This window comes from Osmerus eperlanus, chromosome 14 (genome assembly GCF_963692335.1).
Source record: "Osmerus eperlanus chromosome 14, fOsmEpe2.1, whole genome shotgun sequence".
In the NCBI taxonomy this organism is placed as follows: domain Eukaryota; kingdom Metazoa; phylum Chordata; class Actinopteri; order Osmeriformes; family Osmeridae; genus Osmerus; species Osmerus eperlanus.
This window is the reverse complement of record NC_085031.1, coordinates 7,981,128-8,101,706: the sequence shown is the minus strand read 5'-3', so window position 1 is coordinate 8,101,706 and position 120,579 is coordinate 7,981,128. Positions and strand designations below refer to the sequence as shown.

The window sequence follows — 120,579 nt, the reverse complement described above, 5'->3', positions numbered from 1 at the left end:
CCTTGCTTCTGCGTTTGAGCGGCTGAACTTGTGGAGAGGTACCGACACCTGTCATCCACAGGGACCGTTGTGAATCCCCCTCCAAAACAAAAATGATTGTGTATTATTATCTCTCCCTCCCTGTATCCGTCATTCTCTCCGTCTTCTGCGGGACATCTTTCGGTTTATCTCAATCCCTCCTTGGCTCGAGGACCATGTTGTCTCGCCCCGCACCCCACCCTTCCTTTGTCTTCTTCTGCCCCATCTCTCCCCTGCTCCTCTTTGTGTTCTTCCCTGGGCGCTGGGTCCCACTGTGCTGTAATCAGGACCCCGGTGCCAACGCTGATATGCCTCATCATCATTTATATTAGTTCTGAAGCATTACACAGAATTGCCCTGCAGTTTCAGTCTGTAAATGAACCTATTCATCATTACTAGTCCTTATTGTTTAGTGATGGGAGGGGGGGGGGGGGGGTTGCATTACCACAGGCCTTATTTCCCTATGCTGTCACTTCCTGTGTGATTTCTGCAATGGAAAGCTTTATTGACCATCCCCCAAGCATACACACACAGCAATTAGTTCAAAATTATGTTTCAGGAAACTTGCTGCTTCACTAGATTTCCTGTATTTGTCAGACTATTGATTTAAACTGGAAATGTTCTTTGATTGGTGTGTATTGAATGTGTACTGTTGTACAGTACACTATTGTGTACTGTGGTGTACTGTGGTACTCTTCTGTGTTTACCCTTGGCAGGGACACATACAGACTACAGTACATTGCTTTTGGGTGCTTTGGTTTCCTGTGCGTCCTTTTAGATTGCTCCAGCTGGGATGCGTGCCCATAAAGGCTGGCCTTTAGCCAGTCCTGTTTGTGACCAGCAAGGAAGCGGGCAGGGCTAGCATTTTTTATCTTTCTGTGGGACTGTGGTTTCAAATAGGGCTTGTATACACACCTACACTGCATCAGTGGGGCTGCATATGCGCTGTGACCTCCTGTGTATCCCATCCATTCATCTATCCATTCATCCGTCCATTCATCCTTCCATTCATCCATTCATCCATCCATTCATCCATCCATACATCTATCCATTCATCCTTCCATTCATCCTTCCATCCATTCTTCCATTCATCCATTCATCCGTCCCTTCATCCTTCCATTCATCCTTCCATTCATCCATTCATCCTTCCATCCATCCATCCATTCATCCATCCATCCATTCATCCTTCCATTCATCCATTCATCCTTCCATTCATCCTTCCATCTATCCATTCATCCTTCCATCCATTCTGTTTGGCTGTGATATTATGAGGTAGGTGTTCCTCTGAGCATCTGTCTTAGACGCTGGGTTGAAGGAGCCTACGGTGGACTGGTCTTCGGATCATCTTCTCATATTTTTGGGGTGGGAATCAGTCCACAATCTAAACAAAAGTTTTTTTCTGTGGTGAAATCATTTTATTTAAATGAAAATAGTGTTTGTGCTTCAAAACATAGTGACTACCGTATTTTAAGTCATCAATGGGGACATTATATAATTGGGCGCCGCGCTACAATCTAACAGTCAGCAGTTAACAGAGGCTGTGGCTGGGTAATATCTTCAAGGTCACACGGTGTGCTGTTTGATCGGTGTGACACCAGCTGCAGGTTTGTAACAGCCAATCCTTCATCTGGGTCTGTCCTGACCCTGACTATCTGTCTTTACAGTGTGATGTAACCGTTGTACTGCCTTTGAAGAGAAAAAAACATTAGCTAATCACATCATATGAATTTCGCTTTTCTCTCTATGCAGCAATGGGGGCCAACATTGGAAACTCTCAGAGAAGCTGCCAGCTAATTCTAATGTTTTATTCCAAAATAATCTCATAATCTTTTTTCTAAATGCTTATTGGTGGCAAGTATAAACCTTTAGCTTTTAAACCTTTAGCTTTTAAATCCTACGTCAAAAAAACACACAATTACTAAATTAGAGTCATCTTTTTAACCTAACTGACTGACTGAAGGCCAGTACTGAGAGATTTTTCCCTTCACATACAAGCTGTCACATAACCATTGTACATAGGCTCATGACATACAGTCAACTACAGAATTATTGGCACCCATTGGCAAAAATGAGTATAAAGTGTTATGAAAACAGTAACCTTAGTCATTCATCTTAATGTCACATGAAACGTGAGAACAATCCAATCTTCAATTTAACAAAATTTATTTTGAGAAAAAGAATTTTGTCACCAAGAATTTCTTGATACATAGTGAACACCATAGAGTCTCCCCTTCCTACCCTGAGGAGCCTCCAATGATGCACATGCCCCAAACAAAGATTAAAAACCACTGCTTTTGGATCTGGAGAAACTCACAGGGTCCCTACAGGCTAACCTTAATCCCAGATTATAACTGACATCTGCCGACACATTGATGGGGCAATATTGATCTCGGAATCTGTCCGCAATTGACTGGGGAAATCAAAATCCATGTTTTTTTTTATTTATTGGGAGATGCAGTCATTTGTTCTATTCCAGAACAACAGCTGTGTGGTCTCTAACTTCGAGTTCCGGGACTGACGCATGTGGTGGGATGAGAGATGTGATTTGCTGTGCAGCGTGGGGGTAAATGATATGATCCCGATTATTGTTATGGAAACTCTAAAAGGGAGCTGAGTCAATATGGGATTTGTTTAATCTGGGTTTTAAACGTGGTTGGATTGTTTACCGTTATGCAGCAGGATTTAAGTGTCACGTGCTGGCCGGAATAGGACTTTAGATTTGGTCAAGCCCCCATCATTAATTTCTCATCTGAGCAGCATACAGTTTGTTACCATGATGACAGTTATGAGTCAAGAGTCCATATGGTATGCAGCACACATGCACATATATGAATAAAAACACAAAATGTAGTTACTGTCCTCAACTTCATGTCATAATTTTTGTTACAGTAAACATAAGGTATCATACAAGAAGTCTCTCCATATCAATATAATATGTTTACCAGATTTTTCAAAATTATTATTATAGTCAGCATTATTATGGACTTGATGTTCATTAAACCCTAATGCTGGGAAATCACAATATATATGAATTCAAATCCCTTATGTCTTCCCATGGATGAAAATGTGCATGGTACACTTTTGGTCTGTCACATACAGAGAAAACTCATCCCTGTTTGTGCTAACAACATGTCTGACATATGGAACGCCATAGATGGCTGTAGTAACATTAGAATGAATCTGTTTTTCTGGGAAAAGAGGCATGAATGAAGATTATCATGTTTATGAAACAAGATGTATTCAAATGTTACACGTGAGGGACTGTTCTGTTTGTTTTAATCCACAGTCCACCAGTGTTCCAAATTATGTAACCAAAATGTGTTGAATGTCATTCAGATACAATCATATAACTCACTGTTTCTGTTAATTGTGTGTGTTGCACAGTGCAATTACAAATGTCACTGGGACAGTTCACAAAACAATTTTGTTGCCTCATTTAGTCTCTCAAAAACATAAATAGTTTTTTTTGTCAAAGAGCGTGTTAAGGATGCACATCAATGTTCACTGTTGTTTCCAACAGTATTTTTAGCCTCAATAACAGTGGTAGCGGCTTGCTTCAGGGGCAACGGATTACTTCCTTTATTTCAGCGCTGAACTCCAGCTGTAGGCTACTAACCCTAACCCCCAGCAATGCAGCTCAAGAGACCGGAATGCAATGAGACCGATGAAGCTAGCTCAGAATCTGAGTACTTTTTGTACGTCACTCAAAGCACCACACACAGAGTCAATTAAACCAGGATGAAACACACTGGGACACACACACACACACAATAAAACATATTTTTGTATTATTTGTTATTATACCCACCATAATTCATCCCACAGTTTTTGCACTATGTAGACATGAAAGGTGTCTGGCACTCAGTAGGAATGCTATTATTCTATAGGGCTAAACTATCGTGAGTTATTTGTGTTACCTACACAGCTGCAATTGTAATACAGAATTAGGCCTACTCACTTTCACTTATTTGATTCAGAGTCCGGTTGATAACTGAGCTACAAAAACTAAAACATACACAGAGACAGACAGACAGCTTTAGGAAAACAATGAAATCAATTGATTACTACACTGGCATTTTAATCAGGATAGCTATTCATCTTTCTTAATGATTGACTTTCTGGTAACCCTCCATGTGCTTGGCCCTTTATCATTTTAATGGAGAAAATATATTCCAAAAAGATTACACGTTTTCATTTCTTGAATTAATTGGAAAGTCATTAATGCTACAATTAATGGATTTAGAGGCTGTTAACTAGGGTGGGCTGGGAGGGGGTGATTGCATATCAAAGTCACGTGACAAATGTCTAAACTGTCCCCAGGCATTCTCCAGTTAGAGAGCAGCACTTGATCCAATGCATCTGCCGACGTTTGTGGCTATATGTCCCTGTTCCGCTTCCGACTCTCTGCATCTTCTGTTTCAGTGCTTACGGGAACAGAGTACATCTGCTCTGATTCCAACTGACCTTTCTGGAAGTGTTGGCCTGCATTTCCACAGCACCGTCTGTTCACTGCATGAGCAGAAAGCTTCTGTGACAACATTAGCGTCGAAGAGTTCAAATGGATTTAAGTAGGACTGGGACCTGGATAAGGAAAGTACCTTATTCAGTTAAGGGATAATCTGACCAGCGAGACCTCTTAAGAAGACCAAAACCATGTAGAACCACAGAACTAAGCAGATCCACAATCATCCCTTGTGTTGTCGACTAAGCTATCATTCAAAGTATAATTCAGGATGTTTTTGACGTTACAGTGATATTTTTACATACAGGGAACCATCTTTTTAATAGTTGTAATGGTCACAGTCACCAGAAGGCTTGTGTTTCCTAGATCTTCTTAAAGCCTTTACAATCCTTCATAGGAGGCGGGGGAAGGCCGGGCTGGTATTTTTTATCTGAATGTTGTCCAGTGATGGCTGTTGTTCTGATCTCCTTTCTCTCCATATTGATGTCTATTAGAAAGGTAAAAGTCAAGGCTAAAAGACAGCCATGGTGCTCTAGACCAACCTAGGGGCAAAGGTGTAATTGATGTATTAAATCTGAGCCAGAGAACACAATGTGCTGAACAAAGAAGCTGGCAGACACTGATTGTCAGCTGAAGGCTGTCACCATGTGAACCATAGCTCAGTGTTTTGTAGGCTGAGAGTAAGGTAGACTCAGCAATACTAGGAAGGGCATTTGATTTATAAAGATTGTACTGTAAGAGCTGGGGAGGACTGTAATGCAGAAATATTCAAAATCCTTTGGACCTCATCCATACTTCTCCCTCTTTTTCTCTGCATTGTACTCCATCACGTCCTTCTCCGTCCCCCTTGCTCCCCCACCTTTCTCTAATACGTCACTTTAGCACCTGATATGTTCACATGAATGGGGACGCTGAGGTCCTTGGAGAGATTGTGTGTTTGTAAGTATGTGTGCTTGTGAGAATGTGTGTTTTGGTGTCTATGCACGTTTGTGTGAGTGCTCGGATTTTGCGAGTACAGCAGGCTAACAAGGAGTCTCGGACCTCTCTCGAGCAGTCAGTGAAGGACGCCTGTAGTCACAATGGAGGTTAAGTGTTCTGGTGAGGCAAGGTGGGAAGGCCAGAGTGACTCACTAATAATCTCAACCTGCTGCAAAAACCGATACATCCATGTAGTAGGGACTTTATTGATCCCCAAGGGGAAATTGTGGACTTGCCAAAATGGTGCTTTCATACAGGGAAAGACTTGGCGTGTCAACTAAGCGCTGCACGTCATGAGCTCAACACTATGTGGCCACATTTGGACCCTCCCAAGTGTCACTAAAAAGCTGAATGTTCTCTACTCTTTTGGAGGCTCCACCATGCTCAGTGAAAATGTTACATTGGACAGCCTGCTTGTTCCTCATGGTTCCTTTTGGAAATAAGAAATACTTTTTGTTCTCTGTGATCCTGTCTCTCTCTGCGTTTGGGTCCACCTTCGACACTTACCCTGACACACGACTCCTTACTCTTTCATGTGCCCCTTGGCCCCACTACCCACATCACTTGTCATTAACGAGGAATTGGAACTTGACTAGATGATGTGCCGCATTGCAGCTTGTGTGAATGCACCATAAGACTCTCAGGAATGAAAGCTGGGACTGTAGAGATTGCACTACATCATCCTGCATATCTGAACACACAAGTTTGGCTGATATTACCATTTTAACAACCCTAGGAGACCAACAAAGGAAGAAAAAAAAACGTGTTAGCTTCCTAATTTTTGCTTGCAGAGATGTCACTCCGCTAGTCTTGATTGACTTGTGTGTTGTTACAGACTTCATTATCAGGCTCAGATCAGAGTCCCTCATTCCCTGCTGTTCCCTTTGAAGATGCTGTTCAAGCCTCCACCATCACTGCTGGCTGCTTTACCTCCACTGCCGGAGACCATCATAGAGAGAGCCTACTGCTCCATAAAGCTTAGCGCAAGTTCAGTCAGGAAGACCGAACTCTGCAAGCTCTGGCCATACAACCATTCTGTCTCGATATACACTCCCCTCCCCCCGCTACGCACGCTCTCTCCTTTTCCTCTACCTCATTGCCTGGTGTGTCATCGGGGTTTCAGTGTTCTTATTAGCTGCTAACTTCTATCCAATTAGCACAGTGATATGCCTTCTCAGCTAGCCTATCGTACTGCTGCCGTGCCTTTAAATATGTTTCTCTCCCTGCTTAGTTTTGTCCATGCTACCACTGTGCGCGACCCCTACACTTCCCTGTCGCCACCCTTCACCTCCCCGTCTCCAAGGAGAGTAAAGCTTGGATATGTTATTTTTCATTCTCTTATAATGTACACCTACAGCACAGTATGCTACATTTCCTGTATTATATCCATGCAGCCTTGCACCATAAACTAGAGAGGGTACAATTTCTGGGGAAATTGTAGGGTGTGCTTGCTTGCGTCGGTTGCACAGGGGTCCGTTTTTTAATTACATTTTTACAACTGATATTTCTGTATATTTTATATAAAAATGCATACTTATTATTTATAAAGATTACATAGATTTAAAAGCATTTTTTGTGCTGCTCGTTTACAACTGAAAATACGAGTGAAGTGTAGAAATCTGATCAATGTCTTCTCATTTCCCCTGCAAGAGGCAGCCTCATAGCTGAATCAACGAATAAATTTGGCAGACCGGTGTAAAAATGGACCTAATCTCTATGACTTAAACGTCCTTTTAAGTTTTCCCATCTTGTGATATTTTCAGGCATTTAGCCCACTCATATTGCATTCATTCATTAATAAATAACCCCCTTTGAAGATTATTCTACGACGTTACCGGCAGTAGAAGATGGAATCGTGATTCAAACAGTACCATCTGCTAACTGAAAATATGCCCCCAAAAACGTAAATAAACTTGACATTTATTCAGTGGAAAATCGCTCATTCATAAAAAGCTCACTGGTAGCGATCAGTCAGTAACAACGCAAAATGCGATATAGCCCTGTGTGGAGAAGCTGCCCCGGTAAATTCTACTACTACAGTACAGTACTAGACTAGGGAGGACAAACCCGTTGTGTTCGTCTTGGTAGCGATTGCGTTGATTGAATTCGATTCAACGTTCCGTTGTACGGTTTAGGCTGAAATTAATTATTTTTATGAACAGATTGACAACGTGTGGCAATGAAGTTAAGGTTAGTAGTTAGATAGATTTTTGATTTAAGTAAGGAGAGTGCCGAACATGTTCTGTCGCCGTTTGACTTCCTAAACAGCTGTGTCTCGCGTAGGCTACAGCGTTTCAGTGAGCAACACTGGTTTTAAACCACAGGTAATGATAATTTCACCCACAAATCGTTTACTTGTAATGTAATGTCATAATAAATCCTACAACGAAAATGTATTTGTAAGGAATGTTTATTTTAACGATTGAAAACAGATGCATCATAGACCACTAGTATGTGTTGCCCGGGCAACAGAGGCTAATGTCATGGTGCTAATACTTCAGTGACATAGTAGACTACTGTTTCCGAAAGTAGATGTACTTCCTTAATAAAATCAGCTTATATTGTACATTACACGTCACAATTGTGTGTCATATCACAAAGTAAAATTAGTAAATAGTTATCACCCAGGCCTCTTTGCTTGTGGCGTTTCTACAGCTGCCTTGCAGTAAAGCAGTTAGCTTAGCTATCTCCCAGAAGTTAACAAGCTACTAAACTAATGTTTTGCTAGAGGTAGTCACCCGAGTTTTCGTGACGTTAGTGACGTAAGTAGCGTCATTGACTGTGGCTAGCAAGTTAGCCACCGTTAACTTCACTTTTCGCCACAAAAACTTAATTTCCACTTAAACCATGCAACGGAACGTAAATCCCAATAGAAGCAACTCAATCGCTACCAAGACGAAACTTTTGACACCTAGGTTGTCTATGCAGGCCAAATATTGACTGAGTTTTAGGGGGGCAAAAAGAATAATAAAAAGAATAAAAAGAATATATATGTGAGAGAACAAAGGTTGTGCCCTTGCCGAAGGCAAAGCACACCCAATTATTGGAGAATAAGTGAATCCACTTCTTAGATGCAGCTCTCTGTATGTGTCACGGCCACAGCTGTGCCCCCCCTGTTTTTGCTTTTGCCCTGCCATTGTCTTCACCTGTGTCTCATTGAGTGGTTTCAGTTCTCGTTAGTCTCATTGTGTCCACCTGTGTCTTGTTTGGTTCTGTGGATTTAGGTTCCTGTTTTGTGTCCAGTCTTTGTCTTGTCCTTACCCTATGTTGCTGTGAGTACCTTGTCTGTTTTCCCAGATTGAATAAACCTTTTTTTTAATGCAATGCCTGGCTACTCTCCTGTGTTTGGGTCCTACCCCACCACTCGACGTAACAGAATGTGCATGTCCGTGTGCTCAACGCAAATGTAATGGAAATGCAGCAGCGGCAGCTGGATACAAGCTCTGCATTCTAATGCAAGTCCTCTGCTTTCGCTCTGCCCTTCCTCCCTACCTCCCTCCACCTTCCCTCTCCCACCCTCCCTCTCTCCACCCTCCCTCTCCCCGTTCATTCACGGCACCCTGACAGCAGAGAGAATGATTCATCAGGGCTCAGCAGACACCGGGCAAACACAATGACTGTCTGACTGAGGAGAGGCTAGGATGGAAAGAAACACTGCATGTGTGAGAAAGTCGATGAAACAGAGGTGAGACAGCGCCGAGGAGGGAGAGGTGAGACAGCACAGAGGAGGGAGAGGTGAGCCAGCGCCGAGGAGGGAGAGGTGAGACAGCGCCGAGGAGGGAGAGGTGAGACAGCGCCGAGGAGGGAGAGGTGAGAGTGAGACAGCGCCGAGGAGGGAGAGGTGAGACAGCGCCGAGGAGGGAGAGGTGAGACAGCGCCGAGGAGGGAGAGGTGAGACAGCGCCGAGGAGGGAGAGGTGAGACAGCGCCGAGGAGGGAGAGGTGAGACAGAGCCGAGGAGGGAGAGGTGAGACAGCCCCGAGGAGGGAGAGGTGAGACAGCGCCGAGGAGGGAGAGGTGAGACAGCGCCGAGGAGGGAGAGGTGAGACAGAGCCGAGGAGGGAGAGGTGAGACAGAGCCGAGGAGGGAGAGGTGAGACAGCGCCGAGGAGGGAGATGTGAGACAGAGCCGAGGAGGGAGAGGTGAGAGAGCGCTGTCGTGGAAGTTTTTGAGAGAATCAATCGTTTAAGCTGAAGTCGGGTGAAGTACAGAGTTAATGTTTATGTGACGTAGATTTGAACATAATAACGTTATCAACATAACATCATCGACACACAAACATAAGACAATAACACAAAGACAATTCTATACAGCTCCATCTAGCATTCTAAAATGGAACCGGGAGAATCCAGCCCACCAGCACTACCCAGCTGATGGCCCTGAACCCCCCAGAACATTCTTCAACAGACCATTTTATAGATACAACAGTTCTCAAAAGTCATTGGTCCATCCTACAGACATGCAGCTATACCAAATCTCTTCTGTCATTGTTTAAATCCTTAGAACAATACAGTTGAATCCACATTGTCTTCAGACCAACTGTCTCTTCCCCCCAGGTGACAAGAACTCTCTCAGGTCACCCAGACTTCCCGTCTCTTAGACTTCACGTCTCCTAGTTAGGTGTCATAAAACTGCAAATGGCATCTCTACCAAATGGAGTTGAATCAACATTCATTGTATCAAGCTACTTAACCAACTGTAAACTTCTCCTAAAACACATTCATTGTACATAGGCCCAAAATTTCTTTCACAGCGCCGACGAGGGAGAGGTGAGACAGCGCCGAGGAGGGAGAGGTGAGACAGTGCTGAACAGGGAGAGCCAACAACGGGGCTCACACAGCTGAAGATCAATCTGTAGAATGGAACACCATGGCAAATAAAAAGGTTGAAGGGATGCAAGCTTCTGGCTGGTCCAAATGACTCTGAAACAATTGATCATGTTGCTGTAGAGTAATTATGACTGGCTCATTGTGGTGTGACCTTGTATCCATTACTAAGAATTGTAGCACTCAGTCATTCAGTCAAGAAATCCCACCTGAGCAAATCGAGTCAAGCTCAAATAGGTTTGACACCTTTTGGTTATTCCTGTGTTTCGATCTCTGGAGATACATGCACAAAGTGAAGAGTCAACTATTTAAAGGAATTAGAGAAATATGTGTGTATTGTAATAGAATAATGATACGAGTGTATTGAATAGTTGTCCAGGGTTTGACCTTTAGGACTTAAGAGACGTTCTCCTTCAAGATTAAATGTGATATCATGCAAACCGTCGCCATCTCTGAATTTCACCCATTGGACTTGTGATACAAAACTCTGCAGTGTATCGCTTACAGTATTGCTTACAGTATCGTTTACTGCCAGGGTTATTTTCTGTAATCGTATTGCAACAGGAAATTCATTCTCTTTATTTTGACATAATTCTTTGAGGGAAGGGATATTTTTTATGTACAGTATGATCTCCAAGAAACCTTATGCATTGTAAAACATTGTGGTGTAAATTACTTTGTAATAAATGTAATAAAATACAGGAGCAAACTTAGACACACTAAAGATTTTATCACAGGCAAGCTGTTTCAAGCCAATTAGGAAATTCAGTGAGGGAAGCGAGTGGAATAACTAATTAAACACCACACAGTGAAGCAACCCATGAATTCCATCTGCATGTGGTTTGGTATAAAGTCACTCCAATAAAAAATACATCTTCCATAAAAAGAATTGGGTTTGATAGCCACCGTTTCATGGCAAGAGCAATTTCTTTTAATCCATTACATATGACAAATTCCATCCCATAACCATCAATTAGGAAAACTACGAATTCATAGAAGGCTTTTTTACCCAGTGCCCTCTATAACAACACTGTCCTCTTAATGACATCAGAATCATGCAAAAAACACAATGTAGAAGTCAACCTGGGGAGCTTGCAGAATATCACATCTGTTTGTGAAGGTGATACCATGGTGAAGGTAGAGGCCAACCGACTTTACTGTATCACCAACGTTATCACCAACACACATCAGAGCGCCACTGAATGTAAAGTGTATCCTCTGTAACGTAGCGCCCTGATGAATCAGCAAACCATCCACACTGCAGGGGCTTTGGTGTACTGTCTTTCACCATACTCTTTCTTCATCTCATCTCCTGGAGGGTCTTCACGGACACAATGCAACTCTGGTTTAGACAGGGATCCCCAGGGGTCAAACCTGAGCCTGTAACTCTATTAAAGTCTCATTTCAAAGAGCTAATGGTAATACCCTCTAATTCCATAGCAGTCATGTGTGGAGAGCAGTGAAAATTCCTTAGGTAGGCTAATTTCTCAGTAAGTTATTTCATCCCCACAAACTGCTTCACCTATTGACAGAATCAAAATTGCACAATTGGAAGACATACAGTCAAGAGCCCCAAGTAGTATGTAGCATGGTTTCGGTCCTGGACAGACACATCGGGGTTGATATGGTTCTGCAACGCGACAGCTCTCTGCCCAAGAAACTCAACCGAGATTCTGTCTCGACATCAGTGGCAGAGAGATTAGATATCATTCTCCTGACGGATTTGCAAAAACAGAACCAAAGGTTCAAAGGTTAGTGGAAGGTTAGAGGTCAAAAACTAAAGAGAGTAACATTTTTGAGGAAATTGTAAGGTGTGCTTGTGGCTGTCCCCCAAAAAGTATACTTCAAGTTTTATTTGTAAGTGTACTTGAGTTTACAAAGGACAATATAAATGTATTTGTAAACTCGAAATGTACTTATTTATATACAATTGTTGTACTAATCAAACTAAATTGGCCCACTTTATAGTTTATTTAGAACACTTTAAAGTACATTTAAAGTTTATTTTGAGTTGACTTTTGAATTCTTCTGTGTCTGTGTAGTGCACTTTGAATTTATGAAGTTGACTTCTCAAAGTACTTAAAAGTATACTTTTGATTTATTTTAAGGATCTGTGTAGTGCACTTTCAATTTTAAACATGCATGGAAAGAGAACAGTGGAGAACGAAAACTATTTACAAGGTTAAATATTGAGACTTTGGACTTCCTTTAATTACCTTTAATTAATTGCCTCTAATTACCATGAAGTTACCAAGTCAATCAAGTCAATTACCAAATACAAAGTTCAAGAAGTAGTTCAAGAGTATTTATTATAATCTGCGGGGTTCAAAAATCTGACACACCAATGTTGAGTGTCTCATAGGATTCAAAAAATGAGTCCAGAATGATGAGCAGGTTATATAGTCCACTACAGCAGGTTATATAGTATCATATTTGATGAGCAAGTTATATAGTCCACTACAGTAGGTTATATAGTATCATATTTGATGAGCAAGTTATATAGTCCACTACAGCAGGTTATATAGTATCATATTTGATGAGCAAGTTATATAGTCCACTACAGCAGGTTATATAGTATCATATTTTATGAGCAAGTTATATAGTCCACTACAGCAGGTTATATAGTATCATATTTTGGGAGGGGAATACTCTTTCCCTAGAACCCAGGTCAGGTGTGGCAACACTGAACCCAACTTGGGTTCAGCAAGCATAGCGGAAATCATTTATTCAACAGATGGCCTGTCTAAGAAACTGGCTCTAGGGTCTTTTTCTGCTTGTGTATTCATTCAGCCCATTAAACTATCCTATCAACATACTGGCAATGTTGCCATTATACCAACTCAGTTAAAGGTTAATTAAGTCTTTATCCCAGTTTAAAAATGTCTGACTGTAACTTACTCTGGGATGGTAAGCCCCCTGGCACAGTGGGTTAGCTCTCAACCTTCACTTTATCTTTTACATTTTATCTTTACCCCCCTTGTCTCTCTCTCCCTCTCTGTCTTTCTCCCTATATGTCTCTCTCCCTCTCGGGAGCCAGAAATGGAGGCCACGCTGCCCTTTAGAATGAGTGGTACAGTAGTAAACAGCTCCAGAAGCAAACAGAACAACACAGACGGAATAAGCAAGCCCTGATTTATCATCAAAGTCCTTGAGGTTCAGTTTGTACTGTTAGAGTGGGTGACATTGGTTATGTGGTTGGAGGTCTACTGAGACTGTTGTCATTGCATGGTCCCAGTCATTCCTCATGGAGTTGGAGTGGAGGAGGGCTGAGGAGGTTCTGGCTGTAGATTGCAGCCATCACAAGATTGATGAAGTAACAGGCCCAGGTTGACCTCAGCCAGGGCATGCTGTGGGAGATGGATGTGGATTCTCTTATGGGTATGTTTGTGTGTGTACAGTTGTGTGTGGACCTACAGTAACCTACATTTGGTCATCAAAAAACACAAGATATTTAATCAATATACATATAGTTTACACTTTTGAGATTGACGTCAGAATCCTACCCCTAGACAGGGAAGGTAACAGGGGAGGTGTAAGTCATTAAGCTCTTAAAGTACGGCAAAAATGTAGTGGAAGTGCACTTCCTATAAACAACACCGGCATTGGATATTAACCGTAATCCCTAGTCAATAAACCAAATGTTAACTAATATTGTAGAAAGGCCATTAAAACAAGCTGTCTTTAACATTGCTCTTGAGTGCTGCTGCCTTTAATGCAGCCCACAGATAATGGTGCACACATGAATCCATTAGAACTATCTTGTCCGACCAGGCAGAGCTGCCAGATGTATTCTGTGGGTTAAGTGTCATTACGGCATACACTGACATTTCACACAATTAAACAAAAACACTATAAGCTTACAGCAGAGGCTTGAATATGCAGAACAGTATGAATTGTTTTGTGCTTGATTGTTGGATCTCACACATCCAGCGTCACCTACACACCTACAGAAACGCACACCACTGGCTAATTTTGACAGTACTGCTGTTGCATTTCATGAACTTCCAGCTCTCACATTCATTAGGATGACCTTATGCCTTTTGGTTGGAATTTCTCTAAAAAATCGACATACTGGAGATTATAAAAACTATGAATATTTGAGTCCAAAAACCCACTCATGGTATCTAAGACATTGATGGGCTACAGCACCAATACAAGTATTTATCTGATGAACCTATCTCACCAATACATAATAGATCATATATATGTTCTGTGTATTATTATACACATTTAATGTAAAATAAAGGTCCAATTGGGGTTCAATGTTCCGTTGATAATGAATTCATAGATCAACTGGCACCTGCCGGTAACAGGAAACCCCTTTCTGCAACCTGAGCTGTGCCCAACTTCATTTTTGAAAGAACAGAGAGGAAACAGGCTAGTATTGGTGTTATGTACCCAATGATACTCATCAGCCAGAGCCAGTATAGGTATGGTGTCTTTGTAAAAGGCTTAAGATGTGTCTCACTCTCTATCACAAAATGACACAAACTCAGAGCTTAAATGACATGTCTTTTATTATTTTCTATATTTTAAAGGTTTATTATTTACAAACAAAATGAAACATAAAATCAAAAAGGATCTTTTTGACAAACACCGTTTGTCTGCATATAGTTGTAAGAAAGTCTACATTTACCTTTCCTTAGTCTGTATCAAGTAACCAACTAATAGTTAATTTAGTACCAAACCTTGGTTAACATGAATGAGCACAACAATGGTCATTTCATGTGGGGTCTTCAAGAGGAGGGGAGGAGGCTCGCTCCAGCCTCCCTCTCTGTCTCTCTCTCTCTCCCTCTGTCTCCCTCTCTCTCTCTGTCTCTCTATCCCCCTCTCTCTCTCCCCTTCTGTCTCCCTCTGTCTCCGTCGCTCTCTGTCTCTCTATCCCCCTCTCTCTCCCTCTCTCTCTCTCTCTCTCTCTCTCTCTGTCTCTCTCTGTCTCTTTCTCTCTCCACCATGAACAAAACAAGGTTTGGTTTCTTTCTCTGGGCACTGTTTGTTGTTCTTTTTGCATCTATTAATTAAAAATAAAACATAAACAAACACAACAAAATACACAAATATTTGTGCTGGTATGTTAAAGGTCTCCACACTGCTAAACTGTAAGCTTGTTCGTTCGTGTTGCAGGTTCATCAGTGTAATGCCCTTTCCAGAAAGCTAGCGGGGGTTGGAATTGTGAAAAAAGCACATATTTGGGAAGCTTTCCCTCAGAAGGCAAGTATCAAAAACAGCACAAACCAACAGCGCTGTTATCCATCTTGACTGTGTTCTATTGCTATACACTATGGCAGATTTAGGGTTAAGCACTCATTGTTAAAGAACACCTTCCCTTGTTTAGTACCCTAGAAAGGGCAAGGGAGTTAAAATCTAGATGCTTTCCTTATTAAACCTTTACATTTAAACTAGATCAAGAATCTGGATCTTGTTTAATCTTGTTTAAACAACAACAACAAAATAATAAATGATAAAAAATGATTTAGAAGGTTTTTGCTTTGGCCAGTTTCATTGCACACAACATTATATTCAACCAAACATGAGTTTCTAGCTACAAAGAAAGTTAGAAAGGTGCTCCAAATTTCTACAATGTCTCATAACATATGATAGTATCTCAGGCCTACAGAGGCCATGCTTCTTCACTGTACAGTCGGCACCCATTGCTCTAACAGCTAAACTGAGGATATTTTCGCATTGTGTTCAAAGATTTCAATTGTTGAACTCAGACGTTTGGCCATCTTTCATTGCTTACATCATTCCTCTCAAAAAATATTGGACATAGAACACATATAGTATACTAACGAATGTATACATGTGTGCATATATGATCACACTCGTAACCCATAGGATGAAACATGGCTATAGTTTAGGCACAAATACTGAAGAATGTCCTTGTGAAAATCCAATGTTACACACAAATAACGGCTAAGAAAACAGACAATGAACAAAACATAATCTCACGATACACTTAACGTCAACATTTTAGATAGTATCTTTTTAAGTATTTGCGACAGTGCATGCTTTTCATGACGTCGGTGGGTGGACTCTGTATTGGTACAATATTGACACAAGTATTTATTGAAGTACTGTCATCTTTTAAAACGGTATTTCTAAGGCTTAGACACTCTGAGCTGAAGGTGCATTAGCATCCGGCTTGAATGAACACTTGGACTCTAGAGCTGCCGTGAGGGTGATCCAATACACACCGCCGACACACTATACATGAACCCCTGGAAAACTCCTTTATACGAAACATGTAGTATACACTGAGTATGAACACTGTACTGACAAACTTCAGTTTGATTTACTCATGACCTTTCTCTCTACACAACAATACAAAAAGTGAAGTGTGTGAGCGATTCAGTTGATGGTGTTTGCTGTACACTCGTGTGATGATGTCAAATAACTAGGATGAATGTTGCATTTTGAAAACTTGATTGATTTGATTGACATTTTCAACACAACAAAGTGCTCTTTCTCAGGTTAAGAGTCACAAAATCCTGACTAGCCATGTGCCCCAGTGTTTCAACAGCTTAGAGTGTCTAGACCCAAATGTAATGGTTTACACGCACGAAAGACAGAGAAACCTTAATGCAAACCAGCTATGTTCTGCTCTTGCTCCAGTGTGTACACCGAAACATGGCCATGAACACCTGAATTACTTTTTGTAGTTACTCTCAGTCTCCTGAACACAATTCATCTGTGATTGGACCATACACAGTACAGTAATACCCAATGTACAGTTAACATAAACCCAAACCCAAACAGCATAAATTAACTCCAAAACAGGCATACTGGAGGAAAATAGATAAGGTTCTCATAAACAGGCTTGCATTAGGAAGACTTTAACATTAGGTTGAATGCAGGAAACAATATCAACAATACTGTAACTAAGATCATACTGGACACACATAACAACATGAAAGGCAAAGCAATAAGAAAATGCAAAGTAAAATAAATCTTACAAATAAGCAATTTAACATCAAAACCTCTTTAGTAAGAGGCCTTTTACAGAACTAAGTAGATGAGGTACCAGGCCTGTAGATGATGACTAACAAAAAATAAGATTGTGTAGAAACTTAGCTCTGAAATATCTATTGGTACTCCAATAGATTGGTACTCCAGGCAGGCTTTGTACATACTTTTTGCTTGCCACACACCTACTGTACCATTAGACCAAAAGTCATTAGAAACCACCTCTACTACACTACTAAGTACATAAATGATCTCAAAATGATGCCATTTTGTGTATGGGGATGCAAAATGTTGTTAGTTAATGTGGAAAAGGTGATCTCTTCCTAAAACAATGAATGGTAGACTATAATATGCACTGTCAAAGGGTATTACTGCATTGTGTATCTTAATTATGTTGATGGTAAATCGATTAAATCACATTTATACAGTACAATACTTGAGATAGACCAACAAACAGTAAAAAAAAAAAAAGAAAAGAAAAAAGAGAGCTTATTTTCAGGTCCATAATTACTTAATTATTACTGAAGTCATTTGATGGAAAATTAACACACACAAGAACAAACGCAATGCAGACCAAGAAGGATTCTCACTATGTTACTGTATCTCATCAGACCAGGCATTTCCCAGTATTGACTAGCGCTAGCCTTTGCATTAAGGTTTGCTTATCTCTAATGAACATGTTTTTGTCACGTATGTACTTTTTTTTTTTTACGCCTATAGATGATATCCAGGTTCCTGATAGAAGTAAGACATTGTTATGATTGAGAATGCACCACACAGGATACTAGCTATACAAAAACTATTTACAACACACATATAGATAATCTTTATATCACAGTCTATTGCATAATGGTGATAATCTTTAGTTTATAAATATTATAAATGTACACATTTCGTTTTTTTAAGCAACAATACATAACGTCTATCACTGTCATCTGAAATCAGGAATAGAAAAAAACTAGATTTTCATCCATCCCTCTCCAACCACGCATCATCCTTTTCTACAGGAAACAAAGACAGCGTTTCTATTGTTCTATTCCCTTTGGACCCATAACACTGTCATGGACTTTAAACAAGCCACTGTGAGAGGACTTTGTGGCTCAAGTAGATATATTGCTGAGAGCAACTTAACACCTAGCAACTGTAACCTGTGTTGATTGATGAGAGTAGGGTCCTAAACATTTAGTAGTCAGATTTATTTTTCGAGTGTGCTTTTTGACAGTTTCAAGGTTCCTTGCGTTGGTCAATCCACAGTGGTGCCAAAGCTGCTTGCCTTGAAAAGAGCTTTTATTTCTCTTCTCGCAAGTAAAAAAATTAAAGAAAAGGGAAGTCCTCCTCAGTATTCATGATGCATTCCAGTTACAAAAACAAAAACAACCCCCACCCCCCAAAAAAAAGAAGAAAAAAAAAACTTCGCAGTTTGTTTCTTTATATTTCTCAGGAAGGAAGACTCATGTTTATACTAGAGCTTTTAAATAGTCAATGCCAAATATTCTAGTTGGATTTACACATATATATTTATATTTGTTTAATATACATTCTTATGTTTAGGGAGAACACGTGTCTAAAATATAATACAAGGGCAGTCTGTACAGGATTTCTATGAGGTTATCTTTTCAGAAGAAAAATTGGAGCAAACAAAAATACTGAAGTTCAACTTTTCCTTTTTTTGTATCTCCATTAGAAATTAATCAAAACGTAGATGTTAAAAAAAGTAGAATGGGATCATAAATTGGATGCAAATCTCATCTTGTCTTGCTCAGTCTCTGTACTGCTCAAGACTGCCGAATCTCTTCTAGAGCCGGAGGATTCCCTGTGCTGGGCTGTAGATGACGTTGACGCCGCCGCTACCACCACCGCTGCTCGCACTGGGGGCAACGCTCCTGACGACATCTGGCGGAACAGGTTGACCCGTTGGGGCACTGTAGTGCGGAGGCCACTCTGCAGGCCTGCCCCCTGGACGGCGGCCACCACCGGCGGGACGATGGAGGCCAGGGAGTCCCCGGACACCGGGTGCGTTCTGGGCCCTAGGGACGAGTCGTGAGGCAGGGAGGGCTGGGAGGCAGAGAGGTGGCGCAAGTCTCGACTCAAACTCCCCGACTGGAGAACCTGCGTGCTCTTGTGGACATCGCCCCTCTGGGGGGAGGGGACCTGCTGCTGCTGTGATGGCTGCTGCTGTTGTTGTGTTGCCGGGGTGGCCACTGCTGACCCTGCCGACTGCTGCGAAGGTAGGGGCTGCGGTGGTGGCAAGGGCTGTTGGATGAGGGACAGCTGGGAGGCGGTAGGTGAGCCGTACTGGAAGATGCGGCCCGCCAGCGGGGTCTGAACAGGTGGGCTGCATACTGCCGCCGTGAAGGAGCACGGGGACATGATCGCCCCCTGCTGCAGGGGGGTCTGGGGGATGGGTGAGGAGGAATTCAGGTTGCTGTGAGAGACACTGGGGTTGGGGTAGATCCCCTGCGCTGAGGCCTGCAGGATGCGAGCAGAAGGGTTGATGGTGGCCGAAGCACTGTAGGTCAGAGGGGCGGACTGCTGGAACTGGTTGTTGCCCATGGCGGTGGCGAAAGGCGGCTGTGCCGGTGAGTTAATGATGGAGTTTCCAGAGATCGGGGTGGAGTTCATCCCGGTGACCGACTGCTTGCGGTCCACCATCATCACCATCTCCCTGTCCTGACGAATGATCTGCTTCAATATCTCGTTCTCCTGTGTGTTGAATACGCCGGCATTCAGATCCTTCTGGAACTTCTGCAGGAGGAGGGAGTTCTTCTTCCCTGTGGGTGGGGGGGTGGGGGGGGGGGTGGGGCATAATCAGAGAGAGGTGTAACTTCATGACAAATCTGGCAACCTAGCACAGCAGATCACACTGCAGCGATGGTGGGTGAGACTGGTTATGAAGTGTGAGTAACAGTGAATGGTTGTGACTATGGTAATTAGAGGAAAGACTGAGTAAGAGGGCTGTAAACACATACATGTATAACTGACCATTTAGAACTACTATGAAGAGTGAAAAAGAATGTATTCTGTAATAACGTATTAAACATGGGATTTGTAGTTACAGAACAACAGGACAACAACATTTATAACAATCTATCTGTCAACCACACTTCTACAACATGTTTACCACAACACTTGCCTATAAACTACCAAATACACAGTTGGAAGATTCAGTCGCTGCTAACTCAAATCTATCTACACACTTCAATGAACTAGTGTACTGGTTTGCCTTGAAAATACATACATCTTCCTAATCTTTGGCAGGCTCAGTTAACATTGTGTGTGCAGTTTATCTTACTCTGATGCTATACAAAATTAGGTTTATGCTTTTGTACAGTATAGTTTCAAAATGCCTCAAAACTTTGCTAGTCATGGATCCTGTTACTATGCTGATTACATCCTTGCTTCTGGGGACAGCTGAATTATAGCGATTCATAAGCTTATACTCAACAACTTTCTGTAGTGTTATAAATGTTAATTATAGTTGAAAAGGGGCACTTGGGCTCCCAGGCTGCAAAGCTCTCCCCTCCTGTCACAATTAATAAGATCTATAGCAAAGAATGACAGATGGTTACTTATAGATCATTAGCTTGTGTTTTGAGGCCAAAGCACTGGTACAGTCAGAGGGAAATCTCAGTAAATAATAAGCCCTGTTTATGCCTCAGTGGTGCTTGGGGCCATGAAAGCACCTAAATATTGATATGTAAACCAGAAATCAGTTGGACAAAATGTATTCTTCTCAAATGTGCCAGTTTAAAAATAACAATCTAGCTTCATCCTCCTTTGTGATTTCTATAAATGAGAGACTTCAAGATGTGTTTAGAATTTGCTTTTCGTTTTGGATCCCTCCTCCTTTGATTGATCCTATTCACCATAGCCATGAGTAAAACATTATTTGTTTGTAAGAATGACAAAGTAGGCTAAAGCCGATCATGCTGAAGCCTTTAGCCACAGCCCAATAATCTTAAAAGACCGGCCTTGAAAACAGAAAAGTTCTCCATCTTGCTATGTGCTCTTGCCTTCCAAAATGACACTGTTAGGAATGGTTTTACAAATCTAAATCTTTACACTTTTAATTGACATACTGTATTCATAGTTATCTTGTGTTTGTACTTGTGCACTTGTGTAGGAGTACAAAGAATAAGCATCTAATATTTATATATGTAATACATATATAATACAATATACAAATATCACAAGTTGTTATTAGGTAACTAAATAGCTTTAAAGTATGTCAAATTGTGGTAGTGTTTACATTTTCTATTTTCTACTTTTTTCGACATCTGTGACTGTGTCATCTAGATGCCATGTAAACATTTCCATTCACATTTAATTGACGTCATAGTGAAACTCCATTTAGGTAGTAAACATATTACTAAATTTGGTTTTGGTGAATGATACAAACAGTTGATGCAAAGATAATCCTCAATTAGATTAAACGTTTTGGAACACAGAAGACAGACAATAAACACAACCATCAAGGTTCTGCTGGATCAATGACATGAGCTACATGGGCATAAGATCAAGTTTAACACCTGAGCTGTTTAAGTGTGAGGAGGAGAAGCCCTGTCATTGTGCAATCACATGTTTACTCGTTTGACCCGAGCAATCTGAATTGGTTCTAATTGAACCCTACAAGGGTAGCTAAATACTAATACTAAATCACAAACACTGACTGTTGGGCTGTTGTAGACTTACATGGCACCTGTATATGAATTCCTAAATAATTGTGGGTTAAACACTGGGGAATACAACACAATCATGTTATATTGGAAACATGTTATGGGGGAGTTGAGGGGGAAGGGGGTGAGCTTGGAAGTCAGTCCACAGAATATCAGTCCATTCAACATTTGGTAATGGTCAAGTTTTGAGAAGAAGAATCTACTCAATGTGAACACCAATTAAATCCGGGCACACAGCTCTATCAAGAGATTTGTAACACAACAAAGAGAATACAAAGAATACAAAAGTATCAGAGATAATATTAGGGTGTAGATTAGAGATTTGTATTTTTACCAAGATTTTTACCAAACCGAATGAACATGTTTTTGTTGTTTCCTCCTAGGTCAATTAGAATACATCTTTCTTAATTTTACTTTGTTATAAAAGATAAACAATAAAATCTAGCTTTAACACATTTAGTTAGCAGCAACCTGATTTCCACAGAAAAGGGTGTACACCTTGACATGCAACTTTACTTTACTTAAAATCCATGGGAAGGAGAAGATGCATGACTGTGGACCCTAAAAATATCAACCCCATTTTACGAGACCTTTATCAAACAACAGGATTATCTTCCATTGTACAATAATGGTAAATTCCGAATTTCAGGGGGAAAAGACAAGAATATCGATAAACAAACAAGGGTTAGAATACAATTTACAAAAATGCAACTTAACAAATCATACACTTAAATCTTTCAATAAAGCCCACACAAACAAAGAGTAACAGAAGTAAAATAATAAGATGTTGGTGATGTAATCATACAAAATACACACCAAAAATCTTTACAGCCATTTATTCTTTCCTAACCCAAAAAGCTTGGCAAGGGAGGCAATAGTCAAAACCTCTTTGACTTTATTTAAATTGTGACTCTAATAAATGTAAATAAATTGCCCCTCCGAAAAGCTAATTAAAGCTAAATGAATGAATGTGTTCTCTGCTGGAGTATGGGTGTGTGTGCAGGTGAATCCTGGCAGAGGTAGTTAATGAGTGAAGCACACTGAGGCATGTCCTTAGGGCACATGGAACACGAGCACCTTGCCAGGTGGCATGCGTGACGTCAGTGCACCCACTAAAAATAGGTGTGACATATAGCCGCTTATGGCAGTCAGCCATTCCTTCTTCACGTTGTTTTAACAAAGCCTACATCATCTAAACAAAGTATTTCAAATGCACAATCCATGTCACACAGTCAGAAAAGATTTACTCTAGAGATGACAAACATGAAAAAGTTATGAATATGGCTTCACTTAAACTGCATGAGACAAACACTGTAATCACTCATCTAAGACGTCTTCATTTTTGGAATGGAGTTGGACTAGATGGCAAGGGAATCATCAGACATCAACAATTCAGGAGTCTATACTGTACTAAATCAGATTACATGGGCATAATGGCCACATAATTCATTATGGCAGCTACAGTTACATTGAATTCTCTAATTTCTTTTTTAAGTGCATGCATTAGTACATGTTCTTCCCAAGTTCAAATGAGTGTATATGTATTAAACCATATATCATTGTAACGTGGCAGTAAAGTACTATGACACATGTCTTTACTATCAAAAGTGGAATAAGGTAGAAATTCAGCACTGAAATATTATAACATTTGTGAGTTCATGCTCTTGGAGAAGAAATGCATTTGTGAGCGAATCCATTTTGTGTGCCTTGGGAGAAATTCTCCCACCTGTCTGTGCGAATATTATAATTGGAATAAAGTGTTTACCTGCTGCCTATTCGACGGCCAGGACACTCTTGAAAACGAGATGTTCTCATCTCAAGAGGAACTCCTGGTCAAATAATTTTTAGATAGAGATACATCAATTGTGCAACATGTTATCGGTTTCAATACATGTTATGTTCCTTTTTTCTTTTTCTTTTTTTTTACGAACCAGACAAGCACTTAACCAAATGCAGTCCATATAAACCAAAACATCCAGCACGGATCATGACATTGTTTTTCCCTTGTATGAGACAAAACCCCCTTATTTTTAAGTCCAAATGAACAGACTTAGTTCATAACACTTCTGTTTAGGAGAAGTGCTACTGAAGAGTGGGCAGCTCAGATTAGGAGTTGATATGTGACACACGGTTCTCAGCTGTTCAAAAAGCTGACCTAGCTTTTTAACAGAAAAGGGCAAATGTAGATCATAACTGCAAAGGTCTAAAGGGCATACACTTCAGAGGGTAGACAACCTCATAGTCTACATGTATAGCCGGCCAGTGAGTATGCATGAGAAGAACCTCCCTGTCTAACAGATGGTCTCCACGGAGGCATACCACATCTGAATATTGAGCATTATGGATTTATTGGATTTGATTGGTTTATGGCTACGCCAATAAATGCTATTTTTTGATGCTGATTTGCCTGTTACAATAGTATTGCAATGTTGAGTCAATACTAGGGGTGCAAAGCAATTCAATATCAACATGCCTGAGTCAGGCAAATAAAACATACAAAATCAAAACCAATAAACAAACACAAACTACAGGAAGTAAATACAGACCACAGGCTTAATCATGGTTTGAGACAACATTGGCACACTATCGTTGCACAAACTCAACTTCTTGCAGCATCTATTATTTACTAGTGACTTTACATTGTCCACAAATGCATTACCCTCATCTTACCTCATCAATTGCTTTAGCTCATACAAAAAATGGCATGGCCAACTTTAAGAAAGGAAAGTTGCACACAAGATAAGAAGGCTACTTCATTCAAGAATTCGTCCAGCACAATTTGAACATGGGTTCCTTTCGATGTTGTTTCTTTATTATAAGAACTTAATTATATGAGGATTATTCATTCTTTGAAACAGCTATCGCTTCCTTAAGTTTGGAGATTCATTTATTTTCATGTTGAAAGATTAGGAGGACCACAGTCTGAGACACATTCTTTTGCAAAGATGAAAATGTTTGAAGAGTGTACTGACACACAGTGGAACTAAATATAATATAAATGTGCAACGTATGACTGGACTGTTGAGATACAGATTTAGTAAACAAGGTATCTCAGTTCATACATTTAAAGAGATGCATTGGTGATTCTGAATCAAGTACAAAATTATGTAAGAAGAAAATGTTTAGACGATAAATGGCTCATCTCTTCAGTGTGCATTCAATAATAGATTACCTCTTATTTCTGATATGAATATGCAAACTGGAAAAGGCACTTAAGAATGTAAGAAAGTATAGCTTACCAAGCTATCGGCTGTATTTGTTCCTTTAAAGATAAAAGATACTTTACATGGAAACATAATGGTTTTGTAGAACAAAGAGTATGTATACAATATGAAAGGGGTGATCTTAATAAAAGGATGCAAAATGTACTGTAGTGCAATATTCTACAAGCATAGATATATGCATTCTACTTTTATGCGTGTGGGTTGATGTGAATATTGCAGGCAACCTTTCCAAAAATCCTCAATCTTCCTTATCAAGTAGTCAAATTAATAGTAACAATTCTATGAAGTGGCCCAGGTTATTTTACATAACTTTAACAACTTTGTTTTGTATTATGTATTTATCTGCAATATTTATAAAAAAAAAGAACATGAAGAAATTTACCAAGTAGAATATCAAAAGATGCCCTGCTACAATACATACATGTGCCCCTTTTTTCAAATGTATTTTTGTGTTTCAGTTTGTTTGATGTTTTTTCTTAAATTAATGAGCATGTTCCTCTATATGTTGTTCTAACAAACAACAGAATTAAAGAAACATGATATTTGGAAACCAAAGTGATAGGTAAGGGGCTGGCCATGTCCTGCCTGTCTGTCTACAAGCCCAAGCCGTGCCAGGTAAAGCTGGGCTCCTTATGGCCTCCCTGGTGTCACGATGCCCAGCTCAAGGCCCCTCAGTAGTGGGGGAGGGGCAGGTTAGTTTCTGGCTGGGGGGGGGGGGAAGAGGTGGAGGGGGGGGGGGCGGTGCTGCTCATACCGAGGTGTGCAGATGGAGTGGAGGAGGGGCGGAGACACATGCAGGTGAGGTTCGCCTCCGTCCACTCTCCGAGATCCAGTGTGGGAGGAAGGGGGGGTCAACACCAAACCGACAAGGAGGCGGACTGACTCCCTCCCAGACAGCGACATGCACTGCCTTCCATTTATTTATCAAAACATCCCTTTTTAAGCTATCAAATTTACTGATATCAATATTTCCCCAAAAAGTCTTAGAGATAAAGATGGAAAGGGAGGACAAAAAGACAAACAACACAAAGCATACATTTCATGCATACAAGTGCTGTGAATACGGGGGGGGGGGGGGGCAATCAAACACGATGGAAACAAGGCGACCAACGAGGCACGGTGACATAGCAAGAGCACCAATCAGACAAACAGTAGCAGAGAGTAGCGGGGGAACGGGGGAGGCTTACCGATGCGGTCCAATCGGTCGATGGCCACGGTCTCGAAGGCGCGGCGCATCATGGGGTACTCCTCCAGCACCTCGTTGAAGTGGTCCACGGACAGAGAGAAGAGGCGGCAGTAGGTGTCGGCGCGCACGCTGGCCGTGCGTCTCCCCTTCGTCAGCAGGCAGATCTCTGAGGAAGTGACGTGGTGGAGGGAGGAGGAGGGGAGAGAGGGGGAGGAGAGGAGGAGGGGAGAGGGAGAGGAGGAGGGGGAGAGGGAGAGGAGGAAGGGGAGAGGAGGAGGGGGAGAGGAGGAAGGGGAGAGGAGGAGGGGGAGAGGGGGAGAGGAGGAGGGGGAGAGGGAGAGGAGGAAGGGGAGAGGGAGAGGAGGAAGGGGAGAGGAGGAGGGGGAGAGGGAGAGGAGGAAGGGGAGAGGAGGAGGGGGAGAGGGAGAGGGGGAGAGGAGGAAGGGGAGAGGGGGAGGGGGAGAGGAGAGGAGGAGGGGGAGAGGGGGAGAGGAGGAGGGGGAGAGGAGGAGGGGGAGAGGAGAGGAGGAGGGGGAGAGGAGGAGGGGGAGAGGAGAGGAGGGGGAGAGGAGAGGAGGAGGGGGAGAGGAGGAGGGGGAGAGGGGGGGAGAGGAGAGGAGGAGGGGGAGAGGAGGGAGAGGAGAGGAGGAGGGGGAGAGGAGGAGGAACGCACAAAGACATGAGCTCACTTGAATAATTACACTCCTGAACAAAGATCAGCTCTGTGCTATTTGTATAATGAAGCTCTCTAACACAGATTACCATGTAAACTAAGCTGGAGAGCCAAGGTACGACTGAGATGGCCGGGAGAACTTGGAAATGCGTAGTAAATAAACCGACAGACGCATCAGTGGGGCTGTCTATAGGACCCACAGCAAAGTCTCTTCATCATGTTTCCCATGGACTGATGCTGACACTGTGTTCAGGTTGATTTTGCTGCCCCAGCTTTGTACACAGTAGAGCAGGTAGTGTAGCCGATGTGGACTGGTAAACTTACTCCTCAGGTATGTGTACAGGCCGACAGCAAATAGCTAGCTTTTCGTTTGGCGTAGCTGGTAAGGAGTTGCGCTTGCAAGTCAGAGAGGTCCCAGGATTGAGTACCATTGAGGGGAAAAATAGGGAGGACTGATGAGCAGAGGAACTACGACTTGTCACAGTGGCAAAGCACTTTTAATCTTTAAATTAAAACCCGCAACATGAGGGAATTCTGCCAAGTCTTATTCTAAACCTCCCTATCTCCCTATCTCCCACGATCTCTCAATCACCCTGGGATCTGCGACGGTGACCCTTTCATCCTCTGCCAGGAACCTTGGGGTTACCATGGACGACGAGCTCTCCCTCACGGCCCACATTGCTGCGGTCTCCCGGTCGTGTAGATTCACCCTCTACAACATCCGGAAGATCAGGAGATACCTGTCTGAGCACTCCACCCAGCTGCTAGTCCAAGCACTTGTCCTCTCCAAGTTGGACTATTGCAACTCGCTGCTCGCTGGTCTCCCAGCATGTGCAACCCGCCCTCTTCAGAGGATTCAGAACGCAGCGGCCCGCCCGGTCTACAATCTACCCAGACGCTCCCATGTTACCCCGCTCCTCATCTCTCTCCACTGGCTACCTATCATGGCCCGTATCAGATTCAAGACCCTGGTATTGACCTTCCGAGCAGTGAACGGGACTGCACCCGTCTACATCAAGTCTCTCCTGCAGCCTTACACCCCCACCCGTCACCTACGGTCTTCTTCAGACAACCGCCTGGTGGTCCCACCGCTCAAGACCGCCCGGTCCCAACACAAGCTCTTCTCCTGTCTGGCCCCCCAGTGGTGGAATCAACTTCCCACCTCCATCAGAGACACTGACTGTCTCTCCACCTTCAAGAAAAGGCTCAAGACGCACTTGTTCCGGGAGTACAACGGTACTTAGGAATGGTTCGCTTGACCCAATGTTAGTTTCCTCAAGGATCACAATGACTCTTGCTTAGAGACTTGTTGCTCTTGTGGTTAGTGGTAACTGACTTAAATTTGTGTACTCGCTGTGATATATTGTTTTTATTATTGTTGCTTGCTTTTTCCACAGGTACACTTGCACTTATAGCAGTTCATGTTGTTTAATTGTAACTTGTTTAACTACATGCTCTTATGGTTCTTCCCTTTGGCACTTATTTTGGTTGTTCACAATGTGTGCTTCATGTTTTGGCTACTCGCAATGTTTTGTGGCTATCTCGTTGTTATGATCAGTGACCTATGCACTTTGTAAAGCTCTCTCTTGGAAGTCGCTTTGGATAAAAGCGTCTGCTAAATGAATAAATGTAAATGTAAATGTAAACCTGCATTCATGATTCCTGAAGTTCAATGCAATTAAATATACACTAAAAGCTATGAAGTGTGTGTTTTTGTGTGTGTATTTGTGTGTGTGTGTGTGTGTGTATGTGTGTGTGGGGGGGTGTTATGTGTGTGAGTGAGTGTGTGCGTGTAAAGTGGGGGGGTAAGAGGGGTGGCAAACTACGGGCAGTGTAGTTTGCCCCTGCAGGTGCTTCATATGGCAATGAAAAAGAGAAGTACTAGTGTCTTGGCTCAACCCTTTGTTGCCATATGGCATGTTAGCCATTAGGACAGCAAGTACAGAATCTGCTCTTCTAATAACCTGATATGTACAACACAGGGACACATGCATAATAATACACAGTGAGCTACCTTTTCGAAATCTAACAGAAACCATAACCTTTGACTGCAGAGGATACGGTGTACTGAGTGTTCCTACTGGAAGCGTGTTGCTCCGAACACAAAGTCGTGTACGAGCAGGCATGTTGTATCAAGACAGCATCAGTAAGCCGTTTGAGGACAATGCCCTTGACATTCTCCGGCCACATTTCCTCTGTGACGTGTGAGGAGGGAGAGGGAGAGAGATGCAGCCTTCAGGATGTGAGAATAGCACTCTCAAGCTGTGGGTGTGAACAAGGTGTTAGTGCTGTTATAATGGAAAAAGCTGCATAAGTGCCATCTCTGTTGGCACAGGGTGAAAGAGAGAAAGAGAGGAGAAGAGAACAAATACAGAAAGAGAACGATGAAAGAGAGATGGAGAGAGAAAGAGAACCGTGTGGTGCAATATGACATGAGGAGGACGACACAGCCTCACGACCCACTCTCAGAACCAAATGCCTCTCTCTAATTACTTCATTACCATCTAGTTCCAACAGGAAATAGCACACTTTCATGTAGTCGGAGAGACAGAGAGAGAGATAATGAGCTGAAAAACACAAATTGCAGTTACATCTGGAGTTAATTGTATTTCACAGTTTGTGGCCAACTGCCCAACGTAGGTTAGACGATTGAGTGGATGAACAAGAGAAAGGGTTTCTGTCACCATCACAAATGAGTGCACAATGAGATCCTCCTGGAGAGAAAATACAGCCCTGACCCAACTCCCATCGTCATCCGGAAGAGCGAGGGCATCTGTGTCCAGGCTACCATGCAAGAAGCCCTGTTAGCACTTCATGTGATGCAGTGTGACATATGTCAGTCGCCTTGTCACGTAATGTCACTGCCAACCCACAGGGTATTGTGGGTAATCTGCTGTCACTTCATGTGCCATGTTTATCAGTTTCCCAAAGTAACCCCATGCCCTTTGGCAAGAAGTGGAAGTCCCAATGACTTGCATGTAAAGTCCCTTGGGGGTGGAAACGTAATGACTGCCTGTTACAGTGTTGTGTCATCTAACGGTAGGGGGAATAGGCTGACTATTGTAGGGGGGATAATCACTAACTGCTTACATCCATAACGTAAGCAGTTAGTGATTATCATATCCTACCAATAGGATCTGTTTGTTATTTATTTATTTCTTGTTAAGTTTATCTTGTATCAACAGGAAATCTCAGAATTTACAGTTGGGTTTTCAGAATTTATCTTTAGAGCATGGTTCTGTCACGGAAAATATGAATATTATAGCATATAAATAATATTGTTGGTAATTGGTGTAGGTAATTAGTCACCATACTGCAACCCAGTATGTTCCTAGCGCGCTATAGATAACCTGTGCCCCTCACCCCATTACCAGACCATGGTTCCAAACCCTGTCCTTAACACAAGAACAAGTTAGTATAGTGGACCAGTTGATGGACTCTCTCTTCTTCTCTTCTGGCCAGAGTTAGGCCAAAGTAGCCGATAATAATACAATTCATTGAAGGGGAAGAGAAGATGGGGGTTCCTTACATGCCCAGCTGCTGCCAAGCCGGCCCTGATATGCTAATGTCATCCTCATGCGATGGGTAAGAATACCACCCACCAGCTGGGCAGCAGGATAGAGCAGGTGGCTGGCATCATCGCAACGTGGCAGAATGACTAGTACATCCTTTGTGCCTCCAGGAAAAAAAAAGAAAAGAAAAAAAAATAGAAAAGAAAAAGGAGCCTTGTTTTATTTCAATGTATTTTCCTATGTATTTTTATATAAGTCCTGTGGCTTGCAAAAAAACACTTGATCATACTTTATACTGTTGCCCAAGAAGAGCTACAAAAGATTATTGATCCCTAGTAGAGATTGTCCGTGAATAAACTCTTAATTTTACCTTCCTAATGACCCAGGAATTAGTTCATCAAGCTGCTTTGAGTCTGCCTGAAGACAGCAGTAATCCAGTTTCCTCTAAGATCACCTGTACCTGTTTGTCAGCAGATAACGAATATAATCATAAAGCATTAAGCTTCGATTCAAAAGCCTATTGATTGTATGTGCCCAAGCATGATTGAATTATAACCAAAAGAAGATTATTCTGAATGTTGGAGTTGAGTAAAACCGAGGGACCTGAAAGAGTCTTCAACCTGCCCCTCTGTAGCTAGCCCTGACAGGGATACAATGGATTGTTAATCACTCCCGCCAACCACAGTTAAATCTAGTTACAGTACAGGCCAGTGATTACCCCCCAAATGAGAAACAACAGGTAGATAAAGTTTGTGTTGCCTTCTCTGTCTTGAGCAGTCGTTTTTCACTTACAAAGGCTAATAGTGTTAAGTCTAAATTCAATAAGAGAATGCTCATTCTTTAACTAAATGTCCAAGGACTTACAAAAACATCTGCTGCAGTTCATGTGCTATATTTGCAATCATACATATGGATTTAGCCTCTAGAAGTCAGATCATAAAGTTACTGCTTTCCAGCCTTTGCATGTAGCAAACGGAAAGTATTCTTACAATCCTGAGGTACCTTTGTCCGTTGGGGGACGACGACGACGACATAAACAATCATGGAAAAAAGTACGATCCTCCAAAATACAAGAAACTTGCTTGATGACTACACATCTGGGTTTTTACATAATTTGTTGTACCAAAATGTTAACTACATTTAAATGAATTGGACAGCTACATATTGAGGTATTACGGGGAATTATTCCATAAATTAGGAAACAGGAATAACCAGAGTTGCCATAGTGCAGGTTGTAGACAGGTAACCTGTGTGTCCTTGGGGCAAGCCTGATCACCAGGAAGGCTCTCTCCACCCGCCAGATGAACCTTATGTAAGTCAGCTTGCGCAGTGGCTAATGAGAATCAACATCTACACTGACGCAACTGTAATGGCATCAAACAAATGGCTGCGGGCAAGAGAGATCACACATGCATGTACTGTACAGTATGTAGCTACTGCAAGTGCATATGAGTTTGTGTTTCTGTAGTTATGGAATAAAGGGAGATTTGTGGTAATTGTGCTGATTATTCAATACATTTAAAGTGCATATATTCAACTATTTGGGTGGATAGGAAAATGTTACTGGTAGATTAAACTGGGCTTTGTACCTCCAAAGTAGGATCCGTCTGTGAGCTTCATCTCCTTGTTGAGCTTTGTGATAACACTGGCCACACCGTGCTGGATGAAGTACATCTTCTTGCCGACCGTCCCCTCACGGATGATGTAATCATTGGGCTGGAAGACCTCAAACTTCAACTTGCTCAGCATACCTGTCACAAAGTTAGGGTCTGCATTGGCAAACAAGGGCATTGTAGCCACCAGTTTACGGCAGTTGAAGTTGACGATTTCCTGAAAGAAAAGGGGGGAATGCGTCAAAAGCGGAACAATATAACACCAAAAAAGCCTCTGCAGATTGACAATTCCAGCAATGAACATTTCAACGTTCCATTATGATGCTAACTGTTAAGATGACTTGATTAGAGAGAGGATAATCATTTATCCCAAGAAAACCATGTAAAGCAAGATAATCTAATGTAATCCCATGTTTCAGTGTCAAATTGTCATATTGGATGCATTTTGCTGCTTGTTCCTTGGTATCTATAAATTGCTTCTCATCATGTGAGACTTTCTCGAGCTATTGTGCTGAGATGAGCTTGTTGCCCCTGGCACCAACCAGTACTGTCCCTCCCTGGTTTTCCTTAGAAGGCAAGAGATTGTTTCCTGTTTCCTGTTTTCTGTACTTCTCAGCACCTCTGCCCTTGTTGTTGTGCTGATTCCACCCTGTGTTTGCAGATTAAGGTAATGTCTTGCTATGTTCCTGTGGGGGACGATTGCTCTTCTGTGTGGAGCTGGGAAGGAGGACAACTAATATCCGGGCTGGGTTGGACCACGTTGGGCTGTTCTGCCTAGACTTGGCTTGGCCGGCCGGGCCGGGCTGAGCTGGCTGAGCTGTTTGTTAGCTCAGGGTTCTGACCCCAATCATGTACAACGAATAATAAATTAGATAGCTGCCAGTGCTCAGCAAAGAACTCCAGTGGGAAAACAATCTTTAGACTTTGTCTATTTAAAGTAAAGTCTTCACATGGCAGGGCTGTAAAAATAGCTACACAACCTGCCAGAGAACCAGGAAGAAAAAATGAAATGAGACATGAACTGTAGTTTTTTTTTACCTAGACGTGTCATTACCTATGTACACTCTCTTCTCCACTGATACCTGCTTCGTCATGTCAGAGCTTGTTAAGTGTGCTAGGCTCCGGTGGGCTGCGCTAAGCAGGGGTTAAGGTGGACTAGCTTTGAGCTGACGTTGAATGTGTTCTGCTTATAGTCCAATCAACTCCTAACACAATTCACAGTACAACACCTGTTGTATAGTACTGTAGTAGTATGTTCAGACGTGCTATTTGCGTCTGTGCAGCTGGGTAGACCGCGGGGTTCGGCACCATACCTCACCGCTCTGTGACTTAATGGGGCTGCAGAAAGGCAGAGGCAATTAAAATTCCCGCTCCCCCTCTCAATCCTCTTCCTTTGCATCATTAGACACATAATCTGCTGATTCAGAGGGGCCAGCCAGCCACAGACAGCAGCAGGTAGACAAAGACGACATGAAAGCAGGCGCTACCGACCTCCGAAAACTTCAACCAGTTTTTTTCCCCTCCGAGTGTTCTCCCCGGAACTCCAGACTTCCCAGGTAACGTAAGGTAACGTCTCGCTACGGTCATTACCAGAGAACACGTCTTATTTCTGGGGTCTCACTCGGGTTCTACCCTTAATGAGGGGGAGCTGCCTGAGTGATCTTATTTAGGCCAATGATATCTTGCTTTATCCGGGCAAATTGTCCATGCATGTGTTCCCTGAATCTGTGGAAAATTGATTTGTGCAGTGTGTTCTCTTCATTTGTTACAAGGTAGTTGAGATACTATGTAAACAGATGAGGTGACGCTCAATGCCCATTTAAGGTCCCAGAAATAATAACAAGCCTCTTCCTCAAAGAAATATGTTTCTTTTTTGTCATATGTCATGTCTTTGGAACCAATGCATAGTAAGAGAAGCAAAAATCATCTCTCCTTGCTAAAAGGTATTATGATGATACTAAAGAGGTATTTCATGCTATAATTAGCATATTTAGAGTGGTGTTGCCCATTGCAGTAATTCAACCAACCTTGAGTGGGTAATAACATAACCTTGTGCAGACTCTGTGTAGAACAGTATATAACAGGGATAAAATAGTCTGACCAGGAATATAACAACCCCTCCTCACCTCTTTGAGTGGGTCATTGAGCTCACTGAGGATGTTGTCCTCGTCAAAGATCTTGCCCTGGTAGCGATGCTCGTAGTAGTCATGGATCTTCTGACGCATGTCCGCAGGCAGCTTGTGAAAGGACATGTACTGCTCCACTTGTTTGTACTGGAAGGTTGGACAAAACAGATAAATGTCAATAAACAGTGGAGTTAAACAACAGGCAGGTACAATGAAGTAGAATATAATTTGTTAATGTTTGTAATTTTAGTTTTAAACATGAGAAAACAATATTGTAGAAACGTTAATAAAAAGAAGTGGAAATAAAAGGTTTTGACAATCTGTGACTGAAAGATGCTTTTGAGTTCACAATCACTTAATACAAAACCCTTTTTCAAATGACACAGGGGAAATGTTTGCGTCCTTGGCTCAATGGTTACTTTCAACCTTGGTATTGAGGGGAGGCACAGCTAGGCTAATTTGCTGGGTCAGTGTGGAGGGAGGTGGCAGGTGGTAGTACAAGCCTGGGGGCGTATCAGACCAAGGTAAGAGCTCAGAGGATCTCCAAGGTGTCAGCGGGTTCTTTCTAGACAGACACGTGATCTAATGTGAGCCACAGAAACAGAACGTTTTCAAACACCCTTTTGGGAAATTAACAGGACTGAAGAGGTTAAAAAATGTAAATAATATATGGGTTTCTCTAGGTGACTGGCCAAATACTGACAGCGTTTTGACCCTGCCATACAGCACACATGATATACTACTGATTCAACTCAACATAAGAACTACTTCAATCCACTCTTCCCAGGTTCGCACATTTGAATCCATGCATACTACGTAACTTGAGGACTTCCTCATTGAACCCATAGTTAAGAGAAGTACAGTATCTCTAAAGTTTCTTTGTTGAATCCTGAGTCAATATCATTGCATTGATCCAAGAGCTTTGACAAGGCAACGCTATGGTACTAGAACATGAATCTGGTGCAGAGACAGCAGAATGGTCCAACCGTAGACATCGGAACCAAGAAATGAGGTGGAAAACCCCCCACCTGAAACACATTCCCACAGATCCCTCCATCTTCTGTCACTGGTGAAACGTAAATCGGAGAACACTAAGAATCTTGTCTCTCAGATAAACGGTAATGCTAAGCTTTTTAACCGTCATTATAAATGTATGAACTGACGGGAGTATTCAGATTCTCCAATTCAGTGATACAGTCGAGAGGGATGGACTGATCCACTGAACCAAGCCATCGGCCCGGTCAGACACCTAAAGGCAAATATTGACTCCCTGCCAAATGCACATCACAGACACTCCGCTCCTCTATTAGGTCAATGATGTATGTAAATAGAGGATGCTGCATTGTCTGCTGGGAGGGAGATGCTGCAGCAAGAGAGACAGAGAGACAGAGAGAGAGAGAGAGAGAGAGACAGAGAGAGAGAGACAGAGAGAGAGAGAGACAGAGAGAGAGAGACAGAGAGAGAGAGAGAGAGAGAGAGAGAGAGAGAGAGAGAGAGAGAGAGAGAGAGAGAGAGAGAGAGAGAGAGAGAGAGAGAGAGAGAGAGAGAGAGAGAGAGAGAGAGAGAGAGAGAGAGAGAGAGAGAAAGGCTACTTCAACAGCTCATCCATTTTAATCAGCTGGAGCTCTGCTTACTCACACAGGTACATGACTGGGGTATGAATTTAAACGTCCACTCAAAGGCCACGCCACAAAAAATGATCCCTGGTAACTAGAGGGATGAGTAACCAGAGGCTCAAGTAACCAGAGGCATGAGTTATCCTCAGACGCAGGTCAAAGGCAACGTACAATTGCAGCAGGGCCGCTATTGAGCCAAGGTTAGGCCGACATGGTCTCTTAAATGAAATTTGTCCATGTGACAAAAGCCTGTCTGCTCCCCATGTCTGCATTGTTTCTGTACAGCTGCGGTGAGGAGATAAGGGGCCAGGCTTTGTTTGAGGGAAATAGATTCTGTTGGAATATGGTACAAAGTTGGGGGACATTTTAAGTCTAATACGATACTGAGGTATGACATCAGTGACAGCTGTTCATGTGTTCAGAATCAATAACATATTATTCCTTATGTTATGACACACTGGATGGAGGGGCTGTGCTCTCTAATGTCGAGCCTTTCTCACTTTGTTAGGTCTGCTGAAATGACTGCAGCTGCACCCAAGTTCAGCTATTGACCGGGGCCTGAGTATGACAGTGAAGGGGCCTCTATTAGACATGGCCACTATCCATACCATCCCACTCTCTCCTTCCCTCCCTGTATGCCTCCATTCCTCACCATCACTTGGTTGGATTATTCCCTTTCCCCTTTCTCTCTCTTCCATCCTTCCCTCCCCTCCGTATATTTCTCCCTACAACCCTCTCCTCCATTACTCCCTCCGTCCCTCTACTCTATCTGAACCACCATCCCTCTCCTCCATCCTCTCCATCCATCCCGACGGCACATTTCTCCTCCATCCCTTTTCTCCATCCCTTCCTCCCTCTGTCTCCATCCCACCTTCCATGCGTCTCTCCCTTTATCCATCTGCCCATCCCTCCCTAACTCCCTATATCCCGCCTCCTTCCATCCCTACCCCCCCCCCCGCAGCTGGGACATGGTGGGTGAGAGGAGCATGGAGCGAGGCCCTCAGCTCTGCCTGTCAGTCCTCCGTGGCCACTCTCCTGAGCCGCACGGCCATGCAGCAAATCCTCCCAGAGGTGGCATGGCAGCCACTGTGCTTCACTGTGTTTGAGTCGTTACAAACATGGATTGGATCCACGGATGACTATGTCGTGTAGAGCGCACGCATTGTAGTATATGGCATAGTTAACGCATTGACAAACCACTAGCATCCTAAGAATCCCGAGTTTAACATGAATTGTCCAAAATGTATCAGCAAACACATGAATGTATTGTATTGCAAGTCTGTCATGGAATATTATGGTCCTCAATAACGTTCCGGTCCTCTGCCCGCAACAAAGGTTAATCACCCGTTCTGAACTTTGATCAAAGCAGCGGGAGGGAACCGAGCCGAGATAATGCTGCCGACACAATGCCAAAGATATCTGAGACAATTCATTACTGCTAGAGAATGAGTTCTTTCATCGTTAAAGGAGTATCAAGAGGATCTTAGGGATGAAACTGATGTTGGGATATTGAATAACCATACTGCTACAGTGTCGCTGGTGCTCCTCCCATGAAGATGTTCCTATTGTCTATTGGTCCTAACAGACTAACATTGATATATATTTTAGCTATCTCATAAAATACAACTACAGCTATGGTATGTGGTACCATTATACATATGCAAATGTATTCATTGATAAAAATGTAAATGACATCATAAAAACCCAACAATATAAGGCAAAAGAATGTATTAACTGTTTGATCTATTTGTATTGACCACGCGTTGAACGGCTGGACCGGCAAGGTCAGGACATCATATCTAAATGAAACAATTTCAGCTAATGCTTTTAAACAGGGAAGACGCAAGTTAATAAACTGCTTTGTCTATTTGGGGCCGGCCTTGTCATTGTCACCCACAAGGTGACTCTACTGATGTGTCCTCCCCTGATAAGACTGCTGCCTACCTTGGAGAGGATAATTGATGTGCGTTATGTGTTCAATTCAGTTGAATGTGCGTCTAAGACAGAGTGTGTGTGTGTGTCTCTGTGTGAGAGAAAGAGAGAAAGAGAGAGAGAGAGAGAGAGAGAGTGTATATATGCGTGTGTATGAACATGGACGTTTTTGTATGTGTGTGTATATTTGCAATACTGTAGATACTGGATAAACAGTAGTTATTAACACTCCATGTAGAGGACAGAGCTGCACCTGTTTAACATAAGTGATGTCACTTTGTTCCCATGTGTGAGATCGTCTCCGTTGAAGCTGACACAGAATCATCAGTGTAACAATGTAATGAGTGGTTCTAAAGTGTTTATCATTCAACTGTTTTTCTGAGATCCTGGAATTCGTCAGCAGATCACGCAGATGGTGGTTGCTAGGTTTTGCACATTGAATAATCACCTACCCTTGCAACTATGATGTAACAGGGATGTAACAAAAAAAATTATATTCCCGAAACGTACTCCTGATAGCACCCAAACAAACATGGCTGCCGAAGCGTCTGTCAACCTTTGCACCCTTGAAGGGTGAGCTGGTTATCCGCACGGGAAAATCCTCTTTGGTGATCTGTGAGTTTACAACCCCTCAAACTCATCCCCAATCTAGCAGCGATTAAATAAGCACTTTGTTCCATATGCGCAAATTAAAATACTTTGACAAAAAAAGATCTTGCTTATTTATCCATCACAAAGGTACAATATAGAAATATCTTAAGTTATGAACATCTTACCTTCTCCTGGTACTGCCTGCGAGAGGAATCTAACGATTGGATGAGAGCGGTAGCGTGTCCGACGAACATGGCGTAGCAGGTGGCACCAACGATCATGCTCAGCATGGTGATCCACAGGTCGGACATGCTGACGGGTGCGCGGGCACCATACCCTATGCACAGCATGTGGCTCATGGCTTTGAAGAGGGCGTACGAGTACTGCTTACCCCAGGAGTCGTTCTGCAGGGGGAGATATAGGAGGGGGTGGGGGAAGTTACGGGACAAACAGACACTCCAGTAGCAATCGATGAAAAAAGACAGACAGACTGACAGACAGGAAAGCATGCCACATCCCTCTCTTTGATGGATCACTGAATCTCCACAGGAAGCTCTGCTAACACAGTCTGCATGCTTGAGAGCCTTGTGCTCAAACTGAGCGGCTAAACTTTCTCCCTTCTCGACATCTCTCTCACTTCATCTCCCTCCCTCTCTCACTCCTTGTGTCCCTCTCTTTCTCATGTGCCGCTGGGTGTATAAACAATCAATGGCTGGAGTGTGATACTAATCAACATACATAACTCATGGCTGACGTATTCAGACTCTGGCCCAAGTATCCTTCACTGTGAGTATGAGTGGAAGAGAAACTGGCCTGGATTCTGGCTTCCCTGGCCGACTGTTACAAGTGTTTTAATAGGATTTAGTGTCAGAAGCAACAAAGCATAAACTACGGACTAGCAGGGCGTTCTGTTTCAGTCCAGACACACTCATCAAGTCCTCTCATGGTCCACACTTCACTACACATTCTATATAGAAGAGAACCTTCTTTGTTTTTGCACAATACCATTTGTACCACTTTGAATGTGATACAGTATATATAGCATACTGTATACTTAGCAGTGAGCCAATGCAAATCATGCTGTTCCTCCAGATGTCTCTGTACCTCTGGGTCACAGTTGGGTTTTGGGGCACACAGTCTCCCCACAGGTATAAATCCTGATGCCTGCTGCAAGCCACGCAGCACTGGTGCCTGCTGCACCTGTAAAGCCCGGTAAGGCCCATTCTGGAGACAAATGTGAGCGTTTTCTGGTGCATCCTTGTAGTGGTTGCCAGGTACTGACTATACTGATTGTTTTACCCCGTCTGTGAACTAAAAGTGCTGAGGAAGCGAGCTGAAGTTCCACACCTACACAGCAACACTTTACAAATAACACGCAAACTGTATTGTTCATCACTATGAACTATCGGCGTCACACTATCTCATGAAGTATGTGATGTTGCCATTGTCGTCTTGCACCTTCCCTGCCCCGTCTCTCAGTACAGTGTTGTCTACCACTTTGTACGGTCCAGAACAAAGGGGGAGGTCTAACCATTGATTTTGATCAATTTAGATTTAGATTTTTGAGTGCAGGGTTAGACAAGAGTGGCAGAAAAATTTCACCCACAATAAAAAGTGTGCATAGTTTATTTGACCTTATCCTTCATCTGAATCAAAACATACCTTTCTGATTCTCTGATGGATTATCAGAATACAGTATATCATCACTTCAAAACATAAATCAAAGTACTAAATACAGGCTAATGTGTGCTAAACTGTTCAATCTGAATTGATATGGTTATAAACATCAAGTCATCTCCGGCATAAATAATTTTGCCTGCTATTTTTAAATGAGAAATTGCGCAATTAAACAACAATATTTTTCGCGAATCCAAGAACCAATAGGTTATTGGATTTAACCAACTTAACATCAACAAAATAAGGCAGGTTCGCAGCAGGATATCCGGACTGAGGAGAAAAAGAGTGGGGCAAATTATGACAAAAGATGCCTTGTTGAACTTGATGCAGATTTATGAATGTCTCTGAATATGTAATTGATAATAGATTGAGGCTTAATTATATTGTACAGTTAATACCAATACATTCATACTGATAGTTCACAATCATAATTCTGATTAGATTTAATTAACAAAGTTACATAAACCCTCTTGGGTGTAAGTCTATGATGCCAATCTGTGCCCACCCTCCTCCGTGGCACCGCCAGGAGAGAGGCCCTGGCAGTGCATCATAACAATGGTTATTTTCAATCCCACTGAGAAAAAAAAGCTCAAATTGTTTACAAAACAAACCATATTTTCCGATCACAGTAATCCTGTCAGCAGCATTACATCAGAAACAATGTGATAACAAAAAATTCCCTATCTGCCACGGCTAAGCAGTGCCCAATCTGTTTCTAAAATTTGAGGCAGGAAAGAAGGCTTTCAATGACAATTCAAAACTGAGAACAGTGGATATATTTTAGGCAAGGGGTCAAAAAGACTCAAGGAGACAAATTTAGTTTCTCATTCAAAACAAGACGTAAGATTCTAATGGGGTGAAAACGACATAGAATAGCAAAAGTAGCTAAGCTCTAGAAAAGGGAAAAAAAGGCAAAGGGATTTCAACCACCCACGTCCTCCCTCGTCTGTTTATAAATTCTGCCGCCTAAACTGTTTACCAACAAGACTTTAACATTCATCCCCAAGGTTTCAACACTCCAGAAAACAATTCTGTGGCATCGATCCAGTGAAAAGCCATGAAATGACATTTCACACAGCAATGAATCTGCATTAGCATCGCGAGGAGGGCCCCGAGCTTGCCTCCTGGGTATCCACTGTGAGGACAGTGGGTGCGGCCTGTCAGGAGGGCCCCGAGCTTGCCTCCTGGGTATCCACTGTGAGGACAGTGGGCGCGGCCTGTCAGGAGGGGGCAGTGGATTTGCTAGGGAAAGTGAGGAAAGGGCAGAGGTGTGCGAAAACAGCTGCTCACCAGGCCTAGACGGTTGGTGTTCAGAACCCTAGTTTTGATTTGGGCTGATTCACTGGAAGTGTCGGAAAATTATCCACCCCCCCCCACACACACACACACACCCACACTTAACCTCCCCTCCTGCCACACACACACACACACACACACACCCACACTTAACCTCCCCTCCTGCCACACACACACACACACACTTAACCTCCCCTCCTCCCCCAACAGGCTCCCCTCCCTCAGCTCATGGAGACAGCTTCATTATCTTGTCCAGTGATTAAGTAAATGCAGTTCCAAAGAGGAAGGAGCTGCTCTCATGCCATTAGTCATGTAGATAACCAGCCTATACCCCAAATCTATGCCACTCAGCAGTATCTACAACCCCCTCCCCGCCTGGTAGGGAAGAAAGGAGTGTGTGTGTGTGTGTGGGGGGGGGGGGGTGGTGATGCAACGCAGTCCATATCTGAGAGAGATTAAAATACTCCAGAGGAAAGCACATTGAGCCTGGGAGAACTTTTGATCTGATGCTGCAGCGACAGTCACATCTGTGACAGGGTGAGCATGCAATTAAGTATTTATACCTACTGTGGCAAGGACTACGTTTGTTCTCCTACTGTATATCCTTCAAGTAGGAAACAAAAAGAATCACAGCACCAAGCAGGGCATTTAAGTGTGCTTGAGGTGTGAAGGGGGCCTTGACAATAAAATAAACTTAAACTTTATTATTAACATCTTCCCAAGGAAACATGAATGTTGTGTGATAAGTCAGGAGGAGCTGGTCAGGGATTTGCACTTAGAATCTGGGAGGGTCCTGTCAGCACATTTCTGCCTCGGGTCTTTTAGTAACACAATGTCCCTTACACTGGCAGTGAGACACGGAGACAAATGTAGAGACACTGGCAAGCAGCTTGAAGTATTTTTAGACCAACTTTAGACCTCATATCATTATGGCAACCCAAGGAATGTCATGCTTAACAGTAAAAAAATGATTTTACAAGTGAAGCATCTGGTCCTGTTAGAAAATATCACAACCTGTGTTTGATGTACTGGCCCTTTGCCCCTCATACCGACCCTCTCCAGGAACCTCAGCTTAAAGGGAACACGCTGGGCTGCAGACTAGCCCTTTAGTTAATTTTCGTCTGTATCGATCTCTCAGAAAAAGATCAGGAACATGGGTTTTCTTCACGCTGGGGGAACTATTGATCACATGTTGTGTGGGCAGGAGAGACAATGCTCCAGGCCAAACGAACTGGCAACGTGAGGTGAATCAATGCCTTTAATGGTTCACCAATGATAATGATTAATCACTTGATGTAATTACATTTGTGTAAGCTTTTAACGAAAGTTTTTGTCCCATAATGCTTCACAGGAATCTGTGCCCGCACTGCCCATTCCACGGGTCATTAAAACTCATTGGGGAACGGTCAAAGGTGCTGTTTTCATTCTTGTATAAACAGCAAATGATCTATGGAACACACTGGATGAACGCTTTACTGTAAACAAGTGGTTCTGAGCAGACTGACCCTCTAGCATGCACACTGATGAGGGGCAATGATATAATTGCAAGATCATTTGGTCAGATCTTTAGTTCAAATGTCAGATTGTCTCTCAGGCTTGAGCTGGTTCTTTCACTGCCTTACACAAAAAACAATAGAGTGGAATTGGGAAGGGGTATACTGAAAATAGGTGGCATTTTCACTGCTAGTGTCGTGGCTTAGAGCAGTTTGTGTGCTTGTGAATCCTAGGGATACAAGTCTGGAAGGGTGAGATCCTCGGGTGAGCATTTACAATCAGCAGCCAGGAGGCTAGCATGCCTACTGTAGCTCAGCCCAAGCTCCCTAGGGCTTCTTGAGTGAGAGAGAGAGTGAGAAATAGAGAAGCAGAGAGCGTGTGAGGGAGTGAGTGGGTGAGAGAAAGGGAGTGAGAGAGGGATAGGAAGTGAGTAGGAGAGAGACAGAGAGAGAGAGAGAGAGAGAGAGAGAGAGAGAGAGAGAGAGAGAGAGAGAGAGAGAGAGAGAGAGAGAGAGAGGGAATGAGAGAAAGGGAGTGACAAAAACACAACATATGACATCTTTATACTTTAAATATACACCTTATATATCTAAATACGGTATCATGTTTTCCTTAGATCATCTTTAGAGGGCACCTTCAGATGGATGACAGACTGCATGCTCCCCTGCACCGTAATCGCAGCTGATGCTGGGCTGCTGACCCAGCAGAACAAAATCTAGCACAGGTGTTGTGATGTGCTGTGTTGTAGAAAACACACTGCTTACACACACACTATCATCAACCGCTCCCTGCTCTGTTCCGAACAAATGTTTTAATTGCAAAATTAGCTTCTACCACCAACACCAGATCAATAAACATTATCAACCTCACCTACTATCATCCTGTCAAACATTTTTCCTAAAAAATGTATTAAGAAGGAAAGTAAATGTAGCAGGTTTTCCTTGATTATTGCTACATGGTGGAGGTCTGAATTCAGAGTCATTGACCTCCCCTAGTGCTGAAGCAGTTGAGAGTCTGGCTCTGCCTGGAGAGCTGCTAAATGAAGACAGCTAGTTTGACCAGGCCAGGCCAAACATCTATTTAAGACTGATTCAAAAGCAACGTCTTATAAAGATTAGGACACCCAGGCCAGTTTCTTTTTTTCTTTATTTCAGTTCATGCCTATCTATTAGAATCCACATGTACTGCACACTGAGCACTATAAGGAAACATTGCGTAACTGTGTTCAGTTCCCTCTCAACCCATGTTACCTAATACACTGTTTAGCGAAAGACCTAGAAACAATTATGTATTGAATCATCAGAGACTAGCCGTGTCCTTTAAAGTGCATTATATCTGCTTAGCATGCTTTCAAAACAATCTAATCTCTGGGAGGGCCGAAGATGTCACGATGACAAGGGATTATCAGATGAATGATTAGTGCAATGACATTCATCCATCAGAACTTACTATGGTTCAAGCACAAAAGTGATTTGTCACATGTTCAACAAAACATACCAGCGCTGTCCACAGTGCTGTCTTGCTCGCAGGATACTGCCTCACACACACTCAGCTCCAGAATCATCACCACGTCAAAGTCAAAAACAAAACAAAAAATGATCAAAGTAGATAAAAAAAGGGCATAATACTTACAACCATACCGTTTAGCGACACCCAGCAATCCGGAGGGAAATCTTGTAGGAGAGGCACCAGGAACTGGAGACACCCATCCCAGTGACAGAGGAGCAGCATCATCCCTATCAGATTAAAGATTCTTACCACAGCACTGGCCAGGTCGTAGGTCATATGGAAGATCTGCCAGAAAAGCGGGAAAAAAGAACAAAGACAATCACTGTCAGTCCACAAGCAGGCTCCTTAACATGAACCATTCTCCCCTCTTTATCACACTGTACCCTCACTGACAAAAGATGTTAGAACGACTAAGATCAACTTGCAGTTTGCGTACTTCACTTCAGATGATCTGGAGATATGAAATAAGGCCTGTGGACGTAACGATGCAAGGATATACCATTGAAGAGAAAGGAGATTAGTTGGCTTTCAGCGAGAGTGCTCGGAGACAGGGGAGGGAGGATACATCTGGTAACCCACACAGCATCCGAACTCGCATGGCAGGAAGGTAAGATGTTGGCAATGGGCATGGACACTGACACTGACACGCTGAATAGGCAGAGCAGCATGGAGAGTGCGCTTGATTGACCACCTGAGACTGCCTGCTCTTCCAGAGGACTGTGTAATTCACAGATGTTGTGCTATTCATAATTTAACATGGACGCCGTCCAAAGCAAACTGACCAGTGGAGCAAAAAGAACAGACCAGCTAAGGGTGGACTCAAAAGAGATCAGAACAAATCCTCCTGAACTACAACTGACCTATAATCCAGCTCGAGGTTTAACACACAGAATTCGGTTTTGGATACAAAGTGTGACACAACTCTCCTTGGTCTCATCGAAGACAAAACACCAAACATCAAAAACCTACCAAAGACATTGGTCTTAGTTTTAGAGAACTGTATGTCCGAACCTCAATGTGATAGGAGCTACCATCACTCTGCATCTTTGGTAGAGATGTAAGAGAGGTGACAGGCTGAACAAGTTTGATAATTAGCGAGAAATCTCTGACATTGCCTCTGAACAAAGAGAATCTCCCTCCACATGCCTCAGTGGCTGCACGGCTAATTCAGCTGTTCGTATTTGCATGAAAAACCCATCATTTCTTTCTTGGCTGGTTATTCCATTCTATATTTTTTTGGCCTGAGCTCAATTCCTTTCACAAAAGAAAACTGTGAACGATTCCTGGTGACAAGTGCCAGTTTTGCATGATAAACCTGCCATCAACCATTCTGTGAAGCTCAGCGAATTGTAGAAATGGTCCCCCCGTGCCCAAATGAAAGGCTTATCTGAGGACTCAGGTACTGTAATGGTTATCTATTTTTAAGGTGATGGGATTGCTCTCACCATAAACTGCTTAAAAGTCACTAATGCATGAATTTAATGGTATTTTAATAGGCTCCTATGGTATACTGCAGCAGACTGCAATGAGGGATTAAGAAGTTAATTTTATGCTCAACAAAATTCACAGACAGTGAGAGATGGTGACCTTTTGTTTCTAGGTAGTTTTCTAAATTATTGCTTCGGGAGATGACCAGTTGCTCTGCTGTGGATTCAAGGTCAAAAAAATAAAAACTGTCATTTATAACTATTGGGGGTGGATGGTGTTATTCTTGGGTTATACAAACCTCGACAAAGTTACACACCCATGGTATCTACACAGCATACTGTATAGTATAATCCAAGACAAGACCTTTCAGTAGTAACATTTAATGTTTGTAAATCTACTGAGCTTTTAAAATAGAAACAGTATGTCTATAGTAATAAATACGCAAATAAGTTCCTATCCAATACAGCTGTCAAGAAAGAAAAAGGACCAGATAAACATTTGTTGGAAACGTGTGATCGTAACAGGTCGGAGGTTCTCCTGTTTCTAGAAGAGGACAGTTTACTAAACATGGATCATCTCTTCCTGGAGTTATGGAGACAAGGAAAGACAACAAGGAGACTGTTTTAAAGATGACACACCTTCTCCTCCACAGGCAGTTTTTCAAGGTCACACAGTTATAACATTTCACGTACAGTTTATTAAAAACCAAGCTAGTATGGCCACAGTAGTTTAATGATAAGGGACAAAAATGAAAGAATATGGCCAATTAAACACTATATCAAAAAACTATTAATATTATTATAATCAGTTAGATGACTTTATTTCTGTAATTTGTCATGATAGGTAATTGAGAATCTATTGAGCATCTAAATTGTACCAGTTTACCACATAATAGAGCAGTGACTATATGGTCACAGTAAATGCAATATGGTGATCAATCTCATTGATTAATATGAGATTCAATTTCACCTGATTAGACAATGATAGACAGCCCAACTAGAATCCAACATTATTATGTGTCCAACTCTGCTGTTTCTCAAAAGGAGCTGGCTAAGCAGAAAGGCAGTCTGGCGACAAGCAGATGGGCCAAGAGAGAGAGAAGGAAGAGAGAGGAGGAGGGGAGAGGAGCAGTGAAGAGAAAGAGCAGAGATGCATAAAATAATAAGTCATACATGGATAACTGAGAGAATGCCGAGTAGGGAGCCTGGCGGCTTGTGCACTTACAGCACGTCAAATCACTCAGCGCTTTTCGTGTCACTTAGGGGCGTAATTTTCCCTCGATTCTGTACCCAATTTCTCTGATTAGGCTTCTGAGTTCTTTTATGCATGTCTGTCTCCCATTCGCATGTTTGTCCTCCTACTCTTTGACCTGCAGGATAAGAGGGCATGCGAGAGACAGATAAACACAGCCCATCTTGACAAAAACGTTCATGCACTGCCATGGTTCTGGGTAGACGTCGATACTACAATCATGAGTGTATGGTATGCAGCTTCACACCTTTCATTAAGACTGCTAAATGCCTAATGCAGTGCACCAATCTTTCGCTAACCCTTTTACTGACCTTCAGGCTCAAGTTGAGGGTTAAGTAGCCCCCAGCTTCTAACCGAAATGTGATTGGGCATCTTTTCTCAAAGTCAGAAAGCATAATGCATTCTATGCTAAGTGGACACAGGGTTCCTGTCAAGGACAGGATGTCTACAGTAATAAACCAAGACGCAAATAAGTTCCAATTTATTACAGCTGTCAATACAGACAATAGGACTGTCCTTCAGGATGAGATGAACAAGTATTGGAAATGTGTGCTTCTAGCAGACAGAATTATCTATTTTTGAAGAGGACAGCTGGCTGGATACTGATTGTTTGTTATGAAGAGAAGGAAAAGCAAGGACACCTTCTACACCAACATCAGTTCTTCAAGGTCAAAGAAGGGCTGTATGACCGTAATCTAAAGTAGCATTATCAACTCTTTGTTGTCTTTCTTATTTCTAAGTTGCTACTCATGAGGGGAAAACGAGAGGAGTGGAGAGCAGAGCAGATGAGAGCTGAGGAGAGGGAGGGCTGTTTGTTTCCCTTCCTGACTGCCCAATCTAATCTGTGGCAATTAGATGGATGTAGCTCCACCTACAGTTCAGCCAGATTCCTTTCATCAACCCAACCGTTGGTCTGGGGTGGTGGGGATGGAGGGAGGTACAGGGCACGGGCGGCTTAGAGATGGCAAAAGGGTGGAGAAGTTTCTGAATTGAGACGCAGGCCAGTATTGTCTATGATATTTTATTACTAGGATAAACGTCCTCCATGTCACAAGGATGGATCTGTGCTGGGAAGAGAGAAGAGCAAGTGGATGTTCTGATGCTCGGATCTCTGTGATTCAGTCCATCCATGGGGATCCACAGGGCGGAGCACAGAAAGGCTAAAATTAGCCATTAGCTCAGAGGATGCCTGTCTCAGTGGGCACTGACTCGCTCTTGCTTGCTTCAATCCTCTCTTAGTGGCATGGTGTGACTGTGTGAAAGGTTATACGTCATAGTTTTCATTGCACACTAACAAGAACACAAGCGCACAGGCATGTGTGGAAAACATACAACGATCAGACATAACATTACGACCACCTGCCTAATATTGTGTAGGTCCCGTTTTTGACGCCAAAACAGCCCTGCCCTGAGGCTCGGACTCCACTAGACCTCTGAAGGTAGGCTGTGGTATCTGGCACCAAGACGTTAGCAGCAGATCTTTTAAGTCCTGTAAATTGTGAGGTAGGGCCTTCACCTTCATTGCCTAATAAATCCCACCCACTGACAGGTGCCATGAAACGGATATAATCAGTCTTATTCATTTCTGTCTGTGGTCATAATGTTCTGGCTGATCGATGTATATTTCTGCAGGACTGTGGGAGAGTGAAAAACAGAAGGTAGCCCTAGTTCAGTGTGGATCATTTGAATTGCTAATGTTTTACACAGTGCCAGAAATAGCAGGGGGGCTGATAGGCTGTCTTAGCACTCCTTGTCAACAGCACCTAATAGAAAACACAACAAAAGAGTCAAAAGAGGTGAACAAGTGAGAAAGACATGCTTGTGGCTATTGTGTTAGCATGTGTTAGATTATGGGGATTCGTTTGCAGGGTGCAAATATATTCTGTCAGGTTGAATGTACGGAGGTCAAAATCCACCTTGCTGGAAAACCTCTCCAGGATATGCTATTGCTGCAGTTCATTTACCACAGACTGGCAACACAGTGAGTATACAGTACAGATGGGTAGTTGTCTATAGATACAAATCACTTGAAGTTGAGGGATCTCCATCCCTCCTTCCACAACGGTCAATTGAATTATTTAAATCCTGCTGTTCAACGGGACTTGTCAGAGATGTTGTCAGTTCTGCTTGCTCCAAACAGATTTGTGTGGCTATAACCTCCCACTAATCCTAATTAACAAGTTCATCACACATGCCTCCTATCTGAGCTGAGGAGTGTAACACCATTAACAAGATCATCGTTACTTGAGCAGGGCTTTCCTCTCAGGCTATATGTACTGAATGTAAAGATTTGGGGAGGAAGATATGGGGGAACGTTTTTGCTATCAAAACTGTAAACTCAACTCCATTGTAGAGGGTGTGGCTGCATTTTCAGCAGAGACATTTGGAAACACATCTTAGACTTAGGCATAAGGGAATTAAGCTTCTCTTTGATGGAGAGACTGCAATCCTATAATGAGGTTACCTGCCCACCCATGACTTACAGTAGTCTGACGAGATGAGGTTGCCCCGAAGCCATTCACAACAAATTCACTTCTGTTTGTTGGGTTATTTCCATTTGTGCCCTCAGAGCAAAACTGCATGTGCAGGAATGTACAGCACACTGTACCATAGCTTTGTCGGTAAAAGGGCCCTAATAAGGCGAGTAGTGAGCGGTTTTTCGTCAAGCTGTACCGTGCATAACATACAATTTTAAATTGTCCTTTATGCATCTTTAAATTGGACATGGCAATGAATGACCTCCATAGCCAGGATTAACAGGAGACTAATTTGAACGGATTAAATTCATTGCTTGCCCTCACAATGGAGGATGACAAACTGCTTCCAGGAAAATGTCTTCTGCTTAACATTGTCCTGCAAGTTGTTGTTGTTCAAACTACTGCAGCTTATTTCATGATAAAGTACTGAACATTAGCTTTTTTGTATTGTGTTTTAAAGTGCTTATTTTTGCCTTGTCCTGAGTTTGGTAGAGACTAACAGGAATTCCAGGCAGATGTTTTACACATTTAATCAAGCTTGCCATAGCAAGGTTTACGTAGTGTGTTTGTTTACCAAATAATGACAGCCCACATGCAAACACCCCTGTCATCCTTTGGGGGTATCGATTTGTGCAGGCGTACCTGGCAGTCAAAATGCCACATACTCTCATTTGGTTATGGAGAAACTGCCACAGCAAACATTGAGGAATGAATCTACATTCCCCTGCCTGCCACAAACTCATGTCTGCTCTGCTTGACACATTTCTATGATAAGTCCTCCCCCCAGAATACTTTTGTACTATAGGACAATTTATGCGAACAACTAGCATGATCCCGAGACATAATGACTGTAAAAGCCAAACTTCAATAACATGAAACCTGAACCCCACTTATATGTGACTGCAGCAGTGTATGAATGAAAGTGTTCTTGACCTGTCCAAGACCAGTCTGCACTGGATGTTATATTTGTCCCCTGCCTCACCCCGAAAACCTACCACAGCCACACACACCCCGCCTACTGTTTCAGCTAATGAGAGTGCCCAGTAATTTGTAGCTGGAGACTTAATTAAAGCCCAGGCAACGATCGATGAGGGCAGACTTAGACCTCTGTGCAAGGAGAAAACTGGGGAATGATGCCTTAGTCAAACAAGCAGAGTACACATTGAGGAGAAGACTGTCAATTGGATACTAAATGAATGCCTATTGTGCCTATTGTGACTAAATAAAACTTGCCAGACCAAACAGGATTCTGATGCCTCAATGCAAAGAAATAATCTGACAGAAGATTGCATTCCCTCTAAATTTGGACCAACGTCTGGACAATCCAGTAAATAATGTATATTCTATGATCTCTGTACTACAGTATGTCAAATACAGTCAGATGCAGTTGGCCTAACAGTTGACTTATAAGGTACTGTAGAAAGTTTAGCAACTGCAGGTGCTGTCCATTCATTCATGCAGCCCGGTTTGAAGGCCGGTGCTTTCCACGGGGGACAGCACCGAAGTAGTCTTTTCTTTGAATGTGCTGCGTATACGCAGGTATTCCAAATTCCAAATGACCCTCCACAGACTTGAAGAGGTGACGTCATTTGCTAACCATGCTAGGAGAATCTTGATGAATGGCTTTAACATGAAGCTGTGCCGCGACACCAGTCTAATATCTTGCATAAAAAGAAGAAAAGACAAGCCAACTCCAACTAACTAACAGCTGTAACAATTCCTGTCCTCAGCTCCTTTGGAGTGATCCATAGCAACATAGAGTGCGGCTCAACATGGTTACGTAAGCATTTATTTATTTATCGCAAACCGTTTTTTCAAACAACTTCACTCTCGAAAATCCATGTCCTTGGATCTCCCTCCACTCCTCCCTCCCTCCATCCATCCCTGTCCCAGAATCCTCTGAGAGTCTCTGAACACTTCTGTCTGAACCCTGCTTTGGGGCTGCCTCTGGATCTATTTTGGTCATGCTAGCGTGATAACCTCGACACTTCTGCTCTGCCTTAATCTGTACACTTCCAATTGGAGTAACTTCCCCATGAGCGGGACACACTCACTTGGCACAGACCGGCAGCAAAGAGTCAGTCTTTTGTGCTGGTCAGGCTTTGCATGTGGAGCCTTTGAGAGTGCATGGGGAATGCCTTACATAGAAGCTTATACCTATTTATTTTTATTAATTTCTGTATGATGTATGAACAATGTAATTAAATACCAACAGTGTAATCCTGTATCAAGAGCTCATGATTGTGATTATGATTGAAATAGAATCAGTCATAATCACACAGAAATAGGAAAGAAATCACAATCTTGGACAAACAGTGTACCACTTCCTTTGTTAATGTTTGATTGAGGACTCTGGTCCTGGCCCTTGCCTCTGACAAGTTAATAACTCCATGAGGTAAATCAACGTCTTGCTGCTTTCAAAGAAGCCAGGATGAAGAGGCTGCATGGAGAGGCCTCGTGTCCGTCAAGGCCCTGCCATCCACCCCCACCAAACAGACCCTACAGCATATTCAGCTTCCCTCCTAATTATAGCCGCTGCAATTACAACACGTAAAATATTCAAGAATGGGAGGGGGGGTTGTGTTGTGAATTTAAATAGAATGTGTATGGGCATTGAACGCTGCTACTTATGTGTTATTAATAACACATAAGTAACTACGTATCAAACAGAGAACTCTTGTGAAATTGAACCTAAACTGTGCAGGCTATTTATATAAGCTGGTTTATAGCGCTAGAGCGAGAGACAGGAAAGAAAGTGTGTTTTTGATCGTTTGTATTTGGGGGGTTGTATTTAAATATATTTGTATGTAAACTCCCATTATGGATGCTATATGAACTCCAAAACCAGAAAAATAAAGTCCCATAAATATGAGTAATTGACCAATAAAAAGCCGGGCAGTCTCTTTTACAGCACTTTTCTAAGCAACAGGAAATGAATCAGAATATGACACATACCTACAGCTTTTCAGACACTGTCTAATCTTTCCCCAATTCTAATTTGAGGAGGAATTCTACTAAAGTTAAGTGGTGCTGTTATTGGGGTTTAGACAAATCCCGAGAATATCCCTTTTCTGGCTCTGATGTCTGCAGTCCAACCAACCAGAATGTCTGGTGGGATGGCAAAAGAGATCTAGAAAGAGAGGAAAGAGAGAGAGAGAGAGAGAGAGAGAGAGAGAGAGAGAGAGAGAGAGAGAGAGAGAGAGAGAGAGAGAGAGAGAGAGAGAGAGAGAGAGAGAGAGAGAGAGAGAGAGAGAGAGAGAGAGAGAGAGAGAGAGAGAGAGAGAGAGAGAGAGAGAGAGAGAGAGAGAGAGAGAGAGATGTGTGTGGTCAGGAGGCTGTGTGGGAGGATTATGACCCATGTGAGGGGATTTGACTGACTGGATTGAACCTTATAACCCGTTGTGTCTGTGTAAACAGTAGCAGTGGCAGGTCCTGGCAGCCCAGCTGTGGAAGAAATTGGGAATTCCGGTGTGCTTACATTATTCACTAATCAATAGAACTAGTCATTGGATACTAGTTAGTACATTCTCATTTAAGCTTGCTATTAATAAGAGTATATTGTGTCTATGTGTCAGGGTTAATAGATGTTCGGGGTCAGGAGAAAGTACTGGCTAAACGTTCCTTGTCATGACTACAAGGAGAGCTCCAACTATGAACTCTCTAGTCTGAGAGTTGTCATGTGTTGGGAGCAGTGAATCTCTTTCTCTGAGACTGTTGAAACGTCATTACTGCCTGACTGTCACTATCTATGTTTACATTCTTGTGCCCTATAAAAGATGGTCCTCCGGCTTTCAGAGCTGAGAGAGACATGATTGAGACCTAAGCCTGGTGTTGTGTTGTCATTTATTGTCAGAAGTCTGGTTTTCTCTCCCAATTTGCAGATTGATAAATACGTATTAAAATCCAGAACTCAACTGAACTTAGTCACTCCGTTTATGAAGACATGGACAAAACACTTTCTTCATCACAGCCTACCACAACCTTAACTCACCTTTAAGATTTTAGATTCATTTCAAGCATTAACCACACTTTGTGGGATTTTGTGGAACTGCTAAATGTTCTGTTAGCGGCAAACTGCAAATGTCTCATCGGCAAGTATAAAGACGATAATACAGTGATAATAATAATCATTGTACTTATTATTATTATTATTTATTTATTTATTTATCAGATAACACAGATACTGTAAGCAAATATAACACACATCCACACAACACACAAGAAAATATAGCGGTGTCGGTTTTGCCCTTTGTAAATACAGACACCAGAGCATTAACTATGACATGAAAAAACCCAGAATCCTTAATGCATCAGAAGATGAATTAGTGGATGCGTCATCTCATCTTCTGTGGTCGTTTCCCACGCATGTGATTCCCCCCCTCGTTTCCGCCACCGTAGATCAACACAGAGCAGAGCTCAAGCAGCTCCGAGTCTTGGGTGATCTTGGCTATCTCGGGGATCACTCGTTTCTGCTACTCTCTCTCTCTCTCTCTCTCTCTCTCTCTCTCTCTCTCTCTCTCTCACACACACACACACACAAACACACACACACATGCACAACACCACACACATACACAACACCACACACAAGCGCAGTGAGAAATAAACCAGATTACAGTAATCCCATGATTTACCACCTCCGAATGGCTCTTCCTTTATTAGCCCTCACTGCAACTACAGTACAATGTTCCCTTTGTAGGATCTTTTTAGCCCCTCTCAGTTACAGGCATCATACATTTCACCCTGATTCTTGATGGTTGAAACCATCTTGGATCTATTTGATTTTGTTCTGTTTAGAACCAGACTGCGACACTCGAGCGCTATCAGTCAGCACTGCCGTCACATGATGCAGCCTGACACTCCTACCTACAGCCAGGCCAGGAACTCCCCCACACTCCGAGGGGCACCATTTGGTTTGGATTTACGTCATCAGGCAATTTTCCAACTTTTATGAATGCCAATTGAGACCTCTGGTGATATTCTTTCGGCAACACTGGCTGAAATTATGCATAGCATAATTGACATTATAACACCAGCTGCATCAGGGCAAGGGCTATCTATAATTCCAGGAATCTGTGTGTGTGTGTCACTTACTTCATCTTGGACAATGAGCACTATCTTTAGTTCCAGAAATCTGTGTTTGTGTGTCTCACCAACATCTTAATAACCTACTGCATCATGGGCACTGTGCACTAGTTTAGTAAATGGTTTTACCAGCACGCCTGCATTTTTGATTAATTTGCTGTGATGTTTAAATGTATTTCAAATAAGTCGAATTTTGATTGAAATGAATTGGACAGGCAAGTTGTTTGTGCTGCTATTATGTTCCATTGTGTCATTGCAGTATATTACTCTCGCTCTCTCTCTTTCTGTCTCCCTCTGATATGATGGCAGGTCTGTTCACGATACAGACACAAAGAATAAATAGAGATTCCCAGTGGAAATGGAGTGAAAAATATACATTGGCTGAATGATAAACACACTTTGTGCCTTAAAGCAAACAGATGTCAATAGAAAGAACTGCAGTATTTATAGGAAAAACAGAGAATGCTATCTGCAATGCCAGTGAGTGTCACCAAAGGGAAGTTTGGATCAAAAAGCATCGATCGGAATTTGACAGTATGACTCAGCATTTTAAGCTCTCTAACTCAATGGACGCCAGCGTGCTGGTCCTACTCTCATTCGCCAGCAGGGTGTAGGAACCGTTCTTCTGAAATGGCGTGGATCACAGACGCTTGAGAGGCACGTCTCAGTGGAGAAGGGGAGACAACTGTGCCAGAAATAGATGAGCGTTCCTAAAAGGAAAGTGCCCAGGCTGCACACTACATCCCCTAGTTGGCAGAGGACCACAGTGGGATCTCCAGAGGATGGAACCCAAGGAGCATTTCAGAAATTGGATCTAGAGCATGGAGAAGTGTTGTCTCTCCTGCAAGAATGTCCTTGTAAACATACAGTCTCTTCTCTCTGTGATCTAGGTGTCTTCAGATTCCACTCTCTCTCTCTCTCTCTCTCTCTCTCTCTCTCTCTCTCTCTCTCTCTCTCTCTCTCTCTCTCTCTCTCTCTCTCTCTCACTCTCTTGGCTTTTTATTCATACTTGGGGATTAATTGATCACATTATATTAACAGCATAAGACAAAGCTCTCTTTATCAAGATTATTCATTTTTTGTCAAGCTAACAACAATGTCATGTATTCTACATTCTACATAATGCATTTGGCTGGTATCTCCTTGAGAGGCCTAATCTCCAGGCACAGGGCTGTGAGAGCCTGTGTGACCTCCAGCTAGAGTGGGGGTGGGACATGTTTCCCTCAGTGAATAGGGTAGGACTTCACGTCCAAGCAAAATGTATTCTCCCCTTCGTAAAACCCAGAAGACATACAGTACGACAACAGGGGAACCCCTAGCTCTTGTTGTTTGTTTTTGCAAGGCTAAATATGACTAAGCACTTTAGACCAAGGCAGTGTCTGTTTACTGCCTAGAGACAGCAGCAGTTTTGGGAAGATGAATTGCTCATTGGGATGAAATGAACGGAAAATTACATGAACCCCATGGTAAAAGAGAAGTGTTTGACGAATGAAATATTCTACATTACAATAGTCGGAACGAACTGTTTCTGCCCCAAGAACAATCCCTTAGAAAAAAGAAAATTGCTTTGTTTTTCCGTCAGCTACAATAGACACAAGACAGACACATGCCAACGCATACAGTAACTTTAAAAAAGGACACATTCTGGGACTTTTCCCAATGCTACACTACAAAACAGTACATAGAAAGAAATAGTATCAAAACAGTGTTAAAATGGCCAGCTGCTCAGCTTAGATAATATAGCTGCTCCGCCTATGTGCTGTAACTAAGGAATTGCCAGTAAATAAGCCAGCCACCAAGTCACACACATCAATGCGTGACAGAGATCTTTAGCCTCCTGCAGACTGTGGCTCTCTCACAAGCACAGAGGGAGAAAGCAGATCTGCTTAAGGCTCCCCATGCATGCCCTGGATGTAAAGCTACAGCTCTGCACCTTCCACACACATGCACACACAGAGAGCAGCACAGCACAGAGCACCATTGGTGCCTGAGCCAATAGCACTGCTCCTATGCATCCATTAGCATAAATAATTCTACAGCACAGCGCACAACATGTTGGTGTTCGTCGCTGTTCCTTATGTTCCACTGTTCCCCCGCCAACACGAATGGAAAATGAAGTCATGTGGAGTGCTTTCCGTTCTTCAGGGTGAATTTAGGTGTGCCTTTGTTTTCAAGAAAGGGGACAATCACAATTATCGTACGATCATTTCTCAGTAATTACATATGTTTCCATTCATGTTTATGTCAACTGTCTTTTTAAAACTGTAATTAGCAAACAAGACAAAAGGCAGACATGACAGGAAATTAATCAAGGCTATTCATCGCAGGAAATGCACCTTTCACCGTTTTATACTGACACTCATACACAAACGCACCCACAATACTTGCTGAGGGCCAATGTGACTCAGGTTTGTGTGTGTGGCTTTGAGGACTTGGCATGACACAGACCTTGTGTCAGGTGGATGTGCTGTATAGCTCTCTAAACTAAACTAACCTAATCTCCACTTTGGCACAAGACAACATCTCCCGCTGAGCTGGCAAAATACATAGTAAACCTCCGAGCACCTCTCTCCTGATATACACCACAAATCTCTCACACCGATTGACTACACAGAGCTCTTTCGCATCTTTATCTAGGGTAGAAATGGTCGCCCTGAGAGAACAAGTTGTGCATTGCTAATGGACTTTCAGATGGTGTTAAGAAAACATTCACAATCGACCGACAATAGATTGATGTGGAGGAGCACAAGCTTACAGACATTTGAAGAAAGGCAACTATACAACTGTGTGTGAGGGGGGGGGGGGGGGGGGGGGGTCGAAATCTAAAGTCAAAAACATCTAAAATGTCCGGCAAACTGAGGACAAAATGGGGTTGGGCTGCAAGGCAAACAGAGATCTGCGATGAATTCTCTGTGTTTAAACTGTCGAGTGGCTGTCCTCTGTTTCCACTCAGTTAACTAGACACCTATGTCAGTCAGCTCACATTTCCCCGATCAATTTACCTGTCGAGTCTCAAATCAGTCAAGTGCCCTTGCTCACCACACCCCACACAAAGATGCCGTTCAACGCTTTAATTAAACGGATCAGTTGACTCACGGAACCTTACCTTTCCCACAAAAAAGTCTGACCTCAAGTGCTCCTAGTTTATTTATTGCGGTTACAATGCGGCAAATAAGTGTCACCCAAATGGTTACTCCATTCATCAACTCATTTTCATCAAAAGTACATCCCTGAGCTGCAACCTGAGCTTCATGTACCAAACAGTGCTGAATTTGTGATGAACCGGTGATCCTCTAGTCTATAAAGGTGCTGCAGATGGGACCTGTGCGGTGCCAAGCACAACCTGAGCCCGTTGGCCCCCCATCCCTCATGCTGGGCTGGTGGCCTGGCAGAGGTGCTGGTGGTGGGCATGAGCTCCAGAGCGGGGCCAGATGTGTCCTCCTGAACCATGGGGATTCTCCCCTCAATAGCGAATCCCTCCCCCCGTCTGTTCTTCAGCTAGCTGTCGCACCGTTGCTTCCTCCTATGCTGCAATCTCTCTGGGCAATCTGGGCCAGACGACATGTGAATGTGAAAGACCAAATTGGTCCCCTGGATAAAAAAAAACGAATTCTCTCTCTACTGCATTGTAGTCCCCAACAGTCAATAAACACCATCAGAATGTCTATACTCAGGATTCTAAAGGAACCATGACCCCTGCTCTTTAAAGATAGATGGCCTTTAATTTCAGTAGTGTCCATATTCTAATGAGATGACAATGTAAAGTGCATTGCTGTGTGTGTTGACTGATGAGGGAAAATCCTGAGTCGGTTTTAATGGATGACAGTAATAGATGTCTATTATTGATGTAATCTAATGCTACAGTTTACTAATGGACCAACAACAGCACTAAGAGTCTGTTGCTCTGAGTTTTTGAATGGAAAATGACAATGATTCAGTCTGGTGTCTCTGCTCTGTGTTGGGCAGCAGCCCTGACGAGATAAGGAGAACCCTATCTGCAGTCAAGGGGAGGGAGGGATAGAGGGATGGAGGGATGGAGGGAGGGATAATGAGGAGGAGTGCAGGGCAGGGCAGCCCAAAGGATGAAAGGAATGCGGGACGGAGAAGACTGCAGGCCGAATGATCGAATATGTCCCTCCTCCTCCACAGTAGAGAAGTAATTTAATGATGGATGGCTGCATCCAGCCCATTATGACAGTAGGGGACTGTGTAATCCTCCATCCTGCAGCTAACATGCTGTGACAGCTCTGGTGTGCAACTCACTGCCTTCCCCTTCCCTCTCTGTGCTCCAGCCGGGATGGATGTGCGTGTGTACGGCCGTGTAACAACAGAACATCTATGACGAGGGAGAAAAAGGGAGAGGACAGAGAGAAGAGGCCAAAAGTCAAAAGCATATTGTTTTATCTGCGCAAATTGACAGGCTCGTCTGCCTGTACAATTGGAATACCTTGTCATTTGTTTTGAGTGTCGAGTGTTTCTAACCTTCAGATAGGTGGTCTTCTGACACACAGCTGTCCAAACTAGTTAAGGAAATTGTGTGCTCTTTTCCATGAAAATATCACATAAAAGCCATGGCAGCATGGAGAAATGGGCAGATCTATGTAGTAACGGGCGTCTTTGTCCTGCAGATCAACGCGGCAGAGGTCATCAAACCTGGCACGCACACTAGAGACGCACCAGCTGTGCCAATGTTCCTACACTAAACCATAACCACACAGTCCGGAGGGGGAGGGGGACAGCACTTCAGTGTCGTGGTTTGAACAATCCAACTGTGTCATGGTAATCCAAGCCTTAATAGTGATGGGGACAATCTGTCACAGCGTAGAGTTGAGACCTGGAGGGGGAACAGGAGACTGCAGTCCCAAGGCTGCAAGAGAGGCCCGGCACAGCAGGTCGTGGTGCGTGTGTGAACTGCAACGCCACATCACAGGGGTCACTTCCAATGCTCTGTCTATGTGTCAAACAGCCAGAAGAAATCTAAATGATCATCTTAATTATATTAGCTTTAGAATCGAATGCTAGGTTCATGTTTAGCTACTAAAATCATACCGCCACCTAGGGTTGAAAGTTGGAAACATTCCGTGGGAATTAACGGGAATATGGAAGTTAACTGGAATACATGGGAATTTATGGGAATAAACTGGAAGTTTGCACAATTGCGGGTTAGAGTCTAACAGGGAATTTAAATGTGGTTGAATAAAACATCTTCCAGCATAATCTTGGTTAAATCAACCAGATTAAATGCAAATGTATTCCCTGTGCATTCCTCAATCACATGCACACAGCACACTACTTACTGCAGGGCTATTGAGGCCACACCCCCAACATGCACTGTGCATTCCTCCATCACATGGACAGGTAATTTCTAGAATCCTGCTCACTACAGCAGGACTATTTCTAGTCAAACATTTTTATGTTTAATGCGATATTCGATTAAAGTTAAAGTTTGGTGAGTAAAACTAACTTTTTTTTAATAATTATTAGTTTGCATGCATGTCTGCTTATGACCAAAGACAATTGTAAATGTATGTTTGTATATGATTGTTTGTATAAATTACCCCAAATTTCCAATGAATTCCCTTTAATTCCCATATATTCCTTTTGAGTTTCCAACTTGAAATATTAAAAAAAATCCAGATCTTAATTTCCCATGGAAGGTTTGCGAACAGTTTACGGAAAGTTTTTGCCCCTGCCACTTCATACAGTCCAGCATGCAACATGAATTATACAATCATGACTATTAATAAAAATTAACTTCCATCTTTTTATGCATTGTATGCCAAAGTCAACAACATCTAATGTCACCACATTTCCTTTGGTTTGACAAACTCTTCTCTACACGTTTGTGATGCATGCCTCTGACCACTAATGAATACTCTTGTTGCCCTCCAAGACTTCTAATTGATTTAGCTTTCAGTGTGTTAAGATTACAGTTGGCAGTATGGTGTGATGAATTGATCAGTCAGTGATTGAGAAGACGAGAGGAAGGGAGAGAATGAGAGGGAGAAGAGGAGACCGTGTAAACGGTGTGACTCACTGTGTGGAATGAATCAACGGAAAGACAAAAATGAGTTACATCTCAGCTCAGGGCTACGTTCAGTGAAGCGAAACACTGTGCACATAGAAATGGAGAGCTGACACACCTACCTAATGAAAGGCCGCAAGAAATGGAGTTCTGCTCTACCAACCAATGTTTCTGATCTACTACGTCATCCGACAGGTACGTATAGTACGCCCCCTCCCCCCCAACCGAATGTGACTCTTTTTCTGTCATCCTCCGATCGTTCATAGACAAATGTATCTTCACGACCTTTTCTGCCCCTGCTTCGATTGAAAGCATAATGCCTTTTAGTTCACAAACCCCCACTTTTAACATACATTTCAAATGTCATTGGACTGGAGCTGATGGTGTCACCGACACTCACCTCGAGATAAGCCTTCAATCGGTCAAGCAAATGAGTTTCAGTTACTAACACAAGAGGGGGTTTCTTCTAAAACACCTTACAGGGTTTAGGCCCTACTGCCGATGTACTAGCAGGGTCAAAACAAACACAATACCCCCCCACCGCCCCCCGTCCACACACACATACTCGCACACGGACACACAGACGTCTTCCTTACCTCTTCCCACTGATGTATATATCTGATAAGTCGCGAGAGTCTCAACAGACGTAGGAGACTGAGGATTTTAGTAAACCTCACAATGCGCAGAGCCCGGGCTGTCTTGTACACCTCAGAGTCAAACCCTTTTTCCACTATTAGAAAGATATAATCCACTGGTATGGAGGAGAGGAAGTCGACCACAAACCAGCTCTTCAGGTAGTTCATCTTGATGATCTTGGGGTCCAGGATGATCTCGGAGCTCTCCTCATTGACAATCCCCGTCCTAAAGTTCATCACCAGGTCCACCAGGAAGATGGTGTCTGAGGCAACGTTGAACACCAGCCAGGTGGTGGTGGTCTGCTCCGAGAAGAAGGTTATTCCCACAGGAATGATGATTAGATTTCCCATCATCATGATGAGCATTATCAAGTCCCAGTAGAACCTGGAGAGATGCAAACAAACATGGTGTCACAGGAGGAGCAGCGTTTCTCTGTAGAGGGTGCTATACTCTATGTGGATGTGGGGGATTTCGGTGAAGAGATGCAGACTTGGGCAGAGTATACATGGTGACACCTTAAAATTGTAATGCATGGATGCCAGTACGCAACAAAATGACTGCCACTCTATTGCTATGCGCTATTTGAAACAAATATATTTGTGCCAGGGTGAATGAGATCATCAAGAAAGATCACAAAGATTTAGGTCAATTTTGACATTAAATGAAGGCATCTTTCAAAGATATCTGCTCCTCTTTCCCTATTTTTGCATTCATATCATTTCTGTAACGTGGAACAGTTAACTGTGTTATCCCCATTGATGTTATTTCCAGAGACGACAGCCCATGAGATTCGGAGAACGTCAGAGAGATGGAAGAGAACAGACAGCCTCTACAGTCTCTTCTTATCTTTGAATGATCTATTTCCCAGCATTGTTCTCTGGAACTCCAAAAACCTTTATTTCTCAATGACAGTAAACAACTAAGACCTCAGGTAAGGGCGAGGCAGGAACAACAAAGCCCGGATCTAAAATGAAACAACACTGGACTGTTTTGGTTCTGTTGCCTTGAGTTGTTGCTCTAATCTGCAGTACTGGATCGTCCATGAGAAATATTACTCAATGTTGACGACGATGAATGTCTCACCTGGTTGTCAGTGAAATGGACTCATTGTCACCTACCTATTTGTCTCGGGTATGTGTAGGCTTGGATATGTGAGCCGAGTAGGTTTTTTCTCGAGAATAAGCCACTACCCTACATAAGTCCACTCTTCTCTGTGGGGATGCTGGCTAAAGTAGGTTGTGATAGGACTAGGCTCTGCTGGTCTGGGAGGGAGGGAGGGACAGACAGTGTTAACGTCCCTGCTGTGTCTTGTGATCAGCAGAGCCAGGAGTGATTCATGGGCGCCCAGCCGGGGCAGATCTTCACAAAATGTCCCGGCCACTGATAACGGTGAACATCCATCAACTAAAATAGATGCTTTCAGGAATCCTATCTCATGCTAAAAACTCCCGGCTGACGCCACTGTCAGTAGCTGCTGCTCTAAGATGCTGTGGCTGGCTGGCCAGTAATGGATCTGTTTAAATAAATGAAGCAGAGGGCCTTGCTTTATAAATATCTGAAGATCATGTGTCAGATAATCGTCTGCACTTCAACTAAACGACGGACATCTTGCTGGTAATAATATCCACGTGAGATATTTTTTACACCAGGATATATCTCTTTCGTATCGTTATTGAGCCGTGATTCTCATACATTGAGTCTACTTTGAGACCATCAGCATAGAGATCAACAGAAGGAGATCAACCAACCAAATGAGTCAACATTCCGACTGCCAATAAGAAGCAAACAAATTTCGATGAGAGTAACAGTGAGCCTCACTTCCGTTTTCCTGAAAAAAGTCTGATCCTGCAAAGAACACTTTTTAACACGGCCGACTGATCTACAGCACACAGTGAAGGAGTATAGCTGAGCCTACACAGTAGGTGTCACACAGATCATTATGATTAATACATAAATATCTATAGAGTGCCTGTCATAATACTGGAGGATAGCCATGACTAGTCAACAGTGATGTTGGCTTTAGACAGGAGTCTGGCATCAGTTTATGTCTGAATCACCAGAGGCTGGATATCCGCTATGTTATCTGAGTCATTTTTTGGGGGGACGTGGCTTTGTCGCAGGTGGGCCCGCTACACCACATGACCTGTTGTTTGATCTGCTGGCCCCGGAGAAAGTGGGGGTCTGTGCCCTCATCAGTCACTTCTGACGCCTACCAGAACCCCCGGGGTCACCGCCTGTACACATGCCCTGTCCTTTGTTCTCACGTCCGTCTCGTAAAACAAACACTGAACACGGGGTCTTTCAACGCAGCTGGCGGTGAGCTGTGTCATCAGCAACTCTCTGCTGAGACCAGGATATCAAACATGACTGGGAGCTGGACACAGAAGAGATGGGGTTTCTCTACATCAAAATGTAAGTGAGGACATTGTTGTGTCTTGTGAAGAAAAGGACAGGGCTGATGATGAAAGAGCACCAGGTGGTGTGAAGTCCTTCAATAAGCCTGATTGGTGTTGAGAAACAGCACTAATGAACAAACCTGTACAGAGCCGGACATCGAACCCCGAAATGGTCGTTACATGTTGTCCTAGAAGTATAAACTTTGTGCTTTGTAAATAAGAAAGATAACAAAATTTGAAATTCACAAGGGAGATTTAAAGTTGTCTGCAGTAAATATAAGATGAATATTAAATAATATTTCTGTCATTGAACAGATTTGAAAGTATCGCAATCTGGTTGCTGACACTGAAAGGATGATTTGCACTAATTACCGTTTTATGGCATAATTGCCTCTTAAGGGGTGGCTAATTCTAATTGTAGCTTGATGCTCAATTATATTGCGATCCAGATTGACCAATACTGATACACAAAGAAGATGCAGGCTATGGTATATAACAGACTAATTAAAGAAATGATATGAAAGACTTTCAACCGAAACTAAATATCCATGGCCACACCAGGCCAGGAATAGGCCCTTACTGAAATCTATGAATAATGAATATTACTAACCTGCCATTAAACTTTCAACAGCTTTTGTATTACGAATATGGTGGCTATTGGGTTGCATATGTTACAACAGAGGCCCCACAAAGCGCACGTGAACTGTGGTGTCATTCACGTGTCTGTCATTGTGTTATGTTTTACATTGACACAGTATCTAGTATCTAATTTTGCTTTTGGTCAGGAACATATTGTAACAGACTTGTTCCGTGTGCTGTCATAGAGATGGGTGCTGATGACGTTTCTAAGTTACATAACACCATGGATACAGTCATTCTTGGTGCACACCGTCTCAGACATGATAACAAAGACAAAGTAATATGCTTTCAGTAGCGCAAACGAAGATGTATTTTTGAAGCTACAAACAGGAGGGCCGGCCAAGCATGTGTGCCCTTGTGTATCCTGTAGCACAGTAGCATGTCGTGTCGGTTTAGAATGTCTCAACAACATGGTTATTTAGGCCCCAAAACCAGAGTTCTGACATGATCATCGGTGTCTCTCTTTATGCTGGCCCCATGCACAGCAAACACACTTCCTCTGATGTTCTGCCATTGGAAGTTGTCACAGGATTAAAATAAGGGAGTGCATCACCGTTAAGGGGTGGGGGCTTTGGGGGGCAGGTGGGGTGAGTTTAGGGAGGGGAAACGCTGTCCATGTCGTACAGAGGAAAAACAACTCGCCCAGCGGATATCATTCTTCATTTGTTCAGAGTGTTCAGAGTTCAGTCTATAATCGAATAACATATATATATTTATTTATTTATTTTCTGAAAATGAACCGTTAACTATTGTCAATAAACATGTCTCATGTCTGCCACTTGTGACTTCCAATACATGCAAACTACATTCCTGGACCTCAACATGCATTATCAGTCAGTCACTCAGTCTTTCAAATCTTTAAAGTCAATCTTAAAGTTATCTATTTAATAACCACTCAGTCGCCATCCCTTTTGCCAGAGTAGTTTGAACTTGTCCTTAGGATTTGTTCTTGAAACGTGGATCTGCTTACATAATTGTGTTGGGCCACAGTAATCTTATTGACTGTCGTGCTTTAACCCTAATCCCAGATCACCTTCCTTTACCAATTTGAAGACTGCAATTGCATTTGATATTGCACAACATTTAGCTAAATTAGGTTTCTATACACTTGTTTTATATCAGTATACTATTATTTAGCCAGTTAGTCCAGCTTGTCAGTACTATGCTGCCCATGCTTGTTGTCAGGCAAAACAAATGCTGCCAGGCAAAACAAAAAGTATACCATCACATCTTAAAGGAATGGCCCTCCACTGTGAGATTTAATATCTTAATATTGCCTAGCTTATGTCGTATTTTAGATACTGGTGCTTGTCAGAACTGAATTCAAGCGCTGGTTTTGAGACTGTTATTGTGACTAATACCCATCGGTTTGCTTAAGGAATTTGATATCCGATTGGATAAGCGTCTTCATCGACAGAAGCAAAGGCTGAGCAGCAGTTCAGCACCCTGGACAGCGACGAGTTACGTTAGAAATCAACAAGCCCCAGGACTCGGGGCATTAACCCTCGTGCTGCCTTCGGGTCACATGACCCAAAGGTTCATAACGAACCATCGTTGTGTTTACCCAATTTTACCCAATACAAAAACAAATTAAAATAATTTTCTTTTAACCTTTGCAATGTGGGGGGTCTGAGACAGCCCAACGGTTAAAAGAAAATGCTTCACTTTGTCTTTGTATGCGGTAAATCTGTCGCAATACGACGGTGGGTCACAATGACTGATGGGTCAGAATGACCCGAAGATAACACAAGGGTTAAAATGGGGTGTCACCATCAAACTGTGCCAGGGGACACAAAAGGAAAAGGCACAACAAGACGAGCTGCTTAATACGTAGGCCACTGGTTGTGAAGCGTACCTGGAATGTTGATTTACACGCATGTCTGGGCTTTGCAAAGCAGATCAAACATGGACATATTAATTATTTCTTCATTAGATTTTAAACCTCTGAATTAATCACTCTGCATGCAATTTTGCAGGCTATTCAATGTTTGTTTTTGCGCTATATCCTGCTCTGTCAATGCGGAAATATGAAATAGTGAATGTGGACGTGATGTTAGGCCAAGTTGCCAAGAAAGATTGGTAATATCATAGCGCAAAAACAGGACCTTACGAAACCCCTTCTTAAACAGGAGCCTATAGCGAATACCCAATAACTATCTGTAAAGAAACAATAAAGATTTAGATTAATTCTTGTACTGTGTTAATTCGCTTAGAACCAATCACATTCCATTACGTTTATTATGTGATCTAGTCTACATTAATTTTGTGCATTTAATTGTACCTATTCATTAATTGATCTCCCGTCTATAACTGAACAAAATGCCATAGCTGTTATATTTTACCTATTAATTTGATGGACATATTTAGCCATACTGTTTTAACGTCTATGAGCATTCAGAATTTACCGCATTAATTTTTTCTGAGAGGCCATTCTCATTGATCGTCGTCTCATTCTTGCAGGCAAGGCTGCTATTGAAATGTTTACAATCATTATGTACCACATGTTTTTGTGAAGAACCGGTGATCGGTTTAAGGAACCTTACATGTTGCAATGAAGACCATCTCATCTGTGTTGTGGTGAAGCAATTATGTCTGTGTTTAACTCGTGACATTCACCATCCCTTTTCCAAGGACATCTCGCTTAGTCATATTTTTCTTAGTTCCACATAAAAATAATGAAAATCCTTCAATGAAAAATAGATACATGACCACAATATGAATGGTTACACGATCGCTTCCTTGTAATTGCTTGAATACAGGACTAGATTAGCCTATGCGCTTGAGGGCGATGCGTGCGCGCGCTGATGAGAGACAGTATATGTGAGGTGGTGGTGTTTTGCGGACATGAGTGGGGTGACATGGGCATGGGAAGAAGAGAGAGAAGGTGACTTTCCACTCCTTACCTAAAATCGCTATAGGGATGAATGATCCAGTATCCAGCCGTTTGAACCCTTTCTTGCTCTTTCTCCACGGCTTTCTGACTCCCGAACATTCGCAGGGAGAACTTATTGACACCGGGCTGCATCATAGCCCCAAATTGTCGCTGCATAAACCCATATGGCCTGGATCCCCCATCCAAATCGTCGAACCCGACCATGGCTTCCTCCCGTTCCCCCTTAAATGACACCGAGTTTCCGTGGTCTTTCATGTTCTGGCTCCCCATATTATTTTTCTGTATCGAGTCTTGCCTCTGAAATACATTATTCCCATCCGCTTTCTCCTCCTTGTTGCTGGAGAACGAATTCGATTTGTCTTCCATGTTTTTAAAACGTACTGTCTCCTGGTTGGGAGGACAGGCTACGCGCAAAACTCAACAGGACCCGCTGTAAGCTCCCCTGTTTCATTTGATGTCCTTCAACTGCTCAGCTACGCTGCCTGCTCTGTGAATGCTGCAAACTGAGACAGACTCCCGGTGAACCTGGCGGATCAGGTTTCTTGGGTTACCGCCATCTACCGACTGGCTGGGTTTTAACATTCAGCGCCTTCTAGTTCGCGCGGCACTGCGGTTTAACTGGCACAGGCTCGTGCACCTAATTTCCATAATGTGGCTTATGATAGTCCCCCCCCCCTCCACCATCAATTTAGGTTTATCTTTTCATATCATCATTTTCTGTCGATAAAAAAAACATAACATGCCTTTAGTCAGTAAGACTAAATAAATGTTGCTATTCTAGAGAGAAAGCTCAGCATTGATCATCCTCAGGAAACTTTTTCCCACCTGGCTTCTCTATCAGATATATGTACTAAACATCAGCTTCGCATTAGGATTTGTGTATAAGAAATAGATTTTACAGTTTCAAAGCGGTGCACATATAATCTCAAACTGTTCCCACATGCACACTTCCTTGTGTCTGACTCCCCTACAGTACTGTGCTGTCTCACCGAGCTAAAGAACAGAAAGTCAGGGAGGAAATACAAGGCTGCAGCCATCAGCCACCCACTCTACCACATCTTGGCTCACCAAACCACCTCAGTAGCACATGGTTTTTGCCTGCTCGACTCTCCGTGCGCTCTATCCTTGTCATTCAGAGAGAATGAGTACAGTAGATTCTTAGAGCAGAGTTGGACTGGCTTTTGTTCTGAGGGCACCTCATACATCAGGGTGCTTTATGCTGGCACTATGATGGAGCGAGGTATGACGGATGGATGCTTGTCCACTGGGACACCGTCACCCCCCACCTTTCCCCAGTCTTTCCCCAGTTTGGCCCTTCTGCCGATGGCATCATGACACAACACAACCTCCTCCTGGAAAATGTGCCCACAGACACAGTGGCCAGCAGATGCTCTCTGTACTGAATACAGAAATACAGTCAACAGCAACAGCAGAGTGAGCATGAGAATTGACAAAGGTCAGACAAACAGTTTATAGAGACAAACTCAAACCAATACTTGATATGGACAAATAGTCTATACAGCCCTTACTATAATGCTGTAATACTTGCTATACTGCTAAACTTTAAATTAGTAATCTATAACAAAAAAGCATTTCAGGATTTCAATGTCATTTATACAGTCAGGACTAGGAATTTGCGTGCCCATATTGCTTTTGTTTGAAGCAGATTGGAGATCATCTCCCTCCAGAGCAGTGACTCCCCACAAAGCTGCACCATGTTCCCCACGCTCCAGCTGACTGGGCATGTTCCATACCAGAGAGTCAGGGCATTTGCTTTCATAGGTGGTGGGCATTTCTAAAGAGGATCATTACGTAAGAATCCCAAGGCTATCATAATGTAGACAGACATCCCTTGATTTTTCTGGGTGTGTGTGTGTTGTCTCTCACTCTCTCCTCTGGGATTGGGGGTGGATTAATTTGCATGCCAACTGTTTCCCCAACAGGATGCTTGTGTAACTTCAGTTAACAGGAGAGAGGGGGAAAGGGAGACGGGGAGACGGGGAGGCAGAGAGGAGAGAGAACAGACACATTGCGTAAGTTATGGCTAAAAGTAATACTGAAATGAACCAAAGTGCAAATCCCAGTCTGGCCACTCACGTGTCTGGGACTAAATGAAACAGAATGAAATGTGCGGGGAGATATAACAGTCTCAAACCTCATTTGACAGGCTGGGTCTCTTTTATGTGCCACATGTCATGTTTTGCTGTTGACTCCAAGATGTCATCTGAGGCTAGAAAAGGGCACATCCATTCCAAGCTACTGGGTAAGATAAGATATGACAAGCCACAATTAAATTTAGAGTGCTGTAGTTGCAATAAATAGTGCTTTAAACAATGACAGTATGCTCTTCGAGGGGACTAAACAGCGCCATACAAAATATGGTTAAAACCATAAGATTTTCCTCCAAATGTAGTGTGATCTTTTTAGTGCTTGCTGAGATCAGTCAACAGAATGGTGTTATGACAAGCAAATTGATAAGGCATAATGTGATTATAAATATGTGGAAAAAATATGACTACCCAAATAACCTGCTTCCTGTGTGGTTGTTCTTTCCAGCTCTCTCATAGGCCCAGAAGAGACTAGAGAATGCCTATTATTAAGTTACATTCCGTCGTCTCTGCTTGCAGTCAATACCTCATCTAGACATGAAACATTACATGCCCTAGAGATGCCAGGCATTGGGCATGCCACAAATAGATCCAGCTAGCTACAGAATGGCCGAATTGTGTTACAAAATGGCTACCGTGCTTTTTTGCAAGTCATTCAACATATAGCCTTTTTTAACATTTACCCCTGACGCCAAACACAGTGTTCAAGGAGACACTTCTTTTTTCTTCTACAGTATAAGCATTCTCAACATCAGGTGTGATCTTTAGAAAGAGAAAACTGCTGTCAGAAAATGCCATCAGTCTAGGTTGTTATTACATTTCTAGAACACTTCAAACTGGTTTGTTCAAGTTCCAGACTGTATATGTCTCATCTGTCACACAAACACTTTTCAAATCGTTTCTAAAGGTCACATTGAGTGAGGTTAATGGCTAATGTGGTGAGTAACAGTTAATGTGGTTGATGTAATGTAATTGTTATTAAAAATAATTGTTTATTGTATTTATTTTCCTGGTTAAACATCCCCATACACTGCCCTTGGCTGAACCTAAACTGTCTGGCTGACTTGTTTCCTGCCCATGGTTCAGACTTCCACCTGATGGCCTCAAACTATTAGCTAAGCCAGAGCAATCCAATTTCAAATACTACCAACATCTTCAACAGCATCTGCGTCAATTACAGTGTGATTAAAGAGTTCCATTATGGAGATGAGCGGACCGTTGACAATCTGTAAACCTGCAGTGTACAATGAATTCTTAAAAAAAAAATTCTGTGTGTGTGACCACTCTGTGTATAGGTTTTTCTATTTAGTTTCCGTTCTTGTTTATGAGGACTTTCAAGCGTACTGTAGCTATGCCCAAAATATAAATTGATTGACATTTGTATTAGATTATTTTGATGCAATTTACAGTGACACAATACAATTACAAGTAGGTCTCAGCCAAGAAGTGAGAAGGATCAATGGAAATGAAAGAAGCCTCAGGTCGGTCAGGTAAGCTTAAACGGCCAGTCCTGCGTAGACAACGCCCTGGTGAGATCCTCACCATGAGACAGACAGTCCTGCCTAGACAGAGGAAAAGGAGGATCAGGTGTGGATTTGATGCCCCGATACTCTTTCACTGCTTAACTCTAGATTCGACACATACATGGTGTCCACTTGCTAAGCGTAGTAAATCCTAAGGATTGACATATTTTGAGTAGTGGATTTACTGCCATCCTGGAGTTGATCCTCTGCTGGGTTGTGCATCTGTACACTGACGTAGAGCAAGGGCAGAGGAGTGTCCATGCCTTGCTGACTCAAGAGTTTGCAGGCGTCTTACTAAGTATGACAGTAGAGTCCAACCTAACATGAGCCAGTGTAGAACATGGGGGCATAGAGAGACAAGATAAAGGACAAGCAACAAAGATGGCACACACTTGTACTGCTTGGGAATTTCCTTTATGAATCATTATAGGGAGATAGAAGACGTAAACACGGACACAGCTGCTTTTGATAAATGGCTTGTGGGATGGTAGCCTGAAAAACTCATATGCACTGACATTGTGCACGCAAGGGTAAACTCCATGCACTACAATACTTTGAGCTGACCTTAGTACATCAATTGAAACCTTGAACCTCCCAGGTAGCCTGTGATACTTCATTAATGTGTGTGTGGGTATGTTGGCGGTGGGAGGTATTCAATGTCATGGTTGGTTGGTTCAACCTAACAGTGAGGTCAAGAAGCAGCATGTGCGCAAAGGCAGACCTGAAGGTCTGCTTGCATAGAAAGTCAGTGTAACAATATGTAACATGTAACAGGGTGGTATTATGATATTATTGTCTCATATAAGTCTGCTCTCTGCTGTGTGTGTTGGAGCTTAAAGAAACAAAAGGAGGGAATTAGAAAAAGAAAACAAGAGAGAAACAAGGTGCGAAAGAGAACGAAAGAAATAGATATACAGTATATAGCATATACTATATAGAGAGAGAGACAACAAGAGGGAGAGAGGACAAGGTTGGTTGCAGGGTTGTTTCAGGACAGTCGATACGGCGCTATCCCTCTGTAGTCCGTGTTCCCATTCCAAAGTGAACAGGATACCACACAGTGTCTCACTTTGTTGATATCAAAGATTGTTCTTAGCTCTACAGGGAACCCCTGTCTGATGACATTTTCCAGGTTGAACAAGGAAGGTTGAACTTTTCACAGACTATTAGTCAATGGCAAAAGACCATGAAAGTCATTCATCATTACACGTAAAAGCTTGTTGAAAATATCACCACGATGACATTGTCCTGTATTTAAGCCAATGAAGCCCATTTGCCTCAGAAACTGTTGTCAAATTACTAGTATAAGATTTAAAGATCAACACTACACTGTTAATGGGGCCAAGGAAAATAAACCAAAACAAAACTACAGCTTTAGTATGTTAAGTAGACACTGTGATGGATGCCTAACAGCGGCCCACACAGGGACTTAAACATCCTTATTTTCTTTATGTACATGTTAACATTCAGCAACACCATACAACTGTCTTCACATGAATAACACACGTCACATAGCTTTTGTTCCTTAGTTCTCATATCAACTTTATTGCCTTTGGTTTACCATATCTTTGTTTGTTTAGTTTCAGCCTTTTTGTTACCTCTTTTATTTGATCATCATGAGGGCAGCATGGCTGCCGTGTTCCAGTAAAGGGTGTCTGACTGGAAAACATGACGCTTAAATGGGTTTGCTCCAATTTTGCTCCGATTATTAAGTGGGAGGATGTATGGCGTCCCCTCCCTATATTTATTGTGGCAGCCCAGGCTTATATAACTGTGAGAGGAGCAAGCAGAGGGGAGAAAGGAAGAACCAACCTAGAAGGAAGATCTCTGTGCGTATGAGGCATTGGTTGGTTCTCATGTATTGTTTTTATCTTCACTACTCGGTTTTATTTACTTTGTCCATGTGTTGCATCCATTCAAATGTAAGTAATAAACCCCTGAATATTTTGCACCCTACTCAGTTCTCGTGTGCCTTCTTGGTCATTCCCTTACAGACACACAATGAGATCTTCAGACCTATCTAACTAGTAATTATGAAGGATCAAAAAGTCAAACTGTAGAATGTGAAAAGCCTGAGATTTCCATGGCTGTTCGCAAAATCCCACAGTAATCCACAATGATCTGAAGTGCTGCAGTACAGGGTTTCAGAGGGGACGATATGATTGGTTCATTTTGTACTTTTCTGTGTGGTGTTGCATGTCGTTCAGTAGCAGGGTGCTGTCGTGTATTTATGAAGGATGGCTGGTGGGGGCTTTGCGTAACTCTGGTTAAGGACATGACCCGATCTACCTTCTCCCAAACCTCCTGACCTTTTCCCCCCGTCTCAGTCACCCCATTCTCCCTCCTCCTGCTCAGCTTTCCTCATCTCGCTGTTGCTTCTTTCCTTCTGTCTTCTCCTGTCCTCTCCTCTCCCTCCCTTCGTCTCCTGTCTGTCCCGTGTCCCCTCTTTCCTGTTGTCCCCTGTCTCGCCCCCATCTCAACAGAAGGCCTCCCTGGAGACCCAGTCTGCTGCCTCAGCACCATTACAAGGTTGAACCTCTCAAAAGCCAGATGTTCCCTGCAGCTAGGCTCATTATCACACACTGGGCCCTCACCACAAAGAACCAACATGGTTCAGCCTTGATTATACATTTCACACACAGAGGGCAAACATGAGAAAAAACACTGGAATATATTAACATACTATACTGAATGTCCTTGCATGGTGAATAAAATAAACATGACAAACCCCACTTGTCAAAGAACAGTCAGTTCAGGTGGAAGGCTTAATACAGTTTCACCAATTTACATTTTAGATGCAGTGTAGATGCAACATCTAGAGCATGCCACATTCATAGGTAAAAGAACTGCTGTTTTGCATAATCATGGTGTTAACATGATACTGACGCATACATAATCACATAACTGCCTTGTATTTGCATATGATAAATCAAACAGAGCAGTCTTTGGCTATTCCTCACAGTAACACATAGTTTAGTACACAGTGGAACTTGATTCTAATTGTTAAGGACTTCATGTATAGTTCATGCTTGTTTAGGGCAGTTTCTAAAGAAACAACACAGTGAGTCAAGCATAAGATAATTAAGAAACATGGATGGCTCTTGCCATGGCTCCTGGAGTTGCCAGTTACTATGCCCATGACCTTGTCATCACATGGAACTCTTTAGAGATCTGTCGTAGACTGTGTTGACTCAGCACAACTATTACCGATTGTCATTATAACACTATCCCATCTATTGATTACTCTAAGTGTTCTTGGTACAAGGTTTAGCCTTTTTCCTTGCTGCAATCTATCTGCAGTTGTAGCAGAGCCAACAGACAAACCACGTACCATCACACCTTTCCCCTACCCCTGACAAGGAGAAAGGGGGTTTTCCCCCTTTGTCCTTATCTCCAGAGCAGGAGCTTCAAAGCTTCTGGCCCAGCATGGGGTCAGAAGGTAGACCAAAATGGCCTTACAGTATGGAGACAAAGGATTTTAAGGAAGAACTAACTTTTCTGGATTTACAAACATATTCTCAAGGACTACATGGCTCATAGACACTATTTCAATGACAGTAGTTGTTATAATGTATGCTTTCCCTTTAATGCTGTGTTGATATAATTTGATGTTTTAATGTAACTTCCTTTCCTGTTATGATAAATCAGTCAATCTTGATATCTAAATGATTCTAATCTACAAACTAAACCATTTATTAATGTTGTATTGTTATATTTTGAAGTATAAGCAATACATGGACATTTGAAATAGCTGAACTCTGAAAAGTTATCAACCACTTCACACCCATACGTCAATCTCAGGATGGACGCCCAGGGAGTAACTGACCAATCAAAGAGTTCACCTCCAAAAGGATACCCCCTTTCGCAAGGATTATAAAACCTCGACGCACAAGCAATCCTGGCTTTTTCGCAAGGATTCACCGGAAGTGTTCGCGACACATCTGACCTATCCTTCTCAATCAGCAACTCACTGGACCACTAGGAACTTGAACGAAAGATTCCTTTGCTCTAACCGTTTGACAACGACGAACGGAACCTTGACTCTTCTTCTTCAAACTGACAACAGTAACTGCGATATTGCTACATTTCTTACTTGTGAACATTGGCATATTGTGATTTAATTTGTTACGTTTGATTTTAGTTTGCAAATGATTTAACCTAACTTTCGTTAGGATTAGTTAACATACTCTCCCATTGTTCTCCAGAAGCCTATCTCTCTCTCCCTTCCCCTTCCCCCTCCCCACGCGCTCTCAACCTACCATCTTGTACCAACCCTCATCATAGTTTAGGACCTACCGTATGCAGTTCAACTCAACTCACTTTCAACTAACCTATAACTTCTCTGGTATTTGTTCATTATAATTACATTTCCTTAAATAAATCATTGTTTATAATACTCACGTTATCCCTCACGTTATCTGATCTGCTCTACTTTCATAGAATTCACTACTTAAGATTAGACTGATTATTACGAAGGCTATTATTCAATATTATTCAATAAGGTTTCCTCTGTCCCTTTAACAAATAAGAGGTGGTGCCCCCAAGAACTACATACTTTATTATAAATTAAGTATTGCTAATCTTAAACGAGCAAACCCCGCTACACAGTGTTCTTGACCATTAGGTCTCTCTTTCCAGCTGGTCTCTCTTCAGACAGAATCCTACGGTTGACCATAATGGTTGTCAAGGAAGATTATTGTAATGTTAAAATTGATCAGAATATGTTTGTTATCAAGAAGGTCTACTGTAATACAAGTATGCCACTCTTTGAAGCACAGGAAGCTCCAAACCAGGGCTCCTTGGCTTAGAACCATTTTTGACATCAAAAGGAATAGAAAACAGGGATTGCGCAATGTCTGGCCTGAAGCCATTGGGGTGGCGACTGTAAGGTTATGCAGGTGTTGTCAGCGATTCATCACTGTCTGAGAGCAGGTGGGGCAGCCGGGGATGAGAGAGAGAGAGAGAGAGAGCCAGAGAGCCAGAGAGCCAGAGAGAGCCAGAGAGAGCCAGAGAGAGCCAGAGAGAGCCAGAGAGAGCCAGAGAGAGCCAGAGAGAGCCAGAGAGAGCCAGAGAGCCAAGCAGATAGACTGAGAGCAGGAACGTAGGGAGGTAAGTGATAAAAGAGGGAGGATGGAGGGAGATAGAAAGTGGGGGGGATATGGAAGGGACAAAGAGAGGGGAGGGAGATGGATAGGGAAGGATAGAAATACAGAGCAATAGAGAGAGTGTGTGAAGGGGAGAGAGAATGAAGGATGCACGAACACAGAGTGGATGGCAGAGACAAACTGAGAGAAAGATTCAAGATGTTCTAAGCTGGTTCAGAGCAGTGCAATAATACAAAGCATTGCATGCATAGATCTGAGTGATTTCATGGGATCCTAAAAATGAAACATGAATGATTATTTCTTTACCGTCAGCTCTGTCGAAGAAAAAACAAGGTGCTGTGCCTGGCAGAGAGCCAACTGCTGTATCAGGCTTTTTCTTGACCTAGTTTGGCTTCACTTTGTTCATCTGCCAAGCGGTCATTTTCTTCACAAAATAAAAGAAGCAGTGTACACTGATACTGGGGGTGTTTGCCAAGTATAACAGGGGCATAACGCCACGGGAATTTTCTATGGATGAACACATGCTTTCCTGACATTGTGTTATACTCTAATGATGAGTCCTGCCTTAGTCTTTAAGTCCTGGAAGAGACTGCTGGGTCCATGAATCCATTTTAATGGTCAGTTTCTCTTTAAATGTAAGATGAGCAGTGACTGAATTGTTATGGTTGATGGCGTATTACTTACTGTCTTGTCTTCAGCAGTGACACTCTAAATGGAATATAACATTCATTGCCTGCTGTGTCTGCCAGTATCAGAAGCTGTGATACGAATCTAGAAGTGACGCCATATCACCTGACAATCAGTTGTCAATCCTAAACAAAAATCTGAGGATTTTTCATGTTTCACAAAAACAGTATATGGTTCCCATTTGAAGACCGTATAAAGATATTTTAAGAAATATATAAATCAGTGTTTTTGTTAGATGGCCAAGTCCGAGGGTGGGGTGCACAGATTTGTCTGCCTATTTAAGCAGTTTAGAAATTCACTTAGGGAGAGGGAGTGTAGTCGAACGCTCTACCTAAGTGCTGGGAAGGTGTTTTTGTAACGATTCTCAAAAGCTACTCTGTGTAAACTTGCTTGAGACATCCCTTCCCTGGCATTCCCCGTTATTTTAGCCCAAACCAGGTCTAGACAAAGCTTTAAATCCAGGTTAAAACCTTTGAGTCTCACAGCCTAATAAATGATTCAGGTGCCCTCCATTGACAAGCTCTCCAGTTCGATCCCACATTAATGAATCAATGGCTAATGATTCACTTAGCTCATCAAGCTTGACATTGTTAGACTTGACATTTACTCAACAACACTATTTAGCTCTCTACCAGGTGTCAAGTTCTGTGCTCAGTCATCAAACAGCACGTCAACTTTGAGGATCACTGTGCTGTGAACCTCCTCTGTAAAAAGGAATCTGTTGAATTTACAGTGAATGACTGGCCGCTGTGGATGCCATAATTTCATTGTAAAAATATGGTGATGACATCATTATGTCATCATTATGGTATGTTATACTGCATGTGTTACAGTATAGGCCTATTTCCCAGTCCAAAATAGTTGTTTGCTCACTGTAAAAAAGATCTGTTGAATTTACTGTAAAATACTGGCAGTATAGTATAAAACATTCAAATTTAAAATTTAAATAATGATTCTTGCCTCGTTATGAAAGATCTTTCAGGGCCCTAGTTGTATATATTTCCTATTGCATTTACAGTGGGGGCGGGTTGGCAGCATGTACTTGTACAGTAGGGTATGACTTATATGGGATACAGACTCAAAGTCTTGGCTATGCTCTGCTAACTAAGTTACATATGATATGCACATTGATGAAATCCATGCTTGAGGAATGGATATGGCCTCCTCCAGGGGAAAAGTTAATGTTGAGCATTTTTCTCACTTACAGTGTCCAGACACTTTTAGGTTGGCTGGCAATCTCGAAGCAAACAGCTAAAGAATAACGATCAACATGAATCTATGTCACAGTCTTGGTGTGACAATCTCCCAGGAGGTGGGCAGGGAGAGAGTCGTTCCTGCTTCTTGGCTGCTTACCTTGAGCATGCAGCAGTGTCTGTCTCTGTATGTTGGAGGAGAAGGAGATGAGCTAGTTCTGAACGGGATGGCATTTTAAATAATGGGAGCTCATCAGCATTTAATTCATTAGCTCCCTGCAATTATCTGCTAAGCCACATTACTTCCTGGTTGTGCAACATTAGCTTGCTGAGATCATGAGGCAGCCCCCAGCGTGCTTGAAGTGGGCCGTATTTATCATACAGTATGTGACTGTGATTGCCCGTGATTATCCCTCTCCCGCTCCTTTCGTTTGAGATTGCAATGATGTCACCCTGCTCTTTGGAATGGCAGGGACTATTACCTTGACTACCCAGTAATGGGATAGAAGGCCAGGAAAGGGAAGTACATTACAGTAATAGAAGGTCTCTAGGATTTGCAGATGTACCAACAGGGCACTGCTCTTCCATAAGGATGGACGTTGAAAAATAAATGTGGAAGAGACATTTTTGTCTACAGTTGAGAGAAGTTTACAGTCAGAAGAACTCATCTTCCACTGTGGAAATCCGTCTAAGTCTAAGATAAAAGTCAACACAAACTTGAGAGACAGAGCTAAGAAAGGTAAAGGAAACGGAGAGAAAGAAGCAACTGAAAAGAGAGAAGGAAGGAAGGAAGAGAAACAGCCGTTTAGAAGCTTTCCTTCAAGTTGTTTCTGGCAGGGCCAGATTGCAGAGATGTATGCAATTCATGCCAGATACAATTGATTCAGTAACAGTATTTTGCAGACAGTGGTCTAATAATAGAAATTTAGAAAGTTATTCAAGAAGGAAGGGGATCAAGAAGCATATTAGTGGGTTTAGATTTTGCCACGAGCTTGAAGAATACTTCAATAGAAATAGGAATCAGTGAGAATGTCAATGTGCAGGGGGGCTAGGGCTGAAGGAGGTTGTTCAGATCTATATGTGAGTGGGAGTCAGATGGCTGAGCGGTTAGGGAATTGGGCTATTAATCAGAAGGTTGCTGGTTCGATTCCTGGCCGTGCAAAATGACGTTGTGTCCTTGGGAAAGGCACTTCACCTTACTTGCCTCGGGGGGAATGTCCCTGTACTTACTGTAAGTCGCTCTGGATAAGAGCGTCTGCTAAATGACTAAATGTATGTCCAGGCTGCTGGATAAAAGTGTTACGTTTTGCTGTTGTTAGTTATAAAGCTGACAGTACAACTAACTTGGGTCAGTAGTTTCATTTAGCTGAACCCTGTCGGCAGAGTTAAGAAAGTGGGACAATGGACTTGTTTTGGTTTTTCCTCTCCTCTTGCAACACATCTCACTTTCAAGGTAATAAGAGACCCTTTCATCCATGGCTAAATGCATGCCCTGCCTCTCTTTCTCTTCCACTCTTACTCTCCTTCATCCACACACACACACCACCTGTGTGAGAGATATATCTAAGTCTATTCTACTGCTCTCTCATCTTGCATTGGAACAACCTTGAAAGAACCAGTCATCCTCAAACTGCAACCAATCATCCAATCTACACAATGAGCTAAATGATAATAGGTTTACAGAGAAAATAAAGTATAGGATATCATTACAGTACAGAGGCCCTTTACCACTGTTTTCCAGGCTCTCTATGGAATTGCAGCAATAACTCATTGAAGAGGAGATACTTTCCTATTAGATATGGTTCTGCAACTAATACACTGAAAGGACCTCATCTGCTGAATTGAGGAAAGACTGGGCTCTGTACCATAACGGCATGGTGCTATTGATTTGCTCCTTCGGAAGGAGTCAATAATAAGGAGTCCTTCCACAGCTCAGCAAATAGAAACTGCCTCACTATGTCAGAAGCCGAGGTAACCATGAAGACAGCTCCCACCGGTGACGGATGTCATAACCATGAGAGGGGTGTTTTAACCAATGAGGAGAGCAGATACTGTACATGTGACCGTTGATGGATGGCTTTCCACTTTTCACCCTTTATTGCAATGGTCAAGGAAAAAGATGCATTTCGACTGATAAGTCTACTGGATTGCCATTCAAAAGTTTCGCTTATCAAGCTACTGTGTGACCCAGAAATGTGGCAGAGTAGGAGGTCCTGTGGAGGTCCATTTTGTCCCAGTGTGATGATAAACCAGCCATAACTCACAACCGTGTCGTGTGGGCCTCACTGCCAGCTTAGCAGCAGCAGCAGCTGTCTGGGACATGTGACCAGGTTCCCATAAAGGGAATGAGCTGTATCATGATTGATAAGCCCAAACATCACCTTAATTCTAATGAGCGGGGCCAGCCGGCCATGTCAGCGACAGCCACACACAAACTATTCAGTTCCCTTTTTCTCTGCTCTCTCCTCCCACTGTTCTTTTCCCTTTTGTGTTTCCCTTTCTCATGCTGTCTTTCTCCCCCATTCCGCTCTCTCGCTCCCTGTCCTCCTTTGCTTTCTTTTCAAGGCTTTTACCCAAATCTCTTATGCAACAAAAAAACCTGTCGAGACGTATTATGAGGCTTCATCATTACACTAATAACACTCTGAACACGTGGGGAACAGCTGATGTGAACCAGTCCAAATGATCGCCTCAACCCTGCTTCCGTCCTCCCCTGCGGCCTCTATAACCCAAGGTCAGCTCCAATCCCCCAATTCATTTAATGATGTAGCTCTTCTATTATCTGTGATTTTTGCAACAAAAAATGTCCTAGAAAAAATGCTAGGTGGTCCCTTCAGTTAGTAATTAATCCAAAAGACTCAGCTTCACCTGTGTAATCACCGTGCACAGAACATCCTCGTAGCCCCACCTTCTCTCACAGCTGCGTGCTGGTAAAAAAAAAGAACAATTAAAGTTATTAACATAACTGTCTACATCTTATCCTGAAGAATTATGTTATACAACAATTCTCAAAGACATCTTTTTATCAGCACTGAGGAGTGAGGCCCATGTTTTTTATGGGCCTCACTAAATTTTTTATATAATTCAGTGAAGGCCAAACATCATTTGTATTAAAGGCACCGTTTCAATAAAACAATTTTATTCAGAGTCGGAGGATCAGTGACTTTTTAGATTAGGCCATAGTCACATGACTCTATAAGAACTACCAGGCTAGCTCATATGGAATACATAGAGTACATAACCCTGAGGTCAAAATGAGGTCAGGGTTTATAAACACACTTAACTCCCAGCTCAAATTGGAGGAGAAATCCCCACATTATCAAGACTTCAACAAACACAACATCTGCGTGATGTGTCCTCGAGTGAGCCCGATGAACCAGAATATTTGACGAGTGACGTCTTACTCTGAGTTGTTTGCGTTTATGGAACTCTCAACTGGACACAGCATATGTTAGACATACTATGTTGTTCACGTCCTTAAGAAAGTGGACCGTGTCTTTTTTGCTTGGGGAATGCTTGAGGATTGCCTTAGAATGATGTACTCAGGGCTCTGTTATGCAACAGCATTTTACATTTTACATCATTATATTTATGATAAGTCGGCCGGTTGATTTATTTCATTATGCTTGAGTATACAGTAGCCTCATTGTGTATGTGTGTATGTGTGTATCTGTGTGTGTGTGTGTTTTGCTGCACTTTACTCTGTGTTTTGTAGTCAAGGTTCCCTTGTGAAAGAGATACAGGGGAAGTCTCAATAAGACTGGATAGGGGAACAAGGTAATGCAGAGAAGGTGAATTTAATAAATGTTTATGCAAATGATTACTGACCAAGGACACAATAATTCCCGATGGGTACAACAATTTGTAATCCAAACCCCTACAGTCATTAAGGTCACTGCAGAATCATGAATGAGGTTAGACTATGCAGGTTTCAAGGGGGAGCATTTAGGTGAGGGTTTTCTCATTAGGCTATACTTCCCCAATAGACAGATAGTCAGTCAGACAGATAGTCAGTCAGTCAGAACCTAATCAGCAAGGCTGATTAGGTTCCCCTGCGTCCTGGCTCTCTGTCTACTTACTGGTATGTGTTTACAGGTACGTTCAGGGTACCCGACACGGGTGTGTAACTAGAGAAGCATCCATACCACACAAACAGTGGGATTGGGTTTGGAGAGATCACACAAGGACAAAACAAAGGCTAAGCTAATTCTGCTAAATACTGGCAGGCCATTTAGAGATATATCTTTTCCCATACCATAACGAATGACTGTTACCCAGGTATGTCTCGAATCATTGATTCTGAAGTACGAGGTTTGTGTTGCTTATCATTTTACAAGAGTCTTCCTGAAAGGAATTGGGTCATCATGAATGGTACTGGGAAAAAAAGTTATTTTTGTTGAATATGCAGCTTTTATATTACGCACATGGCACAGCTCTGGTATGATTTATAGTGTAGTTATCCAGGTAGCTGCAGATATATCACAAGCTCGCCTGAAATATTGTCTTCATGCCTGTGACGACAGCAGTAAAGTAGTGGGAAACAGCATATAGGTCAAGCTAATAGATGGTCCATATTCTCTCATGTAAAACACAAAATGCTTTTGCAGACTACAACGGGGCTCAGCTGATAGTATGCCTGGTATGCTGTGTTCAATACGACAACATTTAGTACACTGGGAGAAATGATGTATTCTATAGTCATCTCACATTGCGTTTGACTTGTGGACTCTCAATTCTCATCACACAATGCGATACCGTCTTTCCATCTCCAAGTGATGTCCGCAATGTGAACTTGCCATATACCTCTCTAGACAACTGATTCGGTGAGATTGCTGGTCAAACATTTCCCTCTGGCATTTCTGAGGATCAGAATGATGAGGATGCAGCCTGGGAAAACCAGGTTGTATCAATCGCGTTTTTGATTGCAATGTCCAGTACAGTATGCAGCCCAAGAGTCTTCATTCTACTGGTTGATGTTTGACAAGTCACAAGGTGTCACACAGATACAGTGTAGAGGCTGGTAGGCCCATCAAAGCCTATCAAAGAAGTCCCTTTCAAAGCCCTGAAAATGTAGTTACATTTACATTACATTACAGATTCCATCCATCCCTCCATCTTTACTTCCTTCCTTCTTTTCTTTTTCCATTTCTCACTGTCCATGTTCCTCAGAGAGCTGCACGGTGACATCACTGAGAACAGCCTGCTCTGTCACATCCTAACCCCCTGACAGAGACACAACCCACACGTGTTGGTGTTAGTCCTGAACGGATTCACACCTCAGTGAATCTACAACCCCAGAGTGAGTCGTTAGCCTGTCACAATATGTCCACATCCTTCAGTTTGTACCGCTGATTTAATTATGCTAGTAGTGAAAACTAAAGTCTTATTTTAGCAACATTTATTTGAATGACATCTAATAGAAAATGATACTTTTACACTACTGTAACAGTTATTTGTTTGCAATTCATTATCCAGAGATTTCTAGATACAAATAATTAAAGTAATGGGTTTGAAGAAACCTGACTTGGAAATGTGAATACATTTTTAAACGAAACACTGTATGAACTGTAGTAACATTATATAAAACAATGGACCGTAACATTGCATGAATGACCATGTTTACCCAGGTACAGTGCAGTATTGTACAGTTTATCTCTCTACCCGTCAGACACGTACACTGTTCTCTCTGCATTGCAGTAGGATCCCCTCTCCTGTCAGTCTTTGATATCCCCTCATTGCTCCTCCTCCCTTGCAAAGACATCTTCTCTGTGCTAATTTTCACAGAGGGCCGAGCTAAAATAACTCTGCTGCACGTTCATAATTCCAGCTGCTTGTGCCGATGTTCTGTACAAATGTATAAAGAAAACAATCAGAAGCAGAGAGCATGTGAGTGGGAGCCCATGTTTTATTTCTTGATGTTTTTAACCTTTATTTTAACAGGCAAGTCAATTATAGATGTGTTACGTATCTTATTTACAAAAATCACCTGGCAAGAGCTAAGGGGCCTCTTGGAGGGAAAGGGGTTGGGTGAAAAAATTAAGAAACTACTAACAAACTAAAATGAATGGAGAAGAGAATCAAACAAACATGTAGAATATAAATAGTAGATTGTACAACATAAAGCAGTACAACACAATAAGAGACACAGAATAACTATACAGGGTTCAGTCATTGTTCTTATGAATTACAGTCACATGCTCAAGGACTTTGTGTTACCCTCCTGCCCCATGTTCCTACCCTCCTCCCCCATGTTCCTACCCTCCTGCCCCATGTTCCTACCCTCCTGCCCCATGTTCCTACCCTCCTGCCCCATGTTCTTACCCTCCTGCCCCATGTTCCTACCCTCCTGCCCCATGTTCTTACCCTCCTGCCCCATGTTCTTACCCTCCTGCCCCATGTTCCTACCCTCCTGCCCCATGTTCTTACCCTCCTGCCCCATGTTCCTACCCTCCTGCCCCATGTTCCTACCCTCCTGCCCCATGTTCCTACCCTCCTGCCCCATGTTCTTACCCTCCTGCCCCATGTTCCTACCCTCCTGCCCCATGTTCTTATCCTCCTGCCCCATGTTCTTACCCTCCTGCCCCATGTTCCTACCCTCCTGCCCCATGTTCTTACCCTCCTGCCCCATGTTCTTATCCTCCTGCCCCATGTTCTTACCCTCCTGCACCATGTTCCTACCCTCCTGCCCCATGTTCTTACCCTCCTGCCCCATGTTCCTACCCTCCTGCCCCATGTTCCTACCCTCCTGCCCCATGTTCTTATCCTCCTGCCCCATGTTCCCACCCTCCTGCCCCATGTTCCTACCCTCCTGCCCCATGTTCCTACCCTCCTGCCCCATTTTCTTACCCTCCTGCCCCATGTTCCTACCCTCCTGCCCCATTTTCTTACCCTCCTGCCCCATGTTCCTACCCTCCTGCCCCATGTTCCTACCCTCCTGCCCCATGTTCCTGTGTTTGTAGCAGAGAACATTTGCAGGAGATAACAATACAGAGAGGGGAGGGGGTGTTCAGCCTGAGTGATTACTGCCATCGTTTGGAGGGGTTCCCTTTTGAAGGTCTGGAGCTTGTAGTGTGTGTGTGTGTGTGTGTGTGTGTGTGTGTGTGTGTGTGTGTGTGTGTGTGTGTGTGTGTGTGTGTGTGTGTGTGTGTGTGTGTGCGCGCGCGCGCGCGTGTGTGTGTGTGTGTGTGTGTGTGTGTGAATGTTAATATAGCAAGTGAGCTGTTTATAATAACATGTGCATGTGTGTTCTATGTCATGTGCATGCTCTCCCACATTTGTACAGCTGCCCATGTTCTAGCTCATGTGGCTGTTACTGAGGCCCATCTACTTAGTCCAATCAGCTCACGAGGGAGCTTTGCTTGCCCGCCCTTTTTTCCTGCTGTCCCGACCCCAAGCGAACAGTAGTTGTGTTTTGTGCAGATTAATGGGCTGGAGTTGTCCCAGAAAATATCTGGGAGTGTCTTCCTGCCAAGAACTGAATTCTGGGATGCATCACAAGCAGTCTCATATTCATCATCACTGCAAGCCAGACCAACTCAGAGTTTGTATGCAAACAGCAGCACAAAAAGTACAACTTCTCTGCACCTCCCCCTTCTACTAAGTAGAGTTGGTCCACTTTAATATCTTAACATTAATATCTTAAAATAAATCCTCCCACTATCAGCACCACTTCCCTGTTAATGCTGTATGATCTTTGTGTTGGCAGTCTCACAATCATCGAGTCCTCACCAGGCCACAACACAGAGCCAGATGGAGGGAACCAGATGTTCCAGATTACTAAGAAAACAAAAGAATTCTGCATTTCATCATTAGCGAAAAATGAACAGAACATATATGAACAGAAATAATAAATAAATAAATGGTTTTCGGAGCATCAGTTCAATGAGACAAACAGAAATGCCCTTCGTATTTCAGGCTTTCATGTAATCACCATTGCTTTAAAAGATGGGACTGTTAGCCCAGCTTCTGTTACATAACAGCTTATTGAAATGGAAGCGCTGTTATTTAGCCTTGGCTTCCAACCCCTCTGAGCAGTGGGCCAGATATACGCCTCCAAGGCTGCTGCTGTTAGCGTAGGACCATGTGAGTTGAGAATCCCCGTTGATGCGCCACTTGTCAGTTTTGGACGATAGAGATGTGCAGAGTCAGCGGTTGGAGCAAAGTCCCAACAGCAGTGGTCCTTGGGCGGCTTGGGGGTTTTTATAAATCATGTCCAAAGGGGTAGGGGGGACCATGTTAAGACCTTCAGCCTCAGAACAGTTTCGGTAGCATTTGTAAGCTTGTGATAAGAGTGCACATAAGCCAAGCTCATACTGCACTCAGAGGGCATGGCATTACCGTAAAGTGAACCTTAAGCCAGTACCCCCACCAGATCAACAGCTCATACAACACTCTGAACAAACCCAACATGCGCTACCGTAACAACTGTTTTTGTAGACAATTCAGACATTTGATGATCTACTCAAATTTTGTCAAAACACATTTGACTGCTAATACTCTTTTTTCTTTACAGTTGTGAATACTGCATTTTACTATTTTAAATAACAGGGCTGGAGCTGGACACAGTGTGCTGTGGGGCACACAAGTATGCAGAGTGGCACCTCCTCTTGTCAAAAATACCCCCTGATGCCTCTGCGTACTTTATCTCAGAGGCCTAACCAAGGGCCACTTATATCATTATCTTTGCCTTCCTTGTCCCATCAATACCCTGGGGACAGCTCCTCAGGAGGGCATGGGTAGCAAGATGCTACCCTGGATAACAAGTCATCTACAGGGCCAACTGCACTCTGTGGAGTCCCCAAAGTGACTGGCCTATTTGCTTTCAGTTTCATGCAGAACATTGGTTGGATGTGGGGCTACCAAGGTTTGCTTATTTGGAAAATTGTAAAGATACAGTAGCTGAAAGACTCTCAACAAATATTATGCTGTGTTTATTTTTCATTCTTAGAAACCCTGCATTTACCAAAATTCAGGGAATATATATTTTTTCTCTCTCCTCTCTTTTGCACACTTCCAGCCTTGGCCCACATGCAAGTAAACAATGTCAGCTGCTGAAATTGTATCAGAGACTGAAGTCGCTCTCAGGTACACCAGGGTGGCAAAGTAATTCCAACAAACCATCAGTGGGTGCATTCTGCCTGTCCCTTGTGACATTACTTCAGAGTTCTCTGACCTGCTCTCAAGTGCCTCTGTTCCACTCAGAGCCTGGGCCAGGGCCGTTCACTGTCTAGAGTAACTGAACGCCACTGATTTTCTGGAGGGATCGTGTGGCCCTCCTTGTGCCAGTCACACTTGGCAGACACCTGGGGAAACTATGTAGGTCACACACTCCATGGACTAATTAAATATTCAGCATGGAGAGACTTAGGCAACACAAAAAGAAAAGCATTAGTCTCAATACCTTTCCAAAAAAAATCTAAATTAGTAAATACAAATATAAAATTAAATGATCAAAGGGCTACATACTGATTACTGTACATCCAAACAGATACTATAATGCATAATAATGATTTTACCATCTTTAAATAAATTCACTGTCCTAGAATGTGGGTTTGTTTTCACAAATAGATAGAACGCTGTATCCCGGAGCTGTTAAATTGCTTGGAGCTGTGTGCACATGGATGTCCCAGGGCACTTAAATGAGCAATGCTCTACGACATCATCTCAGAAACCTTTTATTCTAGCACTGCTTTGACATACACCAATCAGGTCAAACGACACAGGGAGATCTGTGTTGTCATATGTGACTGGCCAGAACATTGTCTATAGAGTCATGGGGATGTCTTCTGTAACTTGAAAACTGATAGGCTGGACTGAATAGAGAGAGTGCAGCACAGCCGGTTTGTACTATTATGTGATTTGTTTCTGTGAGATGCTTGTAAAATGTTCTTTGAAGAAATAACTGTGGAAATTGCTTAGACAGAAATAGGGCATCTTATAGCTGCAAATTTACAGTCCATTCAATTAGCATACTGTACAACAGGATGAATAATCCTTATGTTGCAACAGATCTTCTCATGACTTGATTATGCTTCTGCTGCAGTATGGAAATAGAGCATTTTAATCTGATTTTGTGGAGATTAATTGATTGGGACAGATGTAGAGACCTATACTAACTAATTGTATCCACACCAAGATAAGACAATATTGTCATAAGTAAAGGCAGTGACAGTAGTGAAGCCATCTGCTCTCCATACATACACACACTAACACACACACATATGCACAAACACACACAGTACAGACACACATGCTCGAGAGCCTCAAGGTTGTCTCAGGAGAATAGCCTTTGGATGCTATGATCTGTGAAGGCTGACTGCTATGACTGTATTTTCTTTTCTCTTTTTTTAAGAGCAGGACCCATAGCCTCAGCAGCTGCCTCGGGGCACAAACCACACAACGGCTGTCGTATCTACTCATACCTCCTTACATTCAATAGAAATGTTGAGATTGCTGACATGTGGTTCTCACAGTGAGGCCTTGATCCATTTTTACATTTCTCTTTACAGTTCTGAAAAAGAAACTGTAAGAAAAACCTATTCAAAGGACACTGGCCAAGTTTAAAGTTCATCTTACCATACAGTGTCAGCAGTGATAGCAGGCTTTCGTCTCAAGGTTGACAACACATTGGTTAAATCTGACAATCAAACAGAAGCTGCTTTGTATCTTCGTCATAACTTAATTCGTGGGTAGAGTGTAAGAATTATATTCGCTGTGCTCTGTTTATATTTCCCCTGAGTTGTAACTTGGTGAGGCACTCGCTGTCTGAGCATGTGCAGTGATACACTGCAGTGCTGTTGTGTGGTATGGAGTGGAGACGGAGTGATGTAGAGAGTGAAACTGAGGAGAAGGAAGGGGTACGAAGAGAGAGATTAGGTGAGCAATAGAAGGAAAGAGAGAGGAAAGCAAAGTAAGAGGTAAGAGCAAGAGAGAGAGGGAGGGGGGGGGAGAAAGAGAGAAGTGGGTGCGTTGCACAGGTAATGTGTGTTTTTGCTTTTGTCAGCAGGGTGTCCAGACCCAGTCTCTTTCTGCCAGCCTCTAAAACAGGCGTCTTCCCGATGATTGAAAGGATGAAAAGAACACAGCCTTGCTCATTGTGGTCTGGCCAGCATAGCATCCACCTCTGTTAAAACAGGCAGGAAAGGGTTAATGCAAAGCCAGGCAGCCATCATGCACCGACGGAAATGGATGGAGAGTCCAGTCTCAGGCTCAGATACCCCCATAACTCAGCTGGGAGGAAAGCTAATGGCAAAAGTGTGCCTTGGTGTGGCCTACGGAGATATGAACACACATGCAGACATACAGACACATAGTATTAAGGCCAGGATGTTTTCTTCAGGAGATATGTGCTCTCTATTTTCTCAAACCTCTGAGATACATGACACAGAATGATACTTTCACTGCAGGGAGACAATAAAAAAAGGACCAACTAAATGATCCACAATCAAATGGATAAACGTATAGCTGTGACTGTGTTTGGGCTTCATATGTTGTGGGGTTGTTACTGAATGACTACTGTAAGTATCTTCGTAGGATGACTGAATCAGTTTCACCATGCTATTCCAGGAAAGAAAGAGTGTCTTCTGCTGATTTAACTTATTATGAGACCAAATATGATCCAAGACGCTTTGATATGAAGCTTCTATGGGTTTACTGACAAGACAAACCCCTTTTTCCATCTCGCTTGCTCTTTCTCTATATCTCCCTCTCACTCTGTCTCTTTTTCTCTCTGTCTCTCTCCCTCTCTCTTTCTTCCTGTTCTGTTCTCTATGCTGAGGCATCAAAACAGGTGGAACATAAATGGCACAGCATGCGCGTCCCCGAGTCATGACGCACCCTAGTATTTTCAAAGGCCGTCATCCATTTTGTCGATGATGACGGTGAGGGTGGCGGTGAAAGCGTTCTATGAGATTAAAGAGCCACCATGTGGCCAAAGAGGGGATTAAACCTCCTGAACAGTGACAAGTGAGTCCCACAAATATTTAGTATGGTAGACACTACATCACTACATGCTACATATTACATACTGTGGTAGTATGGGTGTAGGCTAGGATACACACCTGCATATTAATTGCAAATAACTGCAATTCCAGCATGTTTGGTTAATATAAAGACACTGTCCAGTTTACCCCTCCTCCATTAGATAGAGAACCTACAGAGTACTGGGATGCATCCATGGTTGTGTTTAGAGCACACTGAAAAAACTGGATTGGATAGCAGCTAGTTTTACTCAGAAATCCTCATGGCTAGTCTTCAAAGACAAGTAACTGTATGGATTCTCTTTTCAAAAGGTCATACTGTTAGGACTGGATCTCTTTGGAAGTTATCAACATCCTTCAAATTAAAAAACATAAAATAAAAAAGTAAATTGTATACGTCCAATTGATTGAGTGGCGACCATCAGTGTAAATGAAACCTGTGTTCTACTGTTACACTCAAATATCCTTTTTCGGGGCATTCAGTGGATCAGCTGTCCAGCTCACCGTAATGCCACACCACTTTCCTGAGAAACAGAAGAATGGCAGGGCTCTGCAGATGCCAATGGGAGGGGGAGCAGGGCATTACCTCACATTGGGGTCACGGTCATGAAGAGGTTAAGGTCAAATTTGGTAAAGATCATTGTCCCACTGTTCAGCTGTGCATGGTGTGAAGCTTGCACCATATCACCTCTTGGTTGTACAGTAATTTGTGACAGAAAAGAGGTGATTTTTTGTGAACTTGTATTTGTATAGATTAGATTCGTTTTTTGTTGTTTTTTTGTTTGTTTTTTACAGAATATTGATATGTTTATGTGATAGAATACATAATCATGCTCTTACAATGTGTGGTTTTCATGTTGGAAATGTGTTTAATTCAAATTGTCTGAGTAAAAAACGTATTAACATAACTGTTTTGCAATTTACAGAAGAGCAGCCACACTGAATTATTTGGAGACCTGAGTTACCCTTTTAATTTCAGTACAACAGTAATTGGCCTGCGGTTACATGGTAATGCAAATATTTACCTTTGCTGTAAAACACACATGAAAGGTCCTCAGGCAATTCATTCTTAAAATTCTTCGGCTAGTGCATTCCCTCCTCGCTAAAACAAAAGTGCTATTTAGATTGCATCGTTGAATTCAGTTGTTTTTACAAAGTTCGACAGGGAGAAGTCTGGACGCCAAATAGCCATCCGTTTAAATGGAAGTTGCCATTACTATCTCAGCCACGTGGGGGTAGCAAAGATGACATCACCTCAATCAAAAAGTCAAGGAGAGAGAGTATGATCGAGAAAAATAGATAACGCCCGGTGTCTTTAAATGTGTCTAAGAAATGTTAACTTTTTAATGACGGTGTGTCGGCAATTATTTCCCAAAGACAAGTCTGTCTACACATGCACCCTATGCAAACGGCCCTTGTTCAGATCACTGCAAATCAGCAGCTCATGGAACGCTCCATAAATCATTAAGGGGTTAAGGCTTCGTGATAGAGTTCGAAAAAAATCCAAAACTTTCTAATCTTTAGAAATTATCAGGCGGTGGGAGGAGCCAATAGAGGGCTGAGCTCAGTTGTGAGTGTGATACTCACTTGAGTCAGCAGCCCCGTGCGTCCTATCCAATCATTTAAGCTCTCCAATCGTCTCGTATAATTGCGTCGAAAAGCCCATAGTGGGGTACAGGTGTTCGGAGGTTACCGCTCTAGAGGAGATGATCTTTCAACGAAACGGGTCACCTCTTCTGATATCAGTGTTCTTTATGTTCTGCTCCCAAGGCTTGCTTTGGTCTTACCGTGAAGAGCATGATGCCACTGACAGGTATGAGCGTACTGATTTATTACTTTTAATACATGTTTGCTGTGCGGCTATAGACGAGAAAGTGTATTCGATTAAGTCATGCAATTATTTTACAGTGAAGTTTGTTCAGAAAACAAGATCGCCACAACAAAATATCCTTGCTTTAAAACATCTGGAGAGGTGACGACATGCTACAGGTAGGAAAGATTTTCGAATCAAAACTTGCGTGAAATTATGTTTACTATACGTCGATATGTGTCCTATGAATGGACTAACTTGCACAATGAAACATGTCATTGAGACTTTAAATATACTTTAAATGTTTGACCACAAGATACATAGGTAAAGGTAGCATATTTTCCAACCTGAATTGCCCTCTCTATAAAATAAGCACATAGAACTCCACAGTCGTTCTTAATGGGTGGATGATGTGAACAGGTCATCTGTGTTTCTCTGAGACATACATGTCCTAAAATTAAGTCAGAGGGCATTCTTTATTCGTTGAATGTCTGGCAAAGCTCTGCTCATCCTTACAGGCTAGAGCAGACACAGACAACCCTTAAAGCACCACCTTAAAGCCTGTCTGATCGCCCTATGTCTCACATAATTGTTTATGCTCTTTAAGTGATTAGGTTGCTTATGGTTAGCCTATTGGATGAAATCTCTTGTTGTGTATATTGTTTATTCATAGAAGACAGATGTGGTGGTACAGGTAACACAAAATAAGTTTGCATAGCTTTGCAATCCACTCCCCAAGTGGATTGTACAAGTTAACACATGACTGGCTCTGTATTACACTGTAGTTGTGTAATGGCAGGAGGTCTTATCAGCATCATTGTAAACAGTGCTTCAGCGCTTGTCCCTGGGATGTACTTTCCTAAATATGCACTGCAGAATCTAAATGTTCAGTTTGGTCCTTGGTTTTGTTTGGTAATTTGTGATTTCATCCTTGTTGAGGTATGCTGTGCAAGTGTTTCCAGTGAGGACAGAGCCTCAGCTTATCATTTCCAACTGTTGGCAACTGCAGTTTTTGGTTGAATTGACAATTTGACCCTTCAAGCAAAAAACTTGACCCTGAAAGCCAAAAAATAAAAAGAATGTGCATTTGTTTGGATTCTCTCTAAGGAAACAAATACAGAGCTTTGTATGTTAGTAAAATCTTATTGGCTTACTTAATGAAACTGTATATTCTGTAGCTTAATGCAAATGAGGACTGAACAGTTAAAGAATACATCTTAAATGATGACTGGAGAGTGTGGTCCCTCACAATACCTGTCTGTCACAGACAAAACAATGGAGAAATAGGATGTCTTTTATATATCTCTTCTTGGTTGACGAGAGATTACACAAGGCAGTAATTACATAGAGTTGATTTATTGCATACACCAGCTAGCTGCTGGCCTGCTACTCCAGGGTTCATAGGAGATGCTAAGCTGAGCCAGGATTGCACTAACAGACCATTTCCATTCCAGCACCGCAACCGTCACACATAATTGACATGTGGCATATGTAGTTGTTGCTTTGTAATTCTCCTAAATATTTCAGGTGGTCTCAAGCAAGTTGTCTCCCTCCTCCCACAGCCATGCCCCTCTTCCTCTCGAATGCTTCTATGCCCTGGCGTTCCTGGGTAAATTAGTTGAACTGAACTAAAGGACACATCATTTGATGTGATAAATAACGTAAAAACATTTTTACCCCATGTGAGGCAAGATAGCCACAATACAGACACACACACTCACTCCTGTTATACACATCTCTTTTGGCATTTTGATGGTATCCCACAATTGTTGGTATTTTCCATCTTCATTAAAGGAGACAAGTGTTTTGATGTTGTTTTGTCTCTATAGCACAATGTCCTCACCTTGACAATAGTCCTATATTAATCCACAAAAATGGGCCTTAGGGTTGGCAATTAAACTTGACTCTGAGTTGCATTATCTTACTGTTAAACCATAGGGATTAAATCCCCTTTGCCGATCCCATCTCCTGGCCACTTACTAAATTCTGTGTAAATTGCAATTATATCTGTTACTGTGGGCATTTTGGATTAATATCAGGCCATATCAGGTTTCTGGGCTGTGACATTCTGGGCTTGTTCCCATCGCAACGTCAGTCATTAAGAGGGAGAGAGATTGAGCTCTATGATTGCTGTAGTTGGCTGTCAGCTGTCATTTTTACAGCATCTGGAATGACAAACTATCTTTTTGTGGCCCAGCCTGAGGGCTGAGTTAGATCCACCCCCCACCCCCCCTTATGTTCACCTTCTGATTTATTCCTTGTTAGCTGGGTTTGAGGTTTTTGAATTTCACTGTGAATGTTCTCTGCATTGTTAACTGACTGCTGTGCAATGTTGGAGGATATGACAAAAATACAAAAAACTTGAAAATAAAGACTGTGCCATGTGTTGATAAAGCATGAGTTCCTTCAAGATAATGACATTTTTGTTGACTCCACAGGAAGTACAGTCTGCCCCAGTATGCATTTCTTTGTGCAGTGTAGAATGGTCTCCTGTGGGTTTTGTAAATATTTCGAATTTTTCTACAGTTTCTGAAGAAACTCTTGCATAGAGTTTCACATTCAAAGTAGCCATGCATGTCTCATCAGTTGATTATTGTACCATCAAACTAAAGAGCTCTGTTTATTGCACTTTTGAGTCTAACGGAAATATTAGGCAATTTACAATGATTAATATGCGTCACTGACATCTAGTCCAGATGGTTTTTATTAGTGGAAATCTAATCATTAGGCAAGCACTTGATGTATGTTACTGAAAGAGCTGTCATCTCTGTTGTAAAATACCAGTCAGTGGAACTCCATGGAATTGAGCATTGAGCAATACATGACACGCTAGAGCTGTATTCTCAAAAGTGGCATTGATGTAACAGGAAATGTCTGTCAATGTTAGTGTGTGTGTGTTTCACTTTACTTAACGTTTCACCCCGCGAGACCCAATGGCAAAGCAGTGATAAATTCACAACACGTTGTGACACATTCTATTGTAAACAAAATGGTTAAGATTCATTTTGAACGAGAGGCTCTTGTTTCCAAAAACGATGAAGTACCTGAGTGAATAAAGACGTGTTCTGATGTATTCATATCCAGCTGGGACTTTAGTTACCTAGGAACAGTGTTGTGTTGGCAATAGAGCTACAGTAAAATCTCAGGTGTTATGTAATGTCTATTAATGGTCTTCCTTTACAAATATTTTTCCTTGAAGACTAGATCTCCATGTGTGAATAGGGAGCATGGAACAAATTCTTAATGTTTCCCAACATCTAGAGGGAAACAAGATTTTGTAAACTTAGGCTCTTTATGGTATCTAAGATCAAATTGTTGCCAAAAATGTTTCAAATGTAAACCTGCCTTGGTTTTTACGTTTAAACATTTATGTTCAAATTGCCTTGTAAAATAGTGACATAAAAGCATTATAAGCTTTTTCCAAATGGTTTTTAAGCATATTCTGCTTACTACTACCCTAACATCATGAACTGCAGCTGCAAAGACTGTCCAATATCTCTCTCTATTCATAAAATATTAGCTGTAATCATTAAAACCAAAAGACTGTTCCAGGAGAAATGATATGTTGGATTCTGGCTGTTGTCCCTGGAGACTTATCAACTAAACCTCTCCCATTGTGTTCTGTTCAACACTTTCAAGTCCATGCTTGTGAGGCTATGATGTGATCTCTCCACAGAGTTTAAGGGATGTTAATTATATATTTCAAGTAGGTTTTTGGGGAGTCCTTTAGTGGTGTCTCCCAAACAGCTGAAAGGCCATTCAAGTGAGGTCATAAGCTAGAGAGGTTAGCTGCTGTATGATGGGAACGATCTCAGCTGTCACATTGAAGTGCTCCTGTTTACAAAAAAGTGAACATGTAGATAAGGTTGTTAACTGAAGTCATTATCATCACTGTTATTGTTACCTGTCAAGATTACCAAAGGGCGTTACGGGAGACACATTCATTATTGTTGTATTTTACTGGTCTGTACTTGCTAAGGTGCTAAACTTCCAAACAATCTACCATATCCTCTGTCCTGTTCTTGATGCATCCTACTTCACTTTTGTTAGTGAAACACAACAAATCTGTTTAAGAAAGCATAAGACTTTAATTTCATTACCAGATAATGGTAAACTGTGGTGAAGATTTGGCCAGAATATTATTCAGCACTTTCAGAAGAAACAACCATAACCCATGCTCCAGGCCAGCTGAAGGCTTCCATACCCTTCCCTGAAAAGGAGTGAGGAAATTTTTGTTGGGGTGAGTTATGTTGGTGAGTGCAGGGGAGGACGTGTTGTTTGTGTTTAGCAGCATTCCTCAATGAGTTATGTGTAGCTCCAGAAACACTGTCTCTACTCTGGAGTTTGCTACCCCCCCTCCTACTACCCTTTGTTTCCTGTCGAAGAACACCTCTCTTTGACTTACAGTATACCAATGTGTGATGAAATATAGTATATACAGCAGGATACAGGTTTTGGAGCACAGACATTTCATTAATGTGGAATTAATGTGCTCAAATTGCAGTTAGTAGTTACTGTCAAAATGTTGCTGGAAGTGAGCTGAATTACATTAGGGTGTGATCTCTTTCTTTCCTCTTCTCTCTTTCTTTTTCTTATTTTTTTTCCTGTCTCATTCTTTAACAGTGTTCTTTCCATGTGTTAATCGTATCCTCACCCCAAACCATACATTTCCATTAGTTTTTTTCTATGGTACAGCAGCGAGATCTATTGCAAAACATCTATCACGAAGCACACCTCATTTAGACTCATGATAACTTAAATCACCTGCAGATACAGAAAAAACTTAACTCTAAGTTAAGTTATTCCCACAATGTATCTGTTTTTTGTTTTCCAGTTAATAATAATGCAATTTCTTAGCAATATTTCTGCACCTTGGTTGCAGATGTGATGGTAATTTGGTAATTTGATTTGTTCATCTGTTTTAGTTTGACTACATATTGGAATACAAGACATGCCTTCCCAGAAAGGCCATGACTTCAAATAATTTGTAATGGTTTGGGATGCCTTAAGTGGTTTTATCAGAAATGCACTATAGTTATAGTGGATTGGGAAATTACATTTTATTTCCCAGTGCTGTATCAATCAGAATATATCAAACAAGAAGAAACATTTGGAACCAAGGACCGTTAATGATGATGGATTTGCAACGCTATTATAATAGCAAAATCCTAAAACGCATTAGATTTATGTGAATTTCCGGAACTCAGAATATCAGATGCTAATCAAAGATAAGAATGGTTATAAATGCTTAAACTGAGATGCATTTACGATTTAATGAAAATATTTGAAATAGGGAAGCAATATATATAAATAAATCCAATAGTCCCCATACACATGTAGGATCCCTCTGTGTTATCACTTCTAAAGATCTTGGTATGATAGAATCTGATACGCTACTAAATCAACATCTTACACTGGGGTGCAACAATTTCCGTATGTCTTAAAATTCCATTCTAAATTTGCATTATAGAACCATAAATAACTGTATAGATTCTTGTTGAATAAAATGTATCCAATATGAATCAAATTAGAAGAGTTATTTTGCTTCTGTGAAATGGCCTATATAAATGTACTGTTACACATTAAACCTTATTGAAAACTCATGTTGACATGTCAATTGTGTCTTCTAAATAATGACACTTTCAGAGATTCTAGCCTATTTAGAGAAATACAACCCTTTGGACAGGCTGTCTGCAGTCTCCGGCCTTGCCATGACCTGTCATTTTCCTGTCATGGTGCACAGTGAACCATCCTGTGGTTATGCTACGGGCATGCTACAGTTGTGCTAGCACATGGTCGCTAATCTCTAAAGCAGAGGTTGTGGTTGTGTGGCCTGCCCCTACTCTCTCGCTTGATAAAAACACAAAGTGTTTGGATCCTGCTGCAAGAGAGAATGCCTGTTGTTATCTTAGTACTGCATGTAAGCCTAATCAAAAGACTTGGATGTGATAAAATTGAAATTTTAATGTTAATTTTGTAATGTTAAATGTTTTATTATTGTTCCTCAACCTGGGGCCCACTGTTAATTTATTCTCACATTAGTAAAAAAGCATAAGATGACAACTCATAAGTCCTGCAGGACAGCAGCAAGCCAAAGGAAATGTTCCACACTGCTCCATTAAACATAGCCATACCAATCATTCTCTATTGCAAACAGCTGCCCCCTTCAAGATTAATAAAATAGTTTAGAACATAAGCTTCACATTTAGTGCTTTTTGGCATCACAAACATCACCCTCTGCCATTGTAATAATCTTGCAGGTATGCTTTTGAATTGTAATATATTGTCAGTTGTTTCCAGTACTTTTAGTTACACCTCACTGCTGGGCTGTCTTGACACAATGATTCACCCTGACAGTCCAAACTGTTTTACTCAAAGGTGGAAAGTCCTCCTTGGTCTTGGAGACCGCTGTAAGGGGACTGCATGTTATTGCATTTTATTTCTTCATGCCGAATCAAGTATACAAGTTGGTATTATGATATTTAAATAATATTTAATATAATATAGTCCTCAGACAATCATGTCTTAGTAAAAAAAGAAAATCTAACCAGCTTTTTACAGTTTCTTTATGTTTGCTGGATTTTAGCTCCAAATGTTTTCCTTTTGGTTGAAATGTTGACATAGGTTCAATTTTTAAAGAGGTCACTTCCCAAGTGAACACTTCTCATACACTCAACTCTTTCGTCATATGACTTCCTATATGAATTTAAGTAAATAATATTATATCGACATAATGTGGACATAATAAGTAAATGATGGTATATATCATTTGACAAGATGATAGAATGTGTTATTGATTAAGAACTCTATTTTTATGAATTCTGTGTCATTTTTGTCATCTTCAAACAATCTTAAGATTCAAAAAGATGGAATTTGATAATGAAGACACCAAACCATAGAATATCATAATATTTCTTCATACGGCATGCCTTTGATACTCCTTGCAGTATTTCAGCTTTGTAGACATCGAGGACACTAACAGTAATACAGTGTTTTAATCTGTAGAATCTGGTCTGTAGCCAGTAGTGTGTATGGTTCGAGTTATAGGAGGAAAAAAACAAGAGGATACAATATGACTGGTGAAGTTTCCTTGGAACAAACCCATAGACAGCCACGTTCTCTACAATTTCCTGGGATGTCAGGATGAGACGCATCAGACAGAAGTCACTTGTTCCCTGCTGGGGGGATATTGTTGACATCCATAGGTGAGATAAGAAAAGCCTGTGGGTTTGTCTGCGGGTGAGTGGTTTTGTTTCTCTATTTCAGCAGGGGAAAGCACCCTCAGATAATGGATCACATATTTTCCTCCTGATCTAGGTTATAACCGGTCATGTTTTCAGAATTTAGAGGATGATAGGTGGTTTTTAGATCTTTTAGGCTGATAAAAGAAAAGCAAATTAAAAGAAAAAAACACTCCTTTCCTCACTAGTTTCCCAAGCCCTTTGGTGGTCTTCGTATGTCTTCACATCGTACTGAAATGTTGAATGTGTTTTGAGTCCATTGCCTGCGGATGTTGAGGTGGTAATGTAATGAATACCACAAATCAACTCTGTCTTTCTGTGAGACACGTACCACATGTACCCACATTGACAATTAAAGGCAATTCCTAATGTTTCCTCTGAGTCTAGCATGAATGATGTATGAGATAGGTATACAGGAAACGAAGGCAAAGGGGCATGACTGAAAAAGGGTAGGCCTATGGAATTACGAGATTAAATGAAGCAGTACCCTTGTGCAAACTCTGTCTTGAGAGGGTGTTTTTTGGGATGAGGGGTCTTGCCCCGACAATTGAAACAATTTGGCTGTCTGAAGAAACTCAAGTACAACTGAGTACAACCTCATTTAGCAATAGTTCTCCACCGTGTTCACGTGGTGTATTATGAGCTGATGTGCTCTTTCTGTTTGATTCATCATTGTGCTGTCTCTCTTCCAACTCTCACTTTTTCTTTATTTTTCTTTCACTTTCTGTGTCTTTCCTTCTCTGGCTTACAGCTGCCATGTTGTCTCTGTTAAACAGTGTTTAATACCGCCTTCCTCTGTGCTCTGGGGTCAGGGAGTCAGCAGAATAGGGGCGAACGGCCAGAGAAGCAGCAGGGTTCTGGAGCTTTCTCAGACAGCCCAATTGACTGCTTCACTCAAGGCTGGAAACTACACACTTCCTCCCCCACAGGCTTCCCACTCTGGGCTGTTTTTGGACTTCCATTCTTGGAAATACAGAATTAATGTAAAAAGAGGAGAAATACAACAAGAATGTATTCACAAATCAATAGATACTATGTTTCAAAGCAATTTAGTCATTGGTGAATTGCTTCGGGTTCTACTGTACAATTTGTGTCTGTAATGGACAGTATCCAGCTGACATTTAGTATGTGTAATATCAATTTCCAACATGATTCACCCTGCCCAGATGTGTAAAAGCAGAGTAATTGTGTTACAAAAACAGATAATATAGCAGAGAAGTTGAACTACGTTGTGGCAAATGTTTTTCTGAACAAATGATAGAGTATCACTTGCTGTCTTTACCTCCTGTCACCTGCTGAGAGTAATATTTTTTGTCAAGCAGATGACCCATCCAGGATGTGTGTTTTTTGTTGTTGTTTTTTAACATTTTTGATGACATAAGGTATTCAAGCATTCTTAGGTTCTCCTGCCCCAGAGTTAATGTCTTCCTTTAAACAGTATTCTCCTAGGACTTTGTGTTTGGACACAGCTACATCTTTCCAGCACAGACTGTCCTTTTTGATATATCGTTGTGTAGTTTTGACTTGCTGGTAATATTTCTCCTCACATTATTTTCACTTTGTGATGATGACCATGTCTCGTATACGTCAACATTTAGTTTGTTTCGACATCGCCAACTTATTATAGATCTCTGCTCACAGTGACATCATGTGAATGTGCTTCATGTCGTAAGATGTCTAAATACAAGTGGTTATGTAAACACTGTGAAAATTTTAAAGAACTGGAATGTTTTTCTTATCATGAACTGCTGCATGTTGACTGAATCTTTATGTCCTTGTGTTTGTCGTGTAAATTCCACTTTAGTGACCTGCAAAAGCTGGGTGCTTGTCATCATCTGGCTCCTTTTCCTGGTACTTAATTTGACCAGTTTAGTATGACTGTGTTTGTGTGTCATTGTGTGCATTTTATTGCTTAAATGAATATAAAAGTGTGTTTGGATGTGTGGATGCAACAAGAACTAAGAAACTTTATGAATACAAATTATTCTCTCTCTCTAGTATATTGACCCCAAATTAATATATTGGTTTTAGACAGTTGTTTGTTGCTGAGAACACAAAAACGGGACTTCCTGTTGGCCTCTTAGTCCTGTTTGTCACTATCGTCTCATCTGTTGACGGCACCACAGCTCCAGTCATTCTAAAAGGCATTTCTATTCTTGAAAGGCATTGCTTTAGGAATTCCTTTTGATAGGAGGGAGCTCATTTAGTAATGTTTAATGAAGAGGTAAGCAGATGGTTTCATCCAAAGCAAGATTCAAATCATTTAGAAAGAGAGTAAAAGGTGAAGGATCATAATTGCTGGAGATATGATAGTACAGGCCTGTATAACATGGGATATGGAATATGGGAGTCAGGTGGCTGAGCGGTGAGGGAATCGGGCTAGTAATCCGAAGATTGCCAGTTCGATTCCCGGTCAAGCCAACTGACGTTGTGTCCTTGGGCAAGGCACTTCACCCTACTTGCCTCGGGGGAATGTCCCTGTACTTACTGTAAGTCGCTCTGGATAAGAGCGTCTGCTAAATGACTAAATGTAAATGTAAATGTATAACATCTGACTGCTGGTTACAGGAAAATCAACGCAAGTGAAAGCATTGTTTTCACAAAGGAACACAATGGTTTCATAATACAAATATTTTGTAAATAGTTCAGATCTGCCTAGAGCACTGATACCTTCATGCTTAGAATTTTAAATCTGTTGACTTCCAACCCCCCCCCCTCCCTGAAAAAAATCATGTTTGGTTGGCCGCAAATCCAAGTGTTTAAATAAAGCATTCTCACATGTATAACAAACTGCTGGTAATCAAAACTGGAATCAGTTCTACACAGTCCAATAGGCACACTGAAATGGGTCCTCCTACTCCATAGAGGATATTTAGCACTACATGCGTTTTTAATTGAGTCTCTCAAAGGAAACGTGGGGGGCGTAGAGAAAGAGAAGTCCAATCCATCTGGCCCTGTTTGAGTTGAATGTTGAGACATTGGTTGTGCTTTGTCAGTGTTCTTGATGGGAAAATGTATCAAGACCTACTAAGCATTCAGGCAGAGAGAAGTGTGTGTGTGTGTGTGTGTGTGCCTGCCAGGCTCCCAGACTGTATGGCCTCTGGCAGGATCCTGCAGTCAGACATAAAAGACTAGTCTGGGGGAACTTGGATTGTTACGTTGTTGTTACGGAAAAAAACCCCATCTCAGTGTGTTTGATACAATGTCTCTTAAAGTGACAGATAAGAAAGGCGAGGACGAAACAAAAACAAGCTGGCTCTGAGGGGACCTGCACGGCACCACATGGGCTCTCACAGCTGTCCTTGCTGAGTGGGACTGTGACCCACTTTGTTTTATAACCCAGTGTCTCAGAGAACTGTATGCAAGGAAAAGGATCGTGCAGGCTAATCAGTCACTGAAGGTGGCATGAGGTTAAGTATCCGTAGCTGTCTCAGGGACATCGTGCGGCACTGGGCAGTTGCATGTGTGCGTACCAACTTGTCCTGACTGACTTTGTGTGGTTGTTCTTGTGTTTGTGTGAGTGTGTGTGTGTGTTGCTCTGCATTGCAGAGCAGGCAAGTGTTTGTTTAGTGGGAGTCCTATGAATGTTTATGAGGTAATTAGAGTCCTTATAGCTAACTGGGGGTAACTGAGGTCAAGTTAATCTGTGTTGGTATTTCATGGGGCCCCTGAAATATGATACGGATGACTACAGAAAGTAAAATAACCTTAAAGAAAGCACAGGCGGAAAAGCAGTCCCAAACTGTCTGTGACTGACCTTGATCTCGCTGTCTTGGAACAGACATTACTGTGTGTGTGTGTGGGGGGGGGGGGGGTGGTGCGCGTGTGTCGGTGTGTGCGTGAAATAAGTTCATTATGAGTAGTGTTACATGTTTGGTATATCATTTTACACCTCTTAAGCCTAACTGATTGTCCTTCATGAATAGTGATGCAAATTATAACATACGTGTCTTAAGATAGTTTTGCTTTTGTGCAGATTGGACAGTATGATGAATGGCCTTTGTGGGCCGAAGCACAGTTTGAAAACAAAATTCCCTCCTTTAATATTGATGTATTCATGTAAGGAATCAAACAAACAATTTGATTGTTCCTGAGTCCAATCTCCCTGGATAGCAATATAGATCTACCGCTTAAAAAATCTAAATGGCTTGCAGGAAGGTGAAGGGTCATTTTAAGTAGGTTTGGGGATTAATCGATGCACCGTATTGACTTGTACAGCTGAAAAAAGACACTGTCTTTGGAAAGGCAGAGCTCAGTCATTTTCAGTTTCAGAGTTGGCACAGAATACAGAGGTCTTTCAGAGCCTTTTAGAGGTCCAAAGGTTTACGTAGTGTGCCCAAACCCCAAAACTGCATGGGTAAAACGCCCCAAAATATTAAACTGCTTTCCATATTTAAAACATATTTTATTCCATTTCTAGGAGGTAAGGTATCAATTTTTCCTTTATGCCTTTTGAACAGGTTTGCCCTCTAACCATCTCTCACTTTACAATATGTATTGGGTTAGTGGTGTGGTTATTTCACTGTTAAAGCACAATGACCCTTGCAAATCAGTTCTAGCTTGGTGCCAATCCCCATGAGTTCCTTTTCAGCATCTGGTTTATGCTCTGAGGTGCCCGTATCACTGGTATCTTTGTTCAGTGTTTTTACTGCTGCTCAGACACCCCCTTTCATCTTCATGGAGAACCTCAGTGTTTGAATCAAGCCCCAGCAAAATACTGACAAATGTGAATCGGTAGATTTGGGGGGGAAACTATGTAGTAAAAAATAAAAACATTGCTTCTCTGTGTCTTTTTTTGTCCTATTGTGTCTAGCATTGTGCGAGGGATGGTTTGAGGACACCATTTTTGATCCACAAAAGTTCTTGAGAATGCAATGAAAAGTGTCCCATTTCCAATGAAGAGGCACACTGACTTTTAGCCCTCAGACTGAAATCTATTTGCTTTCTTGTTGACATTTGACTGGCTGGTTATTTTCCTAAGATGGCTCTTGTCCATCCTCGATAAAACTCTCAAGATGTTCACATCCACATGTGTGTGGGTGCATGAGCTGAGTGTTCACTAATCTTTGTAACTTGCCTGAGTATACAACTTAGCCTGTGAAATAATCACAGATTCTCCGAACTTTGATCGGAACAGGATCAAACACCCTCTGTGTTGAGAATTGTGGTCCTCAAGAGTGGGCTCTTCATCCCACTCCCTCCCTTATGCCTTTGTCTGTGAGATATCCAACGATAGTTTCTGTCAAACATATGCACACACACATACCAATGTAACCCACATCCAATTCCCAGCCCAGACCTGGAGTGCCTCTCAAGTAGGGAACTGATCAGGCACTAAATCAGACACAGTCACAGGGGTAGCGGTGTTGAGAGGCAGCAGAGACTTAGAATCAGATTGTTGCAGGTTCACATCCCTTCTGGGAAACTGAAGAGTAGTGAGGGAGGTCCTTGCTGCTCCCACTTGAGGCAATAAAATGTCCAGCTGCATGTGTGGAGAGCACTTGAATGGGAAATGTACGCACCGAATATATGGCTCCACAACTTGGGGGGAATGTCCATTTCAGCACTGTGATGATGCCGTTGCATGAACACTGAAGAGCCCAGTTGACAAAATGTTAGATGAAAGTGTGAGGCATTGTGTTGTTTGACATATTACTGCATTTCCTCATGGATTAAGTTCAGATGGCACAGTTTTGCACAATCCAATTAATTCAAGCAAGCTAATCAGATCTGTAAGGCGGAATGAACAAGGGCATACAGTACTGTCGATAGCATCTTTATGGAACATAGCCCAGCCACATGCTGATTCATTGAATCAACAAATGGCAGCATAAAAAGATCATTACAATAGAAAGCAGAGCTGAACATGGGGCATTTACAGACCACACAGATTGAGGACTGAATGGGAAAGAGGGCACTTAAACAGCCTGCCATCCCCCCAACTCCCTCCCCTTTACACCTGAATCGAAGCCATAAACTGTTACAGAGCCCACCCGTTCTCTGCACCGGTGAATCATGAGAACTTACCGGCATTGCTGTGATGTAACAGTACACTGGGATTCGTCTTTGAAGAGAAACACCTGGCATCACTTTACGGTTTTTACTGTTAGCTTGAGTCGGTTTCAGTAGGCTACATTGTAGCTGTTAAACCTGCACTACAAGAATTGTCTGTCCATTTGTAGCATCACAAAACTTTGTGACAAAAACCTATGCTTGTTTCATCAAACATCCTGCAATAGTTGCTTTCAGCTATGAAAAATTGATGCACAACTCTGGCAAGTTATGGCCAGACTATTCCCTGCAACATCCCTGCTGGGAGTTGCGGCAACTGTAAGTAGTGGGGCTTTCCTCTCATGTGAACCCAACCAGCCAGGGAAAGCACATTGACCTGGCATCTCCTACTCTCTGGGCAAGCGAGTGTTGTGGATGTTGTAATCTCATCAGAAGAGATAATCGTCCAAACAGATCTGCATAGAAGTCAGGGGAAAAGGACATGGAATGTACACAGTTTTTATGATTTGAGATCCTCTATATATTACCAATAAACTTATGGTGAGATCAGACTGTGGTCTTTTTAAACCCTCCGCAAGTGTTTTTTACATGAATGTGTTTTTTTTTTTTTTCAGGAAAAAATGCTGCAAAGGCTTTAAGTTTGTGTTGGGCCAGTGCATTCCTGAAGGTATGGAAATCTTTGATGTTTGGATGAGATGTTTGGATGGTTGTCTGCAGTTTTTAGTTCTGATTTATTTTGGAAGTGGTCTGTTTCCTTTTGTACCATGGGTTTTCCTTACTTGGCTGAAAAATCGTTATATTGATGTTACAGAAAACAGTAAGAATGCCAGACAATTTTTTTGTTTTCAAACTACTTTTGTATTTCATGCTATGTTTTGTTTCTGTGGGATTTTTTCTCAGTTACCATATTGTTAAAAATGTACATGCATTTTGTGGAAGCCACATCGTTTCTGAATACTGTATGTTAATCGCTGCTCCAATTTAAATCAAGATACCAAGGGCATACTCTAACTGAAAATAAATCTGTAAGTTAATGAACATTGACTGAAGAGGTGATTTGAGAGGCCATTGAAATGTGACCCAATGGTTTTGCAGACTATGATGTGTGCGCTGGCGCCCCCTGTGAACAGCAGTGCACAGACCACTTTGGCCGTATTGTGTGCACCTGTTACCCAGGCTACCGCTACGACCGAGAGCGTCACAGGAACCGAGATAAACCATATTGTCTGGGTGAGTTTGTTATTATGCTCCACAGCCAATAGAGTCACTGTTCCATATTTGATTCTAATAGAACAGAATACTTGACTTGACTTGTTAAATAAATGGGAATATTATTCTGAGGGTTAAGACCCACCTCGATTTCTTCAAGACGTTTACAAATCTATGCTTTTTGAAAACACTTCACATTTTAATAATGTAACTTAAACTGTTACCCATTATTGTTAGTTGGAAAAAGCATAGGATTCATCATCAAGGAATCAGACAGTCTCATGTGTAGCTGTTCTTTTCAAACAGCCTCTCCTTGCCAGAGGTCACACAAGCACAACCAGCAAGCATGCCACTGTGTTCTCTTCATCCTTTCCTCTCCCTTCTCTCGTTACACACCCCTCAATGGTATAGACATCGACGAATGCGCCAGCAAAAATGAGACAATGTGCTCTCAGGTCTGTGTCAACTCTGTCGGGAGCTACAGGTGCGAGTGTGAGCATGGCTATTTCCTGGAGGAAGACAAGAAAACCTGCACCGTGGGGGAGAGAGGTGAGAACTTATTTTTAGTAGGCATTTCTTATTCCCTACCCTCCAGATGGGACATTTGATTGCGATGAGGAGGACTCAGCGCTGTGTGTGTGTACAGACACCTGGTAGTCATTACACGGGCAGCTCCTCCACTACGAGTTAAAATGATTCTTCCCCCCCTCCCTAAAAACACACAGCTCTGCCCCCTTGGCTCGTAGATTGTTTTGATTTGCCTGATGCCTCTGAAGCAAACATTAGAAATGGAGCAGAGAGGGGAAAAAAGGTTTGCTCGTAAATGAAGCAGTCAGAGGCAGGCAGGAGGTTATCTTCCACTTCTCAGATAGGCTGGTATGTTCAAGAAATAGCTTAATGGAACACAGCCATGGCCCGGTAAGTGCTGCCGAGGGTAAGAACATGTAAGAACACACTCTCACCTGCTCTGTGAAAACTAAGAACATGTAAGAACACACTCTCACCTGCTCTGTGAAAACAAAATTCCAACATCCTTCTCTACCGTTTACTCTGCTGCAGACGCAAAAGCAAAGCATTGCTGGGTGGCATATTTTGGTTTGTGTATTAACAGTTTTGTCCACCACTACCAACACATACACACAGCCTCCTACCGTCATTCAGATAATATACCTTGAACCAAGAGGAACGGCTGGTCGCGAGGTTGTCCCCATAACTTGCCAGCCTCAGTGCCACACGCAGGTCTGGACATGAGAAATGCTGCGAACTGTAGGTACATCAAGCTGAACTGTTAGGGGGAAGTCCTGCGACCCGTAGCTATTTAGTCGGCTCAGTTCCCCTACTGGCACATTTACTAGAACGGCTTCCTGCCTCCCTCTGCTGTGTTCAGTGACCTGTCACAACGGAGTCGAAGTGATGACATGTTACAATGTTTAGCTACATAACACTTGTCACTCATTGCCAACACAGCCAGTCAGCTTTTTATGCTATTAAATCCTTAATTATTAATGCCTTTTTTAGTTTGGATGTTACTCTTATCTGTGGAGTAAACACCATTGTTACTATAGTACAGTACAAGATTGCATGCATGTCAAATTGTCTCTCTTAAATAGAAGGTACACTGTAGAGGTGACATCCAGAGAACATGGTGAGGTGACTGTAGAGGTAACATCCAGAGAACATGGTGATGTAACTGTAGAGGTGACATCCAGAGAACATGGTGATGTAACTGTAGAGGTGACATCCAGAGAACATGGTGATGTAACTGTAGAGGTAACATCCAGAGAACATGGTGAGGTGACTGTAGAGGTGACATCCAGAGAACATGGTGAGGTGACTGTAGAGGTGACATCCAGAGAACATGGTGAGGTGACTGTGTTGTTCTGTGTATCCCAGCAGCTCGTCTCTTTGAGAAGTCGGACAACGTGATGAAGGTGGGAATGTGTTCGGCCACATGCGAGGACTTCCACCAGATCAAGATGGCTGTTCTACAGCTCAAACAGAAGGTGCTGCTTACCTCTGGGTGACAATGACAAACAGTTCCTCAGAGCCCTGAGGAACAGAACATCACTTTACAGACATCACATACTTACTCACATACTACATTACTACTAGATATACTCAAATCGACACTCTCGGGCTGGTGAACTGTGATTCTTTATTAGTCCTCTCATACCAGTCCCTATATGATGCACCTGCAAAGGGCTCCGAGTGACTGTGGGCCAAATTGTTCACTTGCTTTGTTTATCATTATGGGCTTATATTACCGTACCTGCCAACAGCTCAGAAATAACACCAGGTCTCCTTTTACACGTCCTCAGGGATGCATTACATAAGTTTACTGGCCAATAAAAAAAGATTGAAATAATTTCAAATACTGAAGCTAGTTAGTGGTTAGACTTATGTCCATGGTATTAAAATTTGTCGGCAAGTCATATTAAAGTCTGCCATGTGGTGATATTGCCCTGTGGATATTTGCAGCCTTTGCAGTTTGTGCCTATCTGAACACTAGTCTGTCAACAAGGCAACTCACCACTCTTCCCTGTAATACATGATATATCACTTGCAACTGTATGGGTACACACACTTTTCTTGCTGGAAAAAAAGGGAATGGATATTGAGCCAACAAAGCAATCGCGCTGAAAGGTAGTTCACTGCCTGTGTTTGGCTACAAGTACCTTAGGTATTTTAAGGGCAACAGAAAGGGGGTTGCTTCATCTGAGCTGCCTCCACCCTCCACAGAAAGGTTTGGAGGGAAATTGTAAAGAACGTCTTGTACCTCAGGTACAATATGATATCCCCTGCCATGTCAAACATCCAGTCGATACATATGGAAAACACATGTAAAATCTTCAACTGATTAGATTTCTGTAATAGATTTTTCTGAATAATAATTAACAATTTCATGCTCTGCTGAAGCAGACGAGCGTGCTACTCTTATGTTGGAGAAAATGTATTTCAGACATTTTTCAAAAAGTTATTTCAGAACATGACACTTGTGCACACGACGTTGTTTATAGTGTCTTTTTGTGTAAGTTACAAATTTACTTTCGCTGTGTAAAGTCGTGCTTTTATAAATAAATGTTCTTGGTTGATGGTCTTAGAATTGTGGTTTTGAAATGAATTAAGTTGTGTGGAAGGAGAAGCACACATGAGATGACATGAAAAATATTAAACGACTGGCGCGTTAGCGGTTATATGGCTACAAGAGTAAAGAGAGCGAGCAAAATAGAGCTATGTCTGTGGTTTATGGAGCCAGCCCAATAGCAGACCTAATTATGTGACCTGCAGGGTCATTCAAGCATATGACCCAAGCTCCACAATGGAACCCACCACTCTTTGTAAAAAATGTTTTAATGATTTAAATTGTGGTAGTAGGGAAGTCACCCCCACCCCATGCCCCAGAGAAGGTTTTATCCTGGGCCAGCTTTGCCTGGCTCACCTGAATGATTCACAGAGGTTTCCCTCTGCTCCATATGTCAGCTTTGCAGCTCCAATAAAAGGCCTATTGAGTTTCAAGTCTGGCAGGTTCCAATTGTAATTTGACAGACAGTGTTTTTCCTATGAGTTCTCTTCAAGTCTTCCCTCATGTAGCCTATGATTAGTGTAGTTGTATTGTCATGTAATATATATCCAGTGACAAATACGGTCCTTGAATGTTTTGTGAACAGCAATTTCCTCAGACAGACAGCTAAGATTCCCACCTAAATTACTTTACAATATGTGTACTGTTTCCCTCCTTGTCCTTGTTCTGACATCACTTCCTGTTTCAGATGCTGCCCAATAATGCAGAAGTCCACAAGCAGATGACCAGTGAGAAGATGCATTCCTTCCTGCCTGGGCCTTCTGGACAGCCAGGACTTCCAGGTGAGGACCCATATTGCTTATTGGGTCTCAGTATCTTTTACTAACAATCAAGCAGTTGAGGTTCACTCAGCCAGGACAGCTGTGGAAGCTGCCACGTGCTTCCTAGGTGAATCGGGAGATGCATGTTATTAATTGTGGGCTAAGCAGCGAATCTACAAAGGCACCCATTGTATTTTACCTTTTCTTATTATTATGCATCTTCTTATACTATTGGAGTCTATGGCAGCCCCTAGAACCGTGTGGTGAAAAGTTTTGGAATTTGGCACACTCATTAGGGACCTTGTCGAGATTATTTTCACCAAGTTTCATGTCTGTGCCTCAAGTACTCTAGTGCCACCAATGGGTCAAAATTGCTAGCTTGCAGCTGTATTACACAGAGTTATCCACTCTGCGATGCCATTGGGTTTGACTTGGAAGTTGCATTGAAATTTCTCGCTCTCTCTATCACTCTCTCTCTATCACTCTCTCACTATCACTCTTTCTCTTCCCTGGGACACCAAGGTCCACAGGGGGTCCCAGGACCTACCGGCCAGTCGGGACCCCCAGGCCTAGTCGGACCCAGGGGATTGATGGGGCCTGTAGGACCGTCACCAGACCTTGGCAACATCAAACAGGGCCGACGTGGACCAATGGTCAGTCCCCACGATGATATCCTTGTGTACTGTCCTACTGTACTACTGTTAAGAGGACTATAGGGAGTTATTACTCTAACATGTTGTTTTATTACACTATGTACAGTGAGTCAAGAAATTACATTATTATGCATTTTCTTATCCTCCCTTTTCCTGCAAGTATTATATTCTCCACTATATCAAATTCACAGTACATTTTAGATCTGCTGAGCTACCATGTTTGTAGTAACAAAGCGCTACTTATGCTGTGTGTGTATGTGCGTGAGTGTGTCTTTGCCTCCCCAGCTCATGATGACCTCTCTGGGGATATCAGGGACACTGCAGGTCTCCTATTCAGTCCATAGATCATGTGCTCTATGGTTGAGATTGACAGGAGGCGCGATTGATTTATTATCCTGGATGGGATTGGAGTGCCCCACTTGGCCCTTCATGTCACACAATAACTTCAGAAGGATAAATGGAACGTTAAATGTGTCCGACAGTGTCAGACACACTAAACACACCCTCACACTTACACACACTAAACGCACCCACACACTTACACACACTAAACGCACCCACACACTTACACACACTAAACACACCCTCTCACTTACACACACTAAACGCACCCACACACTTACACACACTAAACACACCCTCACACTTACACACACTAAACGCACCCACACACTTACACACACTAAACGCACCCTCACACTTACACACACTAAACACACCCTCACACTTACACACACTCCTGTCGTGCCCTTAGGGGGCAGCTTACAGACCCCTGGAGTTGACAAATGTTAATGATAATAACAGGGAAATGGCCGAATGCCAGCGTTGTTTTCTTTGGCTCGTTCTATGTTGAGGTTCTTGCAAGTTGCCTTGTCTATGAGTGTTGACCTTTCTTTTTTAATGTACCAGACCTGAGAAGCAACGTGTCAAAATGACAGAGGGAGAATGTTTATTAATGGTGGGTTTGCAACGGCCTGTATTAATGCGCCAGGCCTTTTGAAATGCTAGGCCTATCAGCACCTCTGATACTTACTTATGTGCAGTGTGGTGCTAGCACATGAGCTCCATGAAAAGTGTTATTCCTGTGAAGGAACCATTTGGGTTTCTACTATGATGGGTCTATAATCGCACTGTTCGCACCCTGACATTCTTCTGCTGATGGGCCTGAATGCATTTCTGTGACTGTGCATGAAGCCAAAGGGGAGGGGCCTTGCTGTCCCATAAGACTTCTTATTGGCTTTTGGGCATGTGTTTGGGCGTATCCCCGGGTCATGGGTGACATGTGAGGGGCGGTGTGAGTCTCTGAGTGCCCAGTGTGAATAAGCTTGGGCCTAAAGATCTGTCCCACACCCTTTATGTGGTCGCCAGGCCTCTTTCATTATGGTCATAACTTCAGGATGAGATACAGCTCTTTGCCTTTTGTGTGTTGAAAGCACTGTAATGCTTTGGAATTAGGCCCAAAATCAAGCCTTTCTAATCCTTGTTGAAGCTGTAAAATGAAATACAGTCACGATATCAGGGATTTTCTGTTTTTCAAACATACCCTAATAATCTCTTGGTTAATGTGCTTGAAGGATTATGGTTGATATTGATACCTGTGTTGTGTTTTTTGATCCTGTACAGGGCCCTCCAGGTGCCCCAGGAAAAGATGGTATGAAGGTGAGTGTGGACCTCCGTAGAATCCTTCTCATGTGCAACAGCTATTCTCTAAAACCAATGCAGTTTGTTAAGGCATTGGACTGTGAGGCTTCAAATTGTCAGTGAGCCACAAAAGCCTTCCCGATGCAGCAGATGTAAATACTGCCCTCATCTGGTCTGAAGATGACACAACATGCAACCAAATGATGAACGGGTACATTGTGAGAAGATTTTTATGAAACCAAGTGCAGATGTTAAAACAAAACAAAAAAACATGACGTAAGTGCATTAAATTCTGCATTATATGCTTAACATTTGGATTTGGACAAGAACCAGGTCAAGTGGTTGGCTAGTGCAGGCCTCATTACAGCCAAATTACCTATTTGTGTGGTTATGATTTGGTGAGTAGCTAAATCCTTAGCATTTAAGTTATAGTACACAAAGCATAGAGATTTGCGTTAGATCATTGCCTCACTACGATAGGTAATGTTTTTGAGAAGCACTCTTTGTCATATTTGCTGAAATAAACTTCACATCCTGATAGCAATCAATAAATCAAATGCTCTGACAGTAACATAAAATAAAATGTAATATCTGTGGCCGTAGTAGGACTGTAATAAATATGCCCAATCATTGCGTTTGGACCGAATACAATGATTGGATGGGGTGCTTGTCTGTCTACCTACCTCCCAGCAGTAGTCAGGCAGCGGGTACACGTGTTTTGGGGGAGTGTCTTTGAAGGGGGGGGTTGGGGTATTTTGAGTTGCATGCTTTCATACTCAAGCCAAAATGGCTAGTTTCGCAAAACTAACCTACCCTACCTTTAACCAAGCTTAATTGGATTTTCTCAATGCATTCTGGCGTTCACTCAAGTTCACTCAGTATGGCATCTTGTTTTCCCATGCTTGAATTACACAAAGAAGCTCCTCGACCAGCCAGTGAAATATTCTCATGCTTTTTGTACTGTAACTCATCTTAGCCAAATATTTGTTTTGTTTCCCCAGGGAGATCGTGGGGCTCCTGGACTTTCCGGACCACCAGTAAGACTCTATTTCGATGCCACTCACTGTATTATTATGTACTTCTAGTACTAAATACTACAGTATGATATACAGTAAAGCAGTAAAACTCAAATAAGTAATCCCATGAAAATAGCGTACCCCTAAGTACAGCAAATACACAGTAACCTACTTCCTAAGTTTTGTCCAGGATGTTATAGATGTTAATGCAAAAGTCCATCTGTACAAAGAAGAGAAAGAGGGATAATGAGTTGGGAAAAAGGATAGCGAAAGGGAGGGAAGGGGTGAAAACTGTCAAGAGATTTAAAAAAATAAGGTCTTGTGAACTGCTTAAGTTTAGAGGTCAATGAACAAATAAGCACCCTCCCGTTCCAGGAGGAACCAGACCAGAGCCAACGATGAATGTTCCTACAAAGCTTTTGAAGATGTTTTAGTCAATAGATCACACTAATGATGACAGAGTTCAGAAAAAAACACTAACTATCAAATTGTTCCACACCTGTGTGTAATAACACTGGAATGCCCCTCTCTACCAATACCAGTCTTAATAAGGAGGTTTGTCTTATTTAACGTATTACTACAATGTCAATACTGTGAAAATGTTACTGTTGTAAAGTTAAATTGTTTAACTTGACCTCCTCATGTATATACTGCCATTTATTGGTGACATAGCTGTCTATAGCCATTTCTGTGAAGGATTTTAATGTCCATTTTAAAGTCAGAAGACCTTCAAATGACTGTGGGATGAATCTTCTCTGACCCATGTGACCCAGGGCCCTCCCGGATCATTCGACTTCCTGTTGCTGCTGATGGCAGACATCCGTAACGACATCGCTGAGTTGCAGCGCAAAGTGTTGGGCAGGCAGATCCCCTCACCAGGGGAGGACTTCCCCATGGCCCCCCACAGCTGGGGGGATAACCAGGACATCTTGGAGGCCGGCTCTGGAGAGGACTACAATGACTCTACATCCCACGGAGGCAGGGCCAAGAGCAGTAGGAAGAGAAAGCCCACAAGGGACTTAACAGACTCTGAATGGACACCTTGAGAATGCTTGCATTTGACGCTGGTGTAAATAATAAGTATTTTATTTAACATATATTTTTGGACCCTCAGTTAGAATGTATTACTTTTTTTTACCAAATGTTTATTTTTATAAACTGGATATTGTGTGATATTTATATGTTGGACTGACTTGACCATCTTCAGCAGTATTTTGTCCAAGTTCTTTCCTGTTTTTAGGTCTCAGTGTTAGGTCTCCATCAGGCCTTTTCATTTTGGTGGAAGTGCTATTCTTTATCAGATGTATTGTCCCTGAAATATCAATCAGTAAAGGTTCCATTCTTTAAAGAGTAAACATTTATGTTGTAAGGGTAGCTAATGGGACCGCAGTAGGATTGTTATCGGTTTATATTTATTTTGTACGTCCAAACACTATTTTGGGATTATGTCTGGTTTCCATGATTACAAAGGAAGTGGGCAGCCCTGCTTCAAGGTTGAAGAATCCAGTGAGAACACACAAACCATCAATCATCAGGAGTGCCACTCACGTTAAACTTCTTTATCAAAATATTAATTTTAAAAAGCTTCCTTCGCAACATTGTGAAATCATACTTTCCTCTTGGTGGTCTCTTTTCTGTTTATACATTACAATGTCTGATAATGCAAAATAGCATGTCGTCAATTAAAACAACTGGAAAATAAAGTATGGAGATTGAGAATAGAGATATAGATAGAAAGAGACCTGGAATACTTCCTTTTGTGTGGCGATAGTTCGTCTGGTTGGTGTAGCTTCACATGACCAAAGTATTATTGCCTATTATTTGTTCTTCTGACTTATCTGTTTATAATAAGTGTTAGATTTAAGAGATTGCAATATAGGAGAGAAGTTGAAAATAAGAATCATAACTTGTATTTTTGGTGTGTGATGTCATGATTGGAGCAACATTAAAACTTGGGCTTTGATACAATCAGGCCTCCAGGCTTACAACCTTCCAAGCTTAAGCATTCCTTATCTCTGTCAAACTATTCTCCCTTTCAGCTGCAACTTCTCCCTTCAACTTTGTATCTCTCTCACACTCACACATTATCATTGTTTCTCTGAGCATAAGGCATAGATGCAATATGAGTATTGATCACAAAAATTATGTCTCATTCTAATTGAGGCTGAGGAGAGGTCTACCTCATTGACACAGATTAATGTGGGCTGGTGGATAAGAGCCATTTTAAATGTTTACTGAGTGTTTTTTGGTATTTATTTAATTGTCATGGACAGCTCCACACACAGGAATTCATGCTTACAAAACTGTCCTTCTAATATTTTATAACACATTCCTTCGAATTACAATGCTGATACTATACCTCATACTACAAATTGGTCACACAATGTGACTTTTAGTGATATAGAACTGCGTTTTGATATACAAACCACATTTGGATGATCAGGACACATTCAGTAGAAGGCTTAATGTGTTTGCACAGTGTTAATTTGTTGCATATTTCCCTAGCTGAAGGTCATAAATCACATCTAACCAACTGTCTAAATCTATCACCCTGAGCTGACAGAGGTTAAAATAGCTGGATCTTTCTAACACATGGGAAAGGAATGGGTCAATCTTACATGAACGGAAATTTGAGGAAGCTGCAACTTTGTGTCCTGTTTTTTTTAATATTCAATGTTTTTTATAGTTAGTCCTCAGGAATTTTGTATTAGTATTGTATTGGTCCATTGTAGAAACTTGTTTTTCATTGGAATTGTATAACTTTGAATAACTAATGTTATATCATGTATTCCACAGGATGAAAAAGGTTCTTGAAGTATTTACAAATGATAGGTATTCTAATCTACGGCAGAGTTATCATTTCATATTTAAAACTGTATCCAGTTTACTGTGTTGTCATGTGGCATTCTCATCGAGATCTATAAGAGACTGACTTTGTATTGTTGAGAAAGTCAATCAACAATCAATTATGCACTGATAGTATTTACTCTGCACGATTTACTTGGCACTCTCAGTTCTTCTGTATATCCACTAGGTGGCAGTGACTGATTAACAATAGTCCACACTAAGAAACCCTATTAATTATTTCCTTAAAGACAAAATTCCAGCTGCGAGAGATGCACAGTTAGGCACTCACCATGATAGAATGGATGTTCCTCACCTCTTACCATGTGATTCACTGTGTACATGCATTGAAAAGAGAAAGAAAGAGAATGAGTCAGAAAGAGCAACTTACCGTGATAAACTCAGATATATGCATATTATAGTAAAGTTTTGTAAGTAGAACAATGGTTTGAGCGTTTGACTACAGATCAAAAGGTTTCAGGTTTGAATCCCCTCACGATCTATATATCGCTTTGGATAAAAGTGTCTGCTAAATGAACATGTCTTTGTAGTAAAGGGAAGGTTGTTATGGTGACAAGTTTCTGGGTTGTAATTAATATTTTTGGGACAACCAACTCAGAGTAAAAAAATAAAAATATGTGAGTCGTCACATTCATTACATTTGAGAGAATAAACGCATAAGTCAATAAAATTGTCCTGCTTAACAAAAGCATGAGAAAAAGCTAACCAAGACAAAGAGCACTGAACAACAACTAAAGTCTGCCTAAGTCAAAAGACAACAACAACTAAATTCTACATGGCAATGTTGCTACCAGGGCCTGTTAAAGTATTAGTTGTTTTTAGTATGTCATGATTTTCCCTTTTTTCCTGTGACAATTCACCCATAGCACTGTTACAACAATCCCAGATCATGGGGTAAATTGTAAAGTTTCACACTTTATATTTAAGATAACAACATGCATTTTAAGTTGTATTTACATTTATATTATAACTACAGAAATTTGTAAAGGAAAGGTTGTAGGTTATTTGTATAAAATATTGAATACAAAAGACAATCTGTGAAGCTATTTCTGATTTTGTATACAGACATGTTTAGTCCAATGGACAAATATTAAGAACACAGTTTGGCATTGATGGGCAGTTGCAACATGGAGAGAATTGAGGTCTCACTGTGTGAAGGTGTACGTAATTACATTGGGTAGATTCTACCACTTTAACACAGCCACTAGCTTTCTCCATAACAACGGTGATGAGGATAATTTAGTCAGCTGTTATGTATCCGAAGAGATCAGAGAAGCCATGTTTTGAACTACATTTTGATGTACTGCCCCAATGTAATTAAAGCAATGTTACAAATCAAACATTTACAGAGCTTGAGCTTCATTAAACACTACATTATTGTTTACATGTTGTTTATTTGTTCCACAATGAGGCCATGCTTAGATAAAGGTGTCATAATTTGCTTTGATTGAAAGGGGACCAAAATACAAGTCTCAAGCACGTCCCCGCTTGGATGAGTTGGCAAGATATTTTTGCAAAATACCATCTGGAAGTAATTAATCGACAGTGTACAAGTGGTTTGCCTTAAAAGATTTCATTTTTTTCTGAAGTGCTCCTTGTGCCTAATTATATCTTGCTGCCTGTCTCTCTCATTATTTAGAACTGTCCACAACAAAAATGTGAGACTGAGTCCCCCTGCCCCCCTTTCTTCCAAATCATTCAATTAATCCTTAATGGAAGAGAATGAATGAGTTACTGTTCTGGAAAAAAAAAGACATTAATGAGGTAATTCTATTAGCACGACTGGTCCAGAATTGTTGGGAAAACGGGGGTACACAGAGAGAGAAAATTAGTGTTACTCTGCGCACTAATTAACGCATTTAAAGTATTTAGCGCAGCCACCAAATTAACTGCCCCAAAAACTTTCATTGATGGAAAAAAAGAGATACATTGTTGCCCACCCAACATAATTATAGGACAGTGCAAATTCAGTTCTAATGAGGTGAAAGCCACCCTTTAACATGTCCCCATCCCCACCCCCACCCTATCCCCACCCCCACACTTTTGAGAGCCTTCTCTTGTTGGCCCTAAGTTTAAGGAAGCATTGAGGGAGGGGGAAATAATAGGTTGTTGGGGCCCTGAGTGCTTTACACGCTGCACACAGGTAAAGGGTTGAATAGCTCCCCTTCTGGGACTCCTGGGAGGCCAGTCTTCCCAGCACACACTTGGCCCTGAAAAAAGTGGGTCCAGCAAGGAGGCTGGAGGTGAATGGACCAACGCTACAGCAAGGAGACCTGAATGACCAGTCGTTCTTTTGCTGTACCCCCCCTTTCCTTTCTCGCCATCCCCACCACCCCACCCCAAACCCCCCTCCTCATCAAGTTATCTTTACTCAAGCTTTGTCTCCTCTAATTGGAGCTGATGAGGGACTAATTGGTAGCTTTTTTACAAAACCCCAGTACTTAAGAAATGGCAAGCTGAGGAGGACAGCATGAGCAGAGTTAATGAGAGGCTTTGCACAAATAAAGGCTTTAAATGGGCCTTTTTCACAGAATGAGAGAAAAGGAAAGTTGAGGATATCCTTTTGTGTCCTGACATCTTTCACTTACGTGCAGGTATCTGAAAGGAAGATTCCACACGGTGGTCGGAGAAATGTTGAGCACTTGTGGGCATAAAGGAGTCTATTCTGTATTGTTGGGGGGGCCTTCATTTAGTGTCTATAAATAATGAGAGAGGGCTTTTCCTCAAATGAATGTCCTTCAGTCCTACACAATGACATCCCACTTTTCTCTGGCCACACTTGCCCATGTTGAGCCACTCTGAGGTAAATGTTTTAGTTCCTATAAACAATAGTAAATACCATATTGCCCTTATGTTGCACTGCATTGTCAGGGGCTAGGATATATTGTATGTGTGCAGACCTATATTCAAACCAGGGAATGAACGGGCCAACAACACAGTGGCATGCTCCCTTTGCTGTGTATTAAACAATAAGACAAATACAAAAAGCACTTACAAGTGTGATTGGAATTGGAAAACAGCTGTTGGCAGTGGTCACAGAAAGCCAGTTTGAGTTGTTGTAGCAGTAATCTTCACGGCAGGTTGCAGGACATGACATTTCCTTAGCATGCTGGCCTCTAAGCCAATGCTGTGTTCATGTGTTAATTGTTGGCCTTGTACTACTGGGGCACAAATAAACTCCATGAGGCGGCTTCATTTAGCTAAGCTGTGGTGTCACACTGAGAGGAGGAGAGAGCTACTCTCTCTCTCCCCCTGCGGTTAAGGTACCTGAGTCCCTGTAGTGGCAAACATCTCAGTGCACCTGTGCATGAGGGTTCCACCATACAGATTGAATAAACAAATAAGAAAGAGCCATTTTGAAATCAGCAACAGTTATTTTTACTTGTATGGTTGAAAAAAAGATCAGTACTGACTAAACTAAAGAAATTACAAATGCACTTTATGATGAAAGATGCAATGGAGCCTACCTTTGCTCTGATTTACTGGAGGTTTTGCTAATGCTAGAGCCATATTATTCAGGCTTACTCAGCATCAGTAACACCCAAAGTAACCTTTAGTCAGACCCCTATTTAATTGGCTGGCCAAATATTTGTGCTGACTAATTTGTAATGTTATTCACAGTCTAAGTGATCCATTAGCTTCCTACTGGTCTCATTGTCTAGATCCAAAAGCACTATTTGCATTTCTATTGTCATGAAAATCATGCATTTCCTCTAAAGAGTGAGAATTAACTCTTACAAAGGCCCCATACAAAGAGACACCCCTCTTTTTCGACTCTCTATTTTAGAGTCCCCCAAACACAGACTTTAGTTCTGTCATTTGGCACTACAATGACATGAAATGTAGGAAATGTATTTAGTTAAAGTTTACATTAATATATCCGGTGAAAAGTCCAGCAGAGAATTCTACAAACACGTGCCTGAATGGCTAATAGCCATATTAGCCTAAACGGTATTCCAAGAATGGTGACATGCTGACTTGCAACACATGCAGTGGGTCCTTTTTCACTATCAGGGGTAAGAGCATCGAAAGTGAATGTAGAATGAACGGCCAGGGGAATTGTGTCAAAGCGACCTCCCACTGTGGATTTAGGTTTCTCCGAGGAAGAAAGGTCGGCAGGGATCATGTCATAAAGTAAACCTTCATTTAAGCCTATGTGTCATTTCAGCTTGACCACCTGCACAGTGAGGTGTAATACACACTAACCGCATGAGCTCATGGTTTACTGTGGAGCACCTTCTATTCTGAGTCACGCAGTATGAAGCTCCGTCTGAAAAGGTGCACGTAAATCTTTCCAGGCTTCATTTACTTCAACAAATAGATTACCCATGTATTGATAATACAAACTCATTATTTTTAATCCGATTATCTACGAAATGTACATAGGCATACACCATTTATGATGTCTCTCTAATCGAGTGGGCGCTGAACTTTATATGGTTGTGGTTATCTACGAGAAAAAAAAGATAATTGGCCACTGAGCATGAGCAA

At 42.1% G+C, this 120,579-nt stretch overlaps 2 protein-coding genes across 3 annotated transcripts; one reads left to right on the top strand and one right to left on the bottom strand.

The window, feature by feature from the left end:
* Positions 1-15,691: 15,691 nt before the first annotated feature.
* LOC134033454 (potassium/sodium hyperpolarization-activated cyclic nucleotide-gated channel 1) lies at positions 15,692-67,753 on the bottom strand. The gene is made up of 8 exons (XM_062477624.1): positions 67,215-67,753; positions 61,237-61,660; positions 44,498-44,659; positions 38,584-38,802; positions 34,260-34,406; positions 32,110-32,350; positions 26,337-26,501; positions 15,692-20,020 (listed from the first exon to the last, which is right to left on the bottom strand). Exons 1-8 carry the CDS (start codon positions 67,568-67,570, stop codon positions 18,975-18,977), a joined length of 2,760 nt encoding a protein of 919 aa, XP_062333608.1. The 5' UTR covers positions 67,571-67,753; the 3' UTR covers positions 15,692-18,974.
* A 23,626-nt stretch (positions 67,754-91,379) lies between these two features.
* ccbe1 (collagen and calcium binding EGF domains 1) lies at positions 91,380-115,215 on the top strand. 2 transcript variants are annotated; one of them, XM_062478634.1, is made up of 11 exons: positions 91,380-91,611; positions 91,707-91,787; positions 105,476-105,528; positions 105,957-106,091; positions 106,482-106,619; positions 107,967-108,073; positions 109,841-109,934; positions 110,436-110,566; positions 112,190-112,225; positions 113,209-113,244; positions 113,997-115,215. In XM_062478634.1, the coding sequence occupies exons 1-11, from the start codon at positions 91,505-91,507 to the stop codon at positions 114,267-114,269; spliced, it is 1,191 nt and encodes a 396-aa protein (XP_062334618.1). In that variant the 5' UTR covers positions 91,380-91,504; the 3' UTR covers positions 114,270-115,215. The 2 variants fall into 2 exon arrangements, with proteins under 2 accessions (XP_062334618.1, XP_062334617.1); XM_062478633.1 differs by having other exon boundaries at positions 107,964-108,073.
* Positions 115,216-120,579: the final 5,364 nt, after the last annotated feature.

Excerpts from the sequence above, each read along its gene's own strand:
- LOC134033454 (XM_062477624.1), bottom strand. The coding sequence starts at position 67,570 with ATGGAAGACAAATCGAATTCGTTCTCCAGCAACAAGGAGGAGAAAGCG. Across the intron at positions 38,803-44,497 it reads TGTCGCTAAACGGTATGGTT|AACGACTCCTGGGGTAAGCA; the intron begins GTAAGTATTATG and ends CTCCCCCTGCAG. Across the intron at positions 20,021-26,336 it reads CGACCGATTGGACCGCATCG|GGAAGAAGAACTCCCTCCTC; the intron begins GTAAGCCTCCCC and ends CCCCACCCACAG.
- ccbe1 (XM_062478633.1), top strand. The coding sequence starts at position 91,505 with ATGATCTTTCAACGAAACGGGTCACCTCTTCTGATATCAGTGTTCTTT. Across the intron at positions 106,620-107,963 it reads CTGCACCGTGGGGGAGAGAG|CAGCTCGTCTCTTTGAGAAG; the intron begins GTGAGAACTTAT and ends TGTGTATCCCAG. Across the intron at positions 112,226-113,208 it reads CAGGAAAAGATGGTATGAAG|GGAGATCGTGGGGCTCCTGG; the intron begins GTGAGTGTGGAC and ends TTGTTTCCCCAG.